The 144,179-nt window shown below is 36.4% G+C and overlaps 1 protein-coding gene across 6 annotated transcripts; it reads right to left on the reverse strand.

Moving 5' to 3' along the window:
* Positions 1-47,234: 47,234 nt before the first annotated feature.
* Positions 47,235-102,404, reverse strand: Agfg1 (ArfGAP with FG repeats 1). Of its 6 annotated transcripts, XM_076866059.1 has the most exons (15): positions 102,178-102,404; positions 87,226-87,319; positions 72,748-72,863; positions 68,908-69,070; positions 67,899-68,052; positions 63,493-63,612; positions 62,763-62,834; positions 61,230-61,439; positions 59,886-60,066; positions 57,375-57,454; positions 57,069-57,161; positions 51,972-52,019; positions 49,807-49,965; positions 48,488-48,579; positions 47,235-47,918 (listed from the first exon to the last, which is right to left on the reverse strand). In XM_076866059.1, the coding sequence occupies exons 1-15, from the start codon at positions 102,342-102,344 to the stop codon at positions 47,859-47,861; spliced, it is 1,809 nt and encodes a 602-aa protein (XP_076722174.1). In that variant the 5' UTR covers positions 102,345-102,404; the 3' UTR covers positions 47,235-47,858. The 6 variants fall into 6 exon arrangements, with proteins under 6 accessions (XP_076722174.1, XP_076722176.1, XP_076722175.1 ...); XM_076866061.1 differs by lacking the exon at positions 62,763-62,834; XM_076866060.1 differs by lacking the exon at positions 51,972-52,019.
* Positions 102,405-144,179: the final 41,775 nt, after the last annotated feature.

Genomic DNA, 144,179 nt, shown 5'->3' on the forward strand with positions numbered 1-144,179 from the left:
AGGTTGCAGCTTCTTGAACTGAGCAGCTACTTGTTCCTCTAGCTCTCCAGCCTGTAGACAGCCATTGTGGGACTATCCACAACCTCTGGTTGTGTAAGCCAATCTAGAAAAACATATGTGTGTGTGTCCTGTTGGTTCTTTTCCTTTAGAGAACCCTGATTAACACTCTCTACACACCTAAATCATTTTTAAAAGGTGATTAAAGGTAATGTACATAAAATGTGTAGACAGAGTAAAGCAGAAAGCTAGGGCATGGCATTCTCCCTGTGAGGCTAGCCCTGACCTGTGAGAACCCAGGAGAACTGGGTCTCATGGGCTTGGGCAGTGACGACTGACCAAAGGAATTGTCTCGGACAGACAGATGGAGAAAGGCAATGTGTTAGTAAATATTTCATTCAGTCAGTTCTGACCCCATTGTTGAAACAGAGGGAAATATATCTAAAATTGAAATACAAACCAAGTCGTGCACCCTAAGGGAGTAACCATCAGGAAGCAAGCGTCCACCACAGAAACTGGCCAAAACAATAACAAGGAAGTGACTGTGCCATGTGCCAGGTCCTGCTGGCATATTTAAAGGCCCCTGGCAGAGGAAAGCTCCAGACCTCCCTCTCCTCTCCTGAGTCCTCTCCTCTCTGCACCTGAGTCCTCTCTACTGACAACATGGGTTGCTGTGGCTGTGGAGGCTGCGGTGGCTGCGGTGGCTGTGGTGGCTGCGGTGGCTGCAGCAGCTGTGGCTGTGGTAGCTGTGGCTGTGGTGGCTGTGGTAGCTGTGGCAGCTGTGGCTGTGGTGGCTGTGGTGGCTGCGGTGGCTGCTGTGGCTGCTGTGGCTGCTGTGGCTGCTGCACCCCCAGGACGTGCTGCTGCCGCCGCACCTGCTGCCGCTCCTGTAGCTGCGGCTGTGGGAAGGGCTGCTGCCAGCAGAAGTGCTGCTGCCAGAAGCAGTGCTGCTGCTAGGCGGCCGCCAGGCTTTGATGGCAGTTGCTGGGATGTCCTTGCACTTTGGTGAGTCTTTCTCCATTCCTCCTACTTCTCTTCCTGGGACCTGAAGTTGCTCATGTGCATTCAAGGATTGTAAATTTGATACCCGCCTCTCTGTCACATCACAGATCCATACTTTCAAAATACTGATGTCTAGTGGTGGTAAGATAAGACCTGTGAAATCCAGAGCAGCTCAGCTATGGGAAAATAATCCACATGTTTAAATAATAGATGATGGAATTATAGCTACTGACTTTCTATGTTTTTCTGACAATCTTTCATATAACTTCAGTACCTGTTCATCTTTCACTGTGCCATACTCTATAGGCCATTTCCACTGTACTCTTATACCTAAGACTCCAATAATCTAATGCATAGAATAATGTACCACTGATTGATGGGGTGAAGATCTCTTATACCTCTATTTGTTGTCTTGCTATAAAAGGATCATTGTATTTTATAAATCTATCCAAGTTAAATAAAGAAATCCTTGTTGAAAAGAATTTCCTCTACTGTTGCATTTATTTCTTTCATGATCAAAGTCATGCTGAGATGCATTGTGGGCCCAATACACAGAACAGAAACACTGTTCACATGTAGGAACAGGTTTTAGAGCAACCTTATATGCCCAAGTTCAAGTTCTCAATCTTACTGCTTGTGATACTCATTTTTTTGAAGTCAATAAAAAATTGTTCATTCACTTCAAAAATGCCTGCAGCTCCTCTCCACTCATTGGGTAGGGTCAAAGGAACACGAACCCAATTTGGGTTGTTCCTGTACCAGAAAAATAGCAGGCATTTTATCCCAAATCAGCCTAACCTATCCCTGAAAAGGATAATCTTATGACAAAAATATTTTCAATTCTTTCCTCTTTCCTTTTTCTGATCCCAATTGAAGTATATGGACTTCAATAAAAAATACTTGTCACAAAGATGCATTTTCCAAAGAGATTGTGAACAGATCAGGCAATCAGGTATTTCCATGTTGGAGTGGGTTGAAGTATATCGGGAGCAAATGCTATCAAACTCGCTGACACAAGTTTAGGCAACACCCAAAGAGATAGGTCCCCAATCTCCTTGTTTTTATTCCATAATCAGACTCATAAAACTTTAATTGTATATCTGCCAGCTTCTGAGAGTGATTCTACATGAGAATAATCTCATGAGAACAAGCAAAACCAAAATACAAAATGGATGTGAGATGTTGATCAAAGACCATCATACTATTGATGAACTTTCAATGTGTGAGAGGGTAAAGATATTTAAGTTCTGTGGGAAGTTTAGAATAAAGACTGAAATGACTCTAAACCAAGCCAAGCTAAGAATATAGTGCCTGATTGTTCAAGACCCAAGAATATACCCCTCATGCATAATTATGAAAATACAAGTCACAGAGAGAAAACATCTACATAATTGAAGATTTCAATAACTGTAATAGTAGGTTTAGAAAGTGGAAAGAACTAATCTCTACTCGTCTGTGACATAGCCTACACTTTTAGAAACTTAGTCATTTTTTTACCTGTAGGAGGGGAACTTATAAATAATTTAGGACACACAATGGCCAACTGTTTTCTTTAGAAGGACTTTAGGTATAGGAGATCTGTGTCTTCATTCCAATGCACTAATACCTATGCCGTTGGTATTCCATATGCACAACTGAAACTTTTTCCTTACATGTTGCATCTTGTCCACTAGAGACCCGAAAGTAGTAGATGTCTGTTCAGAAAACCCTATAGATCTAAGGACAGTCTTTAGGCTTTTTCCTGATATCCAGTAGCCCTAGTATTTTTTTTTTTTAGCCTTCAGTGGAATTATCAATAGATGAGATTTTAAATTTCAAAGTGGGATACCTGGGACCAGCAACATTAGCAGTACCTGGACCTTGTTAGAAATGCAGATTCTCAGAGATCTGGGGAGTGAGATGTTCTATTAAGTTCACCAGGTGACCCTGAGGCATGCTCAAGTTTGAGAACCATGGGACTGTCTCAGTACAGGTAAGAGGCTACCTTTCATTTTAAGTTGGGAGTACCACACCATTTATAACAGGTAACTACTTCCATCTCATTCTCTCAGTGGATATTTTACAAACCAGAGAAAATATCATTTTACTCTTTCTTTGCATTAGTCATAGACATTTCCTATGCTTGCTTTGCTTCAGTATTTTCTTTCCATATCTTTTCTTAGACCTATGCACTGAGGAAGTTCATTATTTTGGAAACAGCAACTTTTCTAAGACCATCTCATTTTCTAAATTTGCACAACTATAACTCAAAATGCAGACCCTATACTTCCAGGCTTATATGTGAACACATTTATCTCAACATACACACAATTTTCATATGAACAAATAATAACTCAGAACATATTTAATCAACTATAATGCTGTTTGGAGATTTGAAGTATAATCACCCTAGCAATGTCAGGTGTTGAACATTCCTTCCATCTTGTTAGTCAATTATACAAAAAGTACAACAACCGTTGTTGGGTTCACAAATACTGGTGAATTGTAACATTAGCTCTATCCTCAATAGGAGAGTTGTCACCCCCAAATTATTTACCTTACCACTGGATCTTAAACTGAAATGAAGAAAACAAAAAATGTCTTACAGAAAATACATTTAGTGTTTCCCAACTAAATACAAAAATCAAAGAGTAAAAAAGTCAAGAAAAATATTTAGCTTGTATGAACATTCTTTTAGGCCAACTGCCTAATTATAGACATATTAGAAGTGTCCAACAGAGCTAATGCAGAGAGTGGGGTGGCCATACAAACACCACCAAAATCTCTTCTAGAAACCATACTCCCTCTCCCTCAACACACAAACTCACGTAGCCTAAGCAAACATTAGAGGCTCCTATGGAAGCAGAGGCATTCTGACCCCTACCCAGATGAAGGTATCCAAAATTTCAGGATTTGAATTATGTTTGGGAAATCAGTATTCTTGACAGGTGATTCTATTGATAATGTATATTCAGAAGTTATAACCTTTCACCTAAGAATAAATGGGGGTAGAAAGGAAGAAAAAAATAAACTGCATAATAACAACAAACTGTAGAAAGAAATTTAAACAATGCCACTTAAAATTGCTTTCCCAAAATTAAAAGGACAAATCTCATAAAATACACAGGAGCTGGATCCTGAAATTGAAAAATACAGATGAAGAAATCAAAGACCTGTGGCTGGTGATACAGGTCCCAGTCATGCAGGAAAAAAAAAAAAGGTAAAGGAAGATTATAAAAGAAACCAAAGACCTAAATAAGTACAGATATGTATTATATTTTGAAAATTGGAAGACTGAACATAAATAAGTTGATCTATAGGTTTAGTGTAATTCTAGAATCCCAGACTTTTTTTTTTTTTGGTAGCCATAGAAAAATTTTTTCTAAAATTTGAATGGACCTGGACCTTTACTAACTAAAACAATTTTGAAAAGAAATTAAATAGTGAAGACTGTGTGGTATGTGGAAAGAGAGATAGAATTAGAGATAAATGAAATAAAATAAAAGATCTGTAAACAAACCTATATACATAATGCCCACATGATTTTTTGTATTTTTTACTAAAGAATAAGAACAATTTTCTGGAAGAAGTATAGACTTTTCAGTATAGAAGCTAAAGCAATTGAAGACCCATAGGCAAAAAAAAAAAAAAAAATTCTCAACATCACATATAAAAATTAACTCCAAATTGGTCATGATTTATTTAAATGTAAAACATAAAAATTTTAGAAAAGACAAAGAAGAAATATTTAAGATTAGGAGAAGAGTTCTTAAACTTGACACCATAAACAAGAATCATACCAGGAAGAATTGAAAAATTAAATCCCAGCAAAGTGAAGCATGTTTACTCTATGAAACCCTGTTGAAAGGATAAGAAGACAAGCTACAGAATGGGAGAAAATATTTGCAAACCATGGAGCCAGCAAAACACCTACCTCAAAAATACATCAAAAACTCTTGAAACTCAGTGGTAGAAATTGACAATTAGAAAATGGGCAATAGACATAAAATGTGCTTTCACAAACTGGATATATCGCGATCAAGCACACACAAAAAAGATGTTCAATATCATTAGATATTAAGTAAAAACAAATTAAAATCACAATGAAATACCGTTAGAGATCAATCAGAATGGTTAAAAGAAAAAATAGTGTGAGAGATTCAAGATAGTAGAATAGATAAAGCTGCATTTCTAGTTGCTCCATGGCTCAAGATTCAAGCAGCAGGAGTACTGCTTCTCAGAGAGGTGGGTGAAAGAGGAAATTCACTGACATTCAATATTGGACAGTCAGGTCTCCGAAATTGAAAAATTTGGGTGCACTGAACAAAGAACAAGAACGAATACATTGGAGCCAAGTTGGTTGTAGCATAACAAGTTGTGTGAGATAACACACAAAGAGAAACACAGCAGACAAATTTGGCATGGTAAGTCAGAAAAGCAGCCTGAACTTAGCTGATCCAGATTGCACACTGTACTTTTCAACTGCCAAGCAGAGAGTGAGGAGGCCAGGCTGCCGCTGGCTGCCGCAGGAACCCAGGAAATCAGGTCAAGCATTCCATACTGCCCAGCAAGTGCAGAACCTGTGGCCTAGATGCACCTAGCAGACCATGAGTGAAACGCAGAGGAGATGTAGCAAGTGATGTTTATTGAGAAGCATGTCTTGTCTTTTGAGGGTTAGGGTTTGGGGTTTGCTTACCTTTGTCTTGTTTAATTTTTTTTCTTCTTGTTTCTCTTTCTCCTCTCTCTCAGTAACAACTAAATTCTCCATTCATTCTTTCTCTCTTCTTTTGTTTTTCCTATTTTTTCTCCTCCTTCTTAATAAACCTCACTTGCTACATCTCTTCTGTGTTCCCTCTGTTCACGTTGTGAACATTCTCAACTTTCTTCTACCTTCCTATCACATTTTGTTTTCTGTATTTGTAACATCTTTTAGAGCTATAAAACTCCTTCCCCCACAATTCTTGTTGTTTAAATTATTATTACTATGGATGACATAGTTGACACCTGCTGTTTACTGCCAGATCTAGTTCACAGTTGTTTATGGGTTTTGCTGTTGGCAAATTGCCGACCCCACCACTCCTGTTCCTGCGGTAATTAGTGTTGTAGATGTCATAGCAGGTACCAGGCATTTTTAATGCTGTATATTGTTTGCTTTGGTTGTTCCTATTGTTTGCTTCCCCCTTTTCTGTAAGGTGGGAATCTTCAGAGACACTACAAATTCACAGGGTAGGTACTAGGCTACTGAACTAAACCAAGTTGAAAGACAGTGCACCTTACTCCATACCCAGATCAACAACACTCAAAATTCAGCTATACTTTAATACAAAGAATAGAAAAGAGAAAACCCCAAACTAACAGCCACACCCCAAGTAGGAACAGCTGGTGTGGAGAGACTTCATGCCTTACTCACAGGCATTCACTCTTACAGCAAAAAACAGAGAGAACTAATATGAAAGCAGTGGATACCACACCTACCAGGGGTCTCAATCTGGATTACTTTGACAAAAGAAGGCATATCCTAAAGATGCCTACACATAAAAGTGGAAGAGAACTCCATCCCAACAAACACATAAAACTGAACACAGTATATAAAAATTATGAAAAAAAGGTAACACAATGCTCCCTAAAGTTCATGATTCAACAACAATAGACTCTGAAGATATTGAAGTGGATGGAACATCAGATAAAAATTTCAAAAGAATGATTATAAAAATGATCGGCGAATTCCAAGAGAACACAGGCAAATAACTAATTGAATTAAAGAAGACAGTACAAGATAAAAAATGAGTAATTCAATAAAAATATAGAGATATTGAAAAAGAACTAAACAGAAATCCTGGAAATGAAAGACACAATAAGTCAAATAAAATGTTCAGTTGAATGTCTTTCTGTTAGTAGACTATACTGAAGACAGAATCTCAGAGCTGGAAGACAAAGTAGCTGAACTTGAACATTCAGATAGGATTAAAGAAAAGGTAATAAGTAAAAATGACCAGACTATACAAGAACTCTGGGACAACATTAAGAAACCAAATGTGAGATGCATTGGAATTGAAGAGGGTTGGGAGATTCAAGCTCATGGACTGCATAATCTCTCTTCAGGGAAATAATGAGAAAATTTTTTCCAACCCTTGAGAATAATATGGACATACCGAGTAGGATGTATCCAGAACTCCAAATAGACAAGATCAAAGAGAACCTCTCCAGAACATGTTGAATTTAAGTGCTTAGCATACAGAACAAGGATAGAATTCTCAAAGCCTCAAGAGAAAAACATTAGGTCATATTTAGAGGCAAGGCAATCAGAATTACTTTGGATTTCTCAGTACAAATTGTAAAAGCCAGGAGGACTTGGAAGGATGTGTTTCAAGTACTGAAAGAAAATAACTACCAACCAAGATTGCTATATCCAACAAACTGGTCCTTCAAAATGGAAGCAGAAATAAAATCCTTCCAAGATAAGCAGAAACAAAAGAATTCATGACTACTAACAGAAATATGGAAAATACTTAAAGAAATACTTCACACAGAAGAAATCAGAAACAAACCTCAGAACTCACAAAAGAATACATGTCATTTGTAACTAAGCAAATGAGAAACAGGACCAAATTAAACATAAGAAATAAATCAAAATGGTAGTAATGAATAAACCTCTCTATAATAACACTGAATGCAAATGGTCTCAACTCTCCCACTAAAAGACAGAATGGGTTAAACAACAAGACCCAACTATATATTGTTTTTAAAAGACTCACCTTATGGGCAAAGACAGCTACAGGATGAAAATGAAAGGACAGAAATTGACACACAATGCAAATGTAAAATACTCTCATATCTGACAAAGCAGATTTCCAGCCCAAATTAATCAGAAGAGACAAACATAAAATAGTAAGCATTTGTACCCCAAACGTTGGTGTACCTAATTGCATAGCACAGACACTACTTGAATAAAAGTCTCAGATAGATTCCAGTACAATACTACTATGTGATTTCAACATATCTCTCTCACCAACAGATAGGTCAAACATAGTAAAGACTCTTTGGATCTGAAAACTATTATAAATCAAATGGACTTAACAGACATCTATAGGATATTTCAACTAAAACAGTCAAATATACTCTTCTCAGTGGCCCAGGGAACCTTCTCCATTATAGACAATTTCAGGCCACAAAGCAACTCTTAGCAAATACCAAAAAAAAAAAAAAAAAAAAAAAAAAATCTAATTCCTTGCCTTGCATCTTATCATATCATAATGGAATTAAATTAGAAATTAAAACCTCAAAATACCTCAGAACCTATATAAACACACATAGATATTGAATAATATACTTCTGAATGAGAAATAATAAATAAATAAATAAATAAATAAATAAAGGCTTAAATAAATAAATAAATACATTGGAATAAATCTAACCAATGAGGTGAAAAAGCCTCTAAATAAAAATTTACAGAACATTGAAGAAAGACACAAGAAGATGAAAAGACCTCCCAGGCTCATGGATAGTCAGGATAAATATTGTCAAAATTGCCATACTATCAAAAGCAGCATACCAATTCAATGCAATCCCCATCAAAATGCCAATGGCATTCTTCACAGAGCTAGGGAAAAAAACAGTCCTAAAATTAATTTAGCAGAATAAAAGACCCAGAATAGTCAAAACAATTCTAAGCTGAAAAATACAGGAGGCATCAGTATACCAGACTTCAAATTATATTACAGAACTATAGTAACAAAAACTTCATAGCACTAGAAATTCTAGCCAGAGCAATTAGGCAAGAGAAAGAAATAAAAGGGATAAAAATAGGAAAAGAATAAGTCAAATTATCACAGTTTGCAGATGATATCATCTGATGCTTAGAAGGTACTGTCATAAAAACAGACACATAGACCAATGGCACAGAATAGAAGACACAGAGACAGACCCACATAGATACAGTCACCTGATTCTTGACAAAGGTGCCAAAAATTTACATTAGTGAAAATATAGCCTTTTTAACAAATGGTGGTGGGAAAACTGGTTATCCATATATAGAACGAAACTAGATCCTTATCTCTCACCCTGCACAAGAGTGAACTCAAAATGGATCCAAGACCTCAGGTTTAGACCAGAAACTATGCAACTCCTAGAAGAAAATATAGGGTCAACATTCCAGCATATAGGCACAGGCAACAATTTTCTCAAGAGAACACCTAAAGCTCAGGAAATAATGCCAAGAATTAATTAATGAGATGTCAGCAAAATAAAAAGCTTTTGCACAGCAAAATAAGTAATTAAAAATGTAAATAGAGAATCTAAAGAATGGGAGAGAAATTTTGCTAATTACTCTTCTGACACAGTATTAATATCTAGAATACATAAAGAACTCAAAAAAACACCAAAAAAATCCAATTAATAAAGAGACAAATGAAATAAACAGACACTTCTCAAAAAAAAAAGGCCAAAAAATATTTTTTAAAAAAAGTTCAACATCATTAGCAATTACGGAAATGCAAATCAAAACTACAGAGATTTCAGGGCTGGGGTTGTGGCTCAGAGGCAGAGCACTTGCCTAGCATGCGTGAGGCACTGGGTTTGATCCTCAGCACCACATTGAAAAAGCAAGAAAAATTTTTTTAAAAAAGATACTGTGTACACCTATAACTAAAAAATTATATAAAAAAACTACAGAGATTTCATCTCATTCCAGTCAGAATGGCAGTCATGAAGACTATAAATAATGATAAATGCTGAAGAGCATGTGAAGTCAAAGGAACACTTTTACACTGTGGATGGGACTGCAAACTAATACAACCACTATGGAAATCGGTACAGAGATTCCTCAAAAGACTAGGCATGGAACTACCAGATAACCCAGCTATACCACTTGTTGGTATTTATACTGAAGAATTAAAGTCAGTCATTCTGGAAGGGTATGTAGTAGTTTCTCATAAAATCAAATATGTAGTAAGCACTATACAATTCAGCAATTGGACTCTCAGATACTTATTCCAGAGAAATGAGAAATTATGCTCACATAAAAACCTTATACATGAATATTTTTAGCAGCTTATTTCATAATTCCCTAAAATTAGAAGCATCCTTGATGTCCTTCAACAGATGACTGACAACAAACTCTGCTATATTTGCCCCATGGAGTACCAATCAGGCATGAAAAAGAACAAAATATTGATACACAGAAGATTTGCATGATCTCAAGGGAATCATGTTCAATGAAAAAAACCTATCCTAAAAGGATCCATGTTAGGTAATTCCATTTATATAACATTGTTGAAATGACAAAGACAGAGATGGAGAACAGATTAGCGATGACTAGGGGCTAGAGGTGGGGGAGTGGAAGCATAAGGGGTTTTGTGATGGACTGATCTGTACCCTGATGTGTCGATGGCCTTACAGATCTGCATTGTGACAGAACTGCATAGAAGTGAAGGCACACAGATGCACACAGGTGAAGCGTGGATACAGTGGAGGCAATGTCCACCTCTCAATTGTGACACTGTACTAGTTCCCCAAGAGGTTAATGCTGAGGGAAACTGGGTAAAGGATCCCTCTGGGTTGTTGGCTAAAACTGCACATGAATCTACAATACCTCAAAATAAAAAGTCAAAAAGTAAATTTAGAAAAATTTCAAGGAAGCTGTGTACACACATTAATATGGCATTTAAACAAAGGGAGATGCCCAAAGTTCATCTCTCCTGCTTTCTGGCCACTCCATGTTCTTGTTCTCAGCTCTAACCATAAGTAACTGATGAAAATCCTCTCTGGCTCACTGCTCTGTCTGGATCGTCCTACCTTCATTGTGGGTACTCGCAAATTCATTTTCTCTTGCACAAATGTCACTCCTTCCTCTGGCACGGCCACTGTCTCTTTCCTAACAGCTGGTCACCTTCCCATGGCCCTCCCTGTCTCACTGCTATTCCTGCTACATCCCACTTGCCACACAGCATCTCAGGTTTGGACCGTATCATATCCACCAATGGCTCCTCTCATGCCTTGGATCCACTGGATCCCCTGTCCATCCCACCAGACCCTACCAGATCCACTTCTGTGCACCTGGCCAACCTCACCTACCAGCCACGCTGGCCTTCTTTCCACTTCTCAAACACAGAGAGCTTGTGCCTTCTTTAATGTCTTTGCTGTCGCTGTTCTCTCTGCCTGGGATAACTGTTGCAGATGTTTGCACCAATGACTCCTGCTTCCTTTTCAGGTTTAAAATTAAATATCACCTTCTGAGAGTCACCTCTCCTGATCACTCCATCAGAAATTACTTTCAGGTTCGGTTGTCTGCACACACCTGACACCTCCTCATCGGCTGGCCCTTATTTACTGTTCTCTGTCTTTCTGTGACATTGGCTCCTACCTGCTTGTCCATGTGTTCAGTGCTGTGTTCCCAGGGCCTTCACCAGTGCCAGGACATACTCGATAGATGACTAGAGTCAAGGAAATCTCAGTGGCTCTCTCTCTCTCACCAGCTCCCCTCCTCCTAATCATTCAGTACTCCTCTGGCTGTGCAGCACCTGCCTCTGACAGGCTCTTGCTCCTGCCTTGATGCTATGACACCTGTGCCAGTTTATAAGCCCTTGAAATTCCTGAGAACAGAAACCACTTGGTTTGGGTGTTAGATTCCCAGGTCCTTTTACAGTAGATGGCATCAATTAAAATTTGATGAGTGAATGACTTCACCCTCTTTCCAAGGGATGACGCCAGGTGGTCATGTCACCAAGAATCCATTTAATGCCATTTTCAAGGCCAGCGCTGATGGATATTGAACAGTGTCTTAAGTGAGGTGAATGGATCAGACCCAGAAAACCTCATTAGGTATGCAGATTAGCTGTGCCATCCCTCAGGCACCCAGCTGAAGACATTCCACACAGGAAAGTTCACAGCTGCAATCTACAAACCCAATCTTCTAGAATTATTTTGAATTGAAAGTTAAAACACACACACACACACACACACACACACACACACACACCCCACATCTAAAATGGCAGGGTAAGGTAAATATCAGAAAACAACCCAATGAAATTTCATTCAAAACAGAATAAATAGCTTCCATAATGATGGCCAAGTGATCTCTGGGGTCCACCAAGCTTCCAGGAGGTCAATAGCAGCTAATAGAAATGCAAATAATAAAGTCATCTCAAAAGCAGACATCCTTCTATAAATCTCTGCGGGTGCACTTCAAAAAGATAGCCCAATTCCCCATCTACGGTTTTTGTTATTGTAACTTTTGTTTCTGGTCATCCAAAATGTATAATTAGATACAAACAGAACTGAGCTACAAAAAAAAAAAAAAAAAAAATGATTGAAAACCAGGCCAACTAGTTGAACAAGGAAAAGAAAACCCTTGCAAAGAAGAACCTAAAATATCTAACCAGTATTGATGCCTTATGACACCCTCCATCTGACTTTCCAACAGGTTTTCAATAGGCTGAAAACTCAGCCTCCAGACTGACCTGCTTGCCAGTTTGCATCAGCATGGTACCCAGGTTGGAATTGCTGGGCAGCTACACTAGCCCCAAGGGGCAGCTCTTTTGTTCAGTTCAACCACCAGCCTCTTGATCCTGAGGTAAAAAGTTCTGCCAGCAGGACCAAAGCAAGAACAAAGAGATACATCTGTTTCCTGGGATTTCTTCAAAATGGCTTTTGACTATTTTTTAAGGAAGATGTTAATGGATATTCTTTTCTCTTTGAGTTATTCTGACACTGAACAGAATAAAGAATTAGAAACTAAGAGGCATTGAAGGGAACATAAAACAGGTACCTGAGCAACATTGCAAACACAGCAGGTAGGACCAAAATCTTGATCAAACAGTTCTCCGCAAGAGCCAGAGGATATGGGGCTGAATACTTTTACCCAGAATAACCAGCTTGTAATTGTTCATCCAACTGTGGGAACACTGCGTGGGAGGCTATAATTACCACTGGCAGCTCTAAGAAGCCTTTTGCACTTGAGGTTGGAAAAGAGCCTGGGTGTTGCAAGGTTGATGGATAGGTCCGAAGGACAAGTGAGATGGATGATGTGCATTAGGGAGTGCAAACAGGTAATTGTAAAGATGACATAAATGACCCATCTCATTATTTGTCTTAACACAGGAGTGGAATGAGCATCAAATGTGGGAGGAGACAGTGCAATCTGGTTTTATTCATATCACTGTGCAAGTGTCTGTAGATGATCCCCAGACTTCTGTAATCCTCCACATCTTCCCTTGTATATGTCAGAGGGCACACTCTCCCCAGGGCCCCTTTTAGCTTTTAAATTCCTAAGTGAGTTCAATGGTAATACAGAATGATCCATTTTAACTAAAAGCATGTTCTTAGATAGATGCTTATTAAGGGAATTATTGATTTGTCTAAAGAGGGCAGAAGCAGTTATTTTTACCAGATCTGGATTGAAGATATTGTTTTTCTTAACTTGATGCATAAAACTAATGCGTGAAGTGATTTCAGTGAAATTTATTTTCCATTATGAGAAGTTTAACAACTAATGTTAGATTTCTAGTTTTAATTAAGTTTATAAGGCCCAAATATTACTCTTAAAAATTAGTTCACACTTAAAGGAAATTTAGACTCTAAAAAGGAAAAACTTGAAAATAGAACTCATGTTAATAATTAGAAATAGTCAGCCAGACATGGTGGTGCACACCTGTAATCCCTGCATCACAGGAGGGAGGCTGAGGTAGGAGAATCCCAAGTTCCAGTTCAGTCGCAGCAACTTAGCGAGGTCTTAACTCACTTAGCAAGACTGTGTATCAAAACAAAACAAAACAAAAAGGATAGGTATGTAGCTCAATGGTAGAGCATCCTTGGGTTCAATCCCAATCTCCCTCCCCACCAAAAATTAGGAATAGCTAATATTTAGGGAAGGCATACATGCATTCATTTAACTTAAGTATGGTGCACACATCAAAGGTCAATATCTTGATTCACATTTTACAAATAGGAAAAAAAACCGAAAACCTAACACTTGGAGAAATTAAATAAGCAAGTCTTCTGAGGTATCAAGCTGGGATTTGAATCCTGATTTGAGAGATGCTACAGACTGTCCTCTTTAGTTACTGCACTGCAAATACCAGCAGAGCCACAGAAACAGGGCACTGGGCAAAGTGAGTGGGGAGCAGGGTGGTTTGGATACCTTTGTGTATTTTAGCAACATCTATTGGCATTGTTCATTCTTTCTAAGAAAAATCACCTTCTCAGGAAACATGCAAGACAAGTTTACTTGTCTTCCATATATTTCTTGGTGATTCGAGCCATATCAGCATACTATTATTTAAAAAGTAGCAAAGAAACACAGATCAGGTCCTTTCTAAACTGGAGCACCACAATTTTCCAGTTGTCTCTTTTCCTGCTGCCATTTGTGTCTTTGCTTTCTCCTCCCTCTCACATCTGAGATGGAAGAAGGACTATCTGGTTCTGTGATCCACGTTATTTATCCTAGTGTGCTCTGTGAAATCCTAGAACAATCAACAAAGTGCCAGAACATGGTCAGCTAGGGCCAGGCTGCTCATGACAGCACTTGAGCAAGTGGATCCTGTTGGCTAATGGCTGATGGTGAAACCCACTCCAGGAAGGGAAACAAAGAACATTTGCAGGGAGATAGCACATTACCCCTGGGAAATGAGTCATAGAAACTCAATTTCACTATCCTGGGGAAATGAGTCAAGGGGATTTTATTTAAGTATCTGCATTTAGCTCACTCGGCTCTTATTGAATTGGTGGGGTGGAAAGTGCCTGCCTACCAATTGCCAGGCACTGATTGTTTGCCAGGGGGTCAGATGAAGTCACCACAGTCCAATAAAGGAGAATAAGTATTTGAATGTTTTATTGACATGTAGTTATTTTATTTTTGCATTAAAATTTTTATAGTATGTGATTATATCTTAAGTTTTAATATAGTTGCAAAATTTACTACTTAACTTCAGAACAATTTTTTTCCACCCCTTAAAAAACTTCCTATTTTTCCTTTCTCTAGGACCTAGACAACCCCTTTCACCTTATAGTCACTTTGGATTTGCCCATTCCAAACACTTCATAAATGGAACCATCAATAAGTGGCCATTTGTGTCTGACTTCTTCAAGCTAGTGGGACATTTTCAAGTTGCATCTGCCTTTCAGCATAAATTGATACTTCATTCCTTTTTATTGCTGAATAACTCCATTGGGTGGACATACCACATTTTATATGTCTATTTATTGGTAAACAGATATTTGAGTTGTTTCCACTATTTGGCTCTTACAAATGATGTTGCTATGAACATTTGTGCACAACTTTTTTTATAGACAAGTTTTTATTTCTCTTGTGCATATACCTACTAGTTGAATGACTGGGTCGTGTGGTATTCTTGTTTAACTTTTTGAGGAACTACCCAACCATTCTCCAAAGCAGCTCATCATTCACATCCCCATCAGCGATGTGTTAGAATTCGTTTCTCCACATCCTCGATAACACTTGCTATTTCCATATTTCTGATGATAGTCACCTGATAGGTGCAAAGTGGTCTCTATTGTGGTTCTGATTGTATCTTCCTAATGACTAATGATGTTCAACACTTTGCCACAGGCTTATTGACCAATGAATACCATTTTTGGAGAAATGTCTTTTCAGGTTTTTTGCTCATTTTTTTTTTTTAGTTCTTAGTCTTTTTATTGTTTTAAGAATTGTTCCATTTAGTTAAATGTATAAAAGGAATGAATATATTACACATGATGTTATCCCAATTTTGAAATACATGCCTAATCTATAAACACTCTTACAATATACAATATTCTTGTCTTGTAATTTGGATAATTTAGAAATTTATAATTAGGAAAATAGTCTCTGTTGACTGCACATGAATCTACCATACAAAAGGAAAACATAAGAAGTGCTCATAAGCTTTACCAACTCTTAAACAGAGTAAACAAAAAATCACATTAATTTAGATTTTATTACAGGAAAATAAATAATTTCTCAACAGCCATGATATCCAGTCATCTATTAAGCTCTTTATTTATAAACTGGCCACATGATTTTTTCTAGTAATAAACAATTAGGTAACTAATAGCCATCAATAATTATTAATAAGTTCATATACTTAGAGCCACAAATGTGTTTAAAAAGAAATGAAAACTTTTTCTAAAGTGCTAAGACAAATGTGGTGCATATTTATTATTTAATACACTATAATGTCTCCTCAGGAATGTGACAATTTCATCTCTAAGGAGATTGAACATCTCTCTTTCATATGTGAGATATTGTCCAATCTTGGAGGCTTAGCAGAAACAATTTTAAGGTTTTAAAATGGTACTTTTATTTTAATCAACTCAAATATATTTTTTATAATTAAGTCTATAAATAACTTTTAATTACCCCCCAATAGTTGAGGGTTTCTGCATCAAATGTACTCTCTAGGTCCTGTCTCCTAAGGAGGCCAGACAGGTGAGGTAGGGGTTGCCTGTGGGGAAATCAGGGAGATACATTTTAGAGTCTTATTGGGACACGAGAAGTGTCACCCCAAAAGATCTTTGTTGGGATACTGAGGATTGAACTGGGAGCATTTTACCATTGAGCCATATCCCCAACCCTTATTACTTTTTTTTTTTTTAATATTTGAGATTGGGTCTCACTAAATAGCTTAGAATTTTCTTAAGTTGCTGAGGCTGTTCTGAAACTTAAACTTGCAATCCTCCTGCTTCAGCCTCCCAAGTCACTGGAATTACAGAATTAATTAATCCCAAGTCACTAAATTACCATACCAACTCCCACCACAAAGCAAACAGCAGTCACTAGGGCTGGGCTTTGGATCTGAATGAGGTACATACTCTTGGTAGTGGGCCTGAAGCTGGACAGCTCTCAGAGACCCCAACTGCCTGGGCCCTGGCAGAGAAGGGAGATACAAGCTGGGAGGGGGAACATCTCATGGATTTCTTGCCCATTGTGGAGAGCCAGGACTAGAAGAGGAAGGTCAGAATAGGCTCCCCCAGAGTTTCTCCTGCCCATATCTGGGAGTATCCTGCATGTGGACCAGGATCCTTTGGAAACACAGTCAACCTGGGCCTTCTCCTGCCTATACCCCTGCAGCCCCTATGGCCATGCTGAGCTGCATTCTTTGGGAATTATGGTCACTTATGACCATCATGCTTTGTATCACTGGCCAGCATGAAGCTTCTCATGATATCCCCCATCCTTATCTCATCTCCTATTTATTATAAGCATACTCTCTTAGACCTAATCTTACCTACTTCCTTTTTTGTGAAATTTCTATTACTGAACTCTAGAACCTGCTTTTCAGTCTCAAGTCCCTTCAGAAGGGAACCTGACTCAGGACTTCAGAGATGGCTTGGCCTGCATATCCATACATACCCCACCCCTTGTGCATGCCCATCCACTCTGCACCGTGCTGCTGGAATCCGATTCTCTGGAAGATAACCACCTTTTCTACTGCCTTCCCCAGTGGAAATTGATGACCCCCTCACACTGCATTTTCCCAGGATTGGGCTCTTTCTGGTCTCTACTGCCTCTGCCAGATTTTACTCCTTTTGTCCTTCTCATTTGCTAATCTCTGGTGGTAACTCTCCCGATTCACTGACAATTGTTACTGGCCCTCTTCAGACTGGTGAGCGGAGGATTCCCCATCTTCACGGGAAATTAGAAATCTGTCTTTTCTACACAACGTAATATTCTATATTTGTATTACATTTTCACTGTAAAACTGCTTCTGATATTTTTAGACTAGAAATTTTGGTCATGTTAATGTGTGCCTGTAATACCAGTCCTCAGGCCAGTCTGGACAACTTAGCAAGATCCTGTCTCTAAATAAAGAATAAAAAAAAAGAACTAGGGATTTAGTTCAGTAGAACAGCATCCCAGGTTCAATCCCCAGTGAGAAAGAAAGAGAGAGAGAGAGAGAAAGGAAGGAAGGAAAGAAGGAAGGAAGAAGGAAGGAGGGAGTGGGGAGAGAGGAAAGGAAAGAAAGGAAGGAAGGAAGAATGAGGAGGAGAGAGGAGAAGGAGGAGGAGAAGAAAGTAAAGAAACTTAGTTTAGGCTGCTATAACAACCGAAATCTATCTTTCAAAGTTTTGGAGGGTGGAAGTCTGAGCTCAAGGTGCCAGCTAGTCCAGGGCCTTAAGCAGAGTTTGAGGTTGCAGACTTCTCATTGTATCCTCATGTGACGGAAAGAAAGTGAGAGAACTCTCTGGGGCTCTTTATAAGGGCACTAATCCCACTCACCAGGGCTCCATCCTCATGACTTAATTACCAACCCATGGCCCCACCTCCTAAAAACCACCACATTGCAGGGGTCAGGATTTCAATATGTGGAGGCAGGTGGGAGCAGATTCAGTCTACTGCAGAATCCTTCTGTGTTTTCCCTGAATCACCCCTAGTTTTCTTCATGTCTTTGATGTTATTGCCATCTCCATGTTCTCTCTGGGCTACACAAGCAATCATTTCAGAGGGAAACAGAAGCCATAATTCAGGACTTAGACATTTAAAATTTTTCCTTCTCTTTTACCATCTTCCTGTAAGTCTATTAATAATATGCTATGTCATACCTGTCTTTACAACGGCCAATGATACACCCCCATTCTTAAGACTCTTCTTCTGCAGCAATTACACCAGCTCCTCTTTTTTTAGGCTAAACTTCCTGAACTGGTCTACACTGTGCCTAGGGCCTCACCTGCTACTCTCGCCTGTCTCTACCCACTACAGTGGCTTCTGCTCTCATAGTGCCACGGAATGTGCTATTGCTAATGTTACTTAGAGCCTCTTCATTATTTGACCCACTGCCTTTAAAAAATATTATTTGTAATTTTACTTTATTTACCTTGAAGGATTTGATAAAGTTGACTATGTTGTCTCTCAAAGTTCTCTTCCCTTCCAATCAGATTTTTTCCCAGCAACTCTGAACTTCGCAGGAGAGGTGGGATCCCTACCTGATTGCTTATTGCTTAAATATCAATGTTTTTCAAGGTTTTACCCTAGGTCTAGCCATTTCACTTTATATACCTAATCCCTTGGGACTGAATGATATTGTCACATGATGCAGAATGTTCACCAGTCTTTTCTCAAGCATTTAAAAGATGTTGGTGGTCCAGTATCCTCTGGGTTCCATTGCTTCTGATAACAAATCTGAATTTTTTTTTTGTATTGTGCATCATTTTCTCATTCGCTTTCAACATTATTTTTCATTAACTTTGGTTTTCAGTAGTTTGACTATGATAATACCTAGAAACTTTTTAAATAGACTTTATATTTTGGAGTTTTAGGTTCACACACACACACACACACACACACACACACACACACACACACATCAGGCAGAGGTAGAGATTTCCCATAGACACTGGACTCCTACATACATAAACCATCTTCTACTCAACATCCTCCACTTACATTGGTATATTTGTTACAGTCAGACTGTACAACCTGCAGTGACACAGAATTATCAACCAAAGTCATGGTGAATATTAAATGTATAATTACATGTATCCACCATTATAGTTTCATACAGAATGCATTCACTTGTCTAAAAATCCTGCGTTCTTCCTTCTCCTCCCTTCCTGTCTTCTAACTCCTGAGAGCTACTGATCCTTTGGCTGTCTTCATAGTTTTGCCAAATGCTCTGTTTGAGATTTCTTGGACTTTTGGACCCATATATCTATGGCTTTTAGGAAATTTTTAGTCATTATTTCTTTAAACATTTTTTTTCTGCTCTATTCTTTCTTCCTTCTACTGAAACTTAATTATTCATTAATTTGATTTTCTGATATTGTCTTATGGATCACTCAGACTGTCTCTTTTCTTTTACATCATTTTCTTATTTGTGGGTAATTTCTATTTGACTATCTTCAAAGTCACAGGCTCTTTGTCACCTCCAATCTATTATTAAATCCATCAATGCTTTTTTAAATTTCAGAGTTTACATTTTTGAACTAAGTCATTTCTATTTAGCTCTTTGATAGTCTGATTTTTAAAAAAAATAATGTTAATATTTTTCTTTACACACTTAAGCATAGCTATTTTAAAATCCTTGTCTGTGTTGTTATTCTGGGTTGGCCTTTTCTCTTAAGTATGGGTCAAATTTTCCTATTTCTTCTTGTCTGTAAGAGGTTGGCAAATTATGACTTCTAATAAACGGTACATTTTTTTAAAAGTTCAATTAGAATACATCCATATCCATTCATTTATGTTATATATGATAAATTTTATCCTACAGTGGCAGAGGTGAATAGTTGTAACAGAGGCCATATGAACTTATACACCTAAAATATTTGCTACCTGGTCATTGAGCAAAAAGTGTTCCTTAGAACATCTACCAGTTTTTTTTATTAAATCTTGAATATTGTATTGATTTGCTGTATTCTATTATAGTCCTCTGGAAAGCATTCACCAATTGTTTTATCAGGCAATTAGCTTTGCTGGTCTCAAATCCAAATTCAACCATCCCTGAAATAAGCAGCGACACTAATCTGTTTAGTTCTTTCAGTGTTGGCTGGCTTGCTTAGTCTGCCTTGTTTGGATCAAGTTTGAACTTAACATGGGGCCTGTGCTCAGGCAATAAATTATAAAAACAGGAAACTCAGTACTTAAGTCTATCTGCCTGCTTTATACATCTATGCATATGACTTTCAGGAACAAGTCTAAAACTGACTCAATGTCTTTCCATCATCCAATTGTTTTCCTTTATTAACACCACTCTCAGCTATCCAACTTTCTAAACCAGAAGTCATAAGTGATTGTTCTTTCACTTACCTATAAAATCTCATGCTGGCTCAGGTCACCATTATTTTTCACATAAGTTACTGTAATGATCTCATAACTTGCTCCCTGCCTTGTCTTACAATCCTTTATTAAGTCCATTCCTCACTTGGTCATACTTCAAGATTGTAAATCATTATATTCAACTTCTTTAAAAAATCCTTCAATGTTTAAACATTCTTATTCACGCTGCCCTAAAGCAAGTCGGGGCTCCCAAAAGGGCATAGGAGGCCCTTCATGATCTGGTCTATTCAGCTTGATGACTCAGCATTTTGCCTTGGTCTTCATTTTCCCCAAACTCTGAAATTCCTCTAAGACCTTCAGTTTTTAAAAGTCCTAGATTTTTGCACCAGGTACCTTAGTGCCTGCATTTCTCTTTACTCTGAACTAGATGATTCTTCCTCATCTTTCAAGTCTCAGCTGGTTTTCTTTCCATAGAAAACCTTTCTCAGTGCTCTGGTTCAGGTTAGGTGTTTTTCCTGTATTCAAAGCACCTGAGTCTCTACCAATCACAGTTCTATTTCATTAAGCACCGTGTCTACATCCCTCACCACACGGTTAACTTATTACCACACTATGATTCCAAGTTTCCCACTAGCTTTCTACACAGAGACTATATTTTATTTATCCTTTAACCCTAGTACTTAGTGTGATTCTTGGCTCATGATACACACTCAGTCTTTGTGCAGATGAAGATAAAATTTTCAAAAGGTATGGAGTAATAACTTTTTATTTAAAGTGCCAACTCTTATTTCCCAATTATTTGAGCCACAAAAACACTAATTCATGCAAGTAGCATTTATTGAGTATTTAGCATCTGTAGCCCAGTGGCAGTCATAAAAGTCCAGAGGTAACTAACACAGACCTGCTGCTACGGAAGAGTTCACTATCTAGTGGGTAACCAAATGAACAAATGAATTATAAATATTATGCTAAATCAGAAGCATGCATAAAGTAATTAGAAATATAGTTGACAGTAATAAAATCATATTTGGAATGAGTATTGGGGGAATGAATAGTTTCCAGTATGAAAAAAATGTTGTACTGGACGGGGGCTGGGGCTGTAGCTCAGCAGTAATGCACTTGCATGGCATGTGTGAGGCACTGGGTTTGATTCTCAGCGCTGCATATAAATAAATAAAATAAAGGTATGTCAACAACTAAAAAAAATTATATAAAATATGTTGTACTTATATAAACAATTAAAAAAACATGCTAAGGACAATAGACAAATCTAAAAAGAGAACCGAGAATAAAAGCCAGGTCTGGCCCAGATTTGCCCACACTGACCCGTGTGGGACCCAAGCCAACACCCCCACCACCTGGGAGCCCAAGCCTAACCCACTTCCATCTTGGGACACTGCAGACATCGTCATAGCCTTCCTCATGCAGTAGCCCCTACCTTTTTACAACAGACAAGGCCTAGGAACAGCTGCATCTCAGAGCAGGCATCCCAAAGAGAGCATGAGGCCCACCCTTTCAGCCCCATCTCTGTAAGACATTGCTTCCGTCTTGGGGCACCTCCACTATTATCTCAAGTTACCTCAGCTATTGCCGTCACCGCCTTTAGATGCAGTAGCATCCATTGAGGGACACCAGCAGGGTCTGGAAGCCCAACATCAAGGTGAGGTACAGACAATCTGCACAGGTACTACATGAATATAGGAAAGAAACTGTAACATCTCAGATCCACTCTGCAAGGAAGGAAGACACATAGACAACATGAAAAAACAAGGGAGGAAAGTGCCCCAAACAAACCAGGACACTACAAGAACAGAACCCACGGACAGCGAAGTTGATGAAATGTCAGAGAAGGAGTTCAGAAGGTTCATAATTAAAATGATCTGTGAATTAAAGAATGACCTAAATGAGCAAACACAGGCAAAAAAAATGATCACTCCAAAAAAGACATCAGAATGCAAATACAGGTAGCAAAAGATTACTTCAAGAGAGAGAGACTTTGAAAAAATAAAACAGTCAGAGATCCTTGAAATGAAGGATACAATAAATCAAATAAAAAACTCAATAGAAAGCATAATCAACAGACTAGATCACTTGGAAGAAAGAACGTCAGATAATGAAGACAAAGTATACAATCTGGAAAATAAATTTTATCACACAGTGAAGAAAGAAACCATGAACAGAACATCCAAGAATTATGGGACAGCATCAAAAGACCAAATCTAAGAGTTATTGGGATAGAGGAAGTCACAGATTTTCAAACAAAGGAATGCACAATCTCTTCATGTTTTCCAAGCATGAAGAACAAATTGGAAAACCAAATACAAGAGGCTTACAGGACACCAAATGTACAAAATTAAACAGATCTACACCAAGGCACATTATAATGAAAATGCCTAGCATACAGAATAAGGATAGACCCTTAAAAGCCACAAGAGAGAGGAATCAGATCACATATAGGGGGAGACCAATTTGTATCTTAGCAGATTTTTCAACCCAGACTCTCAAAGCCAGGAGATGGTGGGACAACATATACCACGCTCTGAAAGAAAAATATGCAGAAAAATTAAGCTTTATATCTGATGATAAAATAGAAACCATCCATGATAAACAAAAGTTAAAAGAATTTACAACTAGAAAGCCTGCACTACAAAACATCCTCAGCAAAATATTCCAAGAAGAGGAAATGAAAAACAATGATGAAAATCAGCAGAGGGAGGTATTACACTAAAGGAAAATCTAATCAGAGGAGAAACCAAGTCACATTACATACCAAAAATAAACAAAAATGGCTGGAAATACAAAGCATATCTCAATAATAACCCTGAATGTTTTTTTTTTCCTTTTTTTATTGGTTGTTCAAAACATTACAAAGCTCTTGACATATTTCATAAATTAGATTCAAGTGGGTTATGAACTCCCATTTTTACCCCAAATACAGATTGCAGAATCACAGGGTTACACATCCACATTTTCACATAATGCCCTATTAGTAACTGTTGTATTCTGCTACCTTTCCTATCCTCTACTATCCCCTCCTCCCCTCCCCTCCCGTCTTCTCTCTCTACCCCATCTACTGTGATTCATTTCTCTCCTTGTTTATTTTCCCATTCCCCTCACAACCTCTTATATGTAATTTAATATAACAATGAGGGTCTCCCTCCATTTCCATGCAATTTCCCTTTTCTCTCCCTTTCCCTCCCACCTCATGTCTCTGTTTAATGTTAATCTTTTCTTCCTGCTCTTCCTCCCTGCTCTGTTCTTAGTTGCTCTCATTATATCAAAGAAGACATTTGGTATTTGTTTTTTAGGGATTGGCTAGCTTCACTAAGCATAATCTGCTCTAGTGCCATCCATTTCCCTGCAAATTCCATGATTTTGTCATTTTTTAGTGCTGCGTAATACTCCATGGTGTATAATGCCACATTTTTTTTTTATCCATTCGTCTATTGAAGGCATCTCGGTTGGTTCCACAGTCTAGCTATTGTGAATTGTGCTGCTATGAACATCGATGTGGCAGTATCCCTGTAGTACGCTCTTTTAAGGTCTTCAGGGAATAGTCCAAGAAGGGCAATAGCTGGGTCAAATGGTGGTTCAATTCCCACTTTCCCATGAATCTCCATACTGCTTTCCAAATTGGCCGCAACAATTTGCAGCCCACCAGCAATGTACGAGAGTACCCTTTTCCCCACATCCTCGCCAGCACTTGTTGTTGTTTGACTTCATAATGGCTGCCAATCTTACTGGAGTGAGATGGTATCTTAGGGTAGTTTTGATTTGCATTTCTCTGACTGCTAGAGATGGTGAGCATTTTTTCATGTACTTGTTGATTGATTGTATGTCCTCCTCTGAGAAGTGTCTGTTCAGGTCCTTGGTCCATTTGTTGATTGGGTTATTTGTTATCTTATTGTCTAATTTTTTGAGTTCTTTGTATACTCTGGATATTAGGGCTCTATCTGAAGTGTGGGAAGTAAAAATTTGTTCCCATGATGTAGGCTCCCTATTTACCTCTCTGATTGTTTCTCTTGCTGAGAAAAAACTTTTTAGTTTAAGTAAGTCCCATTTGTTGATTCTTGTTATTAACTCTTGTGCTATGGGTGTACTATTAAGGAATTTGGAGCCCGACCCCACAATATGTAGATCGAAGTCAACTTTTTCTTCTATCAGACACGGAGTCTCTGATTTGATATCAAGCTCCTTGATCCACTTTGAGTTAACTTTTGTGCATGGTGAGAGAAGGGGATTCAGTTTCATTTTGTTGCATATGGATTTCCAGTTTTCCCAGCACCATTTGTTGAAGATGCTATCCTTCCTCCATTGCATGTTTTTAGCCCCTTTATCAAATATAAGATAGTTGTAACTTTGTGGATTAGTTTCTGTGTCCTCTATTCTGTACCATTGATCCACCCACCTGTTTTGGTACCAGTACCATGCTGTTTTTGTTACTATTGCTCTGTAATATAGTTTGAAATCTGGTATCGCTATACCGCCTGATTCACACTTCCTGCTTAGAATTGCTTTTGCTATTCTAGATCTTTTATTTTTCCATATGAATTTCATGTTTGCTTTATCTATTTCTACAAGAAATGCCATTGGGATTTTTTTTTTTAATTAATTTTTATTGTAGGTTGTTCAAAACATTACATAGTTCTTGGCCATTGGGATTTTGATTGGCATTGCATTAAACCTATAGAGAACTTTTGGTAATATCACCATTTTGATGATGTTAGTTCTGCCTATCCATGAACAGGGTATATTCTTCCATCTTCTAAGATCTTCTTCTACTTCTCTTTTTAGGATTCTGTAGTTTTCATTGTATAAATCTTTCACCTCTTTTGTTAGGTTGATTCCCAAGTATTTTATTTTTTTTTTTTTGAGGATATTGTGAATGATGTCTTTTTCCTCATTTCCGTTTCAGAAGTTTTGTCGCTGATGTACAGAAATGCCTTTGATTTATGGGTGTTGATTTTATATCCTGCCACTTTGCTGAATTCATTTATTAGTTCTAGTAGTTTTTTTGTAGACCCTTTTGGGTCTTCTAGGTATCAAATCATGTCATCCGCAAATAGTGATAGTTTAAGTTCTTCTTTTCCTATTTTTATGCCTCTAATTTCTTTCGTCTAATTGCTCTGGCCAGTGTTTTGAGAACTATATTGAATAGAAGTGGTGATAGAGAGCATCCCTGTCTTGTTCCAGATTTTAGAGGGAATGCCTTCAATTTTTCTCCATTCAGAATGATGCTAGCCTGAGGCTTAGCATAGATAGCTTTTACAATGTCGAGGTAAGTTCCTCTTATCCCTAGTTTTTCTAATGTTTTGAACATAAAGTGATGCTGTACTTTGTTGAATGCTTTTTCTGCGTCTATTGAGATGATCATATGGTTCTTATCTTTAAGTCTATTTATGTGGTGAATAACATTTATTGATTTCCGTATATTGAACCATCCTTGCATCCCAGGGATGAATCCTACTTGATCATGGTACACAATTTTTTTGATGTGCCTTTGTATCCAATTCGCCAGAATTTTATTGAGGATTTTTGCATCTAGGTTCATCAGAGATATTGGTCTGTAGTTTTCTTTCTTTGAGGTGTCTTTGTCTGGTTTCCGAATCAGGGTGATGTTGGCCTCATAGAATGAATTTGGAAGAGCTCCCTCTTTTTCTATTTCCTGAAATAACTTGAAAAGTATTGGTATTAATTCTTCTTTAAAGGTTTTGTAAAACTCCGCTGTATACCCATCCGGTCCTGGGCTTTTCTTGGTTGGTAGTCTTTTGATTGCTTCTTTTATTTCATCCATTGATATTGGTCTGTAAAAATTGTGTGTATCCTCCTGACTCAGTCTGGGCAGATCATATGACTTAAGAAATTTATCAATGTCTTCACTATCTTCTATTTTATTGGAATATAGGTTTTCAAAATAATTTCTAATTGTCTTCTGTATTTCTGTAGCATCTGTTGTGATATTGCCTTTTTCATCCCATATGTTAGTAATTTGAGTTCTCTCTCTTCTTCTCTTTGTTAGCATGGCTAAGGGTCTATCGATTTTATTTATTTTTTCAAAGAACCAACTTTTAGTTTTGTTAATTTTTTCAATAGTTTCTTTTGTTTCAATTTCGTTGATTTCTGCTATGATTTTAATTATTTCTTGCCTTCTGCTACATTTGCTATTGTTTTGCTCTTCCTTTTCTAGGGCTTTGAGATGAAGTGTGAGCTCATTTATTTGTTGATTTTTCCTTTTGTTGAGGAATGACCTCCAGCCGATGAATTTCTCTCTTAAAACTGCTCTCATTGTGTCCCATAGATTCTGATATGTTGTGTCTGTATTTTATTTATCTCTAAGAATTTTTTGATTTTCTCCTTTATGTCTTCTGTAACCCATTGATCATTCAGTAACATATTGTTCATTTTCCATGTGATGTAGGATTTTTCCTTCCTTCTTCTATCATTGATTTCCAGTTTCATTCAATTATGATCAGATAAAAGCATGGTATTATCTCCACCCCTTTATATTTACTGAGGTTTGCCCTATGGCATAATATATGGTCTATTTCTGAGAAGGATCCATGTGCTGCTGAGAAAAAAGTATATCCACTTGATGATGGTTGATATATTCTATATATGTCAGTTAAGTCTAGGTTATTGATTGTGATATTGAGTTCTATAGTTTCTTTATTCAACTTTTGTTTGGAGGATCTGTCCAATGGTGAAAGAGGTGTGTTGAAGTCACCCATAATTATTGTGTTGTGGTCTATTTGATTCTTGACCTTGAGGAGAATTTGTTTTATGAACGCCGCAGCACCATTATTTGGTGCATAAATATTGATAATTGTTATGTCTTGTTGGTGAATGGTTCCTTTTAACAGTATATAATGTCCTTCCTTATCCCTTTTGATTAAATTAGTCTTGAAGTCGATTTTATTCGATATGAGGATGGCCACCCCTGCTTGCTTACGAGGACTGTGTGTATGGTATATTTTTTCCCAACCTTTCACTTTCAGCCTGTGTATGTCTTTTCCAATCAGATGTGTCTCCTGGAGGCAGCATAATGTTGATTTGTTTTTTTAATCCATGTTACCAGCCTATGTCGCTTTATTGGAGAGTTTAAGCCATTAACGTTTAGAGTTACTATTGATATATGTTTTGTACTTCCAGCCATGTTTGATTATTTATCTTTTTTTTTTTAAATTTAGTTTGTTTCTCCATGATTAGCTTTCCCCCCGCCCTCTGTCTTTACCGAGGCACTTCCCACTGATGGTTTTGGTTATTGTTTTTCATTTCTTCCTCGTGTAGTGTTTTGCTCAAGATGCTTTGCAATGCTGGTTTTCTGGATGCAAATTCTTTTAGCTTTTGTTTATCATGAAATATTTTTATTTCGTTGTCGTACCTGAAGCTTAATTTTGCTGGATACAGAATTCTTGGTTGGCATCCATTGTCTTTCAGTGTTTAAAATATGTTGTTCCAGGATCTTCTCGCTTTCAGCGTCTGTGATGAAAAATCCGTTGTTAACCTTATTGGTTTACCCCTGAATGTAATCTTCCTCCTTTCTCTTGTAGCTTTTAATATTTTCTCTTTATTCTGTATATTGGATATCTTGATAACAATGTGTCTTGGCGTTGGTCTACTGTGATATTGTATGCTCGGTGTCCTGTATGTGTCTACAATTTGTATATCTGTTTCCTTTTTTATTTCTGGAAAGTTTCTGTAATTATTTCATTCAGCAGGTTACTCATTCCCTTGGTTTGAATCTCTATACCTTCCTCTATCCCGATGACTCTTAAGTTTGTTTTTTTTATGTTGTCCCATACCTCTTGGATGCTTTTTTCGTGATTTTTTACCAGCCTTTCTGAGTTGGCTAGACTCTTTTCTAGATGATATATTTTGTCTTCATTATCTGACGTTCTGGCTTCTACTTGCTCCACTCTGTTAGTGATACTCTCATTTGAGTTTTTAATTTGGTTTACAGTTTCCTACATTTCTAGAATTATTGTTTGATTTTTTTTATAATCTCTATCTCCTGACAAAGATGCTTAACTTCTTCTTTTATCTGTTTATGTAATTCATTTTCAGTGAGTTCTTTCACTGTTTGAATTTGCTGTCTCGTATCCTCTTTAAGGTTCCATTCCATCTGTCTAAGGTATTCCGTGAGTTCTTTATATGACCATTTTTCTGATGACTCTAGGTCCTCCTGAATATTTAGGCTGTCCTGCATTATTTGTACTCCTTTTCTTCCTTGCTTTTTCATGCTGCTCATGTTACTTCTTGTTCTGTTTGACTGCTGAGTTACTGTTTATTCTTATAAATTTATTTGATGCTGTCGCTGCTGGTTTCAATGAAGTTATCTTCTCGCTGCATTTTGGTGACGTCAGTTCTCTGCCATGGTGGTATCCCATGCAAATGGTGACAGTTTGTTCCCTTTGCTGGGTGACCAATGCAACGGGTGGGTCCTGACTGTCTCTCCCAAGCCCCGTTTCAATCCTGTGGCCGCTGCCTATGAAGGCTCAGTTGGCTTTTACCTCTGCAGTTCAGAAGGGCCGAGCAGTTGTTTCAGCGGGATCGTTAGTGCTGAGTCACAGCACTATGGCTGTGAGAAGCAGGCGAACCGGAGCTTGAATGCATCCAATCCGGGCTCGGTGTGTGTTCTGAGAGGCCCAGACTGTTCACCCCAGATCCACGTCAGCTCAGCATTGCCTAGTGATCCTAAGCAAACAGCATTTAGACAGTTTACGACTCCCTATGCCCGCGCAGCTGAAGAGGTCAGAGACTTGAGCTCTCCGCGGCCGCCACCATGTTGGATCTCATCCAACCAATAACCCCAAATGTTAATGGCCTAAACTCACCAATTGAAAGACATAGATTAGCATTTGATCAAAATAAAAGACCCAACAATATGCTGCCTTCAAAAGACTCATCTCATAGGAAAAGACATCCACAGACTGTAGGTGAAAGGTTGGGAAAAATCATACCACTCACATGGACTGCAAAAGCAAGCAGCGGTTTCCATACCCTCATATCAAATAAAATAGACTTCAAGCCAAAGTTAATCAAAAGGGATAAAGAAGGATGTTGAGAACCACAGCCGAAGGGGCCCCAGCAAACTTCCAGCTGCCTGCAAACTTCCAGCTGCCAGCTGATGATTGGCTCACAGCGGCCCCAGCAACTTTTAGCTGCCAACTGATTGGCTCCTCTGCGGTGATGCTCATTGAGCTGTTTCCCCGCCCTTTCAGACCATGGAGCTGCTCATTGGGGGACTTTTTTTGGCTCCGCCCATGTGACCCAGCCAATCGGCCTCAAGAGCAGGAGGAGTGGGGGAGGTTGAGAGGCTCGTGGGAAGCCGGTGGTGGCAGTTGGGCTCTGAAGGTTTTCCTGAGGAGCTGTTTTGTTTAGCGTGTGTGGTTCTAAAAATAAAGTTAATTTCTTTTGACAAGTGGCTCCTGAATTGTGCCCAGCCAGACTGTGGCAGAAGGACACTACATACTGCTCAAGGGAACCATTACACCAATAAGACATAACAATTATAAATATATATGCCCAAAACAATGGAACATCTACATTCATCAAACTCTTCTCAAGTTCAAGAGTCAAACAGACCACAAGACAATAATTTTGGGTGACTTTAACACACCACTTTCACCACTGGATAGATCTTCGAAACAAAAGCTGAACAAAAAAACCATAAAGAACTCAATAACACAATCAATAACTTAGACTTAACTGACATATATAGAATATTTCATCCTTCAACAAGCAAATACACTTTCTTCTCAGCAGCACATGGATACTTCTCTAAAATAGACCATATATTATGCCCCAAAACAACTCTTGGCAAATATAAAAATGTAGAGACACTACCCTGCATTCTATAAGATCATAATGGAGTGAAATTAGAAATCAATGATAAAATAAGAAATAAAAGCTACTCCAACACCTAGAGAATAAATAATATGCTACTGAATGAACAATGGGTTGCAGAAGACATCAAGGGGCAGATTAAAAAACGTTTAAAGGTGAATGAGAACACAGATACAACATATTGAAATCTCTGGGACACTATCAAGGCAGTTCTAAGAGGAAAGTTCATTGCATGGAGTTCATTCCTTAAAAAAAGAAAAAGTCAACAAATAAATGACTTAACATTATATCTCAAAGCCCTAAAAAAAAGAAAAAAGAACAAATCTACACCAAAAGCAGTAGAAAACAGGAAATAATTAAAATCAGAGCTGAAGTCAATGAAATTAAAACAAAAAAAATAATTGAAAAATGACAAAACAGAAAGTTGATTCATTGAAAAAATAAATAAAATTGACAGACCCTTAGCCATCTAATGAAGAGGAGAGAGAAAACTCAAATTCCTAACATACATGATGAAAAAGGAAATATCACAACACTAGAGAAATACAGAAGATAGTTAGAAATTATTTTGAAAACTTGTACTCCAATAAAGTAGAAAATATCAAAGGCATTGACAAATTTCTATTGCCCAAATTAAATCAGGATGATTGATATACACAATTTAAACAGATCAATTTCAAGCAACGAAATAGAAGACACCATCAGAAGCCTCCCAACCAAGAAAAATCCAGGACAAGATGGATACACAGCTGAGTTCTACAAGACCTTTAAAGAAGAACTAATAACAATACTCTTCAACTTATTTCAGTACATAGAAAAAAAGAGGGAGCACTTCCAAACTCACTTTATGAAGCCAATATCACCCTGATTCCAAAACCAAGCAAAGACACATCAAAAAAAGAAAACTTCAGACTAGTATTTCTAATGAACATAGATGCAAAAATTCTCAATAAAATTCTGGAAAATTGAATACAAAAACATACCAAAAAGATAGTACACCATGATCAAGTGGGGTTCATTCCAGGGATGCAAGGTTGGTTCAACATACGGAAATCAATAAATGTTAATTCATCACATAAGTAGACGTAAAGAACCATATATCACCTTGATAGATGCAGAAAAAGCATTTGACAAAATACAGCACTCCTTCATGTTAAAAACACTAGAAAAACTAGGGATAACAGGAACATATCTCAATATTTTAAGAGTTATCTATGCTAAGCTCCAGGCCAACATCATTCTAAATGGAAAAAAATTGAAAGTATTCCCTTTAAAAACTGGAACAAGACAGGGATGCCCTCTTTCACCACTTCTGTTTAACATAGTTCTTGAAACATTGGCAAGAGCAATTAGATGAAAGAAACTAAAGGGATTCAGATAGGTAAAGAAGATCTCAAATTAGTACTAATTGCTGAAGATATGATTCTATACTCAGAAGACCCCCAAAACTTCTAGAACTAGTAAGTGAATTCAGCAAAGTAGCAGGATACAAAATCAACACCCATAAATCAAAGGCATTTCTGTATATCAGTGACAAATCCTCTGAAAGGGAAATGAGGAAAATTACCCCATTTACAATAGCATAAAAAAAATAAAAACTTGAAAATCAGCTAAAGAGGTGAAAGACTACTACAATGAAAGCTACAGAATGCTAAAGAAAGAAATTAAAGAAGACCTTAGAAGATGAAAAGATCTACCTTGTTCTTGGATAGGCAGAATTAATATTGTCAAAATGACCATGCTACCAAAAGCACTATACAGATTTAATTCAATTGCAATCAAAATCCCAATAACATTCCTCATAGGAATAGAAAAAGCAGCCATTCCTCTGGAAGTTCATCTGGAAAAATAAGAGACTCAGAATAGCTAAAACAACCCTTAGCAAGAAGACCTTAAACTATGCTACAGAGCAACAGTAACAAAAACAGCATGGTATTGGCACCAAAATAGACTTAAAGACCAATGGTACAGAGACTAACTCACATAATTACAGTCATCTTATATTTGACAAAGGCGCCAAAAATGTACATTGGAGAAAAGATAGCCTCTTCAACAAATGGTGCTGGAAAAATTATAAATACATATACAACAAAACGAAATTAAACCCCTATCTCTCACCATGCACAAAACTCAACTCAAATGGGTCAAGGACCTAGGAATTAAACCAGAGACACTGCATCTATAAGAAGAAAAAGTAGGTCCTAATCTTCATCATGTGGGATTAAGCCCCAACTTCCTCAATAAGACACCTATAGTGCAAAAATTAATATCAAGAATCAACAAATGGGATGGATTCAAACTAAAAAGCTTCTTCTCAGCAAAAGAAACAATCAGTGAGGTGAATAGAAAGCCTACTAATTGGGAACAGATTCTTACCACATGCACATCAGAGAAATAATCTCTAGAATATATAAAGAACTCAAAAATCTTAACACCAAAAAATAAATAACCCAGTCAATAAATGGACTAAGGAACTGAACAGACACTTCTCAGAAGAAGATACACAATCAACAAATACATGAAAAAATTTTCAACATCTCTAGCAATTAGAGAAATGCAAATCAAAAGTACTCTAAGATTTCATCTCACTCCAATCAGAATGGCAGGTATTAAGAATACAAACAATAAGTGGTGGTGAGAATGTGGGGAAAAAGGCACACTCATACATTACTGGTGGGACTGCGAAAACAGAATGGAGAAAACTTGGAGAACCAGGAATGGAACCACCATTTGACCCAGCTATCCCACTCCTCAGTCTATAGTCAAAGGACTTAAGAAGAGCATACTATAGGGATACAGCCACATCAAATTTTATAACAGCACAATTCACAATAGAGAAACTGTTGGACCAACCTAGATGTCCTTCAGTAGCTGAATGGGTAAAGAAAATGTGGTATACATATACAATGGAATATTATTCAGCAATAAAAGAGAATAAAATCATGGCATTTGCAGGTAAATGGATAAAGCTGAAGAAGATAATGCTAAGTGAAATTAGCCAATGCTGAATGATTTCTCTGATTTAAGGCTGCTGACCCATAATATGCTGGGGTGGGGGATGGGAGGGTTAAATGAACACTAGATAGGGAAAAGGGGAAAAAGGGAAGAGGAAGGGAGGGGACAAAGGGGTAGAAAAGATGGTGGAATGCGATGGTCATCATTACTCTTAAGTACATGTAAGAAGACATGAAGGATGTGACTCTACTTTGTGTACAACCAGAGATACAAAAAAGTGTGCTTTATATGTGTAATATGAATTGTAATGCATTCTGTTGTCATATATAACAAATCAAAATTTAAAAAAATAAATTTAATAAATATCACTAAAAAAAGAGAGAACCTACAATAAGCAAATTAACATTTGGAAAAAAAAAATAGCTTCTTTAGCAGTTTAATGACAATGAAACACTGTTTTTTGTTTATCATGCCCAAGATCAGTTAAACATCCTATACTGATAAGGATCAAAGGAAAAGGAACATTCGTATCTTAATGATAAGGAGTACATGGTCTTCGGTAATTTGGCCTTGAAAAGTTTAATTTCAGTAAGTCTACACTAGAAATTTCTTTCCAAAAGCACCATACACACAGATTTATGTATATTTATTAAAATATTATAAAAACTAACTCAAAACCAAAAAAACAGGACAATGTCTAGTAAATTATTAGGGATCTATATTACAGTACTATGACAACACTGAAAAACCTTGTTTTTCCAATATTTAACAACATAATTTGTGGGTAAAAAAATGTGTACATAACAATATACAGTCGTTTTAGGTTTTGATATATAAAATGAACACATATAAACTCACAAAATTGAATTTTTCTTTTTACGTTTATCTAATTATCTAGAGCAGGGGTCAGCAAAATTTTCTGTAAAGAAATGTTAAGTTCTATAGGGTATAGGTCTTTTGTCACAGCTATACAACTCTCACTGGCACTGGGCCAAAACAACATAGAAAATAAGCAAAAATTGGGAGTGGTTAAATTCCAAGAAAGTTTTATTTACAAAAATAAGTGCAGGGGCTGGGGTTGTGACTCAGTGGTAGAATGCTTGCCTAGCACATGTGAGGTCCTGGGTTTGAGCCTCAGCACCACATATATATAAAAATGAGAAAATCTAAAAAAAAAAATAGGTGCAGAGTCAGATTTAGCCAACAGGTAATATGGCAGTTAACTGACCTGTATCTAGCATGGACGTGTACTAATTTTATGTAATTATTCTTTGTAATGCTTCTACAAGCTTTGGGAAAATTAAATGAAAATTTTAAATTATCTTCTCAGGTGTTGTTACTCCTTTCAAATGCATCAAAACCTCCTTCAGGGCAGAATTTTATTCTTCTTCATATACCCCACCCACTTTATGAACTGATTTTTCAAAAATAAATGATTATTTTCTACTTACATTCTGAGGAACCTATTTTACACCCAGAATCAAGTCCTTGTAGCCCGAACTGACTTTTTATAAGGATCCATAATAAATTTTCTTGAGGATTTTCTGGAGCAATTAAATGGGCAACCCTCACCTGGCTATTCCTTATATAAACTTCCCACCAAACTGTTAAACTTTATTAGTGAATTTTAATCACCAAAGTTTCCTCACATAGATGACTAAATTCTTCTAGATTAGCAAGGGCGTCCCAGTGCTTCCCCAGGACCCAGGGTACATGGAGAGCATAGCATGTGTCTTTATGGGTTTGAGACTGATACCAGAATGTTCCTTTACTACTCTTTATAAAAATATATACTAGCAAAGGGGATCTTGTGAAAACAGAAGGGACATCAGTAGAATAGAAGTGGGGGATAAAGGGAAAGGAAGGAAAGGAGAGGCAGGAAAGGGAATGAAGGTAACTATTGAATGAAGTTTATCAAATTATACTATGTGCATGAGTAAATATATTACAATGCATTCCAACGCGATATGTAACACACCAATCAAAAAGAAGACCAAGAAAGTAGAGGAAGAAGCGGGGAGGGAGGAGCAAGAGGAAGTACTTGGGATTGAAATGGAGAAAATTAATGTTTATGAATGTCAAATGAATCCATTATATATAACAATAATCCTCTACACACACACACACAGATAGTAGGTAGCCATTTAATTATTTACAGTTTGTGCACCTCTGATCAAGAGGACTAGTAAAGAAATTTATGCTCTGACCAAGGAGATACATGGAGTGCAGTCATTTAATATGACTTTGCACACTATTTCATCATGGGAAAGGAAACGTACAAATAACTAAATTTTAACAGACAGATACATACAGTATTTGCATACATTGTATACAAGAAAAAAATTCTACAAAATGCACACACAGGTAATAGTTGGGAAAGTAAATAAACACCAAAATGTTTGCATTGGTGGCCTTAGGGTGTTGAGAATAACTACAATTTGGAGGTGAGTACTTCTTTTTTCTTCAATCAACATACATTTGCAAAAATGCAAAGCAGAAGACCTATTAAGGTTCATGGGGGAAAGTGGTCTAAAAAAATGTCTCACACATGTTGTCTCTTTTTAGCCAGTTTGCAGGACCTGGGTGATATTTCATGACTGCAACGCCCATGACAAGCACTGTGTTCCTTCTATGGCTATGCTTTTAAACATATTGATCCAACGTAGACTTCAGATATACTTCTTCAGGTATCCCCAGCTGATTCTGTCATCTGCAGTTCCCTTCCGTTGTGTGAATGGCTTCACAGCAAGAGAGAGACCTGTGCTTTTCCGACTTCCCTCTTCCATAATATACACCCAAGGAAAATGCTGCTGCCTTAACAACTATCCCTGATTTCACGGCATTGTCTCACTTGTGCTTGAGGTTGACGCTGGAAAATAAAATATTCTGCATGGAATCCTGATTCCTGGAAACACATATAAAACTGCAAACACTTGAAAAGAAATTTTGACACATGTACTGTTACAAAATTGCTTTTGATGAGGTTTTTTTTTTTTTTTCTCATGAGTGTCCAATGACTTCATCATAAAAATTAACTTTAGTACTTCAAAAGATAGATTTTAAAAATGTATATAACAAATAGGACCTAAACCAGTGCTTCCTGGTCTTGAATTTGCATACAAATCACATAGGAATTATGTTAAAACGTAGGTTCCAATTTACTATCCCAAGACGGGGCCTGAGACTGTGCGTGGTTAAAAGTTCCCAGGTAAGCACATCCAGGCTGCAGGTCTTCCAACCACATTTTTATTACCAAATGACTGCAATCGCCTTTAAAGCCTTAAATAGAATAGACATGTGTAGATAATTCCAATCTAATAATATTTTACATGGATTTAATTATTGACTTTTTTCCTCCCCAGTATTAGGCATTGAATCCTGGGGTGCTCCACAACTAAGTTCCACCTCCAGGCCTTTTTTATTTGGGCACAAGTTCTCACCAAATTGTCCAGGCTGGCCTTGAACTTGTGAAACTTGTGATCCTTCTGCCTCAGCCTCCCAAATCCAAAGGAATATTGGCATGTGCCACCTGTGCCTGGCCATATACACCCTAAACAAATACTCTTTAAGAAAACCATCCAACGTATTTTGAATGCTGCTTAGCCACCGATATTGCATACCCACAACATAGAAACTCCTTCCTCCTGCATCCATCTACTTCTGCTTGCCCCATCCCTCAGACTCAAATTCTACTACTCCTTTGTAAGTCTGCATGAGGTTGGATTGACATGTTTTCTACTCTATTGGGGTTCTGTTTCTCTGCACTTGATTTGCACTTACATATACATCATACTTGCCTTATCTAGATTACTGGTTCCTTGAAGGCACTGTGATGGATTCTGAGCACGTGCTTCCAAATAAACTGGGTTCATGGCTCAGTTCTGCTACTTATATTTAATTGAAAAAGTATACTACCATTCCTAAGACTGTTTTGTCTGGTAAAATAGTAATCACACCATACCTACTATACATTATGCTGAGAATTATAGAAAATACTTAAGTCATCTTGCAAATGGGCACCATATTAAGTCCTACTAAATAAAGATAATATGACAATGATATACAGCATTTAATGTGAATTTTTTCCTAGAACATCACTTAAAAAGTTAAAACTGTCCTTTTTAAAGTAATATTTCTAAATAGGAAAAGAACAATGTAAGTCTCTGAATGGCCACTAGGATTTTCAAGATTTTCTCATCTAAAATTCCCACAAATTAGGATGTTGAAAATTTTATCAGGAAGACCTGGTATCATCTCTTCTCTATGAGAGCTCCCCAAACATATCTAGTAATTGAAATAACCAAGCTGAAACTGTACTGTCTTAATAATCACTTTATAACTTATGTATTCTAAATTTATATTCTGTGATAACTTTATGAGAATTTAGTATGAACTGGTATTGGAACATTTTAAATGATTAAAATTCTCCAAATGATTCCAAAAACTTCACATATTAACTTTTTGTTTAAAATGTTTACAGACTTTTTAAAGGTCACTGAAGAAGAGAACTGAGTGAAAAACTGGTAAAAATAGTAACACAGATTCAAGGTACATCAAATTCCATGTGAAATATAAAACACCCATATCTAGATACACCAGAGTGAATTTAACACACTAAAGGATAGCCATTTCTGTATGGAGAAATGGCTATCCTTTAGGATGAAAAAGTGAGCTTGTAAACCTGAATAATAATCAGCCAACTAGAAGATTTTAACAAGTTATCCATTTTTGACAATAATAATGGAAGTAGGAGGAAACTTAGAAATAACTAGACTTTATTTATTCTCTATCATAAACTGTGGTTTTTAAGATTTAAAATCCCCTCATTATAGATGACAATAATAGCAACAGAGAAGTCCTAGTTTATGACTCTATAATCCCAAAATAGTCGATGAATAAAAATACAACCTGGGTGATTCAATTAATATTTTTAAATTAGCTTTAAAGACAATCCAGAAATGTGAAAATGCAACTAGGAAATACTGGAGATAATAAACTTTACCAGTAATCAAGAAAAGGAAAGATAAGCATCTGTAATCCTAGAGGGTTGGGGCACTGATATAGGCTTCATAGTTCAAAGCCAGCCCTGAAGCAACTTAGCGAGATGCTGTCTCAAAATAAATAAAAAATAAATAGAAAAGGCTGGAGATGTGGCTCAGTGGTTAAGAAGCCCTGAGATCAATCTCAGTACCAAAACAGGGAAAGATGAAGCATTTTTTCTTATCTCCTAAATCTAAATTAACAATCACTAAAAATTCACTCAAACAACTGAAGGGTGGGAGTAAAAAAAGTGATCCACATGTCTTTTTGGTGTTAGTAAAAATTAAATAATTCCTTTAAATAGTAACTGAGGATAAAGTTAATCTTTATAAGTCAATGGTGTGATTCATAAAATTTATTCCAAGACAGGTTCCAAATCAAACGTTACATTATGATGTATTCAATTAACATTCTGAAAAATGACATATGACCATGAATGCTACACATAGTAATACAGAAAATGTCTGAAATGTTAATATGCACACAATTTGCTCATCAATTTCGTTTCTAAGAAAACAAGACCCTCAAACTATTTACAGGTAATATTTAAATATTGAAAAGCTGGAAACAATCTCATTGTTCATCATGGGAATTATGAAACTCTGAATAGTGTACACCACTGAAAGAAAATGTGGATCTGTAGCTAACGAAAGAAACCCATGATGTATTGAAGTACAAACAGTAAGCATGGTATACTCCCATACTACTTTTTCATCTACATGAAAGAAACCAAAAGTACTTAAAATATACACACACAGGACCATGAAGTCTTTATAAAAATATTTTCTGTATTTTCAGGTTCTTTGCATGAGTACGTATTTATACCATCAGAAAATAAATGTTCTCTGTTTGCAATAAAATTGTTGTGGGCAAGATGTAATGGCACATGCCTATAATCCCAGCAATTTGGGAGACTGAGGCAGGAAGATTACAAATTCAAGGTCAGCCTCAGGAACTTAGCAAGGCCCCGTTTCAAAATTGAAAATAGAAGGGTCTAAGGATGTGACACAGTGATTAAGCATCCCTGGATTCAGTCCCTGGTACCAAACCAAACCAAACCAGAAAGAAAGTACAATAGTTTTGTGGGAATATAGGAGTATTAAACATTAATACTGCACGAGCAAAATTTCATGTGGACAGGAAGAAAATGTGATGGATGAAAACAAAGCTGGATCATTTATGGTAAGATGGTTGTGAACTTTGATTTCCAATGATATTTTTGCAACATCTGGGGTTTTAAAATTTATACTTATACTTATTAAAACTGCTCAAACTAGAAGCTTCAAAGTAGGAACATAATACAGAAAGGGTAAATTTTAAAGTTAGAATCCTACTTTCGCCATTAAACATATAGCTGTGCAATCCTGGCTAAATGAATACCTAAGTATCAGTTTTCTTGTGATGAATATTGCTTTAAAGGGTTTCAGTGTCCATTGAAGATCAAATTATATAGGATGACTAATATATGGTGGTCATACTAGTAGCTCAAACTGTACAAAGTTATACTGTTGTTTTTTATCTAAAAAAAGCTAGTTTCTTGTGCTCAAACAAACAGCTCTTATTCTGAAATGTTTCATGCCAATTCCCAAAGCTAATTACTAATTTAAATATGTATTCTAAATGGTTCATGAGAATCTTGTTTTAGCAGTTGGAAGAGATCTCATTTTAAACTTAGGGAACTGAAACCATCTAAATTCCCAAACACCAATTAATGGCAGAACTTGAACACAGAAAACTTGACTCCAGTTTAAAGTTTCAAAGAGCCCCAATCCTTAGACTTTAATTAAAAAAAAAAAAAAAAAAATCATTACAATGCCATTTACAGGGGGAAAAAAAAGGAGAAAAAGGATTTCAATCTTTATATATTGAGAGACATTTTAGTTCCTCAAGGGATGGGTTCATGTGGAGGTGGAAATACTCTAAGGAAACTAAATGTTCTTCTTGGTACTGGTTTTGGTTAATTGAAAAACAATTTAAAACAACAAAAAGTACAAAATAATTGGGATAGATTTGTAACAAATAATAGTGGCAGGTGAAAATCTAGGGCAATTTAGTATTTACCTTTTCAATTTCTATAGATAGGACAGACAGGGAAAGCCCCATTACAATGCTGCCATAAAACCAAACTACTCCAACATGTATCTCCAGAAAGGTGGTCATTGCTTAGAGAAAAAAAAAAAGAAAAAAAAAGAAAAAAAAAAAACCCCACCCCAAAACAGATTAATTTGCAATTAACAAATCAACAGACATATCCAGCTTCTTAAAAATGCAAATGTTTTGTAATTTAAAAAGCAGATGAAAGAGCAGCTATCAGAACAAAAAAAGTTATGATGAAAGAGAGGCATGAGCTGCTCTACAGAAATATATAATGTAAATGGAAAAAGAAAAGATTATTTTTTCTAATATTCCAGCTGCCCTGCCACATGACAAAAAGGATATCCCAAATGGTACAAATTCAGAAGTCTTTATTAAAAAAAAAAAAAAAAAAAAAAAATCTTCCAACAGTATTTGACAACAAAAACTCAACCAAATTTATCTGCCACTCCACAGTATTTTAGAAATGAACACTGAAATCAGTTCATAAATTTTTATACAATACCTAAAACAATCTCCTGCACTGATAGGTCTTCAAAATTCTCAGCATGTTGATCATTTTCCAAGCATTCCTGTTGACTAGAGGGCCTCTTATTCTTTCCTTTGAATTTCTCAATAAGATTCCTTGCTCTCTGCTTTAGTCTTCAGGTGCAAAGTTACTTTTTAATCAGAGATTAGAGCAAGTATTCATCATAAAAATGTTTCCATGTAAGCAAGTCCTGTGCTTAATTAAATGTAAATACATATTAAAGATTTTCTGAATTATGAGAAATAAAAATCAGAACTTTAAGGTCATTGCTCAAATCTTTACCAAAGCAAAGGAAACTAATTTTGAAAAGATAATAAATAAAAAATGTGGTTGTGCCATAATAGCTTTTGCCACAGTCTCTGTTTTCTCTCCTTTAAAAATAAGGTCTATCCTAAGCTAACACAGATAAGGGAAGGTACAATAACAATATATTATTAGAAAAAAAAAGTCCCAAAACACACCTAGAAACTGCAAGAGTCAGGTGGCAGCAATTGAAAAAACTAAGGTGCAAAATAGATGTGAACTTGTACAATCTTTCAATGAACTGACTGAATGACTTCACAATACAATTTAAATGCTAGGATTTCTCAACTATCTTAAGACAGTCCCAATTGAGGGATTTTTTTTTCCTTATATAGAATAATTTCTTAAATGGAAGCACAAGATCACACTTATATGGCTGACAAGCCTCAAAACAAATTAATTTCTTTATCAATGGTTTCCAGGTAGGTAGAATAAAGAGTAATCTTCATATATTCATATGGATAGTTTCATTTTAACAATGTTTTTCATTAAAAAAAAAAAAGTCTACAAAAAATGTTCTTTCAAAGGGACATCTAATGGAATCCTGAAGGCATTAAAACAATGAGTTAGAGATGGATCCACCAAACATGGACAGGCAACTAAGATGAAAAGAACCAAGTTCCATGAGAGCATACAGAGAGAGAGAGAGAGAAAATACATAACATTTTGAAAGATGACACAAGAATATAAGACATTATATTCCTTCAGAGTATAGGATTAAAGTCACAGACAGAAATAACCTGGTTGTACTGCATAATTTTTAGAAATGAACACTGTTAGAAGCATGTATTAATTTAGAATATAAAAAAAAATTTCAAAATCTTTAAAAAACCTGATTGTACCCAATGCATCCTAGGAAACACTGACTATGTAAGGTTAGTCTGTAACCCTTTGCTGTCTTTAGTTAATGATCAGTCAAAATTAGAAGGCTCCTTGGTGTTTGCTTACTCTGTCTGCCACTCAAGAACGAAGGGAAAAAGCTGAGAATTTACAATTCAAATCTCACCTTTATTGCTTACTCTGTAACTTGGATAACAAATATACAAGATTTTAGAGAACCAATAAAATAATTAATTCATGGGTATTTAAATCAGCAATCAAAATGTTTTATCTAGAATTACTTTTTTTCTTTTTTAAAAAAAAAGTGAATTACAATATTCTATTGTCGAGCACTGTGTGTTAGACAAGCATAGATTTCAAAAATACATTTAAATATATAATGAATTTGCACTGTTGGCATAAAATAAACAATGAATAGAGGTTACTGGGTATTCATTCTTAGAAAAGTATTCACTGGAAAAGATCATCACAAATTAAAACTTAAACTAAATCTAAAATCAGAATAAAAGATGCCACAGGAAAAGCCACTTCCCACTTATACTATCTATTCAGAATTGCCAACTCAAAGGCCTTGAAAAGCACCTGAGCTTGTAAAGAAAACAAGAGTGGTAGGCTAATGTCCTGCTAGTTGGATTCAAGAGTCAACTTTTTAAAACACTATGCCAGCCAAATAAAACAGCAGATAGAATTCAGAGTGTGGGCCATGAAAGTAAAACCCTACAAAGTAAAATGACTGGATTTTAATAATCTCAGGGTTTACAATACTTGAAGGTCTTAACAGATTAAATACCTTAACAGATTAAATGCCCATTATACTTCTAGAAATGAACTAGTGCTCAAATGCTTATTGAATGAATAATATAAAACAAATGGCTTGTTTTCAAATTCCTGATTAAATCATCAAAGGACCAATGAATTTAACAAATGAGTTGTGGAAATATATATCAGTGTTATCTATGCTGGAGTTGGCCTGCAAAGCTTGGGAAATCTGCAGGGTTATTTTCTCTTCTGAACTGCATTTCATAAATCAAAGTGTTAGGTCAAATCAGTCATATTGAAAATATTTGCTATCACAAGTATCTGTAAACACCACAGACAGGGCCCTTTTTCCTTCCTAAGAAATGGTTGTTATTAACAGGTCATAATTTTCCTAGCCTTGTATTTGTATAGATGACTAGGGTAACTCCACATCATGTATGAGCACAAGAGTGAGAACCTAATAAAGTAAGTTATACTTTATGTATGTATATTCTGCTAAAACACATTCTATTGTCATCTATAAGAAATTAACTTTTTATAGACAAGTTAAATAAAAATAAATAAAATTTTTAAAAAAGGAAATGGTTGTTAAACACTCACTAGTATAACAATGGATTACATCACAGTCATATATTCACTTGTTCAAATTCAATCATATAAAAAAAGACACTGTTTTAAAATATACAAAGAAAATTATTGGTGAATTCAATGATAGGATAATGTAATACAAATTTTAATATGTTTTTAAAAGCAAATTTTACAACTGTACAAGGCACAAACTGCATCAGTAAAGGTGGAACACATCACAAAACAAGAGTCACTGTGATACTTCAGGTGTATCTTCAGTTTAAAATACATTCCAATATTTACCCTAAAGTTTAAATAAAACTCCAGAGAATATAATTTCATCAAATTATGGAAGAAATTCAAGCTAAATAATCAAGTATTTTTGGTACATGATGTAGAAAGTAACTTTCTTGAAATTTCAAAAGATTATAAAAGAATCTACTCTCACATAATTATGACAGCATTGTAATCCAACAAAAAAATATGTGCTCCCAAGAGCAAAAGCTGTCACTAGCTTAAGTTTTCTATGCCTTGTGGATCTACTTCAAGGATTCTATGATAGTATAAAAAATTAATTAGTAAAATGCCTGACATAAAGGGCCAAATAAAGCCACACCCCATAATACAACCACTACTAAGTACTTTAAAATAGTTAAACAATGTTTGAAGTCTGCAATTTCAACTGGAATTTCAGTTTTTCCCACCAAGCAAACAAAAATCTTAGTGAAGGAAGAAGTTATGTTTAACACTACCACCCCCACCCACCTATGTACAAGTAAATATTGTTCAAAAAATGTACAAATTTAAAATATAGTGGGTTCTCAAAGGGTGATCCAGGGAAAGTCTCCCAAGACTCTAAAAGCTGTACAAGATCAAACTGTTTTCAAAGTAATGCAAAGATATTATATTCCTCTTTGACACTTACGACTTCACAAGTGCATAATGTAGTTTTCCAGTGATCAGGTTATGCAAATTAAATAAAAAAAACCAGAAATGCAAAAGCAGTCTGAGAACTTGTTCCTATTAAGTCAGACATTAAAAGGATATGCAAAATGTAAAACAATGATCCCGTTTCTCATAGTTTTGGTTTTTAAAAGTAATTTTTTCCTCAAAAAAATGTTTTTTATGTTAACAAGTAAGATTCTTATGGTAATGTTTGTATGAATAAGCATGTTTTTAAGATATCTCAGTATTATTCTTAACACAGTAAATTCTGAAAGATATGTTTCACATACAAAATCTCTTTGGGGATCTTCAAAACATTTAGATAATTATAATTATGGTTCTGAGACCAAAATGTTCCAGAACTGTAGATGGCAGTGGTAAAATGCAGCTAATTTTCCCTCTCCATCTTGCCAGTTGATAGGTACTACACCAAAGAGGATATAAGTCAGGAGCAAGGGATCTCCAGGTAAAGACTAATCCTTTCAAATATATAGAAGGAACTATTCTAAGGAAGAATGCAATAACCTTAACTCCTTTTTTTTAATATTTATTTTTTAGTTGTAGTTGGACACAATAGCTTTATTCTATTCATTTATTTTTATGTGGTGCTGAGGATCAAACCCAGAGCCTTGCATGTGCTAGCCAAGCGCTCTACCACTGAGCCACAACCCCAGCCCTTAACTTCTAATTTCACAAAAGTAGGGATAAAATATTCTTTATTTCAAAAAAACAATAAAATATGCTTTTAAATTATACAGAACAAGTTTTTGCCATCCTAAAAGAAATGACAAATGTCTTTCCTGAACAAAGAACAGGAAAGAAGGTATGATTCAACTGGTGAACCAGGTCTTTAGTGATATCACTTTCAAGGATTTTCATTTTAGTAGTCAAAGTAATTCTGATAGTCTATATAAAATTAGAAGCAAATCTGAATAGAAAAGTCAAATGAAGTTGACTTTAAAAATAATGAACAATAAAGATCATGAGAAAATCCATTTTAAAGCTGGATGTCTTCTAAATCTAACCTAATCACCTTGACTTTATAAGCTCTCGTTGAAAGTCCTTGAATTCCCATTTAATTACAAATTTCAAGATTTACCCAGAAAAAAATAGTCTTTATAAAATTATTTTGATAACAACTGTTTAATTATACTTCTTAGAAGAAAACCCTGGTACTTGGGTACTGGCCTACAATTATATAGCATAACTTTTGTACATATGAAATTGATTTGGACCCAATACAATCTAAAACAGAAATTCAAAACATTTCTTAAATTTTCCCTTCATGAAAAATGGGCTGAAGGATTCCACCCAAATGTAGAACTATTTAAAGACTATACCCACACATACCTGGACCAATGCAGCAATTATTTAATTCTAAGAGAAATAGGGCTCAGAAAAGGGACAGAGATTTCCCAGTCTTCTTGCTTATCAAAACAGTTCAGATAAACTATCCTTTCAGTTAGGTGTGCACTGGACAGCAATAATCTAAAAAGTCCACAACACTATATAAAGATTTTAAAACACTAAGGTAACAACTCATGTAGTCACCATTGAAAAAGGCTTTCAACATGAATAAAGTATTTGAGGAAACTGATGTTCACCTCTTAATACCAAAGCTTTTAAAATTTTTTAATCGTTTTAAGATAAAACTTTTCATATATATTACATATCTATGTATGTAATTTCACCTTTTCTTGGTGACACAGCGTTATAACAACAGATAATTATCAGAAAATGATATATTGATGTTCTCTAGGCTGGGCTGCCTGCCCCTCACTAAATAGTCCTGAACAGTGTATGCTCTTCAGTTTCTTTACCTTCTTCCTTTTAAGCCATCACTTCTGAACTACTAATATGCTATGAGCTAGGAAATCAAATAATCAAAATTATTAAAATCTCACACAAAAACAAATGCATAAGCTCTAACATACAGATTTTATGACTTAGATAAGTTGTTCTGACACATATTTTAAAAATTACTCCAAGTTTCTTGGTTGTGTTCCATTTTGATGAGACTGCCAGATTACTCTGGATGAATGAAGCATTACTATATATAAATATTAAAACAAGTTCATTTGAATATTAACAAAAAGATATAACTAAACTTAGTATCACTGCCTTTTTAAACAAAGTATTCCAAAACTTTAAGGTAACATTGGGTTCCAGCTTTTTCCCCCCAAAATGAACATAAACACATGTCCTATCAATAATATCAATTTGTCCAGAAAATGGAGTGGGGGACAACTGAGGTGCAATCATGTCACAGTTAATGCATGTCTGCTTTCAATACATTCAAAGACAATTAAAATTAAAAAAATCAATAGTTAAAATAGGCCTTTTGCAGTCTTGAGAAATTCAAAATCTTTTAAAAAATTTTGTAAATAACACATACATGCAAATTCTTTATATACAAATTTCACAAAATAAGGAAGTTGCAAAGAAAGTAGAAGTAATACGGTGAATCTGACAAGCTACATTTAAATGCTTTACCACTGACATATTCCTGAATATAGCAATCCTAGTAGTTTTAATAAATTTTCTACATGGCCTTTTTATAAAAAGTTAGTCACTAGAAGTCTTTAAGAATTCAAGATGTTCTCAATTCACTACTCATATTTAAGGCCACTTTGGTAAAGGCATTGCAGCAAGAACACAAAAACAATAGCATATTTTCTAATATTTATTTTTTCACCTGCAAACTGTAGCAAAACATGATCAGCTTTATTATGCAGACAGGTATCCCTCTACATTTTTAAAGAATTTAGGCATGTATAAATAGAAGAGCTCTTTAGAAAGGAAAAATTCAAGAACGAATAAAACCTTCCAATTTGACTTTGTAACTTTCCAGTAGCAATGGTTAAAATGATTTAGGTCATTCATTCCAAGATATATGACAGCACCTTAAAAGTGGCTGATCTATTTCCCCAGTAACATTTCTCACACAACAATGTGTTAAAGTTACAAATACTGATATGCACAAATAGCTAATTACTAAGAAAAATATGTACAGTACTGCAGCATAATGAATGTGGTATCTGCAATAACTTAATATTAGCCAATTTTTAATATACATGATACCGCTACCTTTTTCTGCCAATTCACAGGTTAAAAGTTGTTACTGGAGCCCTCTGTTTTGCACATATTACCTGGTGTTTAATACACAATGCAGGCTTTTTAAAGACTTCTCTTGTGTTTAAAGCTAAGATCAGTGAAACAAGACAACAGTGCAAGAGGCGGAGAGATGTAATGTGACCACATAAAAGTTCGTTCCAGTAAAGTGTCTATATAAGGCTATAAGAAAGGATTGGTTGATGAGCTTCCTGTTGGAAATTGTCCTGTTGGTGCACCAGTCTAAAGGGAAACACAAGACAAAACAGACAAAAGTGATGTGTGTGCAAAATATGAAAACATTAAATTCTACTTAATATTTATCTAGGTAATTTTATTTCTATTAGAATTATTATTATTTTCAATAACATTTACTATAATAGTTACTGGCAACAAACTATAATACTACTATTATTATGTATCCTAGACTGTGCTGTATCTTTCACAGCCATTATTTCAAACAATTCTTGTAAGATAATCTAAAGAGACTTGGTCCTTTAATAGAAGAACTTATTTTTCAAACAAAAATCTCTTCCTTTTCATACTGTTTCATTAAGTCCTACATCCTCTCCTAAAGTGTTATTTTGACAACAAAGCAGATTAAGTTTTATATTATAGAATTTATTTACTGTCAGTGCTTTGATTTACAACTAATTATTTTTAAAGGTCAGATAAAGAACATGCATAATTGACTCTTGTCTCAATTTGTACATCTTGTCATATCAGAACAAAAACAGCATGTATGGATATACACATCCTGTTTTTCCTTGAGGCATCAACTTATATAGTAGTTAAAATTGAATTTCACTTACCATAAAAGGATTACTAGATACTCCAGCAGCTGCAACTTGACCAAAAGCAGTTACCACTGGCTTTGTTTGTCCAAATGCTGCAAAACCTGCACCTTTTGAAAACAGAATCCTCAATTATAAGATAATCAGATGTTTATTAAGTCTCAAATAATAACTTTCAGAGAAATTCTCACCAGACGAGCAAAACTAAAAATAATCAAAGTTAAACTGTTATGTCTAACAGTTCTTTCAGAAGCTGGAGACAAACTTCCTATGACATGTCTTAAAATAGTTCTCACAAAGCCCTTAATTTCTATGCTATGTATACATATGAATATTGCATAATGGATCTTACTTTTATGTATAATTATAATACATCAATTAAAAATAAATTTAAAAAATAAATAAAGGGCAACCATTACAGTAGGAGGAGGAGCTCAGATGACTGGGAGAGGAGAACTACTAGGAAATGAAGCAAATTATGTTATGTACATGTATGATAGGTCATAAGAATCCCACTATTATGCATAATTAAAATGCATATATAAAAATATAATTTAAAAAACAAATGTGGTGTATATATATACAAATACTATAAAAAAGAAATGATTCCAGCTTTACTTAACTGATAACTTGTGACTGGGAGGAGTTGTGTGGGTGGACAACACAACAATTTCTACATAAATCAAAGTATTTATTTAGAAATACTTTATCATATGGCTCTTCCATGGACCATATTTTCAGACTTTTATCTAACTGGTGATTTAAAAAAAAATGTGTTGTGATTCAAAAATAATCATTAAAAAAAACCCCATGGATTTCATACTCCAGCAAATGTGAAAAATAGGTAAACAAATTGTTGTATCTTCTCAAGTCTTCAATTTAGAAAATTGCTCTCTTACACACACACACACACACACACACACACACAACCCTTATACAAAAAAAGCACAAGGCAACATTTTTGTGATGATAAAACAAACTAATACTCAAAAGCCTATAGTTTCCTTTTCAAATCAAAAAACATACAAGATGAATTAAAAAGAAAAAAAAAGACACTGGTTGACTTTGAGAAGGAAGGGGTACACTCTTTAGAAAGCTGCATTTCAAAGTCCAAGCAAATTTTCCCAAAATCTGTAATCTGGGCGCAGAAACTCAAAAAAATCATTGTTTTCTGAGATCAAAATCACTGGAGGCTTCTATTTTTGTATAGTAAAAACTCACCACATAACACTATAGTATTCTTTAGGTAAGTCTTTGTTCCAAACACCTTATATTATATTATAATATATAAAGGATATCTAAAGTGGACTTACTGCTATTCAAGTGTCAGTTCTTACCATTGGGTTGTTGAGAAAAAGCTGTTTGTTGAGGGAAAGCTGCTTGGGCTGGGAAGGCGGGCTGCTGAAAACTGCCACTAAAGCTGGTGGGAAGACTATAGGGAGCAGGAGTGCCAAATCCTGCAGGCATGCTCATGGATGCAGTGCCAAAGGTTGCCGCTGACAGAAGAAAAAAAAGGATAATCAGTTATACAAAAAAGGGTAGGGGGACAGTATGCTTCTTATACTCAACATTGTACAATACATAACTTACGTTGAAAAATACTAAGACATATATTAGAGACATCTAAAATTCCAACAAAGAAGTAATAAACCAGGAAATTTTGTTCTCCTGAAACCCATGACAAGAATGAAACCACTAAAGCTGTCATTTCAAAGTCCAAGCAAATTTCTCAAATATATAAAGTCTAAAAACATGAGTTTGCTTTTTAAAGCACATTATAATGCAATTCACATGTATATGAGTATACATTTTTATTTTTAGGTTTGTTTTGCCATATACAATAATAACCAAAATTTTAATTTTATTCCCTAAGGTGTATGTCACTGGAAAACCATTTTAAATTCTCTACAGAAGAGTTCACTAAAAATAATTGGACTTATAGGAGAAAGAGGATTAGAGGCAGACCAGTATTTAGATTTGTAACTAAGGGAAAAAAAAAAAAAAAAACAGTTGAAAACCAAAAACACTACTATAGCCAGGTAGGTAGTACATGCCTATAATCCCAGTGGCTTCGGAGGCTAAGGCAGGAGGATTGTAAATTCAAAGCCAGCCTCAGCAATTTAGCAAGACTATGTCTCAAAAAAGGGCGGGGGGGATGTGGCTCAGTGGTAAATCACCCCTGGCTTCAACCCCAGTACCAAAAACAAAAACAGCAACAACAAAACACTGACACAATTAAAAGGACATGTTCAGTTCCTACTACATCAATTAAAATAAACCAAGAATTCCCATCCTTTTTGAAAGGTAAATAAAAATAACTTTAGAAGAGGACCGAGAAACATGGGGACTACTAAACAATAAAAATTAGAACAAAATGCACAAAGATTGAAAAGGGCATTCTTAGAAGAGAAAGAATGTAGGGTAAGAGGGTAACAGTACTACTGTACTCCTCCTTGGATCTGTGTCCCACTGCTATAACGTAATAGCAAAACATTAACATGTTGGGGGAGACCTGGGTGTGAACTACCTACCATACTTCCTAATCATCATTTATAAATTAATTCACACAACAAAAACATATAGTAGCAGAATAGTGTTTTTTTATTGCTGGTAAATATTTAAATAGCACCTTTCCAACTATTGGTCCTAAGAAGGCACTCAGTAAAACAAGATATAATATTGATTTAAATAGACTTCTAGTAATTACATAATGAAATATTGTAAGCATGCTACTATCAAAATACCATAATAACACACTGAACTTCCTGATCTTAAAAAAATTAACATGATCACTAATTAATATCACAAAAATTACTTAATACTAAAGGTATTCCATAAAATCTGTTTTCTTCTTAAAAAAGAAAAATAAAAAACAAGTTATAGATGTTGCCCAAAGTAATACAAGAGTTCTAGTGTTTATGACAATGCAATTTTGCTTAATAAATTAATTCTAACTACACATCAAACTTTAAAAATTCAATTATTACTGACATATAAAAAAGGGAAAATAGGCACTGGGAAGCAAGTGAAAGAATAAGCAGCACACTGAAAGGGAAACAGGAAGGTATTACAGACATTAATGCACTGACATAATTTCGACAAATCACTGTTTAAGAAAGCACTAAAAAGCAATACTGGGATACAGTTAAGCAAAACCAAACTCCATGGAATATGTTAAAATGGTTTGGTATATCAAAAAGGTATCACTTAAAGTACTATGAATCCAAACTTAAGAAAAAAAATCAAAAAAGCTACTAACATTCTACTGTGACCATGGAGGTAAGCAATAATGCTTTTCAGCATTAAAACATAAATCACTATGAAAAAATTTTCATATAACTTTAATACAACATGATCTCAATGCCACACATCCATGCCCACTCCATTTTAAAACATGGAAAAACTTAATTCCACATGCAAGGATCCAGAACGCTAGCAGAAGCTTCAACAAGCAGGTAGACAAATTGCCACACAAATCTAGATATTAGTTGTGGCCACCTACCAAAATGAGCGTGAGGAAACACTTGAGAATGCATTGCTCCAGAAAGGCCTTATGGAAAGCCATAAAGAGACCAATGTCAATTAAGTTGTGAACAACTACTGTTCAAATAAAGTAAATTTGTTTCATTAAATAATTCTCAAATTAGAATGTGCTGTTGCCAATTGGATAGCATAAAAATATATAAATTAAAACACAATCACAAAATGAGCATTTTTATTCCAACTATATTCACAATACTATAATATTTATACCACTTAAAATAAAGAAAAATTTAAGAGAATAAATATCAAATGAAGAAACATTCATGAAATTCAATTTCTAAAAAAAGCACTGACATTATTTTCAGGTGAAGATACAACTATATGTATAAAAAAAGATTTGTACACATCATGAGCTGCATCCAAAAATGCTATTTAGCATCTAAACCCCAAGTCTTAAGAGAAAGCACCGGAACAATGCCAGATCATTTTATTTACAACTCAACTAGAAATACATAAAGATGACTCAAATGAACTAAGTATCATGCAGGTAAAATTATTAAACATGGTTTACTAAAAAGGTGAGTGGGGACTTTCAGCTTAAAATACAATCACCTTTAAGAGGAAGAAAAATGTATCTTGTGCATCTTACATACCTGGCACATTTGAGGATAAAGAGGTTACATATAAAGATATGTAATTAACAGAAGACAAACAGGTTTTGCTGAACACTAAAACCTTTTTTCACTGTTGTTTAACAAAAAGGAAAGGGGCTATTTCTAAAATATATTTCTATGCATTTTAAATTATGATACTTTCAAGATTAGCATAAATTTGAGGAAACTGAATCAATGTTGGTTCTGCCATTGTTTGGGAGCACAATGTTACTTAACAGGGGGCATGAAGTGACCAAGCAGAACCTATGCATTTCACAAAGCTGTTAAGAAGATTAAATGTAACAATGAATCAAAGTGCTGTATATTAAATAGTCAACAAACGTATTTTTCTTCCTAAATTAGAAAAATACACACACACACACACATACATACTGTGCTCTTAATTCAACCAAAGGTTAACTGAAGGAGTGTTCTGTGTTAAGTTTGGTCACTTGACATTTATCTCCTTTTTAGACCACTCTAAAGCTTTAAGAAGTCCTGGCATTTCCCATTTGTACTTAAGCATAGAATCCTTTTCCATGAAATACTGCTATAAGATTCAGTCAACAGTCACTGTTAATTAATAGTAACACTATATTTCAGTCTGGAACAAAGATGCCAATTCCTAAGCTTTGGAGTACCAAAAATGCTATAAATTTTTCTTAAATAACTTTCAAGATATAATTCACGTCATACAAATTGTCCGTTGAAAGTACAGAATTCAAAATTAATATATATACACAGGCATTGTACAAACATCACCACAATCTAATTTTAGATTACTTTTGTATCCCCTCTAAAAGAAATTCTATATCCAAAGGCTACTACTTCCTACACTGCCCATTACCACCATCTCACCCTCCTACAACCACTAATCGACTATGATAAATCAATCTATTTTCTTGTCTCTGTAGATTTTATTGTTCTGGGCATTTTATACAAATAGAACGATAAATGTGTAGACTTTTGTAAGTAGCTAATGTTTTATTTAGAATAAAAATCTCAAGGTTCATCCATGTATATAATTACTTCATTACATATTATCATCAAAAAATATTCCACTATATGGCTATTCAGCATTTGGCTTCTTCAGTTGATAATGTGTAGATTAATATATATATATAGGGTTGATGATATTTGTTTTCATTTGGGGGGTACTATGAACAATACGGACATAAACACTTGTGTAAACAAGTTTTTTGTGTGAATGTTTCCTTTCCTTGTGGGTATATTCCTAATAGGGGAACTACTCTATGTTGACCTTTTTGAGCACAGATGTACCATTTCATATTCCCACAAGCAATGTATACAGTTTGGCATTTCTCTATATCTTCACTATTATCAGAGCCATCATAGGTGTGAAGTAGCAACACATAGTAATTTCGATTTGCATTCCTGTACTGACTTTTCATGTGTTTACCAACTATATGCCCCCTTGGAGAAATGTCTATTCAAAATATCTTTTGTTAATTTTTTTTTAAATTAATTTTTATTGTTGGTTGTTCAAAACATTACATAGTTCTTGATATAAAATATCTTTTGTTAATTTTAAATTGGGTTGTTATTTTATTATTGAGTTGTAAGAATTCTTTACATTTTATGAATAAGTCCATTGTGAGATATGTGACTTGACAATATTTTCTCCAGTCTGCTATGAAGTTTAACTTTTTGTTGTGTTCATTTTCATATCTATTTCCGTTTTAAAGTACCAACCGCAAATTATTAAATGTTCGAGATGTCCAAATATTAAGAGCAATTTGAGAAACATGGTGAGTACATCAGCTCCTCTATTACAAAAATGTCTTATACAACCTAATGGAACTCTCTACTTAGGTTTTCTTTCGTTTTTCTTCAATTACCCTCATTCCTTTTTTTTTTTAAATCTCATTTCCAGAGTGAGGTGGGCCTACTGAAACAAGTACATATGCTTATCAGTGTATGTTACAGAAATGCAAAATCTTACTGGAATGAAAAAAGTACTGGTTTAGAAGTGTCCTGAATGTTAATATCAAGTTTAGCCATTACTTAATACTGAACCCTAAAGGCAAACTGGTTTCTACCTCGGTAATAAAATAAGGCTGTGGTGTCTTGATACTACCTATGGACTCTTTCAGCTCTACATTTCTATAAGTTTATCTCCCTGGAAAGAATAATATTCTTTAAAACAGAAAATAAAGTTCATTTTTTCAAAAGGACTTCTGAAAAAAAGGGCATAGTATAAGTGAGAGAAGTTGTAAGAGAATTGCCTAATAAAAGACAATTATCTTAATTCTATTAATTGGATTTAAGGACTGAGGCTAGGAGAGGACTCTGCTAAATGCCACAGAATCCTAAAATTAAAAGAATACTTAAACCATGCAGGGTAATCTCCTAAAGAAGGTTCTTAAATAATATGTTAAAAGTTAAAGCTCCAAAGTCTTGAAAATCCAGGAAGTATACTGGTAAGACTTTTCAAATTTCACATGAAACTGTTCTGAAATGCCCTTTTTCAAAAGCTACCTCAATTTTGTTGATATAAAGCAGTGAAAATTCCTAGTCATAAGCACAGTCCATCAAAATTCTATTCATATTTTAGCTTCAATAGAAACATGCAACATTTGCTTTAATGCATTCAATAATAACCTAAAAAATATAACCAATGTGATAAATCTAAAAATGACTTATAATATAAAAATATTTTACCTCAAAATAAAAATTTATGGACATAGTATATTTACCATTCTAATAAACTAGGCTCATATTAAAATTGATTTATCACCTATATATTTTATGATTTTATATCCTATGTAGAATCATAGTTTTTAAAAGACTTTCATGTTCTAAAACATAATAAGCAAAAGAGTTCTTAATTCTGAGGACAGAACTTAGAGGTACAGTCATGAAAAGAAAATATTAAAGTAAAATGCATTAAATATATAATCACACAGTGATTATATATATAATCACACTGTGATTTACATCATTTGATTTTACACCAACCCTGACAGTCAGAGAATACTGAACACATTTTTATAAATAAATACAGCAATAAGGATCAGAATATTTAGTGATTATAACCTCTGACAAGTTTTCATTCCTCAGTTGCTAAATGTGGAAATCTATAAACTCATCAATGGTACCTTGCAAACAACTTTAACAAATATTAATACATCTCCCTATCATCCTTATCCCATTCATTAAAAAATATAAAAAAACATTCTTAGTATCACCTAGCAGATATATACTAAATCAGGATTTGAACTCAAGCTGGCTATACCCATTTAATTTTTCTAAGCCTCAGTTTGCTCAATTCTTACACCAGGATTAAGAAAGTTATTTGATGGGAGCTTCAACAATTAAATGATTCAATGTTTAAAAGCCTATTGTGTCACTGAAATATTTTACAAATTCCTTCCACTAATTCAAAATAATACAGCAAGGTCATATACCAAATAAAAAAGAAATAATACAAATAGAAATTTAAAGCAATCATTGGTTAGGTATACTTAACAACCAAAAGCACAATAGAAATTTTAAATAATCATTGTATTAGATTGACCTAAATTTAAAAATAAACCATTTTTAAAAAATTAAATTTTATGTGGACTTCAAAGTTATTTTAAACAACTAATATGTTAAATACCAAAAATTCATAACCAAAGATATTTATGCAAGATGAAAATAACAAGTTATCTACTACTAGCATCACAATTCTTAATCTTACCAATGACAAAGAGATTTAATAAAAATCACTAATTTTTTATAAGATTTAATCTAAATGCAATGTTGTAAGTACCTACTTACTCTCTCAAGATTTTATATCAACATTTGCTAAAATCGGAATCAAAATTTTGGTTCTAGAACTACTAGGACATATACACAAAATCAAAGTTTACAAAGTCTTCATTTAATGGATACCGTCATACCACCTGTACTTTCTGACATTCCAAGGTGATGGCAAAGAGCTCTGATGTACAGCATAATAAGACAAAACTCAAAGAAAAACAATATGAGAAAGATGTAACAAATCCCATTCATCTGATGTGGTCTTATGGGGAAAAACAAAATTCTCTTAAAATGTTCTATTAGGACCGAATGACTCACAGCCAGAAATTCTAAATCCAGACCAACAAATGTTACTCAGTTCAATTCCAGACAAACAAAAATTACCGGGTTTAAGTTCCTCTTTGGTCATATATTAGCTATATGGCTCTAAAGAAATCTCATTCCCATTTGATCTTCCCTACCTGAAAAATGAAAGGTTTGGCCAGAAGGGGAACACTACATCTTTTTTAAGGTTCTTTTCTACTGTTAAATTCCAAAATTGTGTTAGCTTTTGTCTTTATGGACTAACTTTTCTTTCCAGTTTCTATTCACTTTAGTAAGAGACAGGCCCCATTTTGCAATGTTATTCACAAGGTCTTTGTGATAAATTACTTCCCCAATGCTTACTGTTTCATACTCAAGTCTTTTTTTTCCCTTACCTGTTGCTCCTCTGGCATTTGTCTGAAATGGATTTGTAGAAGATGCCACAGAAGGACCAGCAGCAGCAACAAATGGATTTGTGGAAGGCGTAGCTTTAAAAAATTATAAAATATACTATAAAATCCTAATTTATTTTGTATTCAATATTTTAAATATTTATTCACTATATTTATAAAGAAAGAAAACATAAGCTTTGTGATAATAAATCATTGCTTTGACTGCCCCTTGGTACCCTTAAAAAATGCTACACAATACATACTTAGGTTCTTTATAAAAACCAATCAATATATATCAGGAGTACATACCTCCAAATGGAGCAGGCACACTAGAAGAAGCAGGTTGTGTCTGTGCAGAAGCACCCACTGGCACTGTTCCAAAAACATTGCTGAAAACAAAAAGCAAAAGTAATGTGCCTGCAGGGTAGCCATAGAATATGGAAACAGATAACACTGAACATATCATGTATATAGCAATTCTGAAACTTTTGAGTCTCTCTCAAAATGTATTTACACTTTAAAATACATTATTATCCCAATAATCGACAATATTTTATGTATATTACATTCATCAGTTTGTATCATAGAGAAAATAAAGTTGAGAACTTTAGAAAAATATTCCTCAGGTTTAAAAATAATTTAAGCTATAACACAAATAATACTTTTGTAATAACTATTTTTAAAATAAAATGAACTTAATGAGAAGGTAGATTGTTTTATATTTCTGAATATCCCTTTAATGGTTAGCTTAATAGAGGACCAATATATTTTAAGAGCTTTGGTAGGTAATTGTAGATAATTGTGGAAATCATACAGAAAACAATAGTGATAGTTTCTTAAAGATTAACTGAAATATGGAATTTTAAACCATATCAATGAACTTTCTACACTCCATTAAACTAAAGTCCAATGGTCTATCCTGTACTTTAAATGAATCTTTTACTAATTTTATATATTATATTTGTCATTTGAAAAACACTTGTTTTGGCCAGTCACAGTGCTGCAGGCCTATAATCCCAGGAGCTTGGGAGGCTGAGGCAGGAGGATCGCAAGTTCAAAGCCAGTCTCAGCAACAGTGAAGCGCTAAGCAACTCAGTGAGACCCTGTCTCTAAATGAAATACAAAATAGGGCTAGGGGTAGGGCTCAGTGGTTGAGTGCCCCTAAGTTCAACACCTAATACCAAAACAAGAGAAAAAAAAAGAAAGAAAGAAAAATGCTTGTTTTATCAGCTTATGACAATCTTCCAAATGTTGTCATATTTCTTTATACAAAATTTAAAAATCACATCAATATGGCTAACCATAACATCCAACAATTAATGAGAAGCTGTCAATCTCATGATAGTCTATTAATTTTCCAAAGTCTTCTGATATTTGTGGAAAACATCAATTTCATCAGTGATTTTTTTAGTAACAAACCCATTTTTTGGAATATGTCTGACAAATACTCAAATCTGAATAGTAATGGTTAGTCTCTGAGCCAAAGAAAAATGGTGTTCTATAAAATAAGAGGCTACTTCTTTCCACAACTCAACCAACTCTACAAGTAATTTCTTTTAAGACAACTACATGCACCAGAATCACTTCATGTATACCTTATTTAACACAGAAAAATCAATAAGACAAGGATAAAGATTTAATAAAAATTTAAAATGTTACCGATTCATCAAGAATATTGATAAGAAAAAACTGATTAGGAATATTCACAAGTAAAACAATGTGTGGTGCTGAGAAACACAAAGACTACTGAATGACCACTATCTTAATTTATGTTAAGACACCTACAGTTTCACTTGCCATTCCTTACTCCATCAATAAAATGTCAATTGGCAAAAAAGAAAACAAACTTTCAGAATTATTGTAGAAAGTTTTTTAACCTCAGTTTCCTCTGTAATAATTTTAGGTACCCCAAATATTCTATGGACTACTCTTTGTGCACCACCAATATACAGCAATATAATATTAATAAACCATATGTACTGTATAACTCATCTAAGTTTCCTGAGTTTATGGTCACCTAGTTATAATTCATTATTAATATCTAATATGGACAATATTAATACATATCCTGATTTTTTTTCCCATTTGGTGCACAAAAAATTAATTATCAAACAGTTCAAGGAGGTAGTGTTAGAATTCTGCAATTTCTCTCTAGAAAGGCTGTGAAAGAATAATAAGAGAAAAAAGCAGGTAACAATCCACAGGCATGGGAAGTAGAGATGATTAAAATTGTACAGGCAATTCTCTGGGGGTCTGTTTTCTTGACCTTAAAATGAACAGTTTTTAAAAATCTAATATTTTTAAATGAGCTAAACTTTCTACTATAAAGAATTTCTGTATATCAAACACACAAAAAATTGGTAGATCTTTGAATTTATAAATACCAATATGACAATAAAATGTAATGCAAACTGATGTTGTGTTTTGGTGTGAACAGTTCTAAAAATAAAGACCACAATATAGTACTTTCCCTGTTTAGTCTCTGATTAAAAACCGTACCTTATCAGTATGTAATTTGACTGCTAAATGGATTATATGATGAGTATAATCTGTATGTAACCACCCATTTAAAGATGTGTACTCTCTGAATTACATTTTAGCACTCAAGGATGAAAAGGAACAAAACTTCTGGTTCAATGAAGGAGAAAATTACTCAAGGATTATATTCTAATTAACAAATTAAACTCAACTGCCTCAGATTTAAAACTATTCAATCATTTTTATATTATACCCTCAAACAGTTATTACTGAACTATATTATTCATAGTTGAAAAAAATTAAAAAGATAAAACACAAAGCAGAAATATTAAGACAAAATACCTGCTAGCATTACTTGTAGAAGTGTATGCATTACTGGAAGTGGCAGCAGAACTAAAAACACTGTCTAATTCTGCCAGGGCTGCATACTTGTCTGACGATGCACTTGAATGACTGGGAACTGAAACCACAGAACCAACAGGAGCTTTACCTGTGGTCCCAAAACCACTCCCTTGATCACCACCTGAGAATGAACAAAAGAAACACCAAACTTTAAAATTATACTTTTACCTTATCAACTACATTTGCCATGAAAAACTAATAAATTTAAAACTAACATGGTACTAAAACAGTTAAATAAATAAATAAAATATATGAACAGAATTCTGGGGTCTTTCAGTCTAGTACCAACTCCACACAACATTGGACCAGATTAGTTGTTACACAAACCACTATAGACAGAATGCTATTTTTCTCTAGCATTATATGTCTATATTATGCATAGAAAAGAAATTCTCAAGGAAATCCAGGACAGGTGGATCTCATTCAAGTGAACATATAAATTCATAAAGTGCTAGACCTGTGGTGGACAACCTATTACTAGTTATCATTTTCCCAAGTTTTCCATGTTAAAAAAAAAAAAAAAAGTAGGAAGCATTTATTAAGCACTTATTATGTGCTGGGTACTGCTCTGAATAACTTACATGCAGTAATACACAGAAAACAATCTCATGAGTTTAATGCTATTATCATTCTCACTTTGGAGATGAGAAAAAAAAAAAGAGAGAGAGAAAGAGAGAGACCCAGAGATCAGAATGTGGAATCCAGTCTAGCACCAGACTCCTGCTGTTCCCCATTGCACTACGTACTTTTAGATGTACAATAATGACCTTAAGAGGAAAACGTGGAATGGTAATATGTTGCTTTTTATATAGATTTTTAAAATACCAAATAATAGCAAGAAGCAGTTCAAAATACAGAAACCACCAAATAACCCTTTAGGCAGCTCTCTTAGTAAAATTTATTGCCTTATTGCCACAGAGTAATAAAGCTTGCTTTCTAGGATAAAATTTAAATTTTCAATTATTTTCTTTTAAAAGTATAACTTCATAAATTAATTTCTAAGCCTTCAATTTTGTACTTGATAATTCAGATCTAAAACCTCAAAGTGAAAATTCCATTCAAAATAGTGTAGACAACATATCTATACAAATGGGAAAAATATTTTAATAAATATAACCAAATTGAGTATTATTTGATATACAAATTTGTGTTTATTTTGTTTAACCTTGATATCTAGGGGTTGGAAATGCAACTCAGGGTAGAATGCTTGCCTAGCATACCCAAGGCCGTGGATTCAATCCCCAGCACCATCACAAAAAAAAAAAAAAAAAAAAAGGTTGGTACCTTGCCCAGCACTGAAGATATTATCTAAATTAGCAAGTGCTGCATATTTGTCTGCTGTCTGTAAACCAGCTTTGTTTGCTGAAACTTTACTAATAGCTGATGCTGTCTGATGACTCTGGGAAGCATTGAAGGTTCCAAAATCAGCACTGGAGGATTTGGGGAAGTTATCAAAATGAGCAAAATTAGCATTTACTGATCCAGCACTTCCACCTGTAACAAAATAAACAGAACACTTGAAATTTCTACACTTTTCCCAGTACTCTTTGGTAGATAATTTGATCATTTCTTCCTAAATTATCTTATAAAGATTATACAGGACATTCTTATAATAAGGTACATGATATTATGATCCCATACATTCTTGAAATCATGTATATAACCATATATGACCTTATAATCATGTACATTCTTAAAATCAGTGGCTGGTGAATCATCTTAATCATCTACATGTGCCTTTTTATAATTTATGCAACTAGAATCCAAAGGACCTGGCAATATTTAAGATAACATCAACCCTGGAGGGAAGACTATTGGGGTGGGTGGGGGGCTGGGGTTAACTGGTTAAAACTCAGTTACTTCACTGAACATCCAGCTATATACCATGATCTTTGACTAGTTCTCCTTCAACAGACTATACTAACAAGATGCAAAATATCTTACTTGGAGGGTTCAAGCTTTTGAAGCTCTATGGCAACACAGTTTAAACAAATCCCAGGGATAGAAGCTAACAATATTTAAATCTATTATTTTGATCAAGAACTTTTTAAAAAGACTGCCATTGAACTTTACATTTAATTTCATTTTAAGAGCTATTATTTAATTTTACATAGTAATTTAATGTGCATTCAATATCATGATGCTCACAGTAAACCTATATAGTTATACATAATAATTATACTGTATTTTTTGATAGAAAAATGTTTTAATCAACAAGTTTACACATTGACACAGCTAAACTAGAATGCCTCTATTTTAGAACTTTCCTAAAGTACTGACAAAAGAATAGTCAGTATATTTCATACCATGCTTTTGATCCTATACTTTTGATATATCGTTCTTCATTCCTAAACCATACTTTCAGTAATCAAAATGGTATATACATATGGTTATGTATTAAGGTGACAGCAAAGTACACTTAGAGATACTTTTAAAATAGACTGAAGGTGCTTCTATGTGAAAACCATGAACACTTTCATCAGTCAGTTCTTTAGACATTCTAAAACAAATAATATACTAATAAAAAATTTTCAGAAATTAAACTGTGGTTGTGAAGCAAACAAAAGTGTGCTTTATTTAAAACTTCTAAAATTTTTATGAAAAATTTTATTTCAAAACTAACAATTAAGTTTGATTAAATATAGCTGTATAAAAAAACTGAGCTCATAATAGAGGAGAGTAAAAGTGTAAATTTATAAAGGATTAGAATTACAAAATGGTTAATAATCTATATTTGAAGACACCCATGAGATATAGCACAAAACATACAAATTAGTTAAAAAAAAAAAAAAAAGCCTACTGGTCAACAGAACTTACTGTGGGTAGCCTGGAGAGGAAAAGCTGAAGTAAATTCACCAAAACTGCAGCTAGATGAAAGCATTCTAAATGCTGGACAGCCAGAAATTATATAAATGATGACAGTTAAAGAAAAAAAAAAAAGAAAATTGAAAGAAAAGGCTTTAAGACAATACATACAGATTAAAAAGTTGAAAGAAAAGCAATCAGCCAAATATCTAAACAATGATTTAATAACTGTAAATGGTACAGTTTATGGGAGAATATTAAAGACCAATTCCTGCACAGAAAACAATTTCTATATTTGATTAAAGTGATTATTATTAATCTATAATAACTAACATTTAGAATTTTTTCTCAAGCTTGTTGCTCTTGAAGTTATTTCCACTTTTAGTTCTATGGAAGCAATTAGCTTCCCTTATTCAGAAATAAAATGATGGCCTAAATCAATGTGCTCCATGAACCTAAAACACTTTAATGTCCCTGTGCATGGGAAATTTAAGCAAGATTCATGTGCAGGAAAAGGAGGAGAATGAATGCAATGAATTAGACAATATATTAAAAGAGTTCAGAAAAGCAAAAAGAACAGAAAAAATAAAAGATTGCAGATTTCCCCAGAGCTTTGTAAGACAGAACTACTTTAAAGTCAGGTAATCAATAGAATTTAATTTTTAAAACTATACCTACAGAGTTTTATTGTTGTTGTTGTTTTTAAAGTAAACATTTAAGCATAATTCTGGAGAAGCTCTACCTGTAGTTTGGGGTTGGAAAGGAGAGTGACTTGCTGTGGGGAAACCTCCAAAATTACTCGAACCACTAGACTGTCCAAATGTATCAAAGTTTGCAAAATCTGCATTTGCAGAATTCTGAGCTGTAAATGGCAAGGAACAACATACGTTAATGAATATGAAAACTACAAATGAAAATTCATGACAAATGAATTTAAGAATTTTATGAAAAGTGTCAAGGCATCAAAACTCACATTAAAGAGAATTCATTTAGAAATCAGACTTACAAGAATTTAACCTACAAAAATTCAGTCCTACAAGAATTTAACCCAAATATAACTATTTACTAACGGGTATCCAGAAATTTCCAAAAATACTGTGTGAAAAGATAATCTGTACAAAATACCCTTTGAATAGCCTCAGGAACAGTGCTAAAAAAGTGAATCTATTAACAAAGGAAAATGAATTCAGAACATTAAATATATGAGTTACAGAAAAACAAACAAGAATGTGGGGCACATTTTGGAAATTTCACTGATTTAAAGAGATAACAATAACTTATATGAATCTGAGGAATAATCTAAATATCTAAAATAATGATACAGATAGTTTAATTACATTAGTAAAATATTCTTTTGGGGTTCCTTTAATGTTTTCAATTATGTGGCACCAAGGGCATACGAATATGAAAAGAATTTTCTGAATGTATAAGGACATGACCACCAAATAAAAAGAATATATTCACACTATATTAGCAGGCTGCCATTTCAAATTCATGTGATAATTTAAGAAACAAAGTTATATAGGAATTATAACTGTACATCACATTCAGTAAAAAAAAAAAAAAAAAAGAAATCAAGATGCATTTCTCAACTTAGATGGCCCTCAACACAGGAGAAAATGTCCAGACTTTTCTAAATCTAAATATGTAAATAAATAATTCAAAAGTTTTTTTTTTTTTTGAAAGGCCAAAAGAGATGCTAAGTAAGAATTTTCTAAGAAGATATGATGCAAATAAACGCCTGGGACATGGGAAAGGAATGCTCAGTGGCAAGAATGAAAAGCATGTCTGAAGGATGGAGAAAGGATAAACATCATTAGTATAGTAAAAGGTTACAGGCAATTCAACTTTTAGAAAATTTCTGTAAAGAAATAACCTTGCAAGTGAGTATAGCTATATCTAAAAGCTCCATGAGTTATGTTTTCAATAATAAAAAAATCAGAAACTCAAATGATCACCAAAAAGGAATCACCTAAATATATTATGAAACATCATAAGGCAGACTACAATGCAGCCATTAAAATTCATATAAAAAATATTTAATCCTGAACAAAAAATGTTTATATGAAGGAAAATAAATTAATAAATTCCAGACATTTTTAACTGCCAATTTTGTTCAACTAAACATGGTATTATATTCATAATAAATATTTGTATTTTAATTAACCCTAAGCAGTTGGATTTCAGATCAATATCATTTTCTTCTTTTATGTATGCCTGAGTTTGTAGAGCTTTTACGTGTATTCTACTGTAAACAAACCAAAAAAGTTACTAAAAAAAAACTTCTTCCACCAACAAAGCAATTTACTACACATATTTCTTCCTATTCTAGGAAGAAAATCAGAAAAGCTTAATAGCATTTTGTTTTGTATTTATCTGCATGGGTATAAAAGTAGGGGGAAAAAATGTACCTAACCTTATACCAGATACCTGTACCATCTCTTCTTCCGTTCTGAAATACACTTAAGTTTCTCAACTTAGTGAGACCCTGTCTCAAAACAAAAATGTTTTAAAAGGCTGAGGATATGTCAGTGGATAAGCACCCCAGGGTGCTTTGAACTCCTGGGTTCAATCCCTGGTACCAAAAAAAAAAAAAAAAAATGAGGACGTTTCACACAGAACAAGCAAAACCAGGCTTCTTGATCCTCTTCATCTAATACTCCTCTGCCCATGTTTCCATGTAGTGATAGATTAGAATAATCCTTTTTTAAAAAAGATACCACAGTTCCACACAGCATTACATGACTCATTTGTGTCATCTGAGGGATCCATAACATATGACAAAACTACAGTTCAGATTTTGTGATATAATGTTTATAACCAAGCAAAATACTCTGCACATGAATTATGTTTCTAACTTCCTATTTCTGTAGAAGATGACTCTTTGAACACAATAAGGACCCCACATATTCATATACACTACCTCAGCCAGAATGTTCTTTTGAAGGTATAGATTTCTAGCTTTTAAGCCACTTCAATTATCTACAACAAAACAAGTTTCCTAACAAACGATGCTAACCAGATGGGCACATCTGAATAATTATCACTTGTCATTAAATACTATCAAACTCTTCAGGGTAAATTCTTCATTTTTTTTTTTTTTTTTTTTAATGAGAACTTCAGAGTGAGAACTCATCCATCAATGACTTATTTGTGAACTACACATGAAAAAATAAAACTACACAGTGCTTTCAATGGTTCTGGAAAAAGATTCATCAGTGGAATCATGACATTGATTCACATCTAAAAATTATTCCAAGGCAAAATGTCAACATGGTATCAAATATACTGAAGGGAAAACTGAGTAATTTTGTAGAACCTTCTTTAAAAAGGCATTTTCCTGGTATCAAATATAAGTAGAATGACAGCGGGGTGGGGGGTGGGGGATTTGAGTAGGCATTTGTAGATAAGTAAGAACTCCAGGCTGAAAAAGGACTACTTCTTTAAGCAACACATCCTAGCTACTTGGTTACTGAACCATTTCCTCATATTCATCTATCATTTCCACCATATATGAGAAAGAAATAATAATTAAAAATCTATCACCATCTATGGATCTTGTAAAAATACGTTTCTTTCTTTTTTAATTTCATATTCTACAACTATTTCTATTTTTTTCAAAGAACATTTTAAGGGAGTTATTAAAGTATGAGTACAGTTATGGTACAAATTAGTCTGTAGAGATAACAAACAAATAAAAAAAGTGTAACAATAATCCCTGATCTGTAAATGCTCAAAATGCATAAAAAAGCAAACATGAAATAAACTGAAATATTTTTGCTATGCTCATAAAATTATGAAATATATATTTTAGAAAAATAAAGTCTTAAATTGTTCTTATCTATAGTTACAGAAATCAGATTTTGGCAGTAACTTACCCACACATTTGAAAATAATATAAAGCAAAGTTTTGAATTAGCAAATAAAACCATTAAATGGCTAAATTAATTCCTAAATTAGTATTTAGTACATTTGAATTGATGATTCTTTAATCATTCATAAATGGAGATGGGTATATCTTCTATGATACACTTCAATGCTTACTAGCATCCAAAATAGATTCCATGTATATTTTCAATAGAAATGTAATGTTTCTAATATAAATCCAATACAATAAATAATGAATAGATAAAATTTAGGTTTATCATTATTTGGCATAATTGACCCAAGTATTAATGAGCAGTTACTAGTATAAAAAAAGAGACTGCAAAATTATGTGCCTCTTAAATCCCAAATAGTCAGTCCCCTAGTTATTCCTCCCACAAAGAATCTGGAACTCCCTAGCACCCAACACACACACACCTGTAACTGACCAATCTCTAGATCCAACTACAACCTTCAAGAAATATATAGAAAAAAGGAGCTGGTTTAACAGCTCCACAATGGTACAATCAACAAATTTAGACCACAGCAAACTCTACAGGACAAATAAGCTCCTATCTTTTAACAATTTATATAAGAGGAAAAAATGATGGAAAAAGAATCTATAGATTAAAATACCTAAGAGACTTACTTCACAACTACAATGTCTACACCTTATTTGAAACCTTATTCAAATGAATTTTAGGTACATATTTATATGATCACATGTGTGTATATATGCGTGTGTGTATATATACATGAATAAATAAATAAATATATATATATATACACTCATACACAAAAAATTAGAACTGAAATAAAAATTTGAATGAATTATTACTATTATTATTTAAACAATTTATAACCCTATTGAGGTTTAACAAATAAAAGTCCTGTTTAACAGACATAAAATACTTAATCTCTTTTGTGTTTAAAAGTACCACTGTTACATAGTTATATATATTTAAGGGTAATCAAATACCCTCAACTGAACTGATGTTTAATGAAGAATGAATGCTGAGGCACACATAGTAGTGCACACCTGTAATATGAGCAGCTTAGGAGGCTGAGGCAGGAGGATGGAAAGTTCAAAGCCAGCCTCAGCAAAAGAGAGATGCTAAGCAACTCAGTGAGACCCTGTCTCTAAATGAAATATAAAATAGGGCTGGGGAAGTAGCTCAGTGATTGAGTGCCCCTGAGTTCAATTCTTGGTACCAAAAAAATAGAATGAATGTTTCTTGGTGTTCTATACATATACCATCCAAAAGCTATTGAAAAAAGACATACCTGCATGACTGTTGAAATGTGCAAAGTTAGCAAAATTGGCTGTGGCTGTTGACTGAGGAGCTGGAGCAGCAAAAATGTCTGAACCAAGATCACTCAAAAGATCAAACTGCTTCTTTTCTTGCTGTTGTCCTTGAGAGCGACCAACGACTGGGGACTAAAAATCACACGTCAACTATAAAGATTTTTCAGTAAGAGCTGCTGAATTTTTATACAAAACTATCTCTAATTCACGAAGTATTTATATGCATGAAGAGTTAAAGTATACTGACTTAATTCCTTTGTTCATATTTTTCACCCAGACCTTTTGTGAAAACAAAGCAATTTATCCAAAAGCCCTAGAATGCACTATAAAAATTGTAGAACATAATCTACAGTACTATATTTCAGAACCGCTGCATAGGATTAAAGTTGCAATGCCACGCAGAACAAGATCTGTCACAACTCCATCTAGTATAACAAAGTACTAACCTCAGAAATCAATTTATGAAGACTGTACTCTTCACATTTTTAGAATAAGTTATAAGGGAAAGCCATCCGAGTTTCAATGATAAACATGCCACACAATCAGACATTTGGGAAAATCTTATTATATCCCGTTAAAGTACATCACAGAAGCTATCCTGCTCTGTCACTACAGATTCATGTTTCACTAACTGTTTATCAAGACAGATAGCTTTAACAACTTTCCTGTACACCTTCATAAAGCTGCAGAGAAGTTAAAGCAATCAAAAACAGAACAAAACCACATTCCTATCACTTACCCAATAATCAATTAATATATTACAAACCATGAGGATATAGGTTATATTGATGTCTTAGATTCTCAAATTAAAAAAAAAAAAATTCTCAAATTCTTGGGCTGGAGATATGGCTCAGTGGTAAAAGTGGTTGTCCAACACCACAAAACAACAAGACAGACACACACACACACACATACCCCCCTCAAATTCTTGATATTCAATTCTCCTTAAGTGGAAGTCCTTACAAAGACTTCTAAAAGACTACTCACCTGAGTAGGTGTGCCCTTATTTAAGTGCAGTGCTGGTGCAGAATCTCCTAAAAGAGATTTCAGTGGTTTGACCTCAGGTGTGCTGCTTGTGCTACTGGCAGAGGAACCTGAAATAGATGCATGAACTGATGCCACCACTTTGGCTTGTTCTGGTGGGACATACCTAAAACGTGAAAATTAGAATAGGCAGTTAATTTTTAAAGCATAGGAATCCTAGACTAAAAGATAAGCTCAATTCTAATTTTGTACAAAACTGTTTCCACATTAATCTTATCTGAAAAATCTTACTTAAAATTGATAGCTTAAGACTACACTTAATTGGAACACCAGAGAATGTAATAGATGAACCAAAAAACTTTTTTCAATTATTTACTAATGGTTTTTATAATAAATTATAAATTTATTATTTTTATAAATACAATATACCAACTGTTTTTTAAAACAGAAGGTGAATAGTTAATACTGTAATTTTCTGTTATCTTATGTTATACATGTATCAGTAGCTTATTATTTTTATTGCAATATAATTTGATTATTTAGCTCTTTTTAATTTATTTATATTGGTGCATAATTATTCATAATAGTGAAATTCATTAAATCATATTTGTACAGGCATATAATTTCATGAATTTCATTCCCCTGTACCTTCCCTTTCCATCTTTTCCTCCCTCTCCCTGATCCACTTGCTCTACTTTACCGACCTTTTATTAGTACTGTAATTAATGCATTGTCAGTGTGTGTGTATATATACACACATACACCCATACACACACATATATATACATACATACACACATATACACACATACATACAAACATATGTGAGAATTCATTGTAGTATATTTTTACACAGACATAGAATGTACTTTAATTTTTAAAAACAAAAATATATTAAGATCATAAACATTTGGAGATGTAAAAGAAGGTAAAGAAACATTTATTATATTAATTAATAGTTTAAAATATAAGGAATTATTATAAATCTATAATAAGATCACTTAAATTCATTTTGAAACGGACCAAACCAATTCACAAAAGGAGACACAGATATGAAAACTTACAAAGGAAGAAAAATGTACAATTAAGCTATCTCCCATCCACATGTGAACTTCATGCTGTCTACTGAAACACATTCACACATATGCTCTGTGCCCCAGAAGTACCCATTCCAGAAACTTATCCTTAGCAATCAACTTGGTAAGTGCATATTGGTACATGAACATGCATGTTACCACAGCAATTTAAATAATTTTTTAAAAATTGGAGACAAACTGTACATCCATCACGAAAAAAAAAAAAAGACTTAAAGGGATTATGCTAAAATTTGTAATAATATTATGGAGCTACTCTGCTTGACATGGAAAGATGCCCATAAGATGTCATAAGTGTTTCAGGTTTGACCCCATCATGGCAGGATTCATGGGAGGAGGGCAATGAAGGGAGGGAAAAAGCAGTAAGGATAAAATGCCCCAAAGTTGGCAATGCTAATCTCTAGACGTAGCATTATTGAAAGCTTCTGTTCTCTGTAATTATAGGTCTACCCTACTCTCCATCCCATCCCCCATAATAAACAGTTGGACAAGTAAGAAAATAGCATTGTGTGAGCATCTATTCCAGTGACAAGATCCCAGCTTCACCACTTAATGGCTGTGAAAACTTGGGGCAAACTTCAACCCTGTTCTTTCATTTTCATCTATAAAATGGAGATTGCTGAGTTGCTGTGGGGAAAATGGAGTTGCTGTGGGGTTTAAATGAGTTACCATTTGTAGAACACACAGAATAGTTCTTAGTACATTAACTATAGGGAGTGCTAGTTATTACCGAACATATAATAATCACGAGCAACTGCTTTTTTAAATAAATGGTAGAAATGACAAGAGATGTAAGAATGAATACAAAGAAGCCATGCTTTCCTGCAATTGGGCATTCCACTGACGACATAAATTCTTGAGTTCAGCCAAACCAGATAAGAGTTTATAGCACAAAAAAACACTTAAAGCAAAGGGACTAATCTTGCAGAAGATTGAGGAGTGATTCTCAAAAAATCATGAATAACAACAGCATCACTGTTCTAAGTGCAGCTTTCTATATTCAGGAGTCTTAGGGAAACTATATTTGGATAGTGCTCACACCACGTTTACCAAAAGAAAAAAAAAAAAAAAAAGCTTGCCGCTACATTAGTAATTATCACTGCAAAATTGTCATAGATCATATGCCAATTTTTTTTTTACAGAACAGTAGGGTGAGACCACCATTATGTGAAACTTTTAAAAAAAATTGTGCAGATATTACTTAAAAATCATTTATCACTAAAGCTGTCACTGGTGCAAGATTAGCAGGCACAGAATACTGTGGATATACATTAATACAGTCGCCACAATTTTGCACTGAAATACAGTACATTTTAGGAGTGTGCAATCAAGAGCAGAGTTAAAAAGATATACATAGGTTCTGGCCCTTGAAAATAATGGTCACCCCTTTCCACCTACCATTTACAGTTTGTATTTATATTACTCTTGCTATTACTATTCTGTTAGAATACAAGCTTTATAATTACTTCAGGCTTTTAGTTATTTAGCTTATGGTCTGAAGGAATAACTTATTATTGTTATAAATACAGGACTGTCAATCTATGGTTTTAATTCTATCAATATTATTCACATTTTCTCTTACAATTCACATTCATTTTTATCTTCATGACTAATGCTACTCTATCTAAAATCCTAACCAAACTTAGTTTCTTAGTTGTTGAAAGTAATACTGATAAGAAAACTGAAAATTACACCAGGACTATGCAAGGAGAACACTCTTCTATAAAGTATATAAGAAGTTAAGAATTAAATGGTAAAAGGACAATATCACTTTCTTTAAAAGAATTATTCATCTCACTATATTTTTATTATCACCTTTTAATATTTTTTCTTTTCTGAACTAAAATTATAGTGGTATATTTCTATCTATATTCATAACCAATGTACCTAGCACCAGTGAATATAGTCCTGGTTAATTTTGCCTTGCAAAAAGTAGTCTATTTTACTGATCAGTAAGAATATAAACCTGGGGCTGGGGCTGTAGCTCAGTGGCCTAGTGTGAGTGAGGAACTGGGTTCAATCCTCAGCATCACATAAAAATAAACAAATAAAATAAAGGCATGCTGTCCATGTACAACTACAAAAATTTTTTAAAAATAAATATATAAATCTGATTGAGCATACAAATCAGAGCTAACGTGCTTACTGACTGAGAGTAAAGATCACTCCCCTATAAACCACATCAAGTGTTCTCTCAGGACCAAAACAGGTTATAAATATATCATCTGTTGGGAAAAAGTGGCAGTTTACTTCCTCATTATCTATTCCCTCTATTCTTGACTCCTCTATCTTCTTAACCTCCAAAGAAGTAAACATGCTATTCAAAACTGCTCATAGTTAATGAGTACTATACCTATATTGTGACATAAAGCTAAAAATGAGGAGCCCTAAGTGGTTGAACACTAGCTCTGTGGATATAGTCCTTGCTGTGCTGTAAGGGACACATTAGCTTTACGTATAACCTATTAAAATAATGGATTTAGTTAAGGAAGTATAAATGCTCCCTTCTTAATCAGGTAGCAAATTGACTGAGTCCTGGTAATTATAATTAAAAGGCTGCTAATAGGTATAGCGAAGTAAGATAAAGGAGTAAACATTTTTGAAAAACAAATCCAATAATAAACCAAAGGATAATGAGAACCTACTTACCAACTTAGCTACTTTATTTTCTTCATCATATTAGACTAACCTTAACCATAATTAATAAAATTTTGTGAGGCTTTAGTGGAAATACAAACAGTTCACTCACCATCTTTTCTTTTCATATTTTTCTTGTAAAAACTCTTTCACTTTTTGTGGATCCCTGAAGTCTGGAATCGCTGAAGATCTATCATCAAATAATCCTAGCCAGATCTGTTTACAGACCTTTGGAAACAATTAAAAAAGAAGTGTTAAATTCAATATCTTCACTTACTGACAAAGAAATTATATTCCTTTCAGAAAGCCAACATACTTAATAATTTCAATAGTAATACATTCAATAAGGATATTTTTTATAACCACAAAGGACTGAATTTTAGTAATGTTGCGATACACAGTAAAATTTTAGCAGAATCATGAAAGATGGCACTTTATAAAAAAATGAATAGTAAACCAAGATTTGAGAGGATTAAGGGTTTGGTATTGTATTTGGTCTTGGCATGATCATAAACTATTAGCACAATCATGTAATCTATAAAATCTGTTTCCTCACCCATAAAACAAATTCAATCAATAGCAATTCTACAGGCCCTTTAACAAGTTTAAAAATCAACCAAAAAGAAAAATTCCGGATCATAAATAATTTGCTATTAAAGTATAACAACATTAAACACAAATACAACTCTAGCTTTATATTTTATAATTGCCTCCTATGCTTTTTTTTATTTTTTGGTCTAATGGCTAAAAAAAAAAAAAAGGTCAATCTGAGATATTCAACTTTTTTGAAGAAGTAGAAGAAACGAAATGATGCAGAATGGAAATAGGACACAAAGAACACAAAAAAGAACTACAAAGAAAAAAATTAAAGTAAAAACAAAATTAAAAACTGCTTACTCTCCGGGCATAGTGGCATATGCCTATAATCCCGCAACTCGGGAAGCCGAAGCAGGAGGATCACAAGTTCAAAGCCAGCCTCAGCAACTAAGCAAGGCCCTAAGCAACTTAGTTACAGCCTGTCTCAAAATAATAAATAAAAAGGGCTAGCGGATGCGGTTCTGCCGTTAAGTACCCCTGGGTTCAATCCCCCATACAAAATAATACTGTTTACTCTTCAGTCTTGAAAGAAAAAAAAAAAAAATCAAAAAGGCAAGCTACAACTGATAAAAAGTATTTGCAAAATCTGTAAGAACTTGAATCCTGAACATATAAGAACCCCTACCACTCAACTGTAAAATACAGACCACCCAATATAGAGGGGTCAAAATATTTGAACAGTTACTTTATCAAAGATTTACACATTTCAAATAAGTAGCCTAACATCACAAGTTAAGTGCAAAATGCAAACTGAAATGACACTGAGACTCCATGATAAAGACATCCACAGACTATACCACTAGAAAAGCTAAAAATAAAGAGTGACTATACCATGTGTTGGTAAGAGTGTGGAGTAAATAGAACTCTCCAAAATGTAAAATGTTAACACTTGGGGAGTTTCTTAAAAGTTAAACATATATGTAGCATATATGACCTGATCATTCTACTTCTAATTACCCAAGAAAAATGAAAGCACATGTCCACTCAGATTTGTATACAAATATTCACTACAGTTTTATTATTAACAACTCCAAAATGGAAATAACTCAACCAAATGTTCATTAAACAGATGAATGCATTAACACATTTTGGGATTGTCAAAGTAGAATATTAGTAAGCCATTAAAAGAAACAATTATTCAACAAGAAACATGAATAAACCTTAAGATAACTGTGCTGAGAAGTCAAAAATTTCTCCAAAAATGTACATACTGTATTATTCTACTCATTTAAAATTTTAAGAAATATAAACTTCTCCATAGGCAAGAAAAACAGATGAGTAAAATCATTACAAAGGGGTGGGCACAGAGCCTTCTTGATGGGTGGTGGGTTCAGTGTATACAAGACAAAATTCATCAAATTGTATACTCATTATTTATCAGTAAATCTATATATAAAATAAAAGTCTACAAATGTTCCCAAAATTGTATTAATTTAAAGAATAATCAATTTGACATTGCAAAAGGAAAACTTGACAAATACTTGGGAAATCAGAGAAGGAAAAGCATGTTTTTCAGTTTTATCTGCTCACTTGACTGAGTAAGAAAGAAAAAAGAGAAAGGATGGGAGAAGGACTCAAACATCCTTCCCATCACATCCCAAGCATATCTCAAAAATAACCATTTCTTGTGGTTCCCTTCTATGCCAGGCACAGAACAGACATTATAAAGTCATCAAGGCAGTTAACACATGTAAAGGCCTAGGCTAAAGCACAATTCCATTATAAAAACATTTCAGTGACAAAGCCTGAGAAGTTCAGATACCCAGGAATGGTAACAGAACTTACTACCAAAAATGCTATATTAAATTAAAGAGACCCAGGGCTGGGGATGTGGCTCAAGAGGTAGCGCTCTCGCCTGGCATGCATGCGGCCCGGGTTCGATCCTCAGCACCACATACAAACAAAGATGTTGTGTCCGCCGAAAACTAAAAAATAAACATTAAAAAAAAATTCTCTCTCTCTTTAAAAAAATAAAAATAAATAAATTAAAGAGACCCCCTTATCTAGTAATTTCTCAGCCAGTTAGGACAAAAAGAACTATACACAGTACTCTCCTTAGGCAGAAACCTAACAAATGATTCTCCCAAAATGTAATATTTTGGGATTCTGCAACTGTACATTTACAATCATAAAGGGAGGACTATAAGTTTGTCAGAAATAATAAATTCAGTGAAACACTCAGGTCCACATGCTTGTCTCATGTGTGACTAACCATTTTAGTGAATGACATCAGTACTGAGTAGTTACAACAAAGACCTTACAGATAGCAGAGCATAAAATCTGATGTTTCACAGAAAAAATTTGCTAATTCTTGACACAATTGCAACTATGGACTTATTACAATACTAACCCAGCATACAGGAATAATAATGAGGGATAGGGAAAGAAATGTGGAATGAATCTAACTGAATCACGTTATATATTTACTATTTAAAATATTAAAAATAGTATTTACTAGTTTTTAAAGGATCATCACTTAAAAAGCAGCCCCTCCCACACTCCCACCAGCAGCACTACACAGAACTGCTAAAATTCAAGTTTAGAAATCCACAAAGCTGGGGTTGGGGTTGTGGCTCACCTAGTATGTGCAAGGCGCTGGGTTCGATCCTCAGCATCACAAAAAATAAATAAATAAAATAAAGGTATTGTGTCCAACTACCACTTAAAACAACTAAAAAAAAAAAAGAAAAAAATCCACAAAGCTCAAAACACGAGAGTCTGCCATAATTTCAACAACTGGAAAGTGAGGAATAAATCTCCAGAAGGGAGATAAGAAAACAGGCATCACCAAACCTATATATCAACTGTGCCCAAATCTCTAGTTCAACATATGGATTCTACCACTTCCCCAAGGATAATATGCCATATGTTCAATTAAGGACTAAAAAATTGAGCAGAAATTTCAGCTGGCACCTAACAGGAAGAAATCAAGTTTGCCAAAAAGCAAAACCAATACCAGTTGGAGAAACAATATAAAATGAGAATATTCTCATGACTTTGAAAAGAGATTTCTTAAAACAGGGCGGAGAAAGCATTAACTAGAAAACTGAAAACTGATAAATTACATCTCATCAAAATAACAAACTTCTAGCCACAGGCTAGGAGAAAATTTTATTAGGGATATAACTGACAGAGAATGAACAAATTCTGATATATTCATAAGATATTACTCTAATAAAAAGAAAAATAGCTATATGCATCCACACATAATACTCTCAAAAGTATTACACAAAAATGCACATTCTTCACTATTTTATTTTTATGAATACAAATAAAAAACAAAATGGTATCTCTTGAGAAGGGAAGAATAGGAAGGGGTATCAGAGAATGATACCTGTGTTCTATATCATTCATTACCAAGGTTTTCGGGTTGCCAAACTGGAAATAATTAATAGAACTCATCCAGGAACTGGAGGTATAACTCACTGACAAAAGCACTTGACACTGCAAGAAACAAAACAAACAAAAGAAACTTTTCCAAGAGTACAAAGAAGATTTTTGAAATGAGCTGTATCAAATTCAAGAATACTCAAAAATACTCAACTAATATTGTACTCTAATTAATGACACAAATGCCAAAGATTTTAGTAGCGATGTAAAGTAGTACTTGAAACTTCCTTTGGACTGATGAACAGATAATAAAAACAGCCACTAAAAGAAATATATCACAATGTTTATTATACTTGAATAATTTTTCAACTTTACATGTGTTTGGGCTGAAGGGAAAACTGACAGATCTGGCCACTATGCTGTGGATTCCAGCAACCCCTGCCCAGGACCAGGATCCTGCTGTGGCTATACATTACAGAGATTCTACAGCACAGCAGGTAGCCTAACCAGACTTCCTGCACAAAGCTGCTGCTAGCACTACCATGCTCACCTGCAGTAAGACCTGTGGCACTATGCTGCTATGTCAGATGGTACAAAGTGGGACAACCAGAAGTCATCATCTCACACTAGAAGACAGCTGTTCACAGCCATGGAACCCTTGGAAAGATCATAGACTATGAGGAGATTATCTTTGGGGAAGTGGTAGAATCCATAGTTCTATAGAAGACTGACAAAAATACAAATATCCAAAAAGTTCCTGGGGATGCAACCTTTGAATACTTGTACCCAAAGTTAAATTTGCCACGCAGAAGAGCTTCAAGTTTAAGAAAGAGAACTAAGAAACTCAATGCCATCAATCTGAAATTCTATGTGCCTAGAGCCTGTTTCTAATTTCTTCTTACCAGTTCATGAAGCATCCAAAACCAGATGACATTCTGTCTTGCCAAGAGAGAGACAAGACTTCTTTATTCTGAAGAAAGAACCAAGCATCAGTTTTTAGGAACCTGATGCTAGAGCAATGGAAAGGACACAGGGGAACTACTATAATTCAGATATACCAGGCACACCTATGCCACCTGAGTTGCCTAACAAGGCATTGAAAGTTATTTGAGTCAATGTTTCAGGATCTTAACAGGCAGGACCTTCTAGTTTACATGGTAAGTATCTAGTCCCACAGTAGCCAACTGGTTGAAGACCCCCTACTCTCAACACAAACTCCTGCATGGCTCTATCCCTCAGATCATATAAAAAGTTGCACAGTCCTAGCTGATCTTTGCAGGTCTAATTGTGAATTAGCTAGCATCCAAGCTTTTTAAACAATACAGAGTTTTAAACCTATATTAAGCATTCATAATACGCAAGTGTTACTTGAATTCTGATTCAAACAAAATGTTAAGGGGAAAAAAAGAAATGTAGGAAATAAGAAGAAATTTGAACCGTACCCTAGAGTACTAAATTATTGTTGATTTTTATAGGCATGAAAATAGTATTATTCTTATATTTCTTTAAGCCCTTGTTTTGTTTTGTTGAGAAAGCATAGGTCCATGAATTTCCAGATGAACCTGTAGGTCTTGGATTTGTTTCAAAATAATAAAGAAATAGGCCAGGAATTCATAGACATATATTACATTACTTTCAATTTGCACAGATACAAGAATTTCTACATAATGAAAGGGAAGCTGAAAGATTATAAGAAGCTAGAATGGTCAAGGCAAATAGCTAAAAGGAAATAAATACTGTGACCTAAGATATCAATGTTAACAAAAAGTTTTAAGTAAACTCTGCATAGTTACATACTAACATTTAAGCTGCTTCTATAATACTTTTTGAGTTTTCAGTCAACATTCAAAAAGATCTACATTACAAAATTTATAAAAAGAAAATATTTCCCACATATTTGTTAATATCATACTTACTAAAATTCAGCAAAAATTACTCTCTACACTAAAATTCAGTTCAAAGCATATTTTTGTATGATCCTTTATTTTCTAAACTTACAAACCAATAGAAAAGTACCTACACATAAAATCACCATCATATATCTACACTAATTTTCAAATGTTTTCACAAATACTATATTTCAATTCAAACCTCATGAAATAAACAAAGCAGAACTTCTCATGGATTACAAAGGAAAATGAGGCTTAGGATTTTACCCATTAAGTTAACAGTACTAAAACTATATCACAGATTTTTTTCAGTCCTAAAGTTTAATTAGTTACCATGCCAGTTTTTTAAAATGATCATATTCATAGCAATCAGTATCATATCCATAGCAATTACTTAGGGTACAGGTTAAAAATGCAGACAAACACTCCTGTGCCTCATGGCCACATTTAGGATCAAAATCTCTTAAGGAGTAGAGTCCATGAATTTTTGCCAGAAAAAAAACACACAAACAAAATTCCACAATTCTAATGACTTATGTGGAATTTGAAATTTATTTTTTTAATTAGTTCATTATAATTATACATAATGTTGGGGCTCATTTTGACATAATCATATAAGCATGAAATACAGTTTGCTCCAATTCAGTCCCCTTACTTCCTCCCTCTCCCCCTTCTCCCAGTTCCCTTTCCTCTACAGATCTTTCTTCTATTTATAGTTTTCCTAATCAGTGCATCATAGATATACATAAAGGTGAAATTCACTGCAGCATATTCATATATGTACATACGAAAGTTTAGACAGATTCATTCCACCTTTTCTCTTTTCCAGTCCTGCCTCTGTCCCCATCAATTCCCTTCCAGGATTCCACTGATCTCTCTTCTATTTTCATGGAACTGTTCCCACTACTTTTTCTCCTATTTTGTTCTTGACCTTTGTGCTCTGGCTTATTTCACTTAGCATGATGATCTACACATCCATTCATTCCCAGCAAATACATTAATTTCATTCTTCTTTATGGCTGAGTAAAACTTCACTGTGTATATAAACCACATTTTCTTTATCCATTCATCTGTTGATGGTTACCCTAGACTGGCTCCACAGCTTAACAACCGAGAACTGCACTGCTATAAATACCAATCTGGCAGCACCCCTACAGTATGCTGATTTTAGATCTTTTGGATATATACCAAGGAGTGGGACAGCTGGGTTACATGTTTCCATTCCTACCTCTTGGAGGAATCTTCATACTGCTTTCTGAAGTAGTTGTACTAATTTGCAATTCCACAGTTTATGAGTTACATTTTTCCCACACATCTTCACCAACATTTAATATTGTTTGTATTCTTGATAACTGCTATTCATCTGGATATACATATATATAGATAAATAGACATATAGATACATTCATGTACATTCTCACTGCTTCAGGTGTAATAACAAAGTACATATCATCAGCCATGGAAATGTGTATACTTTGAGCAGAGAGATTAGTACAAAAGCAACAATGAGAGATGTTTTAAAAAATTGTGAAAATGTTTTGATGAAGGCTACCAAAACAAAATTTTAAACCACATTTAGGCATTTTAACCCCTGTGGATGAAATACTCCTGAAAGACATAAGAGTAAAAATTAAAGGAAATTCAATAGGGTTTAGCAAATAAATTCATATTAAAAAGAAAAAAATAACATCAGCAAAATGGCAAGAAAATTAGAAAAAAGCATGTATGATAAGCAAAGCAGAGATCATTGGGTTAAAACATGTCTTCTGGGAATGAATTAAGAAAAACATCAGACAGACCAGACACAGTGGCGCATGCCTGTAATCCCTGCAGCTTAGGAGGCTGAGGCAGGAGGATTGCAAGTTCAAAGCCAGCCTCCAGCAACTCAGCGAAGCCCTAAGCAATTTAGTGAGACCCTGTCTCTAAAATATAAAAAGGGCTAGGGATGTGGCTCAATAGTCAAGCATTCCTAGGTTCCATCTCTGGCATGGCGAGTCAGCCCTGGGTTGTGTATTTGTAAGCTATGAATATGAGTACATGAGTGGACTGGACTGACGCTGCCTCTCTCTTTGGGCTGGCAACAGATGCGTCCTTTTCGTTCCCTCTGCCTATGATCCTCACATAGCACCAAAGATGGGTGTGGCCTTCCAAGATGTCAATCAATCTGCTGACCCCAAGACATCAGAAAGCTAGACTCAACCCCTTGAAACCTGACCCCCCTCACTGGGGTGAAACTTTCAAGTGTCTTCCCCTCAATAAAAAGGGACTTTAGAATATCCTCCTCCTCTTTTGTCTGCCTTCTTTGTGGGAGCTGGAGCAGAGGAGCTGTCAATGAAGAATCCCAAGGAAAAGGTATTTTCTGTCTGGTGTGGTTATTTCATGCCAGCCCACTTCACCTGGAGTGACCCTGACTGATTCAGTCTCGTGTCATGGCATTCTGGTGCCTGCCCCCCACCCCCCCAAAAAAAACCCACATTAGTCAGATTATAGGAGGATTTACACTCCAAACTAGAAACTATAGAATTATATAGAACAAAGGTTTTCAATCAACTTACCTGAAGACCAAATTGGGCCACTGATTTGTTTATACTACCCTGATCTAAGAATGGTTTTTAAATTAAAAGACACACACACACACACACACACACACACACACACACATCTCCCCCAAAAACGATATGCAACAGAGACTGCAGGTGGCTCACAAAGCAAACAACATTTACTATTTGGCCCTTTAGACCAATATTTTTCTGAAATAAAAGTCAATTTTTATTCCTCTATTTAAGGTCAATGTAAAATCAAAGCTAAAATACTCTAAATGTTTAATTGTGTAACACAAATATAAATGTAAATGACGGTAATAAATTCTATGAAAACGGAAAAAAGAGTCTTCTAATGAAATCACCTGGAGAAACAAAAATATTCATAATCCTGTTTATTTCTATCTTACATTCATATTCAATATCTGTGTATTTATATTACGTGACAGAAAACATATTAAGAATTTTCACAAGATGGTTGAGTTTGAAGCATCGCAGCCTTTTCTACATACATATGCATATTGTTTTTAGTTTATAGATGTAGATTGCTCAGTGCCATCTTGTCCAAAGTTCACAACCTGCAGCCTATGAGTCTCATCCTTTGGCCCAAGATCACTGAATTTCTAGAAATATTTGACAAGCCAGGTATACGAGAACATGACTGTAACATTCAGTACTTGGAAGGCTGAGGATAAGGCAGGAAGATTGCAAATTTGAGGACAGTCTGGGCAATCTGGCAAAAGTCTGGGGATGTAGCTCAGTGGTAAGCTATGCTTACCTAGTTCAATTCCCAGGTACCATTAAAAAAAAGAGAGAAGAGCTGTGGCTCAGTGGTACAGTGCTCGCCTAGCCCACATGAGGCACTGGGTCCAATCCTCAGCACCATACAAAAATAAAATAAAGGTATTATGTTCACCTACAACTAAAAATATATACGAGAGAAAGAGAAACAAAAGAAATATTTCACAAATCCTCTCCGAAACTTCACCAATTTCCTTCAGAGCTGCAATATGGGTGAGGTTCTTATTAGACTTACAAGATAAACTAATACTAAATGATCATTCCAGGCACTGATTTACAATTCATCCAAATGTTCTCTGTCTTCACTCTCATGTCTCATAGGCTTTTTCTCATATTGGTCTTACTTACCCTTGTAAGAGTTTAATAGTCTGTATTGAGAATGAACACCATTTCAGGGTAATTTAGGAAATATTCACTCATATCCTGTTCCAACTTATAATAGACTCAGCATAACATAAAATGGCATATATGAATATTCCTGCACCACCAGAACACAATAATTTGGAATTTTAAATTTTTCAGTATTTATAACTTGTGACAATGCTTGTTTCTGATTATAAAATAAACCCAGTCTTTCCCAAAGATACAATGTAACTTCCCCAAAGCTTGAAGAACTGTATCATAAAATAAAATCTACTTAACCTTTTCTCTTCATAAGTTAATTTTATCTCAGGTATTTTGCTATAAATCCACTAAGTACATGTACTTTTTAAAAATTCTCTTCTCAGACTGCAAGTTTTATTGTATGTTTTCGCTCATAATTGTATTCATACTATTCAAGAACAGTTCCTAGCATACAGGAGATGATTAATAAATTTCTGCTTCAAGAATAAAGAACAAATTGATCATGACTGATAAAAATAGGAAAAGTAAACAATATGAACCAAAATAAACCTTTTTTCTTTATAAGCTAATTAATTTACTACTAGAAAAGGAAACCTATAGATGTTTCCAAATAAAATTATTTCCACCTTTTATTTTCTATTATATTATCTATATAGCACTATTCACTGGTCCTCCTGCCATTAACTTTGATCTTCAGAAGTTAAACCAAGAGTGAAATTCGTTTAACTAGAAAATATCCACAATATCACAAAAAAAGCACATACAGAGTAACTATGATACAAAAGAAAGCATTAACAGTCCAAGTGTTAAAGGCTTAGTCCCCAGCATGATGTTTCAAGAAACCTATAAAATGTAGGGCCTAATAGAGTTCATTAAAGTCATTGGGGGAATGCCTTTGAAGGGAATTATAGGCTCTGATCAGACTCAGCCCTCTTCTTACTTTCTTTTGCTAGCTGGCAAGAACAGTTGGTAAACAGTTTGGCACCACCATACACTCTCACTATGATGTGCTGCCTCAACACAAGCCCAAAGCAATGAAGTCAATCAGTCACAGGCTGGAACCTTCAAAACTATGAACCAAAATAAACCTTTTTTCTTTATAAGCTAGTTATCTCAAGTATTTTGTCATGGTGACCAAAAGCTGACTGCTACACATAAGATAAATATGCAGAAATGTTTTCTGAAATAATTGCTTTTGGAAGAAAAAATGAAAACCTTACTCAGAAAATAAATATGAAGTGCTTTGCTGCAATATATTCAACACGGTGATAAAGTCTGAAAATGCTAAAGTATTACTCAAGTAATCTGTAAAACCACAGATGTAGAAACTAATGACATACTTTGACTCAAACACCTTTAATACTGTCATCAACTTTGCAAATTCCCAAACAATAAACTATTATTTATTTATTTATTTATTTTAATCATAGATGGACACAATACCTTCATTTATTTGTTTCTATTTTTATGTGGTGCCAGGGATAATAGAAGTTCGGAAGTGAAACCTCCCCTAGCTACACACACATGATAAGCCATTACTCTGATGGTCTCAAATAATAGTTTCCATGTATCCACGCCCTTTGCCTTGCATTTTGATAATTCCCTCTCACTCTGATTTTGAGCTTGAAGCATGACTTTCTTGGCAATATGATGTTCACAACTGTAATGTATGTAAGACATAATTAAGTTTTATATGCAGATAATTGTACACAGATGTTTCCCATATATAAATGTCTAGAGAAACATTCAAAGCATAAAAAGTCTTCCATAAGTCAGATATAATGGCTCATCTCTATAATCCCAGCAACTCGGGAGGCTGAGAAAAGATTGCAAATTTGAGGCCAGTCTAACTTAGCAAGGCCTTAAGTAACTTACAAAGACCCTGTCTCAAAATTAAAAATTTTAAAAGAGCTAGGGATGTCACTCAGTAGTAAAGAACCTTGGGGTTCAATTCCCAGCACCATAAATAAATAAATAAACAAACAAATAAATATTTGTATGTATGCCAGTTATCCATCATCCTCGGTGCTTTCCTACTTAAGCCAGTGACATGTTCCAAGGGTGACAACAATCAAACATGTACTCCAACAGATTAAAACTCCCCTATGTGGGCAGAAAACTCAAGATTGCTGTCAAAGACAATATACTTTCTGATTTTTAAATTCAGAAAAACTCATCCTTAGACATGAATCCATTCCTAAACAAGATGTATGCTAGTGTCATTTTAATCCTAAATATATGAATATGGTTCTTTCCAAATTATTGAAGGTAACAGTAGATGTTTTGAAATGTGAAATATCCAGGTTTTATAAGTAGTACAAGAATTTAAAACCCCATATTAGCCCATTCATAATTTGTGGGCCTTACTTGGAGCCTGATTCAAACAAAGTGTTAAGGGGAAAAACGAAATTTATGAAATAAATTATATTCTCTATGCATGTGACAATTAAGATTTAAGTGCTTAAGATACACTGATAATAAAACACTTGCACATAAAGTCCATGAGTCTGGGTTATGAAGTTGTACCAACCATCCTGCACTTCATAATATTCATCCTCACCTTCTACACAACTCTTAAGTGTTTAAAAACACAGATATTGCCCTTTTTCTTTGTGTATTATGCTTACTCCAATTCTATATTTCTCCCTGTGAACTTAAATCCTAACCACAATTAAAAACCAGCAAATGTTTTGCCTCTTCTATCTTTCCAATCCTTTTCTTCACACCAATAGATTCAGTCTCTTTTCCATATTACTTCTGAAACTTATCATTATTTATCTAATATCATATTGCAATTATTTGTTACATTTCTGTCTGTCTCACCAACTGTGAACCTTTTGTTTGCTAAGCCTGAGTGATCCAACTATAACTGCATCCACAGTGCCTGGGACAGTAACTATCATAGTGCTTTAAGTGGTCTGTTAACTTGCATACCTCTGTGTATGATTTTACATTCACTCATGAATCTATTCTTATTCTTTCCCTTTTAGGGGAGGGGGGCGTTGATCGAGTTTGAAACCCATCTTTTTATATATACTAAATGTTGATATTAAACAATGTTACTTCAGATATGACAGGGTGTACCTTGAGAAATTATACTAAGTGAAACAAGTCAGTGACAGGACAAATATTATATAATTCCATTTACATAAGGTTTCTAAAATAGTCCAACTGCCAACCACCATGGCACATGCCTGCAATCCCAGCTATTCTAGAGGCTAAGGCAAGAGGAGCTCAAGTTTGAGGACAGTCTGAATATACTAGCAAGATCCTATCTCAAAATAGAAAAAACTAAAAAGGGGTAGGGATGTAGCTCAGTGGTGGAGAGTCCCTGGGTTCAGTTTCCAACAAAATCAAAATAGTCAAACAATAAAAGCAGAAAGTAGAATGGAGGACACCAGGGACTAAGGAAGAAATGGGGAATTGTTATTCAATGGGCATAAGGTTTCAGTTACGATAAGTTCTGGAGATCTGCTATACAACACTGTGTCTGCCTATAGTTAACATCTATGTATTGTACACTTAAAATTTATTAAGAGGTACATCTCATGTAAGTGTTCTTACTCCTTCGATCTTAGTATTTTGAGACCAGTCTCCACTATACCTTAACTATAGACATGTTAGCATGTTTTTACTTTCTTCTCCAATGGATTGTTTCCTTTCCAGATCTGTAATTGTAACCTTATCTATTGTTGTTATATTTTTAAACCTAAGATCAGAATAATATTATTTATTTATTTATGACTGCATTCAGAATTTCAAAATCTTGCATATAATGCTAACATTCTAATAAATAAACTTCAAATCTGTATTTCAAGGCTAATTTCAAACTTTATACAAATAGTTCAATTGGATATGAATATATTATTCTAAGCTTACTATCATTAAAAACCTTCTACCCTTGTATACAATTCTATATTTTCTTATATTGTACCCACATCATTCTGGAAATCTGGTTTACTCAAAATAATTTGTCACTGGCACAATTGGAAACTTTAAAATTTGCTTTCTTCTCTGAAACATGTGTATTATACATCATTGTCAATTTATACTTTCTTCTTCACTGTTTTAGCACCAAAACCATGTGCATAACAAAAAGACAATTTTAAATATTAACTAATTATTAAGAAGAAAAGTAGAGTACAAAATGCTTTTATACATTTTTCTAAGGGTAAAGAGAAGATTCAAATTATGAAATCCTAACATTTAACTTCTTTTAAGTCTACTAAGAATTTCAAAGATATGCAACCAGAATAATATAACTGAAGTACTCTTTCCTTTCTAGAAAATAAGACTTTCCTTTGAAATAAAAATGGTTATTATTCATTAACTGGGCTGACCATCTCACCCTATCAAGATTATAAAATATACCACTTTTTTTCTTTATTTTATTGGTTTTTAAAGTACTAGATCATGACTTTTACTAATAGCAAATCACAAAACCAAAAATAAATAGGCAAACAGAATGGAATTACTGGAAGACTAATAAAAACAAGAAGGAAAAGTTCCCCTCCGAATCTTTACTCTGATCTCCCATGACATTAGGCTGCCCCTCAGAACTCATTCCCTTTGTTAATTAATCAGCTGCTAAACATCATCACAAATACAATTAAAGTTAAAAATTAAAAAAAAAAAAAAGGAAGGGGAGGACCTTACAAAACAGCCTAACAAGCTTAACACAGTACCACAAAGCTAATTCTCTTCCTTTTGTCCCCACCCCCCCACCCCCCCACTTCCCCCCACCCCCCCACTTCCCCCCACCCCCCCACTTCCCCCCACCCCCTATTCCCCCCCCCCACTAAAGACTAACAGTAATAGACCAATAGTAATTTCAATACTAGATGTTCTCTGAAAACACCAGTAACATTCAACACTGCTGAATTGTAAAACATATTTCATCTCAGGTTTAAGGGAAAGTATTACTGCAGTAAACAAAAATTTCAAAGACGTTGCTGAGTATGTCCTAAAATATCTAAATATATAATACAAAAATAACACTTTAACAGTAAAATTTACCATTTTAAACAACTTCTTAAATCTTAATGAAATGACTGCCAACAAAAAAGTTGAAAATTGTAAAACACTTACTTCATTTCCATGTTTTTGCAGGAATTCAATTTCCTGTTGTGTAAATGTTGTCATGGAGATAGATTTCACCCTGTGCGGTGGATTTAGCCCTCGCCTAAAAAATAAAATATTTCACAAAATTATATTTTTAAAATGAGAGGTCATATAATAATTCATTTTTAATTAGCATATTTAAACTCAGAAAGTGTTCTAATTCCATAAACTGAAAGTATTTAAATATTACTTTAAATAATATTCACAACAGATGTCAAATTAAGTTTAATTAGACTGATACTAAATAACATATTTGAAGATAAATTCAATTAACTACCCACGAACCCATAGCACCAATACAATACATGCAGTATTGCAGTATCTAGAAAAATCAAATACTGCTTTAGAGTATTTTCAGTGGAGGGAAAAGACTATGAGAAGAGCACTATGAAATGAATTTAAATTTTAATCATTTAAATATTTAATGTTTCCTAACAAAAGACAATGATGTGTTAAGATTGGAGCTACTACTTTTAAATAAGTTTGAGGCTAATTTAGAAAACTGTATGAAAGCTAAGGAAGGAAACTTGAGGTAATTAATCAATATGCATAAAGTCCTATCTATCCATCAACTCAAGTAAGTATTTATAAAAGAACACATTCAATCACCTCAGAGGGTAGTAAATGTTCAAGAGGGAAGAGCAGGGTCATAGAGAAGGGCTTAAAAACAATTGGATATGTTTCATCAACATTTAAAGTCTTTCAACCTAGAAGCCTTTCCATATGGATAGCCTTACAAAGTCTTTATCTTGATGATCTTTCATCAGTAACATGAAAAATTGAATAGAAGTGACTAATCCACCCACAAGAACTAGGATTAAATAAATCCATGCATAAAATTACTTTGGGGTCATGTCCTTTCATAAAGGCTTATTTGGTACCTAGGTTCTACAGCAGATTAATAATATTTTCATGGAATTTGTCATAGTCAACTTGCAATCATCCATGCCAATTAAATATGAGGTTTAACAATATAAGTGAACCAAAGACCTTTCAAAACTCTTCGAAAAATACTTTTGAATAATTAAATATGGTGTATAATATTCTAGAAATGCACAGTTTTAAGTCAAAACACTAAGGTTCAGAATTAACAGAAGCTCCTCAATTTTCATATCCTTCTTCTTTCTTCCCAATCCCCACCAACATTTGTCAGTGATGAATAATATACCTTTCAAGTCAAGATCTAAATTAATGTTACACTTTCTCTATTTCACATTTTGAGTGGAGAAAGGTTAACTTGGGTTTCCGTATTATTTCTGCTTTCCTTGTTTTAAATTTTAACTAATACATTGCTTTCCTTCCAGCTCTTGATAGGTCATAAAATAAGACTATATAAGGGAGACAATAAACAGCAGCAATTCTATTCTAGTTAAATGTTAAATTTAACTGTGAAGAAACAGCTTCAATATGAATAACTTTCAAGTACCTTTACAATTAATTTGCAATCACAAATTAAGGCTCTAGAGATTACTTTTAAATCTTGAGAATACTTATAAAATTTCTAAAAGTGGGAAGTCATTATTATTCATTTAAAACATTACACTGTTTTCCAATCTATCTGCATTGTATGAATGAGACTAAGTTTACCACTTGGGGGGAGTTTATTAGTACATTTACTATACATGAATGCATATATGCACATATATATACATTTTAATACCTTACCTTGTCCCAAAACAATTTAAGCAGAAATTATTTACTATTTTTTTCTCAAATGTGTCTATACCTCTCAAATTGTTCAATAAAGAGAGAGCAATTCACAAAGCTAACTCTTGATATTTTAAAGTTACATTACATAGATGTAATCTCATGAATGCAATACAATGTATACTGTATATACTTATCTCCTAGCACTACCAGGAGGTATCCATATTACCTAAATAAATGAATAAAATAACTTAGGAAACAAATTCAACCAGAATGTACTCATAACCAAACTATGAAAGGACATTTTCCCCTTAATAAGAATACTCCTTTCAGAATTTAAGTATTTGTAATACACTTAAAATTGGCTCAATTTACAAAATTGGCAAGACTATTTTGCAAGACCACATTTATTACATAAATTGATTAATCCCAAAGAGATTTTATGTGTATTCATGTTGCTTTCTCTAATTGTTCTTGTGTATTCCATTTATTCAGGCAGATCAACTAAATACCCAATGCAAGAATATACAAGGATTTCTTATTTTAGACTCCAAAAGCTATGTACATGGTTATCAATGCTTATAAAAGAAGGTGGTGAAAAACTGAAGACTGACTTTATTAATCTCTTTAGCCAGAATGATGAGTTTGCAGTGAAAAATGAATAACCTCATACACTGATGGTAAGATAAATGCACCAATTTGTGCCAACCACCTCATGTATGCCATTTGGTCCAAAAATACCACTTTTGGGGAAGTTATACTGAAAGAGACATCTGAAATGTAAATAATTATGGACAAGCTGTCCAAACATTATTCATAATAGGAAAACATTAGACTTCAATACCAAAAAGGTAGTAATTATGAACACTGACACTTATGTTTTAATTTTTTGAGATTAAAAATTAATAGCACTTCCAGAACTACATAAAAAAAAATGTCTTCAAAGGAAACCAACCAAATATTCCAAAATGCTAACATTCCATTGCAGATATAAGACAAAATTAAATTACTTTTTTCTATTTTTAATTTTCCATTATCTTAAAATGTTCCACATTGAATATGTACTATTGTATAACTGGAAAAAATGGCAAGAAATATTGGAAAGTCTAATTGACTAGTAACGGCAGTCAGAGAATCTGGTCTTTAAGGCCTGGCTTTATGAATGTGAATATCAAAACGAGAAAGAGAGCATGGTCTTTCTTTGTTGGGCAGCATCCCTGGTTTCCACTCACTAAATATCAGTAGGGTCCTCCTGTTTTCAGACACTGCCAAAATCTATGGAGGGAAAATCCCTGCCAATTAAGAATCATGCACACAGACACTGCGCCAAATCAACCTAATAAAATTCCTTTGCATCTCAATCCAGATATAAATTCTACCAACATTCAATCTTCTCCAAAACATTGTATACTTTGCTCCAAAGCCAACAAAAAATTCAATCTTTCCATAACTTTTATGATCAGAATAACAGAACATAGAAATGAATCTCTCTAAAATAATAACAAAATAAATATGGAAGTTGAAAATCTATGTACACATACATATAAATTAGAAAACAGTCTTGAGGCTGAGATTGTGGCTCAGCGGTAGAGCGCTCGCCTAGCATGTGTCAGGCCCTGGGTTCGATCCTCAGCACCACATAAAATAAATAAATAAAATAAAGATACTGTGTCCAACTACAACTAAAAAATAAATATTAAAAAAAAAGAAAGAAAACAGTCTAAGGAAAAGTGTCCACCACAACAACCAAGAATGATCCATATGATGTAAAGAAACTGGTTGGCAAAAACAAATTTCTAGGGCAGAAAACTTATTAAATATTTTGTTAAATATTTTTATTAAGTATTTTAATTGGCACCTTGCATATTTAATCACATTCTATTTTTAGCAGTAGTATGGTAAACTAGATATTTTGAAAATGCTTCTCTGTCTTTTCAAAAATTTTAAAAATAAAATTGCTTTTAAAAATGAAATTTCTAATCCTTTCTGGACTTTTTAGAAAGTAAGGTTAATTTCTTAGGACCAATCCCTTCCCAAAAAAGAAAAACAGACTAATTTAAAACTCAAAATTTTCTGAAATGAAAATTTATAAACGTGAAAAATAAGTCAGCTAAAGAGCAGATTAGACATATTTGAAGTGATATAAACTGGAAGGCAAAAAGAAAAAAGTAAATACAAAGGTAACACAGATAATGCAAAAATAGACAAAAAAGGAGGATAAAATTAAGAGGTCTAACTTGCATCTTATCAATTCCTTTTCTGAATAGGAGAAAGTAGTGTAAGAATGAGAGAGAGAAACATTTGAAGAAAAATGGCTGAGACTTTTCAGATCTAACAAAAGGCACATATCTACAGGCATAGCTTATCAAAATCAGGGTACATAAAATCCATGGAAGCATTCTGATAAAACTTCAGACACACCTTAAAAGCAATCAAAAAGAAAAGACCGAAGAAATAAAATTTGACAGATTAAACAGACTTCTCAATAAAATATCAGAATATTAACTTCAAGTGGTATAAGGAAGTAACTGTTATAACCCCAGAAAAGCTATTTTTGAAGTATGAGATGAAAATATTGACGTCTCAGATTTAAAAAATCTAAGAGTCTACCCCAGAAGATCTTCACTAGAAACATATTTTTATATACCTTAAGAAAGAAAAAATACCTATGAAGTCTTGAGATATAAAAGGGTGAGCAAAGAAACTGACAAGTACACAAGGCAAATCTAAACAATTATCTGATCACAATAATATCCACTTTGTAGGAGGAAAAAGAGAAATTGAACCCTTTTTTAAAAACATTTTTAAGGACTCTTGTTATATTAAAATAAAACTGAAATGTTTGTATTTAATGTGTATTCCTGAAAATTGATGCCACTTCCCTTTATAGCTAAGCCTAGACTAGCCACCACGAGAACTCAGTGTTTTATAAATGCTTACTGTAATGATATTAGTCATAACTATTTGATGGAAGTGTTGGGCAAGTAAACCACATCATTTTTACAGGGCTAATACTGAGGTACCACCCATTCCAAATCTTAAAATACACACTTTAAGTCTTCAGTTTTTTCCAAAAAAAAAAAAAAAAATTTGAGTCATTGAATAGCTTCAGTATTGATGTTTTGAAAGTATGTTCACCAGTTAATTTGTTCCAAGTTCCAAAGTAACCTACTGGTGCAGTCAAATGTTTTTGCAGTATAATTAAGTCATACGCAGATCCCCAGGAGTGTTCATTTAATGACCACCACCCAGGTATGACTGTAACCAGATGGTATGACTCATTCCATATGTCCACAAGTATGCTGCTCTTAACCAGGTCTCAAACAATCTTGCAAATAGCCATTTGTTCAATTCAAATAACAATCTGTGCTGGATGAATAAGAAAGCTTATTTCATTAGTTTTATTAATTGTTTTTTCTCCTGCTGGGGTAGAAGCTGGTTAAAATATTTTAATAGAGTATGGAAATTTATGTGTTACTAATTCTACTGGCACAAAGTAATAAAGTTAATTTGACATGAGATCTAGCCTAATCTTAGTTATTTAGTAAAATATTGTACATGCTTCATACTGTGAAAATTACAACTTAAAATCTAGACCAATAGAAGATGGCTTTAGTAAGGTATCAAGATAATATAAACTCTTGATGCCAAAACACTATGTAATGAAATGTTCAAGATTTTAGTCTATTCAGAGCCCATCTTAAAATACTGAATGTATGTACTATATATAGGCTACATGTTTTATATACACATACATATATACATATATGCACATAAAATATGAGTGTATACATATACACACATAGAAAATCATAGTTGTTATTTGAGGTTTTCTTTTTTTTTTTTGCGGGGGGGCATAAATATCACACCAGTAAGGTCCTTGTAATATTTAGGGAAAGCAACTAAGAAATAATATTCAACTAATGATTTAAACCTCATTAAGGCACTCCAGTTAACAACAGTTGACCAAAAAAAGTCTTCACTACTTCTCCAATCCTCCAATGAAACAATAGCAAAGGGAATAAAAAACAAAAAAAAATATTAACCACAAGAGACAGGGACAGAAAACAAGGAAGGAATCCAAAAACACATCAGTTTTCTAATAAAAAAAGTTTAGAAGATGCCTAGCCAAACACTGTGATATGACCTGTGAACCCAGCTTCTCACAAGTGTAAGGTGGAAGTCACTTGATCCCAGGAGTTCAGAATCAGCCTGAGCAACAGAGTAAGACCCCTGTCTCAAAATAAACATGCCAGCAATAACTGACTTTGAAGAGAAAGCCAAAACAGAAGCTCCTGCAGAATGGGGAAAGTCAAATGGAAGTCGTTTCCCATCACAAAACCTATGAAAAGATTCACTGAAGGAAGGAGCTTACATAGGGCCAAAAATCATAAGACTCCCAGCCACAAGCCTTCGCGCAAGAGACCCTGAGCAGAGTCTGAAGGAAAGTTTAATGCAGACAGGTTATTAAAAAAGACTCTGACTCAAGCACAGCTGAGGACTGTTGTTGTGTGTCAGGCTAAAAACTGGAGATTATGTGAGACTATATACACGGAATGGTCAATTCTATGTCCTCAGTCACCTCCCTGAACTTGGCTCCTAGAATAGTGGAAGCCAGGCTTCTTTTTTTTTTTTTTTTTTTTTAAATCTCCCCCAAAAGATTAGAGCAAATATCTCTGACAGAGATAGAACAAAAAACAAGAGGGGGTGAAAAAAGTTTCCAAACTAAATACAAAAAAAGCCTATCACACTGAACAAAAGACCTACACCAAAATACTTCCATGAGGCCAGAACAGCTGGGATAATATCATAAATAATCAGTAATTGGAATAACACCAGACTTCTCAACAGCAACTACAGATTTGAAGAAAACTAATCAATGTCTATAAAGTTCCAAGAATAAAGTATTTTCACCTCTGTGGATGCAGATAAAACTAGACATTTTAAAAGTGAGGGCAGAATAAGACATTTTCAGCTACTGAAATCTAAAACTGACTTTCCATTCATCTTTAATCCAGTGGCTATTAGCAATGTGATGAGCCTAGGAAAGAGTCCAGGGCTGAAGGAAATTTCCGGAATGAAGACAGAAGTCCCAACGTTTACAGCTGCAATAGAGGCTCAGAAAGCAGCACTTCCAGAACGCAGAATTACAAAAAAATAAAAATAAAAATAAAGGTACCTAGGGCTGGGCCCTGGATTCAATCCCCAGCACCAAATCAATCAATCAATCAATCAATAAATAAATCCAATGAAGAAAACCTAACACTTAAAAACTTGAGAGGATGGGCTGGGGATGTGGCTCAAGCGGTAGCGCTCTCGCCTGGCATGCGTGCGGCCCGGGTTCAATCCTCAGCACCACATACAGACAAAGATGTTGTGTCCGCCAAATACTAAAAAATAAATATTAAAATTCTCTCTCTCCTCTCTCTCACTCTTTCTTTAAAAAAAAAAAAAAAAACTTGAGAGGAAAGGCTACATAGGTGAAGAGGATGGGGAAGAATGTTAAGAAGGACCAAATTCTTATCATCCTCCTTCTACAGTAAAAAAATTTAATTTTTTTAAAAATAGCAATACTATGTTAGTTAGAAATAACAAGGTAAATTGGAAGGAGGGAACAGCCTAAGAGTTCAAAGTCACTTTCTATGGTAATCAGAAATTAGGGGAAAGAATAGGTGACTGCTGTTTATGTGCATGTATTCTTTAATTAAAAGTTCAAACTGAATTAAAAGTAAAATATTAAAAAGAACAGAAAATAAGTTGTTCTTGCCTTTCAAAGTTAAATTCAATTAATATTTATTTATAAGTTGTTGTAATGATGAAAATAGATTCCTACGATACCTTAAGAACTTTATTAAATTTCAAAACATCAAGTTTCTTTACACTAGCAATCTTTTTAAAGAAGTTATCTACTAAACACAACTCTTCAAAGTCAAGACCATCTTTTTACCACCAAGAGGTAAAAAGATTTCAAGAGAAAAATGAGCAAAAGTTTTCACATTTTCTTACATATTAAGTCTACTAATTTTCATACTTCCCCTATCAAAGAGCTTACAAAATATAACATAAAATAAGGAGAGGACAAATTAGAATCTGACAATTACAAGGAAAATTCCTCTTCCTTTTCTGAACACGTTTCTCTATAACTTTCATACATTGGTGGTATACCTCCCCCTAAAGATACAAAATAAATCTATTATCTCTTTCAAGGACAGGCTTTAAATTACCAAGAGACCTGATCATTATGTACTGCTCCCTACCCTCCTAGTATTTTCTCTCTTAACAGCAGTTCTGGTTCCAGTAAAAGTTTCAAAGGGTTTCGAATTTCTTTACTTAGATCTCCAGTTTGTTTATGTCTTTTAAAAAGCAATCATAATAAAAGTGAGGTGTAATTATGACCTACCTCTCTTAAAAAAAAAATTAAGGTATCAATCAAGAAGATTAATACCTTACTCACAAGTCTTTATACAAAATATGTTCAAAGTTAAAAACAATTATCATTCCCCATATTTCAAACAATCCAAATAAATTTCCCATCCCCACTGTAAAGTTGACCAATTAATTTCATTTTAATCATATTTAATCAAGTGTCTCTCTAGGGCAACAGCTCTCATGGATGAAGTTATAAAAGATGTCAAAAAGAACCTGTTACTAATGGAAGTACTCAAAGTTATAAATAATTTACATCTTTATATACATTAAAGGTATTCAAGTTAGTTGTGTTCCCTAGACTATCACTACTATGACTATTTAAATTAAAGAATACATGATTGGGCTGGAGTTGTGGCTCAGGCCCTGGGTTCAATCCTCAGCACCACATAAAAAAATAATAATTAAAGGTATTGACAACTATAACTAAAAAAATAAATATTAAAAAAAAAGAATACATTACTGACTGGGAAAAAAAACTGGAGGGGTAGTCTTGAAGAGCTCCAAAGAAGTTTCTCACAAATCACATAGATTACATAGAAAAACTAAAAATATCAGTATAAGAGATCTGCTTACTTTCCAAATAATGATACTGAAACAGAGGCAATGGCTTTTAAATTAAGATCCAGAAGCCAGTAAGTTTCTTAAAACAATGTTTCTTAACTCTTTGCATTTAGAAACCAATTCCTTGATACTTAAAATCTTAATACAAACATAAACTATGTATACTATACTTTATCTACTTTGGAACTAAGGGGCAAAGTGTTTGTAATCACACTGTGCCAAAAACCATGGACAAATGACTAAAGAACAAAGGTAAAACGGAAATGCCATCATACCAAGTTAAAATCAAATGATGTCACAACCCCCTGAATGCTAAACAGCATTCCTAGTACTCACAGCACTGTACCAAGAATCCCCTTCTTAATCCATCTGCTTGATAAATCATGCTGCTGCTTCCCTTTGAAAAATTAATAGCTAACAGTAATGCCACTTTACACTGAAAAATCATGGCTAGAAAGTCACTCTCTCTTGATCCCTTCAACTGTATTTTACACTTGTCTGTTACAGTACTAGCTCTAGTATACAGCTTAACTGAATATTATATAAAATAATGATGTAAGTAAAAACTATTTCTATGTCAACTAAATGAAGTAGAGACAACTAAATTGAGTCACTAGGAAAAACTGTTATTTAACTATGGACAAAAAATGTAAGAAGACTTTTCAATATCATAAAAATCTAGAACAATTCAATATTCAAATTACTAAAATCAAGTTAAGAGCCAAGAGTGATGGCATGCACCTACAGTCCCAGCTACTCCAGAGGCAAAGGCAGGAGGATCTCTTGAGCCCAAGAGTTTGAGACCAGCCTATACAACAGAGCAACACCCTGTCACAAAAACAGAAAAAAAGAGTAAGCATCAAATTGGTGGATTCATATTCAAAGACGTCTTATTGTCTTATGTGATGCTCCATAAAAACACTGGCAAATTACATGTTAAAATAAAAGCTAAGCTTGATAAATAAATATACCTGTGTGTACATGATATGCTTTTATGATTTTTTGCTTTAACTGATTTCTATGATAAATCTATCAATCTTGACTATACATGAGGGGTTTTATTTACAGTTCAAGTAAAGAAAATAAACTCATAGTACATGGTAGTATGGATATGTCAAATTCAAAAGAACTGCTGTTGAACAGTAAACACCATATTCCCCCCTGCATCCAGAATACACAATAGCAGTTTCTGAATAAAATCTAAAGAAACATTTGTAACTAAGTTTCTTTTAAAAAAGACACAAACATACATGTATGATACATCCATAAAGTATCTGTTCTGCCATTTAAATTCCCTAAACAATCAAAATAATTTACAAGTAATACAAGGAAAATATGTCTTTTTTTTTCCCCCCAGCATAGGGGTTTTGGGGATCAAACCCAGGGGTACAGACTTTTTATTTTTTGAAACAGGATCTCACAACTCACTTAAGTTGCTTAGCTGAGGCTGGCCTCTAACTTAGGATCCTCCTACTTCAGCTTCCCCATCTCTAGGAATACAGGCATGGGCTACTACCAAATTCAGCTTGGAAATTATATGTTCTTTACAAGTGAAATCAACTATAGTTCTGCATCCCAACATCAAGCAAGGTACTGCAGCAAAGGATTAAGGATGTACATTAATTTTACAATTTAAAGTTGTAAGGAGATAATAGTACCTTCTTCATATGACTATCAGTAGAATAATGTCGATTCCACAGCTAGCGTTCAATAAATGGTACTAGTGATTAGTATTGTTTTATTTTTTTGACAATATTTAACTGTTATATCCCTAAAACATGGGCTAGTGACTCACTCAATAAAAAAAAGTCCTATAATTTTAAAAAAGCATGAAATAATTCTGCCACTTACTATAAACTGAAATTTTACTACTCTGTTAAGACATCTTACTGAATGAATACAATCATATCAGATAATCAAAACAAGAAAGAAAAGAAATTAGGACTATAAATCTCTACCAACTAGGACTTCATGAGGTCCTAAATATTATATACAGAGGTTTAAGAGTATTTGATTGCAATCCATCTATTAAAAAATTAAATACTTTTATCTGTTCAATTTTAATTAAAAAAAATTTTTTGGAAGACTTACTCTAAAAGTCAAAATGCCCACAAAATTAATAGAGAATAAGTTACTATCTGGCTACATTTACCTCCTATGAAATTCCAAGTTTGAATACACTGGCTACATAAAATAGCCAGCATTAAGAACGGCAAACATTTGCAAATGTCATTTTTTTTTATTTTATCTAAATACTCAGTGAAACTTTTATGAATCATTTTTTTAAATAGGGTAATCTCATATGCCTTATTTCATATTTCTACCTGAATCCCATCCTGGAATACATTATGTATTCAACAAATACTGTCCTTTATTGTTGTTGTTTTACAATACTGGGGATGGAACTCAGGGCCCTCACACATGCCAGCAAAATACTCTTATCATTGAGCTACATTCCTAGCTCTTTTTTATTTTTCATTCTAAAATATGGGCTCACTAAATTGCCAGGCTATCTGTGAACTTGCAATCCTCCTACCTCAGCCTCTCAAGTAACACAGAACCCAGCTATTAACACAAATTTAAAAACTGAACCTAAGGAGATGGATCCAAGCCAATCTGCACACAATGGCCTCACTTAAATACTTTGCCCTAAGTCATAAAACTAGTAATAGTGTCAAAATCTGACATTAAAATTCTTATTCTTTCAATTATGCCATGTCATCTACACATAATAAATGCATAATAATTATTAAACTCAGTAGTTATGTTATTCTCCTTAAGTCATTTTTTGGCATTATTGTTTTTTAGAGACAAAAATTTTTAGGAGCTATTATCCCTTCAATATTCTGCAGCAGGGGGCTGGTATTGTGGCTCAGAGGTAGAATTCTCACCTACCACGCTTGAGGCACTGGGTTCCTCAGAACCAACCACAATAAATAAATAAATAAAGATATTGTGTTCACCTATAACTTAAAAAATAAATATTTTTAAAAAATATTCTGCAGCAGATTCTCGCTCCCCCAATATTTTGCAATAATGAGGAGTGAACCCACTTGGACTTTCACAATCAGACAATAATTTATTCTCTACAATGTTGTGGGCATTCTGATTATTATAGTAAATTCTAAGAATTTTCTTAAAACTGAATAGATAAAAAAGGTTTTTCTCAGAAAGTTGCCCAGGCTGGTTCCCAATTAGTATCCCCTGCCTTAGTTTCTAGAGTAGCTGGGATTACACCACGTTGAATGCCATCACACCCAGCTTCTGAGCAGATTCTGCTGGTTGAGATTCCCATATCCTTCCAAGAATATGAAATTCCTGATTTGGGAATTCTATTTGGGGATCCTTATTCCAATGAAGGCAAAGCAATGTGTCCAACCAGAGTACTGGCCACAGGACCTAAGCTCACCAATCAAAATGAAAGGCAGAACACTTTAGAAAATGAAGACCAACAATATAATTAAGGTATATGGCCCCCAAAGCTGGAGCAAACATGTCTGGATGAGGGAAATCTAAGCAATATCATTAAAATACTGATATTTTAGTGTAACCTGGAACCTGACTCAAATTGACTTAAAAATCTGAAGGAAATTTACACCAATAAATAAATTTCCTTCAGATTTTTAAGTCAATTTGAGTCAGGTTTCAGGTTACACTAAAAAATCCCAAACTTGGGTTTTAGGATGTTTCTTAACATGCCATATCCTTTCCAATGCTTCTTATCAATTGGGCACCTATTATATATAAGGTATTATATGACATGTTTAAAACAAATCTATATCCAAAATCTACAAAGGGAATTTTACCCTCACCATCTCAGATATGAGAAAATGCAAACTCAAGTATTGAACATCATTCTCAATACCACATAGTTATTACTGGGAACCAGAATTCAAAAGCAGGTTTAAGAAGCTCATAAGCACTTGATCCATGAACTACAAGATACTGCCTACTGTGTGGAACTTGTCTTTAAGTCTTTACTCAGGTATCAACTCTTCTATGAAGACTTCTGTATCCATTGATGCATTTCACAGTACACTCATAGAAAGTAATTATTACAATGTATTGTAACTGTATGTCTACTTGCTTAGAATGCAACCTCTGTAAGATAATGGGATCCAGATAATTCCAGTGCTTCCCACAGTATTTGTGACAGGAAAAGTAAAACAATAGAGAAATGAAGTCCTATCTATTACAGATTAAGTTTCACTAAAATAAGCAATTATCATTATACTGGCATATCCTTTTACATAGAATGTTTCTAAAGCATGGAGCATGGAGTTTAGGATGAAATTTGAAAATATTTCCTTTATATTACATATTTGCTGCAAGGAAGGTACTTTTTGTACTTTTGAAGGACTACACCGAAATGTTGGAAATCTAGAACAGGAATACATATATTTACAACCAAACACTTTAAACATATCAAAGGACTTGTGTTTAGTAAAAGCGAAACATACTTCTTAAGCTCCTATTAAAAGTCAGATACAAGCTAGGTGTGGCCAGCACCCTTATAAACGTGACCCAAGCTACTGAGGAGGCTGAGGCAGCAGTATAGTAATTCAAAGCCAGCGTGGGCAACTTGGCAGAACCCAATTTCACAGTAAAATTTTTTTACAAAAGGCTGGGGGATGTAGCTCAGTGGTTGAGTGCTTGCCTAGCATGTGTGAGGCCATGAGTTCAATTGCCAGTACTGCAAAAAAAAGTAAATACAGTGAAAAATTTTTTTTAAAAGTCAAACACACTTTAAACAAATTAGACCATTACCTGAATATCTGAACCAAAGTTGCCAACATAAGTCACTTAACTCCCAGGTTTTACTTCACTTACAAATGAAAAGCAGAAACCAGAATATTTCCTAAATACCACCTACCTCTGGCAACTTCTGTTTTCCTGACTACACAACCAAAAAGTAACTTTAGGGATTCTCCTATCACACCATTTTAATGCTGAGCATAGTACATACTCCTGACATTTTTCTTATTTATGTATTACCATTTCCCCCATGAGAATATGTGCCAAGAGAATAAGGACTTTGCTGTATTCATCAGTACACCCTAAGCCTTCACATAAAACCTAGTACACACCCCCAAAAATGTTTGTAATAACCATGGAAAACTAATGTCTCGTTGTCCAAATAAAATAAACTAAAGCAAAGAGTACACGAATGGGAACGTCCTACATTTTCCAACTTTCAGGAAATCCGTCTTCCTATTTATTACTTTTTCTAAGTTATTAATCTTACAAAGATTTTGAGAATATTTAGAAACTCCCACTTTGTTAGTAACTGACTTTGAACCCACGATAATTAGCATATAAAAGCATCTTATCAGTTTCAAAATCATCCAACCTTCCAAATCAAATTTCACAGAAAAGAAATATTTTAACAGGAAAAAAAAAACTTACTAAAGTTTAATGAAGGGAAAAAAAAAAACATCTGATTCAAGACGACCCTGTTTTTTTAAACAAGGTTGTCTTCCCATTTCTGCCCGTTTCTGTGCACAGCCAGGACACTTGCGTATTGATCCAGAGGTCTCACAGATACCACAACCATATTTAGCAATTACACAACTCCTAACCAGTACCTTATTTCCATTAAAACTCTCCCCAAACTCAAGACACCCTTCAGAATGAAAAGCCAAAACCTTACAACCTCACATCTGCTTCTCGGCCTCCCGCTCCCGCACTGAGCCCCCTCCAACTTTACTCTTGGGACCCCCATCCCGGCCACCGAGAGGTTTCCATTCTAGCAGGTTCCTAAGCGCCTGCTCTCCCACCGTTACCCGGGCGCTCGGGCGCGAGTCCCTGCCCGCCCCCATCCCGCCCCCACCCCCGCACGGCTCCCGGCAGGTGCCGGGCTGGGAACCGCAGCGCCCCGGCGGCTGAGAGGCGGGGCACACAAAGGACCCGCATGGCCCTCCCCAGCCTCCCCGCGTCGCTCCCTCAGCCCCGCGGGGCCCTCGCCGCGCAGCCCCTGACCCAGGCAGCGGCCGCTGCTCGGCGCAACCAGGGATGCTCGCCCTGGCCGCCCCTCCCGGACCCACCGCCGCCCTCGCCCCACCCACGAAGGCTGCCCGCGGCTGGACCCTCGCCCCGCAAAACCGAAAACGCATCCCGGACGTCGCCCGGGCCGAGCGCGCCATCTCCCCCGCCCCGCCCCGCCCGGCGACGGCGCCCCGCCGCCGCCCCCCGCCCCAGCCGGCGTCTCAACGGCCTCCCGCGCCGCGCGGCGTCCCCCGGCCGGGCCGGTCCCCCGCCCGCCGCCCGCATCCCCGCACTCACAGGCTGCCGGAGCAGGAGGTACAGACGAAGGAGCCGACCGTCATGTTCACGTAGGTGGGGCCGCGCTGGTCGCAGTCGAAGCACTTTCGGTTGTGCGGGAGGCCGGTCATGTCCCGCAGCATCTTCAGGTGCTTCTCCTCCTGCTTCCGCTTCGCGCTGGCCGCCATGGCCGCGGCGCCGAAGGAGGAGGCCGGCAGGGCCGGGAGCCGGGCGGCGCTGCGCCGGGGGCCCGCGGTCCCACGGGCCGCCCTGGCCGCGGCCGCAGCCCTCCGTCAGCGCGCGCCGCCCGCGCCGGACCCGGCGGCCGCAGCGCTGCTCGGCTCGACTGGGCTCGACGCGGCGCGGACGCTGCGGAGCGCGCGGTGACGGGCCACACCAACCGGCCGGGCCGGGACAACCGCCGCCGCCACCACCTTCCCGACTTCTCCAGAGGGGAAAAGACGACGAAGGGGGACGGCAAGAGGAGGCCCGCCCCGGGCGGCCGCTGGCCAACTGTCGACCAGCGCCCTCTGCTGGCCAGGAGGAGTCACTGCGGCCACACTGAGGCCTGGGTCCGGGCTGGGCCGAGTAGGGAAGACACAATGCTGATAATAAATAATGGACAATGTTATTGAGCACCTATGTGTGCTAACCGCTCGACAGGGGTTGCCTTTCTCCCTGCTTAAAACTCTCCAAGGGATGTCCACTGCTTTGGGGATAATTCCAAATTCCTCACTGTGTCCTAAGGAGCACTAGCCTCGCTTACCTCTTCCACCTCATCCTCATCCACTGTCACTCCAGGTTTGCGTTTGCTGCCCAAACCCGACAAGCTCCTTGCTGGCTTCTGCCATTGACGTTTTCTCTATACGAGGGTTTGTCGACCTTGCCACTATTGACACTTTGGACCAGTTAATTTCTCAGTGTGGAGGCTGTCCTGTGCTTTGTAGGACCCAGGCCTCTGACCATTAGACTTCCTGGCCTCTGCCCATTAGACGTCAGAACACCCCCTTTCTCCTAGCTGTAGCAACCCAACTGCCAAGACACTGCCAAATATGCAGGGAGATTTAGGTGGGTGAAAACCACTACTGAGCGTAGAAAACCAGATCTTCCACGGCAGGCACCTCTCATTTGTCACATGGGACTCAACTGTCACCTTAGCCAGACTGTCCCAGATCCACCTCCTTAATGTTGCAGATCTTCTCTTTTCCCTGAAGTTGCTCTCTGTCAAATTGCTATGTTGCATTTTCTTCATAGTCCAGCTGTTGGAACTACTGCATCTTATTTAGCACTTACTGTCATCTAATGTAGCCCTTTAAAGCCTAGCCCAGTTCCTGTATTTTCTTCACTGCTTCATCCATTTCCCTCCCAGAGCTGGAGACTTAAGTGCTCAATTTTTATTAAATGAATGCATGAAATGTATCTAATCTTTACATCAACTCTTTGAAGTAAGCTTGATTGTTATTTCCATTTCACCAATCATGAGGATTAGCCGGTGGGGAGCAAATAGATTTACCTGAGTATTTGGATTCGGAAGCTAAGATTCCAACCCAGTCACACTGCAGAACCTGAATCTCTTCATTACTGCAAGTATCAACTGCCTGCAGGATGTTAGAAACCATCCCTACTCCCTATTTCTCAAAGGAATACAGGGAGACCAAGAGAACTAGAGTTCCAGATGCAGATAATGGGGATCTTTTTACAATGTTAGCAACCATTAAAATCCAATCCTTCACTAAGGATTACAAAATAATGACATTCTGATTCTATCATTCCTGCTTCATTATTTTTGCTGAAATACTTCTGTAAAGAGAAAACATCTACTATTTGGTGCAGTTCATGTCAGAAAGACAGGATAAATGTTTGATTCTTTTATTCACGAATTTTCATGTCACCTTCCAATGGAGATCATTATAAATTCAAGGATTTAGACTTATTTGATGACCTTGATGCTCATGTCATCTCATTATTGGCCTCCTAAAGTTGGCTGAGTATTTTGACAAGACCCTGACTTAAGGTCAAATCCTGTTCTGCTCTGGCAGGGCCCTGAGCTGTTCAAGAGATGAGAGCGTTGAAATGTCGAATCCTTGAGGGATCAAAACAAGGCTGACTTGCCAGCCCAACTCTGGAACTGGAAGTCACCCCTCATTACCAGCAAACGCCCCCCACACCCTGCGGCTCATTTTTCTATTTGCCAGGCTCCCTTGTCCCTTGTCTGTTCTCAGGTTGTTCACCTCTCCATGGTCCCTGTCTGATTCATTCCAGAACCAGCAGCCCTGACTGCAGCACCTCAAGCAGATGGTGAGTGGGTGTTTTATCATTGTGCTTTGTTGTCTGAAGAGGCACAGGCAGGTATTTCCAAACTATTGATCTATAAGAAAGTGAAATGCAGGTAAAATCCAAGGTGCTTTTTTCAAAAGCTGGAAGTCTCACTGACCTGCCGAACATTGGCTCTTTCACACCATGTATAATATTGAAGCAGCTTTCTGCTTTTAAAAATTCCAGGGAGAGTTTTGCCATATACCAGCAAGAATATTTATGTATTTACCCTCCCTTAGCCCTCACCACAATGCAGGAAGTATTATTAGCCACATTTTATAAATGAGGAAACTGGAGCTCTGAAAAGCAGGCTTGCCTGAAGCCATGCCCCAAGGTAGGCATGAAGTCAGGATTCAAATTCAGGCCTGGCTGCAAGATATTAACCTCTGCTTCTGGTGACTGAGTACTGACCCTGCTCTTACAGGATTTACAGAGCAGAAATCAAGAGATGTTAGCTCTGCAGCCAGAGTAAATCTTTTCAAAATGCAAATGTAACTCTGACATCCCCAGCCTTCACACCCCGCCCCCAACTGAAGCCTTTCTGTCATTTCCTATTGCTTTCTGGATGAAAGAAATTCCAGGAGTCTCTGAAGCCTTCTGCCTGCCACAGTAGTCTCTCCCACTCTGGCTCAGCCCTACAATGCCCCGGGGTTCTTCAGGCACCACCCTAAGTCTCCACCATTGCTCCAGACCTACTTGTCAGTTTTATTTATTCTCCTCTCTCCCACCACAGGGCCTTTGCATATGCTTTTTGTTGTTGTTTGTTTCTAGAAACACTCTTTTGTCTCGTATTCCTTTCACATTCCTCAAATCCAGCTCAGTATCTATTTTCAGAGATCCTTTTCTGACATGCCAGCCAAGTCAGGTTCCATAATATGTGCTATTAGCCCCATGAACCTCTCCTTGCTAGCACTTAATGCTGTGGCTGTTTATGCTGCTTTGTGGTTTTTTAGTGAGGTCTTTCATCCCCTACATATACACACTACAGGCTTTATTCAGGAAGGGACATGTCTGCCTTTCCTTACCATCTTTTCTCTCGCACTTAGCGTGAGACTTAGCACTTAGAAAGGGCTCGATAAATATTGGTTGAAGGAATCCATAAATGTACCGGCGGGGTGCAGTATTCTGCTTATTGTTATCTCTGCCATTTTGGCACTCAGAATGCCTACAGTTGTGTCAAAGCTTACAATAGTTTTATTAAGGAACTTGCAGATTCTGAAGTCAAATCTGCAGTGGTAAAGAATCTAAAGCCACCCAAATGCTGACTGACTCTGACTCCCTTAAAGGCTCTTGCCTGTCTTATCACCAAGGGTGACTCAGAGAAAATGTCCTGAACAAACCCGGGTGTGTGGAGAGGACCCATGGAGCCAGCACACCAGGCAGGGAGCTGCCAACTCATCCTCAGCCGCCCCACCCTCCACACCCAGAGGAGCCCCCCCCCCCCTTCCAGAGAGCAAAGTAGGACAAGCAAGGACAAATGGCTTGGGATGACCAACAGTGGCTTCGCCCCTGGGGCGTGTGAGGAGAGAGAAGATGGCTTCCCCTTCAGGGAATACCTCAGCTGGAACTCCTGGCAATACCTGAGTGTGACAGAGACCACCAACAAATGCAAGCTGTCGACAGACACACGGGTGCTGTGGCCCTCCTTGCCACCAGCAGCACTCTTGAGTTCCTGCTGTTGGTAAGTCTTGGACTTTGCTAGTGAATAGCCCAGTGGCCTTTTTTTGTTTGCTTGTGCATGAAAAGGGCTAACTTAAGTTTAATGGTTTAAAAATGTGCCTGATATCTTTTCTTATTTCAATGCACTGGGAGCCTCAAAAAAATTGAAGAGGCCATGAGTTCCATCTGAGCCCACTCATCTTCTTCCTGAGCCCCCCACTCCCATCTTTCCCAAACCGTGGAGCAGAGTACTTCAGAAGCCCCAGATCCTCCTCAGACACCCGGCCTCAGTGGAATGAGTCAGGATGTTGGGGAACTTTGTTCTCCATTCTTGGGGGTCTTTATCTCTTCCTTTCTGTCAGACCCCGATACTGAAAGCTGATTTTGAGTACAAAGAGGACTTTGCTGACAGCAGTAAGTATTTGCAGTGTAGGGAAAGTGGAGCTTTGAGTTTTGCATTTTGATTAACATTTTTGCTCCCATGGCTGGACCTTTTCCAGCTTTTGGCCAAGAAACCAATCCTAATTTTCATGGCCCATGTAAGTAATGCAAAAGAAAAGGAATGTTGGCCCGTGAACTTCCCTAGGCCCCAGCAGACTTCAGAGTGAATTATCACAGGGCCTCAAGCATAAAGCACTGTGGAATAATATTCAACTAGGTTTTTTTTTTCTTTTCTCTTCATTTGGTACTGCCTTCCTTTAGCTGTGGTTTGATTATTTTTAACATTGCTTCCTGACTTGCTTTTTAATTTGAAAAAAACAGCCAGAGAGAAAAAGAAGAGGGGGAAAAAACCTACAGAGAACAAGCAGTTGGTGTGTACTTCCCGGAAATACCGGTGTGGTCTCTGGGTGCACATGCAGAGAGCTCCCAGAGCCTAGGTGCCTAGGAGCCGGACACCCAAAGGGCAGGACTCCTTCCACGCCAGAACACTAATGCTGACGGCTGGTCCCTGGCCTCTGACTCCCTACAGATGCCAAGGAAAACAGACGCCCCAAAGACCTGTTTTGCCTTCTACCTGGATTCATTGCTCCGCTCTCTCTTGGGAGCATTCTCTCACCAGCAGAATTCTGTGCTTTCTGAGAGCAGGCACCAGGTCATGGCCCTCGTGTCTCCACCTTTGTCTCCACAAAGATGCTCCCTTGTGCCTGCTGGTTGGCTCCACGCGGGACGGTTCTGGAAACGCACAACAGCTGCACCTAGACTTATCCACTTATCAGCAAGGCATTTTCTGGATTTTGGAGGGAAACTAGAAGTCGTTTTCAGCCTTCTTTCCTTGCTTCATTGAAGATGTACTGAGCACCTCCTATCTGCCAGGTTCTGTGCTAGAAACTAAGCCTGCTGCAATGAACAAGGCAAGATTCCTACTTTTTTGGAGCCTGTGTTCCCATGAAAGAGAACAGACAATAAACACATTAATGTAGCGCACCAGGGGCCTGAATGGAAAAGGAAGCAGCCGTGGCGAATGTGGTGTGGAAAGGGGGATGCTGCCAGCTGGTCAGGCAGGTGCAGGCCGTGGGACAGACAGGGGCAGTTCTCAGAGTCGCATGTGTCAGAAACGCAGATACAACCACCTGGCTCGGAGACTCTGCCACCAAGCAGCCTCCCTCCTGTGGTCAGTATGAGCTGGCATCAGGATCCTGGGCTGCCCTAACTGCCTGGAGAGAACTTGAATCAGAATCTTCAGAAGCCAAGGGAGAGAGGCTAGGTCCCTGCCTCCACAGCAGGAAGAGAGTTCCGGGTAAGAAACACCCCATTCTCCTCGTCAATGGGACGTTGTTCCTGCCCTCACTGAAAAGAGAAAGGGGATCTTCCCATCTGGTTCAGGGGAAAGAAAGGGGCCCCTGTGGGGAAAGAGACCTGCTCTAGTTATCAGAAAAGAAACACCCACAGCGCTTGTTCAACCCACAGAAAAGGAAAATGGACCCTGCCCATCAGCCCTCCATTTTGAAGAGGTCAGAGGGAGGTGGTATTTTAAAAGTGGGTCTCTTATAAAAAGCTCATCTCTTCCCCTTTGTTGTTTCTCACCAAAGTACTAGCAGATAAGTAGTGGCTCATTAGACAACTTCAGGTGCACTGAGCACAGAGTAACTCCTTGAGCCCTGGTGGCTGATGGCACATTGCCCCCCATCCCCTGAGGAGAGATCTGGTTGCACTGGACTCTGCCATCCTGAGACCCCAAAAATGACGACTGGCATTTCCAGTACCTCCGGCAGCCTTGGAGGTAGATTTTATTGTTACACCCATTTTACAGATGAAGAAACAAAAGCTGTGGGCTGAGGAGCTTGCCAAGGACAAGCCATGGGAAACCATGAAGCTGGATTTGAAGGCCAGTGGTCTTGCTTCAGTCAGCGCTGTGCTCCGTCTGATCCTCCTGGGAGTCCAAGCCAGCTCTACAGGACAGCAGGAAAGGCCAGGAGGCACGTGCTGCTTCCCTGGTGCTAAGCTGGGCTCCAGTGGTTCTGACACCCTGGGATATTAACTGGGCTTGCTTCGCCTGGGGTTTCCGCTTTTCAAGGAAGCCAGTCCACCCCCAGAGCTTCAGGCTGTGCACACAATTGACTTATTTTCACTTATAAAGTTACTTATATTAAGGAAATTACCTGAAAAGTTAAACATACCAAGCTACCCTGCTAAAAATGTCCCAAAGATTCATTTCAGTAATTGTCACTGTGCAGATGGGTCCTTGATGTCTGTGCTTAAAGCCTTACAGCAAAGTGGCCTTCCACAGTGGGAGAGCCCTGAGGAAGTGCCTGGGGAGAAGCCCAGAGCTGTTTTTACCATTGGATAACCTCTTGCTTTATCATTCCTCCGCCCTGGGCTACTAATGATTCAGAAGGGCATGGAAACATGGAAGGAGAAAAATGCTCCTAGCACCTGCCACAAATGTGAGTACCACTGTCGTTACTTCTGCTGTTTTGAACATACCTACCAGTCCCCTCTTGGTTCAGTGTTTTGCCCGTAAGGCAGGATGTCCACCACGACAGAGGTTCAGCTGCACTTTGCCAGAAGCTGCTGTGAGCAAGCCGTCTCTTGTGTGGCTACCCTTTGACCAGAGCTGCACTTTGATTGGTCAGAATACTTGTGGTGTGAAAGGCAGGTTGGTGGTGTACATGAACCTCTCCACTGTTCTCAGTCCATGCAAGTTTCCGTTTGTCTTAAGTAAATACCTGACAATGTTCCGTTGCATCAATTTTATTGACAGAATACTCCATACCCTCTCTAACTGCAGCAGCAGCATGCTCATTTCTCCATGTTTTTTGTGGGGTGGGAAGGGGAGCAGTGTGTGTGTGTGTGTATGTATGTATGTGTGTGTGTGTGTGTGTGCGTGTGTTTCTCTGTGTGTGTGTGTTTAGGAAATGGTGAAGCCTTTCCTTTCATCAGAACTCTACCTCCACTGTGTGCCTGTGCCTGAGGAGACCATGCAGCACAGGGATTGAAAGCTCAGGGTCTGGGGCGAACAGTCAGGTTCCAATCTTAGATCTCCCCTGGAAGCTTGAGCAAGTAACTTGACTTTTCTGGGCCTCAGTTTCCTAACCTGTGTAGGCGTAATATCACCTACCTCATAAGATTACTATGAAGGGAAAGTGACAATCTACCAAAATCAGTGTCTAGCAGATAGTGATCACTAGGGATCATTATCATAATCATTATATTCTCCTCTCTTCCCACAAAGCACCATCTCTCTTTGCTCCAGTGAGTGAGTGAGTGTGTGTGTGTGTGTGTGTGTGTGTGTGTATGTATGAAGCAGGGTCTTGCTAAACTTGTGACCCTTATGCCTCATCTTCTCAAGTAGCTGGAATTATAGAAATGAACCACGTGACTCATTTTATTTCTAAGTATCCTAAATAATACATGGATACAATCTCATTTTGCATATATATAATATATACACACACATATGTCTTTATATCTGCGTGTGTGTGTGTGTGTGTGTGTGTGTGTGAGAGAGAGAGAGAGAGAGAGAGAGAGAGAGAGAGTTAAACTGTATACAGTGTTGCCGCAGTGGACTGAAGTTTCCCCAAAACTTCATATTTACCTGGAATCTCAGGATGTGACCTTTGAAAATAGGGTCTTTGAAGGTGGAATTATTGGGGGATTTCAAGATGAAATCATCTGATTAAGTGGACCTTCAGTCCAGAGGGGATTCAGACATATAGGGAGGAAGGCCATGGGACCACAGAGGCAGAAATTGGAGTTATGCTGCCACCAGCCAAGGAATGCTGGGGACCACTGGAGATTGGAGCAGGCAAGGAAGGATTTTTTTCTAGAGCCTTCAGAAGGAGCACAGACCTGCTGCCACCCTGGTGCTGGACTTCCAGCCTCCAGAGCTACAAGAATAAAACCCTGCTTATTTTCAGCCACCTAGGTTTATTCCTGCAGCCCTAGGACACCAACACAGCTGGTACTAAGTCCCTTGGCATCCGATTCCTCCAACCTTCCACTGCGCACTCCCCGGTCAGCACCCTCTCCAGCCGTCATACCACTGTGTCACCTTTGCAGCCCCCTCTGTGCTCTTGCACACAGTACTTTATCTGGTCGACAACAGCCACATTTGATGAATGTGGCTAAACCATTTTCCAAGCACCTGCCCGAAGTTCTGCAGCCTGATTGCAGCCAGGCAGCTGCAGAGCACAGTCAACAAGGCAGCTGCGGCTGTGGCTGTGGCTGCTGTCCCCAGGGAACCCAATGAGCAACCTTTGTCCCCCATGAGCATTGGTTTACAGTCATTAAAACACAAGAAATTGTCGAGAACAATGTCACGTTTTTCATAATCCACGGTTCTTAGAGTCATTTTAACATCTACTTCCCCTTTCTTAATGTGGCTGGCGTTTTTTTGGTCTACTTGAGGCATCTTCCACAGACCTGATTAATATGGTTCTGTTCTCTGTAAGAACAAAATTTCCATGTGAAGTGAACTTTGCCACTTTTCCCAGCTGTGAGCAGACATGTAATTATCCACTACATGAAAAGGGATCTTCACTTACAAAATTTCAAATGGGAAGAGTATTAGGAATCACACAGGCCAGTGACTCTTGACAGCTTTGGGGTGCAGCCCTCTTTGAGAATCGATAAGTGATACCAAGCCCCCTTTCCTGGACTGTGCACTCAATATATAAAATAGCATCTCAGCCTGGTCCAAGAGCCCAGGTTAAAATCTTCCCTGCCTTACTGAGGAAAATGAAGGATCTGGTGACAGAACTGGAACAGGAACCCAGATTTTCCTATCAACATCTCCCTGGTGATGACAGGTTCCCTCCTCTTAGTCCTTGAAGTCCCCAGGCTGTCTGCAGGGATGGCCAAGGTGGGGAGGAGAGCCCTGGTTGGGTTTGGTTGGGTTTTAATTTTTTTGTTATTTTTTATTGAACTGGGGATTGAACCCAGGGGCACTCTGCCATTGAGCTACATTCCCAGCTCTTTTTATTTTTTATTTTGAGACATAGGATCTTACTAAACTGTCCAGTTTGACCTTGAATTTGTAAGCCTCCTGCCTCGGCCTCTCAAAGCTAGGATTACAGGTATGCACCACTGCACCCAGCTACGGAGGCTAAAGTCAGGGACGGACAGGAAGCAGAGTCCAACATCTCATGTTTAGACACAGACAGTGACGGGACCTCCACAGTGGATTTGTGTGACATGGCGCTTCTCCATTCTCAACCAAGGCCAGGACAAAAGAAAACAGCTTTACATTCCAGCAAACAGGCTCCAAGAAGAATTCATTTTAATTAATCTTTGCATTCACTAAGAGAGCTTGTATTATGTCCTCTTCAGGCCTCTTAAAAATAGATCAGCAGCTCATCTTTCTAAAATGATTTGAATGTAGACAGATATGAAGGCAAGAGTACCATTCGTCAGGAATGTTAAGTACTGTGACATCTTTGTACACTGATCCTTCCACCTCCGCCTGGAGCGCTTGTCCTTCACTCCCTGGACCATTTGTAACCACAGGGGTGTAGCCTTGGGATCCTTGCTGCTCCAGGGTTACTCCAGATTGTCCTGGTTGGCAGTGAGCTTTGCCCCCTGTTTGCTCTTCTACAACTAAACGACCTTCCTTTGCAATCTCCTGTGATTGGATGGTTCCCTATAGCCCCACTTAGACTTTCAAATGGCTTTACTTGGTTCAGCAGAGGCCTGGAGATTTCTCTTTCTAGGGCAGTAATCTCTCCTAGGATTTCTTCGAATAGCTATACTCCTGCATTCTTAGTCATGTGAAATAATAGAAGGCCCTAAGCATTCTTGCTCATAACTTACGTATGTTTACATAGACTAGGAAGACTTTTTTTTCAGAAGGTTTAAGTTCAGTCTTATTATTGCTCTTAGGTTCTGGGTCTTAATTTTTTTTATCCCCTTTTACATAGGATCTCCCCAACCCCAGGCCCCTCTCTTTCTTGCTCTCTCTCTCTTACTTGTTGGATTATATCTCTACCATTGGATTTTGAAAAAGAAAAAACAATGGACTGAGAAGTCTGCAATGCATCAAAGACAACAGAAACCTATAGGAGGGAATGTTGTTTTGCATTTTTTCACTAAGAAGACGCACTGTGTATCTATTACATCAGGGAGACTCAAGGAGTGTCCTGCCTGCCCCTTCCTAAGATCTACTCTTTGCTTGCATCACCAAGCATTCCAGAACTACTTCTAGAACATTCCAACCTTGTGTTTGCCTCAGTGGCCCTCCCTCAGTGATTGTCTTCTGTGACATAACTGCACCACCCTGGGAGGGAACTGCCTAGCTGGTTCTAGGGATCCAGTGCTCCTGCAGAGTGGGAGAAGCAGTGAGCCAGAGGTGTGGCTCCCTGTGCTGGGGAGGGCTCCAGGGGAGGGCGAAGTACAGAAGGGTGTCTGAGCAAGAAGTGTGTTCTTGTTTTTTGGTTTTGTTTGTTTGCTTGCTTGATGTTCTAATTTAAAACAATGCAAACTAAGAAGGGCTTCTAATCTTTTCTGACGTGACTTTTAGAAAGTAGTAATTTGCTCCCCCTAATGTCACAGTGACCTCCTCTACTGTCCCTTCTCAACACAGTACTAAAGGGTTTTTGTTTGTTTGTTTGTTTTGGTCTGGGTGAGTCTCTGTTTATGGTCATTGAAATTGGCATTGAAACCAGGAACACCCTACTACTGAACTATACCCCCAGTCCTTTAAAACATTTTTATTTTAGCTGGGCGGGATGGTGCATGCATGTAATCCCAGTGACCCAGGAGGATCAAAAGTTTGACGCCAGACTCAGCAATTTAGAGAGTCTCAGAGCATCTTAGTAAAACTGTCTCAAAATGAATAATTAAAAGGACTTGAAGATGTAGCACAGTGGTAAAGCGCCCCTGGGTTCAATCCTCTGTACCAAAAAAAAAAAAAAATAGACATGGTTTTGCTAATTTGTTGAGGCTGGCCTCAAACTTGGGACCCTCCTGCCTCAGTCTCCCAAGTATCTAAGATTATAGCTGCCACCACCATGCCCATTCACATTCCTGCAGTGCCCAGACCACCTCCAACCCCTGGCCCAGCACCTCTGTCCTCCCCATCCTCCTGCGAGGCTGCTGCTCTGCTCGCCCCCTCCAGCCGCAGTGTCCACCTCACCACACGGGAACATGACAGGCTTCTGCCTGGGAACTGTTACCTCTGTTTGGAGTCCAACGCTGGCTTGAACAACAGCTCCATTTCTCCTCTGGGCCTCTCAATGAAGGCCCTATTTAAAACGTCAATCCGTCTTCTCCTCTCCTCTACACTATGCACACCACTCTTCATCCTGCTCCACCTTGTTTTTTCTAGAGTACTTAGGAACTTCCTAGATACTTTATAATTTTCTCATTTATTTATTATTCTTGTTTATTATTTAACTATCCTCCCCAAACTGTAAGCCCAAGAGGGCAGGAATCATTTCCTGTTTTTTCACCAATGTGTTCCAAGTCCCTTGCTTGAATAGTGCTAAGTACTTAATTATGGGCCACCACATCCAGCCATCCAGTGGCCCATAATTAATAGGTGCTTAATTAATATGTGATGAATACATGATTGAATGAATAAAAGAATGAGTGAGTAAAGGCTTTATTCTAGGTTGACTATTGATTAGTGCAAGAAGGTCACCCCTAAAGACATATCATTTATATGTCTTTACCTATTTTATTGGGAGCAAAGTTGACAAAAAAGTGCAATCAGGTAGTTTTCACAGTAATTTTTTTTTATGAAAGAAGTTCATAGCAGTTTCTTAGGTCTTCTTGGAAAAAATAAAAATAAAAAAATAAAAATAAAATTATTGCTTATATTATTCTAATCAAACACTAAGTTTCCTTTCACTCAATGATGAGAAACAGAAATGAATATAAAGGAAACTTCTTAAAAGTCATGAATATTTTGCAAAGAAAGATTCTTTTGTGGTTTTATGATGGAATATTTTATGCTACCTACTTTTCAGCCACTCTACTTTTGCATTCAGAGGTAAGCTCAGATGATTAGGAGCCAAAAAAAGAGTTCAGAGACATGCTCTCTGCACTGCCAGCAAAATGATAGGCCCAGGGGTCAAACTCAGGCAATGTAATGTGTTATTTTTGAATAATCATCATGCTACCAATTAAGTTTTGCAGAGGAAACAACTTTGAATCTAGATGCTAACAATATTGGGCCCTATGAAGACATCTTGATTCCATCAAAGAGAAAGTCTGACACTTAAGATGGGATAAAAACGTGTCCACAGCATTCTGAATTTGAGTGGAAGGCAAATCTCTTGCAAAATAACATTACAAAATAGATGTACCTTGAGTCTTTAGGCTTCTTAAGGAAAATATGAGGGGTTTTCTGGTTTTTGCTTTGTTTTGTTTTGCTTAATTCTGACAATAGAACCAGGGCCTCGTGTGCAATAGGCAAGTTCTCACTTAGAGCTATGGTCCCAGCCCCAGAAATTCGGCATTTTTGTTGATGCTTGTGTTGGAAACAACTGGAGGGTTTGTTGTTTCCTTCTGTGTGCTTTGCAGGGTTGCTAGATTCTGACATGAATAATTAAACATGCACACAGTGACATTCTACTGTGCATATTTGAAAAAAATCTCAAGTCTAACCTTTAAAGAAGTGCAGATGGCTGGATGTGGTGGCCCACACCTGCAATCCCAGAAACTTGGGAGGATGAGGCTGAAGGATCACAAGTATTGAGGTCGGCTTTGGCGATTTGGCAAGACCCTGTCTCAAAATTAAAATAAATAAGTGAATAGAGCACTTGCCCAACATGTATGAGGCCCTGGATTTGACCCCCAGTACTGCCAAAAAAAAAAAAAGTGGATGTAATTTTCAAGACCTGATGAAAGGATAATGTAGGTTTTTTAGACAAGGAAACCTCCCAAGAAAATCCAGGCCACGTGTTCAATCTGACCTAGATTTACAAAATCTGGAACCCTCCTTCTTGCTGCCTACACAATCAGTAAGCATTAAGCTGAGCTCAGGGGGCAAACCAGTCTCCTCCCGCCCTGTGGGAGTTCTGTCTCTCTTGCCCCTTTGTCCTCAGCATTTTCCATTACATGGGGTTTTTCCTCTAACTCTGCCTCTTCTTTTCACTAAGTTGAGAGTTAGATATTAGGCTTTTCATTTGTCTTCTCTGCTCCTAAATTGCTTATTGTCCCTCGTCAGCCCCCTTACCTCCAGTCCCGTATCCCTTTCTAAGTGGTGGTTGAGTTAAGCCTCAAAAGCCAGACTGCTTGGATCTGCTGCCTACTCTACTCTGAACCGTTGGTGGGGTTTTGGGATAATTACTTCAACTCTCTGTGCCTTGGTCTTCTTATTTGCAAACAATATTAACCATGTTTTAGTATTAAATGAGATGATAATACATGTAAAGTTTTTTGAACAATGTATGATACTATTATCTTCAAAGCAGAAATCTATCCATCAAGCCTCCAGGCAGATTCTAAATCTTACATGAAGGCTTTCCAAATTTTTCCAACCAGATAAAATGGTTCTTGGTTATTAATTTGAATGCTTATAATTCTAGTTGGCACTTTTCTTATTTCTTGGAAAGGTACTGTTTCCTGAGCAAATAGATATGTTAGGTAGTAGGCTCAGTGCCTATGTATGTTACCTCATTTGTGTTAACAGATGTGGGAAACAAAACTCAGAAAATAAGCTACTTTTCCAGACTCACAAAGTATATATAATTAAACTCATTTGTCTTCTTAACTTCATTTCCAGATCTGATGTTCTCTGATGGCAAGTTCAGTATCTCTTACTTAATTTTGTATTTCCTGTACCTCATATGGAGAAGGTATACAAAAACACATGTATGGATTTGAAATGAATGTACTGTTTGGCTGTCATATTTTGATGAAGCAATAAAAAGAATTGGCATTTATATAGCATTGTAGACTTTATAATCTTTTTTGTTTTTTGGTGACTCCCCAGATATATTTATTTATTTATTTGTTGAGATAGGTTCTTGCTAAATGGCTGAGGCTGCCCTCAGCAGTGGAAAAAAATTGCATTCCTCTTGCCTCAGCCTCCTGAATGACAGGGATTGCTGGCATGCACCACCATGCCCGAGTTACAATGCACTTTCACCTGTGCTGACTCACTGCAGTTTCACAACAGTCCTGGGAGATGTGTATTATCATCATCTTCATTTTTCAGATGGGAGACTGGGAGGCAGAAAGGTTATCTGGCTTTCCCCAAACCAAACTGCCAGCAGGGGCAGGGCCAGGACTTAGACATAGGCCCTCTTCCATCAGCTGTCCCAGCAGAGACCCAAAGAATGGCATAACACCTTGACAACAAAATTAGCTGAATCTCAGACACTGCAAAGTAGGCAATGTCCATAAATTAGCAGAAACCATGAAACTGTTTTGCTGGAATTCATTTCTTCGCAAGGAGGAAGACAGATCCAGAGCAAGGCCAATTTAAAGAAATCCAATTCTCATTCTCTGGGAGAAGATTCTCATCTCAAATAGTTCCTCTCATTAAAACATGGATTTACATAAAGTAACCATCCAATAAGTCGTGCAGAACTCTACGCTGGCCCTCCTTATCCCTGAGGATTGCCTTCGGGAGTTTTCATTCTTGCCTTGTCTGGAAAGGTCAGGGGTAGTGTCGTTTCAACATCTCTCTGGCAGTGATCCATACAAAAGGATAGGACTAGGTGATGTAACCGCTTTTTACATTTCTAAATGTGAAAAAGCAGGTGGATGTGTTATTTAACAGAGGAGGAAAAAGAACAGCTGTATCTTTAGTAATATGCCCCATTTCAATAACTAGCCCGGGTTTCCCAGGGCATTTTTTCCATTGCAGATATGCAGAAAGATACGGAGGCAGAAATGCTGGCACGTGCTTGCAAAGGGATTGATTACAACTCTACCTCAGGGATCTGATCTATAACTGCCCTTTGCCTTTCTTCACCTGGGAATGCTAATGGGTTTGGAGGGCAGCTGAGCTGCATTATCTCATATTCCAGATAGACACACTCAGGTACAGCCACGACATCTAATGGCTCATTTATTTAACATTTTATCTGCCAAACATTGTACAAAGTCCAAAATTACATGTTGGAGAATGGAACAAAGAACTAGATGCAGACCCTTCCCCAAAGGGTTTTCTGTGTAATGAAAACAACACAGAAATTCAAAGAAGACAAAATACAAGAGCAGTAAGATAAGGTGCTGAGGTGGTATTTCATAGGAAACATGACTTCCCTGGTCTGGAAGGATAAGGGAAGGGAGATTTCATGGAGAGGTGGCAGTTATGATGAGCCGGATTTGGAGGACAAGTGGCCCACAAAGAGGAAACAAGCTGGGCTAAGGCTGTTGGTGGAAAACAAAGGAACGCGATAGAGAATTCAGTTTGTCTTTAGCGTAGGATGCTTAAAGGTCAGATCATTACGGTTTTCAACTTTAACTTCTGTTAATGAGGTTTGGAAATAATAAGAATCTTTCAATAAGGCAGAAACCTTGCTGAGCACAAGGCACATGCCTGTAATCACAGCTACTGAGAAGGCTGAGGCAGGAGGAGTTGACGTCTAAAACCAGCCTGGGCGACTTTAACAAGACATCTCAAAAATAAAAAAGGTCTGGGGATGTAGCTCAGGGGTGCTGCACTTGGCTAAGATGCAACAGCCCCTGGGGTTAATCCCCAATACCACAAAAAATAAAGAATCAAAATAAAGTGGAACCCTTACACTAGCTAATAACTGGTATGACCCCCTCTGGGTTCTCCTCACAGATGTTTTCAGACCCAGAAGGCCATGTGGGTGGTGCAGGCAGTGGGCCAAGTTCACCCCCTAGGAAGCCATTAGGGGAATACAGTTCGGCTTCTATTACTGAAGACTTGTCCTTGGTTAGTTGTTCATGCTACAGTGAAGCCAGTAAAACCCACACTCCTTTCTTCCCAGAACTTCCAAAGGCAGCTGCTTAGTTTCAAATATCCAATCAAACATTAACAGTACATGATACTCGTACTGACCCATCCACACTGCATGCTTTATTTCACAATCCAGATGCGTTGAATCAACTCTTCTTATATGTGTAAACAGAGAGAGGGAAAAAAAATAAAGGCAGGAAGGAAAAAAATCAAAAGAAAGCAGGAGAGAGGGGGAAAAATAGGTTTTGTTCTTAAGTTTCAATTTCTACATTTCATAATTCAGTTTAATCTAGGAGGCATAGTGTGATTTATTTCCCAAATAGGAAATAAGTAAGGCGCTTTACTGCCAAATTGAATATGTTGATTTGGCTGTGATTTTTAAGCCACCTGGTAGCATATTTCAAGATTTCTCTTCATATGACTACATTTTAGCTCTGTCTATATATAATTGTGTGCTGGACTTGAATACAATAAAAAGACTGACTTTTTGCTTCCTCTTGATAACTGGAGTTTTCTACTCTATAAAAAATACACACTGCCATGTTATGTCTGGCCCAGGCTACCAAAAAGAAGCTCTTTGGGAGAATTTGTTCCCATTGTTTTCTCAGCATGTTTTCTGCTTCGATGCATTGATTATGCTGTCATTAGCCAGAATACTGAGACAGGAAAAAGATCTATTAGGTCATCAAAGTCCATTCCTGGAGCAGGCCCAAGTGTCTGGGAGAGGCTGTGACATGCTGTCTCAGGCAAATGACCAAGGAAAATTTAGAGCAGTGTAAAGTTTTATCCTGCTACCATTTTTAATTTTTGAAAGTTTCTGAAGTAACTGTTGGGGAGAGACTGATCATTAAACAGCTACACAGCAGGAGTTAAATTAATGGTTCTCTACTGGGGACAGTTTTGTCCCCCTGGGGATATTGGCAACATCTGGAGGGATTTTTTGGTGTCATAGCTGAGGGGAAGGGATCACTACTGGCATCTAGCTGGTAGAGCCCATGGGTGCTGTTGAACATCCACAGTGCACAGACTGGCCCCCCGTGATGAAGGAATATTCCAGACTAGCATGTCAAGGCGCTGAGGCTGAGAAACCCCAATTTAAATCTACTCTTAACTTTTTCATCGCTCAGGTCCAAGCAGAGCAGACCACCTGATGTGCTAAATGGCTCTGAGGAGCACACGGTATTTTGAAATAACCTTTTTAATTTTTTTTTTCCCAATGGTAGGGCTGGAACTCAGATCTTCACACGTGCTCTAGCACTGAGCAGCAAACCCAGCCCTTCCAATGAAATTCTTAACTAATTCTTAGTTTCAAGATAAGCAAGTATTAACAATTATACAGAGAAACAAAGTCACCTATTCTAGTTATTTCAAGGTTTAGGTTGTGTTAACTTTCATAAGACCCCAGATCAAATAAATAGCATTCTACAGACCTACGGAAAAGAAACGATTAAATGCAAAAGGAAAAAGAAACCATCATAACTGCCTTGATCTGTAGAGCCCTATTGGTAATTGGAAGCTTGTATTATTGTTTCTGTATATTCTCCAAGTAAAAGTTTGTATGGGCAGAGCAGATCTTTAAAGTCAAAACCTTAAGAGAAAAATCTTTGTGTGTGTGTGTGTGGTGCTGGGGATTGAATCCAGGGCCTTGCACATGTGAGGCAAGCACTCTACCAACTGAGCTATATCCCCAGCCCCAAAAGAAAAATCTTTGATAGCAAAAAAACAAATCTCAAGAGAATTTAATAGGTTCCCCCTTCCCCCATCGTACCCACTGTTCAACCCCAGGGCTGCTGTTTCCTGATGCCAAAAAAGGAACTTGGAGGACTCAACTTGGAGACTGTTTGGACATTTCATTACTCATTCTCCTCGGTGGTGGCAGGCTGGGACACAATGGAGGGTCGCAGGGCACCTAGAAGCAGGGGAATATACAGGATGGGTGGCTTGCCCCCTGTACGGGTGGGTTTCTTCAGATGTTTTGTGAATCCACTCTTTACAACCGAGGTCACTCTGCTTTGATCCTCACGTGAAGACTGGAGACAAGGGAAGGGGCCAGTTTCCTTGTCCATTTCCTTCAGTATCACATTCCTATGAGTCCTTGTCTCATCACCAGGAACAGCACATATTCCGAGGCGCTGATTTATGTTTACCCCAACACCCACCATTCGCCCTTATAGTAAGACGAAAAAGAGACTGGGAATGTAGCTTGGTGGTAGCTTGGTGCCTGGCAAGCACAAAGGCCTGGGTTCATTCCCCTGTGCTGGGGGCAAAAAGAAAAAAGGGAAAGATAAGATAATTAATAGAAATATATACTTTATGGCTAGGCATGGTGGTGCAGGCCTGGAGCCCCAGGGGCTCAGGAGGCTGAGTCAGGAGGATCACAGGTTTGAAGCCAGCCTCATCAACTGGTTTCCAAATAAAAGATAAAAGGGCTGGGAATGTAGCTCAGTGGTAGAGTGCCCTCGGTTTCAATCCCCAGGACTGGGGGTGGGGGAGAAGAAAAAAGGAAAAGAGAACTCAGGTAGGATGGAGGGGTAGAATAAGGGAAGGGATAGAATAAGGGGAAGGAAGGCAAGGAGAGATGAACACAAGTTTTCTCTCTTCAGAGAGAAACTGTAAAGCTCCTAGTTGACTATTCTGTACCCAGCTTTCCACAGAATTTGTCACTGGTCTTGATCTCATCTATGACATTGATTTCAATGCTACAGGGTCAGGGGAAAAAAGGGATAAGTCAGTTGGCTTTATGAAGTGTTACCAAAAGACTAGCATTAAAAAAGTAAACAGGAATTATAAATACTTGGGATAAGGTTGCCACAGGTTACCACATGTCGTCATATTTTTGTTTGCCTAGTTTTGTGAATCTTATTTGAATCAATACTTCCAAAGACCAAAGAGTTGTTACAAACCCGAAGTTAGCCCAGGCATTTTGAGAATATGGAAAGCAAGCTGGTTCTACTGAGAATCCTTATTAAATACATATACTTATGAATACCTATTTTGGCCAGGCATAGTAGTGTGCACCTATAGTCCCAGCTGCTTGGGAGGCTAAGGCAGGAGGTTCACTTGAGCCCAGGAGTTTGAGTCCAGCCTGGGCAACATGGTGAAACCCTGTTCCTCAAAAAACATACAAATGAGTATATTTTTAAACTCTTTGAGCCCATTATCAAAATAATGCTTGTACTTGAAATGTTAAATAGATTTATTTACTATTGAGGAGTCATCCCTACCTTAAATCTTGCCTGGATTGCAACGTTTGCTTATCTCCTATCTCATCCCTGCTTCCCCCTAACTTTTGAACTTTTCTGCACTGTTGCACTAACTTGGATTAAAATCTGTCACTTGTGTTTGGTCAAAAACCTGTTCCAGTCTCAAATGCACTATGTCTGGTCTTTGGGCACTTCTTAGGGTATGAGCACCATGCAGCTGAGGCTTAGGGGCGACTGGTGGTGATATTTAGCACGTGAAGCATCTGTACAAAGCAAATAGGTGAGAGCGTCCATCCCTTTTTGTTGTTGAGCTCTGTCACCCACGTTCCTCCCCTGCTGGATGAGGCTGCCCAGGATGACTCAAACACAGGAAAGACCGGAGCACTGAACACAGCAGAGCTAATAAGTAAACCAGGTCCCAGCTTCCTCCATCAGCTGGCAGAGGTGGCAGGGGAGGGGGTCCACTTAATAAGCTCATTATTTTTATTGTATTTGTAAAAATTATGCCAGTCATATAAGCTCATGATGTATTTTTAAATGCCTACCACACAGACTGGTGGTGAATGTGGAGTTTCTTTCCCTGTCTGCCTGGCCCCAACTCCCATTGTGCCTAAGTAAGCACTATTAATAGTTCCTCACATGTTCTCCTAGAAATTTTCAGAAAGGAGAATAGAAAAATTATTTTTTCCTGTGCCCCAATTTCTTTTTTTTTTTTTCCCCAGAGCTCACAGTACTATATATCACCACTAAATCTTTACCAGGCCAGTACCATAAATACCTCAAGCTCTTCCAAAAAAAGTTAAAAACAATTTGAGAAAGTAAGAGATGGTGATTACTATTAGTGGCAGATCAAATAATTTCCCCCCAGCCTTCAATGTTTTCTCTTATTTATGTGTTTTTAATCTAGGGTCTCACGTTCATTTTAAATTTTATATCTGCTTTTCCTTAATTGAAAAAAAAAAAAGGCTTCATTTGCTGAAACAGGGGCTTAAACTAGCATTGCTCCTGCACATGCACAGATCATGTGGGTCTGGGGTAATTTTTAGTGGGTCACAGATCTGGCACGGTGTTCCTTCGACTCCTTTTTGCTTCAAGGTACTGCTAACTCACTCCTCCCTCCAAATCCTCAATAGGAATGCATCGCTCCCCTAGCCCGTCTTCCTGCCTGGATGCATTTTAATCTTTATGTTTTTAAACACCTACTGGGAACATGCCACCATTGCTGGTTTGCCCCTCAAGTTCTATATGGCATCGTTTGGGCCTCCAGTTTCATCTTAGGAAGAACTGCCAACTTTACATTGAACATAAAACACACAGAATGGAGGAGAGTTTCTCTCCCTCTCCCTCCTTCTCTCTCTCTCTCTCTCTCTCTCTCTTATTCCTGATTGAACCCAGGACCCTACTCATGCCAGGCAAGCACTGTACCACTGAGCCACATCCCCAGCCATTTTTAGTTTATTTTCAGGCAAGGTCTCACTAAGACAGTCCTCAAACTTATGATTCTCTTTTCTAAGTTCAGCCCATCCACCATCTCATTAATAGAAACAAAACCAAACCACTTTGCAGAAAGAGACATAAAGCTGCAGGGTGCCAGGGAGAAGCGGAGGAACTTTATATCATCCTCCATCACTCCTGTCAGTCCTCATGCTTGTTCAGGTAACCACTCCATCCCCAGACAACCCCAGTCATTCAGCAGCAGCTGAGCTCCCAGGTTGGGTGGGGGGTGTCTATGGACACCCAGCCCAGCTGTCAGTGACTGGCCCAATGATGAGCATGTGAATTGGGAGGAGTGAGGAGAGGTTTTCTGGGATATCCTGGAGGGTGTCCTCATATTAAGGAGAAAGCAAGATGAGGAGAGGGTCTGTCTTCCCCTCTGGAAACTATCATGTCAGAACCTGAGGCCCAAATTCGGCTGTATTAGCCTACAGAGGAAGTCAGCCCACAGGGGAAAGCAGAGCCCAGGGAGATGGAACTGGAGTCTCCGAACGTGGCCAACCCTGGCCGGCCGTGCTCTCAATGCTCCAGTCTGCAAGCCCAGGCTTTCTTGTTGTTGAAGCCAGTTAAGTAGAGCCAGTTACCGGGCACCAGAAGCATCCTAATGATGAGGAGTAAGGGAAGCAACCATGAGAGAACAAAAGTGAAATTTCTTCTCTACAAACCACATTTTGTCCTTTTGAACAAAGAAACTTTTGTAGAAAAGCACAATATAGAGCATATTTGTTTTGGCCTTGTTATTATTTGTTTTCCTTGATAAGAGTAAAGACGCAAATTTTACCCCTTTTATCCTTGTGATTTAGAACCAACCCTAAGACAGAAAAAATTGATACAAATAACAGTGTGGATAAGAATATCAATTGCATGCAAGGCACTGGACTGGGTGCAGGAGTTTGGGGAGAGGTGTGAGGAGTGATTTGTAATGAATGTGTTGTTGTGGGTACGATGGTCTCTCATTCTTTTGGCTGCTGTTGTTTTTTATTTATTTATTTTTTTGTTTTTGTTTATTTTTTTGTTTATTTATTATTTATTTTTATTTATTTATTTTTTGTTTATTTATTTATTTTTTGTTTTTGTTTTTTTGAGACAAGATCTGGTCTCAAACTCCTGAGCTCAAGTATCCTCCTGCCTTTGCCCTCCAAGTAGCTGAAACTAAAAGAGCATACCACCATGCTTCCTAAGAGGTTCCCATTCTGATTTTACCCCTTTGGAATCTCAGAGAAAGCAATTAGTGTAATTCTACTTGACAGCAGCCTTTGTGGAGGAGATATAAGATCTGAGATTTGAAGCTTAAAAAACAAAAACTAAGGGCTGGGACTTGAACTTTCTATGCTGACATGATTATAGCTTTGCATATAGTTATGGTAAAATATTAAATGAGACACATTAAAACTTTGAAGTCTTTATTTGAGAAGACTGATTCATGAGTCAGACAGAAACAAAAGTTGTGTTTCCTCCAAGGGGGCATAAAAGGAAAACTCTTACAAAATATTAATGGTGCACACCGTCATCCCAGTAGTTCAGGGGACTGAGGCAGGAGAGTCACAAATTCAAGGCCAGCCTGAAAAACTCAGCAAGACCCTGTCTCAAAAAGGACTGGGGATGTTGTTCAATGGTAGGGTGCTTTCTTAGCATGTACACAGTCCTAGGTTCAAATCTCCAGTATTAAAAATATAAATAAAAATTAAAAGATGTTCATGGCAAATAAAATATTTGATTATTGAAAGTGGAATAGAGCCTTTGGGTACCTAGTTAGAGGTTAGTTAGCAGTTTCTGATTGGTTAAACTAAAATTTCATTTTCCTATGATATTACCATTTTCTCTCAGGTTTCGGTTTGCTTATGTAGGACTGTTCCTCAGAGCACTGGGGCCCTTTCAGCCTGATGGCCTCTCAATTATTATTATTATTTTTAAAAATATTTTTCTAATTGTAGATGGTCATAAAAAAAATCTTTATTTTGTTATTTTTATGTGGTGCTGAGGATCAAACCCAGTGCCTCACACGTGCGAGGCAAGTGCTCTACCACTGAGCCACAATCCCAGCTCTCTCAATAATTATTTTAACATAAGAAATAATGTGGAGAGATCCCTGTAAGTTTAACCCAGTTTCCCCCCATGATAATATCTTTCAGAGGTATATAATACAAGGTCTCAACTTAGACGTTGAGGTTGGTACACTCAAGACCCAACATCTCCATCACTCCTTCACGCTGTCCCATCACAGCCACTCAACATCTCCCCCTCCATGACCTTTTCAATAAACTCTGGAAATCAGTAATCCATTCCCCATTTCTAGATTTTTGTCCTTTCTTGAATGTTTCATATATGGAATCCTATGACACATAACCTTTTAGGATTTGCTTTTTTCACTTGACGTAACTCTCTAGAGACTCATCCAAGCTGTAGTGTGCGTTAGTGGTTTGTTCCTTTCTATTGCTGACTAGCATTCCACGATATTCCACAGTTTGTTGAATCGTTCGTCCATTGGAGGGCAGCTGGGTAGTTTCCAGTTTGGGGCTATTACTAATGAGCATTGTTCTATTGCTATCAGTATTCACAAACAGGTTTTTGTGTGAAAAGAAGTCTGTTTCTTTAGAATAAATGCCCAGGAATAGAATTGCTGGGTTATATAAGTTACCTGCTTAATTTTTAAAGAAATCACCAAATTCCTTTTCAGAGGGATTGTAACATATACGATACCACTAATGGAGGAGTGACTGATGAAGTTTCTTGGCATCATCACCAGCATCTTGTGAGTTGTTGATATTTTCAAGGTTAGTCATCTTGATAGGTGTGTAGGGATATCTCTTACGCTCTTAATTTGCATTTTACTAATAGCAAATGATGTTAAGCATTTTTACTGTGTTTATTGCCATTAGTATATCCTTCTTAGTAACACGTCTCCTTATGTCTTTTTGACTATTCACTAAGTGCATTGGTTTTTGTTTTACTGTTGAGTTTTTCAAGTTTTTTGTATAATCTATCAACTGGTCTTCTGTCTGACATGTGGTTTTCAAATATTTTCTTCCTTTCTGTAGTTTGTGTTTTTTATCTTCTTAACAGGGTTTTTATGTTTTTTTGACAGATTAAAAAAAACTGTCATTTTTATGAAGTCTAATGTATCAATTTTCCTTTTGGTTATTGTATTTTTGTTGTAAAAAATTTTGCCTGTCCCTACATATAAAAGACTTCTGTTATATTTTCTTCAGAATATTTTATAACTTTATGTTTTAGGTTTATATACATAATCCATTTTATACTAATTTTTATAAGGTTTGAGGTATAGATTGAGATTCCTGTTTTTGCCTGTGGGTGGTTGTCTATGCATTCATGCACCATTTGTTGAAAAGGTAAACTTCTTCCATTGAACTATTTTTCCACTTTGTCAAGCATTTAGCCATTTTTTAAAAGGGGTCTATTTTGGGGCTCTCTATTCTGTTGTATTGATCTGTTTGTCTATCCCTCCACCAATACTGCACCGTCTTGGTTACTCTGACTATATGATGAGTCTTGAAATCAGGTAGACTGGTACCTGCCACTTAGTCTTTTTCAAAGCTATCCTAGTTCTTTTCCTTTCTATATAAAATTTAAACTAATTTTACCTATGACCACAAAATATCTTGTGGGCATTTTGTTAGACATTATATTAAAACTGTATATAAATTTGAGGAAAACTGGCATCATTACGCTATTCCAATCTGGGAACACAGTGTCTTTGATTTCCTTCACCAGATTTGTGAAAGTTTCATCACACAAGTCCTGTAATGTGTTTTGTTAGATTTCTACCTATTTCATCTTTAGAAGCTATTATGAATGTTATTGTATTTTGAATCTAAATATCCATATATTCATTGCTTATATATAAAAATACAACTTTTTTTTTTTTTTTTTTTTAGAAATTTATCTCATATCCTATGACCTTGCTTAACCCACTATTAGTTCCAGGAGTTTTTGTTGTTATTAGTTCCAGGAGTTTTTGTTGTATTGTTTCTTCCCTGGAGTTATTCTGTGTTGACAATCATGTTGCCATCGTGGGCAAAATTTGATATGTTCTATTTCCATTTTAATTCATCTTGATGTATTTTAATTTCCTTCAGAACTTCCTCTTTGACCCATAGATTAATTAGAAGTGTGAGGATTAGTTTCCAAATGTTAGGAGATTTTTTATTTTTACAGTTCTAGGAATTAAACCCAAGTTTTCTGCATCCTGGGCTAGCACCCTGCCACTGAGCTACATTCTCAACCCTGTTTGGAAATTTTTGTGCTATCATTATATTATTTTCAATCTGGAGTTTGATTCCTTTGTGGTCAGAAAATATGCTCTATATGATTTCAATTCTTCTAAAATTTTTGAGGTCTGTGTTGTGGCTCAGACTATGGTTTGTCTTGGTATATATTTCATGGGTAGTTGAAAGTATTGGGTACCCTGATCTTTTTCAGTTCTACAAATGTCATTTAGACCCTGTTTGTTGTTGCTGTTGTTGAATTCTGTATTCTTGCTGTTTTTCTGTTTCATTCTAGCAATTTTTGAGAGAAGAGTGTTGACATTTGAGAGAAGAGTGTTGACATTTCTAGAATTGTGGATTTGTCTCCTCCTCCTTTTATTTCTAACAATTTTTGCTCTAACAGAGTTCCACTCTGTGGTATGTACACATTTGGTGTTGCAGTGTCTTCTCCGTGGATGGAGCTTTTCAATCACTGTGCAATGTCCCGCTTTTCCTCTGGTGATTTTGCATGCGCTGACGTCTGTTGGAGCTGATATTGCTATGGCCCTTCCTGTTTTCCTCTGACTCATGCTTACACAATATGTCTTTTTCCACTCTTTTATAATCAATGTCTATATTATTATATTTCAAGTAATTCTCTTGTAAGAGTATACGGTTAGATCATGTTTCTTAATCAAAATCTGCCAACCTTTCTCTTTTAATTGTAGTATTTACACCACTAACTGGCGTGTTAGGCTTAAGTCTGACATTATGTTATTGTTGTTTTCTTCTTTTTCTTCTCCCTCCTTCTTTGTTTTTCTGTTTTCTTTTTTCTGCCTTTCTGTGGGTTAGTTGATTTTTATAGTTTCATTTTGATATATCTGTACATTTTGAGTACATCACCCTTCGTAGTTTTGTATTTGTTTTTCTAAGTAGGAGGCTATATACATTTAACTTATCACAGTCTATTGGTATTTTCATTTTAGCAGTTGCAGTAAAGTGGAGAACCTTACCTCTCTTTACGTCCATTTACTCTCATGCTACTTACAATATTACCTCAAACTTCTGCATACATTGAGAATCACGTCAGACTGTATAATTACTTTTGCTTCAACAGATTAACATAATTTAGAAAACTCAAAAGGAAAATCTATTTTATTTACCCATAATTTTGTTTACTATATCTGTTCTTCCTTCCAAAAACTCCATGGTCTCTTCTTTGGTCACTTTTTTTTTCTATTTAGAAAACTTCCTTTAGCCATCTTTTTAGAGTTGATCTGTTAGAAATTGGTAGTTTTCTTTCTGAGAATGTTTTGATTTCTCCTTTATTCCTAGAGGATATTCTTGGTGGGTATAGAATTCTAAGTTGACAATTGGATTATATTAGTGCTTGAAAAATGCCCTGTCATTTCCTTCTCCATGGTTTCTGGTGAAAAATCTTTGCCATCTGAATTACTCATCTCCTTTAGATAAGATGTACCCCCACCCCAATGGTTGTCTTCAAAATTGTTCTTTACTAGAGGCTGAGGAGAGTAACAAGGGAGGAGATATGGGGAAAGGTTGGCCAACATATCCTAAGTTATAGTTAGATAGAAGAAATAAGTGCTGGTGTTCTGCTGCACAGAATGATTGTAAACAATTATAATGTATTATGTATTTCAAAAAGCAAGAATACTTTGAATGTCTACAAAGAAATGATGTGTTTGAGGAAACAAATATGTTTATGCTGATTTCAGCATTATACAATGTGTACACATTTCTGAACATCACATGGTATGCCATAAATATGTATAATTTTTGTGTTAATTAAAAAAATTTTTTTTGTCTTTTATTTTTAAGAGTTTAAGTAGGATATATCTCAGAATGGATATTTTTGGCTTTATCCAGTTTGTGGTTTAGTTACCTTCTTGACTCAAATTTTTATTAAAAATGGAAGTTTTTAATTATTTATTCTAATATTTTGCAATCAATCCTATCCTCTTTTTCTTTCTTTCTAGTACTCTGAAGACACAAATGCATCATCTTGTTTTATAATTTCACTGAGTCCTGCACTTCAGTTCACTTATTTTCAATGTTTTCTCTTTGTTGTTTGTTCACATTTGGTCATTTCTATGTTCTATCTTTCACTACACTGGTTCTTTCCTCAGTCCCTTCCATTCTGCTATTGAACCCATGCATCGTGTGTTTTCTAAATTTCTGTTCTTACATTTTTTATTTATAAAATTTTCATTTTATTTGCATATTTTCTAAGTCTTTGAGAATTTTTATGTCTTTGGTTGGCCTTTCCACCTTTTGGTTTGTTTCAAGTATGTTTGTAAGTACTTGTTGAAGCATGTTTCTCAGGGCTGATTCAAAATCTATCTGCTCTGTGGATGTTGATACTAACATGATATCCATAATACAGCACCTAAAATAGATATAACATTTGCTCTGTTGGCTTCATAGCTAATATGACATTCATATTATAACATTCAAAAGTAATGTATTAGTGCAATCACTCTGGAAAGCAGTATGAAGAATCCTCAGAAAACTTGGGATGGAACCACCATTTGACCCAGTTTTCCCAAACCTCAGTCTATACCAAAAGGACTTAAAATCAGCATACTCTAAAGATGCAGCCACATCAAATGTTTACAACAGCTCAATTAACAACAGCTAAATTATGAAACCAACATAAGCAGGTGCCCTTCGATAGATGAATGGATAGAGAAATTGTGGTACATATACACAATGAAATATTTCTCAGCCTAAAAGAAGAGAGAAATTATGGCATTTGCCAGTAAGTAGATGAAACTGGAGAATATTATGCTAAGTGAAATAAGCAAATCCCCAAAAACAAAGATCTAATGTTCTCTCTGATATGTGAAAGCAGACTCAAAATAAGCAAGGTGAAGTGGGGAGTGGAGGTTTACTAGATTGGACTGGTGGGAGTGAGTAGAAGGGATTGGAAATAGAAATGAGAAACAGTTGAATCAACTAGATACAACTTGTCTATGTTCATAGATGAATTCACAACCAGTGTAACTCCACAACATGAACAACCACAAAAATGGGAAATTACACTCCATGTATATATGATATGTCAAAATACATTCAACTCTCATGTATAACTAAGAAGAAAAAATTTAAAAATTAAAAATATATATTACTCTTGAATTAAAAAAAAAAAAAAATCTTTGCCAGATAATTCTAACTATCATCTTGGTGGTGGATCTATTGATTGTCTTTTTTTTTTATTCAGTTTGAGCTAATACTAGTTCTTGGAATGATGAAAAGTCTGGTAAAAGCCTGCCTCTTCCGCACAGATGATGTCTTCTCGTTGTGTTCTCACATGGTAGAAGTGGTGAGAAGGTTCTCTGGGGCCTCTCTTATAAAGGTACTGATCCACCAGGTGTGGTCTGCATGCCTGTAATCCCAGCAGCTTGAGAGGCTGAGGCAGGAGGATCACGAGTTCAAAGCCAGTCTCAGCAACAGTGAGGTGCTCAGCAACTCAGTGAGACCCTGTCTCTAAATAAAATACAAAATAGGGCTGGGGATGTGGTAGAGTGTCCCTGAGTGTCCCTGAGTTCAATCCTCGGTACCCAAAAATAAAAAATAAAAGATAAATCAAGGCACTTATCCCCTTCACAAGGGCACTGCCTCCAGACCTAATCACCTCTCAACACCATCACCTTGGGTTAAATTCCCACATGAATTTTACACCAGAACAACGCTTAACTTTTGTTGGCATGGTGGAGAGGGGACATGTTTTCCCTGTGGATTTTGATGAGAATAGCAATTTTTGTCCAAGGGAGATTTGCCTCTTTCCTGGTCTTTGGCTAGTAAGAGAAGGCTTTTCTTAGGAGGGTGTTTTTTTTTTTTTCATCTGTACCTGTTGGAACTTCATGTCGCCAACTTCTTCAATCCAAGTTTGGAATATATGTAAGACATAAAGGAGACCCAAGAGCCCACCACTATGTCGTTCCCTAGGCCCCATAGTCCCTGTTAATTTGCCTTTTTCTATCTAACTTTCACAGTCTTGGGGCTATTTATTATAATATCTAGGCTTTTTAGTTGTACTTAGCAAGAGGAACAGGAAAAATAACTTGCATGTCATTTTATTTTAACATTTTTAAGGAAATAAAATGTTTTAGTTTGTGTTGAAGACTGTCATTTCTACCCAATCTCATGATCCTCTTTCCTGTCCCATGTATTTACCATCCTTGTTAGGTTTTTGTTTTTGTTTTTGTTTTGGGGGGGTGGTTAAAGCTTTATAGTTATATGTAGTATTTGGTTCATCCTGACAAACATCTATGTGAGTTTTTATTCTCATTACACTTTGAGATGATTATATGTTATATATAGTAGGTTTTGTGGCTTAAAAATTTACATGTCATATCTTATGTAAAAAAATTACTCCCAAGTGAATAACTGACCTGAACATAGAACATAAAACCTTAAAACTTTTTGAAGACAAATGAATTAATAAACTATTCTTAGAAATGACACAAATAGCAATGATTTATGTAAGAAAATTAATAATTGGACTTCATCAAGATTAAAACTTTTCTTCTGTAAAAGATACCTTTAAAATTTTTTTTTTAATTTTTTTTTATTTTTTTTTTTTATTTTTTTTTATTCAAAACATTACAAAGATTTCAGAATCACATCGGTTACACATCCACATTTTTACATAATACCATAATAGTAACTGTTGTATTCTGCTACCTTTCCTATCCTCTACTATCCCCCCTCCCCTCCCCTCCCATCTTCTCTCTCTACCCCATCTACTGTAATTCATTTCTCTTCTTATTTTTTTCCCATTCCCCTCACAAACTCTTATATGTAATTTTGTATAACAATGAGGGTCTCCTTCCATTTCCAAGCAATTTCCCTTTTCTCTCCCTTTCCCTCCCACTTCATGACTCTGCTTAATGTTAATCTTTTCCTCCTGCTCTTCCTCCCTGCTCTGTTCTTGGTTGCTCTCATTATATCAAAGAAGACATTTGGCATTTGTTTACCTTTAAAAATTAAGAAAGGAAAAAATGAAAATTATAAATCACATATCTGATAAAGGATTTACATGTAGATTATATAAATGACTCTCAAAACTTAACAATAAGCTAGGTCATGGTGGCACACGCCTATAATCACAGTACCTTCGGAGGCTAAAGCAGAAAGATCCCAAGTCCAAGGTAACCTGGGCAACCCAGAAAGACCTTGTCTCAAAATAAAAAATAAAAAAGACTGGACATGTAGCTCAGTGGTAAGCTCCCCTGGGTTCAATCCCACTACCAAAAAGAAGAAGAAGAAAGAAAAATTTTTAAAAATCCAGTCTTTAAAAATGAACCAAATTTTTAAACCTAAGAAGATATACAGATACACAGGTAGTAAAAAAAAATCATATGAAAACATGTTCAACTTATTAGAAATTAGAACAAGTCTAACTAAACCATAATGAAATACTGCTATGTACCAACTAGAAAGGCTAGAAATTCTCTAAACCAAACCTGATGACGCCGTGCACTGGCTAGGATGTGGAGGAACCGGGACCTCTCACACTGTCACTGTGAGGAACTGCCTGGCAGTCCTTGGAAACAAAACTTACCATAGGACCCAGTAATCCCTCTTCTACGATTTTACCCAAGTGAAACAAAAACTCATGTTCAGTCGGGCACAGTGATGCACACCTATAATCCCAGAAACAACGGGGGAGGCTGAGGAAGGAGAATCACAATTCAAGGCCAACCCCAGCAATTTAGCGAGGCCCTAAGCAACTTATCAAGATCCTGTCTCAAAATAAAAAATAAAATGGACTGGGGGTATTGCTCAGTCGTAAAGCATCCTGGGTTTGATTCCCAGTACCAAAAAGAAAGAAAAGAAAATTTATGTTCACACAAATACTATTCAAATATTATAGAAGCTTTATACATAATCATCAAAAACTGAACGTAAGGTAACTGTCTCTCAACAAACTATGTCAATTGACAAAATTTATTATTACCTAACAATAAAAAGACGAACAGTTGATACATGTAACACTTGGCTGGATCTCCAGGGCATTATGTTGAGTGAAAAAAAGCCAGTCTGAAAAGGTTACATTTTATATGATTCCATTTGTGTGACATTCTGGAAAAGGTTGGAGTGACAGATTACAGATCAGTGGTTGCCAGATAGGAGAGGTCTGGGGATGGAGAGAGGTTTTACTATTAAGAAGATTTTACTGTAAGCAAATTTGGCCAGGGCGGGGGTGGTGATGAAACTGTTCTATATCTTCATTGCTATATAACATAGTTAATGTAGTTATACAAATGTTTACATCTGTCAAAACTCCTAGAAACTGTTGAATAAGAAGAGGGGATTTTACTGCATCTAAAAAGTAAAGAAAACATGTATGTGTATGTTGTCATGATGTAATCATATTTCTCCAACTTTCTTATTCATTCAATATTCTTTTAAATCCCTAGTTCCATGTCTTGAAATTTTTTATATAGACAGAAGAAAGCATTTCAAGTGCAGGGACTATTAGGAATAAGGGTTTAAGATTGCTAAGATTCTAGGGTCATCTATGCACTCAATTCTAAAGTGAAAAATGTCATTAAATGAAGCAGGTTCCACTTGGCCCTCTGGGGAAGGTCACTTTGATATGAAGGTTGTCAGAGGTTATCTATCACTAGCCATCAACTCTGATCTTTGAGTCTGTCATTCCCAAAAGTGAATTCTTCCAGGGACCTATGTCAGCACTAAATAAAGAATGTGGGGGAGACTACATTCCACATTTTCTTGAATTTGTTTTTGTCTGGTTTGATAAGGATCAAATTTTTAAATACAGGCTGCCCTGGAAAAAGAGCCAGATAAGTTCCAGTCCTGTTCTATCATTAAATAGTTGGTGACGCTCAGAGTTGTTTTCCTCTTTTGTCTTGGATTATTTTACGTCTTTTTCTGGCTATAAAATATTATCTGATATTGATGAAACCTCTGAAGTGTTCAATTATCCCTTTGAGTTGTTGTTGTTGTTGTTGTTCTTATTACTTGTACATGACAGTAGAGTGTATTCTGACATAGTATGCATATATGGAGTATAACTTCCAATTCTTCTGGTGGTACGTGATGTGGAGTTACACTGATCATGTATTCCTCTAGGAAAGTCATGTCCAATTCATTCTACTACCTTTCCTATTCCCATCGCCCCTCCTTTCCCTCAACTGTCCCTTTGATTGCCTGACACGTGTCAGGAACTTAGGTTAGTGTCCTAGATGCCACTGAGGACAAGAAGGAGTCTCCAGTTTAGTGAGAGCCGCAGCACAGTCACATGCCATGGATGGTCAGCGGTGCAGGGAGAGCAGTTCATGGCCAGTGTGGGAGTGGCGGAGGCCTGTGAAGGACGAGGATGCCAACCACAGGCCACCTCCTCCCGACCTCACCGTGCCCTCTCTGTGCTGCAGTCCTGGGTCTGTTCTCGGTGCTTCCATTGGCTGTGCTTTCCTGTGATTGAACAGGAAGCTACAGACTCAGTCCTACTAAAAATCAGTTCAGCCATGTGTCCTCTCAAGTCTTCATTCCCTCTGTCACAGAACACAAAGTGGAGGCATCCGAAACTGGAGCACCTAGGGCTTCAGTGAACATGACGGTGTGAGAGCTTTTGCTGCAATTGGTAAGCATTTAGAATCTATCCGTTTGGGGTTTTTTGTTTTGTTTTGTTTTGTTTTTAAGTGGTGACAGCCTAACTGAGAAATGTGTGTGGCACATTTTCCCACACTTTTGCTAAAGAGACAAAAGAAATAAATATTCTAGAAGATGATTTTAGAGAATGAATGTGATGCCTACTCATTAATTGCCACATGATTTGATGCTGGGAATGTTCATTTAAAAACAGTTAACCCAGAAATTTAAATGACAAGGGAAATTATCGTGGTCAAAAGCAAAGGTCCATTAATATAATCTCACATGTGTGTAGAAATGCATAAAACTGTCAATCTGGGGATAAAACATACCCTCCAATATTGATACAAACAGTGTTGTATTTCTTAGTAATATATTTACTAAAGATCCATGTCCTCAAGAACCTCAATTAATCAGAACACTTTTATTTAAGTTTAAATAAGACATTTTGTTTTAGCACTTCAATATCTATTATGGAAACTCTTGCTAAAATATCTAAGATTTTTGGCTTTAAAAAAATTTTAGAAACATATTTTTAGGGTAAAGTAAGAAATACATGTTCAAGGGAGAATGTGGGCCTTCTCCGTAGAGACAGCCTTTCTAAACACAAGAATCCTCACAGTTGAGTTAATCCTTGATATCTGAGGAATCCAAACCTCTGTAATAATGAGCCAACTACAGTGGATGACAGGGTTGACCAGTACTCACAACTTGGGGTGGACCCTAGAAAATCCTTTTGGAGAGATAATTCCTGAGGACAGCTATAAAACATTTTTTAAGTTCTCTCCTCTCCCTACATTGCAGAGACACACGCACACACACCAAAAAAAAAAAAAAAAAAAAAAAAAAAATAGAAGAAGAAGAAAAGAAAAAAGAAAGAAAGAAAAAAAATAGCCAAGGCAAATATGCACTTAATTGATTCTAACAAGTTCAAATTTTGCTGTCTTAGGAGACAAATGCTCATGAGTAGATGCTGAATGATATAGTGACTCTCAAGGAAGACCCTTCCCCCTTCGCTCCCAATACTGTTTAATTATGAAGAGTAAAAGATTAATTTTACTGTGGGGAAACCTGGCAGACACCTTAACCAAATGACAACCTTCCAGCCACGGGGCCAGTCAAGATTGTTTCCTGGTAGGCTGCTCTGAGAACAGCTGAGCCCTGCTCTTCTGATATTCCCACCAAAATTGCGTAACTTGAACCTTGTCATGAGGAAACACCCACAAACCTGAGTTAGTTAGTTAGTTAACTGACCCATATTCCTCAAAAATGCCAGTGTCATGAGAAAGACTCAGAAAGTTGTTCCAGATCCCAGGAGACTTGAGACAAGATAACCAAATTCAAATGTTGGTTCCTTTTACAGTATTGGCATAAATGACAACACTTTAATGAAGACTTAGATGAGATAATAGCATTGTTTCAGAGTTAATTTCCTGATTTTGATGTCTGTCTATGGTCATATCAAGGGAATTTATGGTTTCAGGAAACACAAACTAAGATATTTAGGGAGTAAAAGATCATTCCAGGTACAACTTATTCTTAGATGAGCATGAGAGAACTTTCTGGTTGAAGAAAATGTTCTGTCTCTTGATTATGGTGATGGTTACAATTGTTACACGAACACATTTACATTTGTCAAAGATCACTGAGTTTAAATGATGAATGTTAGTATTTGTAACTCTACCTCAATAATAAAGCTGTTTCTTTCCAAAAATTTGTTGTTCATTTCAACATTATTCATTTTGGCTTTGTGAAATACAGTAGTTACTCAAGTACTAAGTCATATGAACTAACTTCATGGTTTTAAGTATTTGGTTTTTATTTATCTATTGATTGATTGCCTATGCTGATGCATGAAATTCAATAGATTGTCACTGGACTGTTAGAAATTCACTTTCTCCATTGCATGTTATTTTATCTTATCTGTTTCAAGGGGTCTGCAATGACCATTTTAGGTTCTCAAGAAAATTTTCCTTGCTTCTTTAAAGGAGTAGAAAATATTTTCTATCTAAAAAAATTTCTTCCATTATTAAAAGATTTCCCCAATATAAAACAATGCCTATATTTTGTATTGCACAAAAAAAAAAAAAAAAAAAAAAGAAAAGAAAAAGAAAAGAAGAAACAATGGGGGGAGAAAGCATATTGGCTGCTTCAGAGAGGGTGAAAAACTAGGACTCTGCTTATTTTTGATCTTAAATAATAGGATTTCAGTTGTTCTGGCTCACTGGAGCTTACATATTCACCCCACTTTGGAAAGGGACTATGAAATGGCCCATTTCCAGTGGTGATGACATTCTGATGTCTCTACATTGCATTACCAAAGCATGGAAGACAGGTGAGCGCAAAGGTCAGCAAAGAAATTGGTGCTCACTCCTCAAGAATGAAAGGTTGAAAGTACAAGAAGCAATTCCTAAGCACACAGGAATTTGGACCAACCCTTGTGAGTGAGGCAGGATATGACCACTCCAGGGGGCCAGAGTGGAACAGAGAAATCTACTGAAAAGGTGGTGGCTTTCATTTCTGCTGACTCTACCAGATTGACCGGGTATTCTTGCACAAAGCCCTTCTTTATGACTCAGTTTCCTCATCTGCAAGATGAAAGGTCTAAGTGGTCTTTATGACTTGTCTAATATCCTGTGATTCTGGATCCCAGAGTCTTTTATGTAGAACCCAGGATTTTCTACCCTTTATTTTCTGTCATTTCTCTCACACTAGCTTCACAAATCTGACAATATTGTCAAATTCACGATATTGTCATATTCATTGCCTATAGGGCTCTGTGGGACATTCTTTTTGTAAAAGAAATATTTAAATTATTTCCATAGTGGTTTTGGCTTATTGAGAGAGAGAAAATGTTCTTTTTCTACTACATTGCTGGGAGTACCCCTTGGACTGTCCATAGCACGTACAGTTAAGAAGCTACAGAAGCAGCTAATAAGCAAAAATACTCCATGTTTGCTTAATTTAAGTCCTTCGGGCTTCTTTTTTTCCCTTTGTTGTAGATGGACACAATACCTTTATTTTATTTATTTATTTTTATGTGGTGCTGAGGATTGAACCAAGTGCTTTATGTGTGCTAAGCAAGCGCTCTACCACTGAGCCACAGCCACAGCCCTCCTTCAGGAATTTCTAAGGAATCAAATTATTAGTCCAGAGTAACATCTGTGTGAAGGAGCTGTAGATTCTTTTATCACCATTTATAAATTAGCAAATTCCAAATTTAAAAATGACTTGCTTAATATGAGAACATTCTTTTCTTAGAATATAATCAAGAAATGTATAGAAAGAACCATTCCAGCCAAAGTGTGAGGCCATTTCATATTCCAGCTTCCAAATCACTTGTGGTGGAAATGGCTGGTTTAAACCTAACCCGGGTTCTGAAGCTGGAAAGTGCCCTGCTTGAACTAAAACATTGGAACAAACATGTTTGCCTTAAAGAAAAGAGATTCATCTAGACCGATGGAAGAATAGAAGAAGCCCACTCCTCCTCATACCCTTCTTGAGACAGGGTCTTGCTATGCTGACATCTAACTCAAAATCCTCCTGCTTCAGCTCCTCAGTAGCTGGGATTACAGGTGCACACCACAGCCAAAAAGCCACTTTTTATCCTTGATGTTGCCATTTGGTGGATTGACCCAGGTATTGTGTGTCAAGCTGTGCTCCTGAGAACAATAGTGTTCTAGTTTGTTTTGTGCTGTTATAACGACAGACTGGGCCATTTATAAAGATCAGAATTTAATGACCCAAGTTCTAGAGGCTGGGAAGTCCAACATCAAAGTGCTGCACATAGTGAGGGTCTTCTTGCTGTGTCATAGCATGGTAGAAGGTGTCAGGAGTTGGGAGAGTAAAGAGATGGGGAGAAAGAAAAAAGCAGACAAAACTCACTTTTTATAGCAAACCCACTCCAAGGAAATTGGCCTTAATCCATTCATAAGGGCAGATCCCTTATGGACCAGTCACCTCTAAAAGTTCTCACTTCTTAATTCTATAACATAGCAAATAAATTTCAACATGAATTTTGGGGAGCACAAACATCTGATCCACAACAAATAACCATGAAAAAGAGATGTGTACAGAAAAAGAGATCCTATGAGCAAGGAAGCAGAGACACGCGTGCATTCTAGTCCCCGTGAGAGAGTGACAATCTAAATTGGCCCGTTCAATGCTCTGAGATGTCCTGCAATCCTTAAAATACATTTAACGTTGACATTCACTGTATTTAATTTAAAACATTTACAATCGAAGTAACCCAAGAACACTTCTTCCACATAAGCCCTTCTTGTTCTGCAGAATACAGTTTGGAAAACTCAGCATGGGGTTAATTTTACTGAAAAAGAGTGCAGAACAGAGCCAGGTTCTGGCTGAGCTGGCTCCGTGAGCATATCACTTATATGCTTCCTTGGCAGAGCAGAAGTCTTCCTCAGGGCACAGGACACAGGTCAACAATCAGCCTGGGAACACCATCCAGCACTGGCAGAGGAAGAGATTCAACAAGCTATCTGGATCCTTTTAGGAAATGGTTTGGGGGCTGGAATGATGAGGATAAACTGAAAAAGAATGATCTGACCCTTTCCTGGGACTAGTTAACCCCCAATTGAGGCTCAGAGCTTTGTCTGAAAAATCTGATCTGAGACAGGGTATTTTCAAGATGAAGCTCTCAAACTCCAGTCCAAATTTGACTCAGCCACTAGCTAGTTATGTGACCCTTGTCAAGTCATTTAACATTCTATGCCTTAGTTTCCTCGCTGTAAAATAGATATGAATCTATTTCTTTGGATTGTTGGAAGGATTGAATGAAAAAAAGAGACTTAGTCTAATACCTGGAACAAACTAAAGCACTCTAAACAAAGTTAGAGACTGTTATCATCAATATCAAAAATACAGCTTAAAAACTAAGTCTGAGAACACCAGATAATGGTAGCATCAAAAGTCTAGCCACCTTGAAAGCAATATGGAGATTCCCCAAAAGACTAGGAATGAGACACATCTATCCCACTCCTTGATATTTATCCAAAAGAACTAAAATCAGCATCCTCTTGTGGCACATACATATCAATGTTTATAACAGTGCAATTCACATAGCCAAGTTACTGAACCGGCCTAGGTGTCTGTCAATAAAATTGATAAGGAAAAGGAGGCATATATACACAATGGGGTTCTACTCAGCAATAAAGAAGAATAAAATTGTATTGGTAAATGGATGGCACTGGAGAACATTGCTAAATGAAATAAACCAGACTCAGTTAAAGGTCGAATTTTTTCTCTCATATGTGGAAGTCAGAAAGGGGGAGAGATAAAATAAGGGATCTCATGAAAATGGAAGGGAGACCAATAGAATAGAGAAAAGGGATCTAGAGGGAAGGAGGAAGGAGGGGAGTGGGCATGGAGAAGGACTGAGAAATGAAATGGACCAAATCATGCTGTGTTCATGTGTGAATATAGCACAATGGATCCCACTTTTATATATAATTATAATGCACTAATTGAAAATAATAATAGAAGAGAGATCAGTAGAGTAGTAGGAGAGGATTGGGGGAGGGGAGGGAAGCACCAATAAAAACCACAAAATAGTAAGTAGCAAGAGTACCTTCTGCATCGGAGAGAATCTTTAACTAGGACCCAAGCTCTTTTGTCCTAAAAGTGAAGAAAGCAGGAAAGGAAGACACAATTTCATTATACAGTGCCTGAATAGGTAGGGAAAAAAGTAACTTTTATAGCTTGCTATTTGTATTTATGAATCTTGGTTCATATTCTATGAGTTAGTTTCTAGGAATTATATTCAATTCTTAATTTTATTAAAAAAAATAGTTCAGGAGGAAAGGGACCAGGGGATGGAGAGTAGGGAGGGAGGGGAGATGTGCTGGGGACTGATATTGGCCAAATTATATTGTTACATTGTGTGCATGCACTAATATATAAGTCCCACCATTATATACAACCATAATGCCCCCAGTAAAAAAAAAATTAAAATAATTATCTGTTGTATAATGGATATAGAGTTCGAGTTTGCAAGATGAAAAAGGGTGATCTGTTACACAACCATATGAGTACTTGATACCACTGAACTGCTTTGTGCTTTTTGCCACGATTGAAAATGAAGACAGAGAAGAGTTCAGTCTGTGTTCTGTGGGACTATGTTGGGGATGACTCCTTCAAGGTAGAAAGTGAACAGCCACACACAACGGCCTGTGTGATTCACTAGGGACTGAGAATATGGGTGGACACTTGATGGCTTTAGAAAACCGTTAGAGGGTTCAATCCCAACGCTGCAAAGTAAGGAGGGAGGGAGGGAGGGAGAAGGGAAGGGAAGGAGCGAAGAAAGGAAAAAAAGGGAAAGGAAGAATGGAAAACCTTTTGTTCCATTTAAGATTTAGCAAGAAATTTGAATTACTCATGGGTTGTGGGGTTGAATGCTAAGTTGGATGCTTTCAAATGGTTGGACCCATTTGAAAGTAACATATTCAAAATTGAACTCGAGTTTTTCTTTTTCAAAACTGTTCCTCCTGTTTCCCACCACCTACATTCACCTTTATACCTAAATCAGAGTCTGAGTGAGAGTGTGCTGATGCATACACAACAGTCAGCAAACTAGAAGAGAAAAATCTGCCTATGGGCACCTAAGTTTATTAAATTTTTTTATTGATAGGGCTAGGGATGTGGTTCAGTAGTTGCCTGCTGGTCTAGCATGTGCAATGCCCTGGGTTTGATCTCCAACACTGCAAAAAATATATAATATATAGATATAGATATAAATGTATAGCACACCATATATAAATAATAAGAAGAAACAAGACAGAAATCTTTATTGTAAATTCCATTACAGCTAGTTCATGCTCACAGAATGCTTTTATTGGTTTTTACTGAACTCTTGTAACTCTATAACCATTCTGTAGAGCAGCTAATAAATGAGTGTGGTTTCAACCCTGAATATTGGTTGCCATTTTAGCTCATAATAATGAATATGAAGCAAGGGAAATGTATATTAGAACTTTATTCATTCATCAGGAATGCAGGTGACTTTAACTGAATCTGATAATAGATTCTGAACACTAGAAGGATATTTCAAGTTTTTATGCTGTTCACGATGTAAGGGCCGCAGAATTTACATTATTAACACTTTTTCTGTTGCTTTTTGAAGTCTGACAAACCAAGACCAATGGACAAAATAATCATAAAGATACAACAGTAACAATGAAAACAAAAACAGGCTCTCAGTGTGTGCGTGCACAGGCATGCCTAAGCCATTACTGAGCACCATGCAAACATCATCCCTTCAGTTTCCTGACCTCCCCAAGAGACCCTTCCATCCCCACCTGTCACTCTCTGCTGCACCACCCTGCTCATTTCTTCCAGAGTGCCCTTTACAACCTGTGATTATCTCATTTTAGTTTTGGGAAGAATCTGCCCTATTCAGTGTGGATGAGACCAGTAGTTAGGGTTAGGTCAGTTGAGGAGGCACCAAGCAACCCCTGAGTGAGAAAGAACCACCAATCAGGCACTGACAGAATGGCCTGTCTATCAGCAGGGTCTTCTGACCAATCCTGGATCTTAGCCAGCTCCCCCAACCAAGGGACTCTAAAAACCCCCTTTTCTGTCCCAAGCCCTCCCTTCCTGCCCTAAGCCCAATAAAAATTCCAGTCCGGTCCAGCCCCTCGTGATTCTCCCAGACCTGCCCTGTTGGTCTGGAGGGTCTTGCCCAAGAGAGCAAAATCTCACTCAGCAGCCTTTTTAATCTGCCTCCTTTTGGTTGCTGCTGCCTGACCTTACAGTTAATAAGTAGATTGAGAATGCACTAAAATCCAGGAATCACAATAAGTGACATACTTTTATGTGGAGACATCAATGAATGCAAATTCCTTTGTGTTTAATTAAGCCATCACCCCGAGTCTGAGTTTATGGGTGGGAGTACAGCATTGTCCTTTATGCATGAACTGTATCCATAGAGAATCTTCTAAAATTTCTGGTTTCAGTTTCCTTAAAATGGAGCATGAATGTAAGAACCTTGTAAAGCAAGATTAAAATTTTTTTCTGTATCTGTTTCTATTAAGTCTTGCCCACACCTAATTTAACAGCATTGTTTAGGAGCAACCTACCATTATCAAATCTCCCAAAGCCTGTAATTTAGTTGTTGTTTTTAAAACAAACATCTTATTTTGGAGTAATTTTAGATTTTGAGATAAGTTGCAAAGATAATTCAGAGAGTTCCAGAATACCCCTCATCCCATCCTCCCCGTTGTTAACATCTTTTGTTAGGGCACATTCACCAAAACCAACATTTATCAACCAACACTGGTGAATTATTATTAACTAGACCCAGACTTCATCTGTATTTTACATTTTTTTTCCATGGTCCTCCTTCTGTCCCCCGATCCAACATCCAGAGTTCCACATTGCATTCAGTCATCCTGTCTCCCTGTGTCCTCTGGTCTGAGACATTTTCTCCACCTTGATGGTCTAGAGAAATAGCAGCCAAATGTCATGCAGACTGCCTTGAATGTAGGGTTTTCCTATGCTTTTCTCCTGATCAGACAATTAGGGACTTGGGGGAAGAACAGCACAGAGGAATGAGCCTGTCTCACATATTTCCTACTTGTATCACTGTTGAAAGTAATCTTCCCACAACTGGGTTTTTATAAAAATCATGCTTATCCTTTCAATACATTGTCTAGTTTATGCACTATTTCATCATCCAGTGTGATTGAAAATATAAATACAAATGGCATACCCAGGGTTGGGAGCCTGGTTGGTGTGGGTCTACCTGGGGGAGCAGATTGTTTGGGAGCTTGGCCATCAGCCAGACAGGATGGGGACATCCATTAGTGGGTCATGATGGAATGGGAAACAGTGGCTACTCCAATATTACAAGTCATCAAGAAGCTAAATGAGTATTATGGTTTACATTAGAGATTGACCTTCTTCATAATCTGGCCAGTGGGTCTCATCTCATTCCACCCACTAGGGAACAGGTCTCTCTTCTCTGGGGTCTGTTCTTAAAAGTCCCCATACCCAGAGCTATTTGGACCCAAGAATAAACATAGTTGACTCCACCATTCTTGTAATTTCACACAAGGTCCTTCCTCCTCAGGCCACTGCCATAACTCCATTTCTGAGTGGGTCAGAAGTGAGTTCAAGGATAGATGACTCAGCTTTAAGACCTAATAGTTCCTGAATAATAGTCACAAACAG

This window comes from Callospermophilus lateralis, chromosome 9, assembly GCF_048772815.1.
Source record: "Callospermophilus lateralis isolate mCalLat2 chromosome 9, mCalLat2.hap1, whole genome shotgun sequence".
Classification (NCBI taxonomy): Eukaryota; Metazoa; Chordata; class Mammalia; order Rodentia; family Sciuridae; genus Callospermophilus; species Callospermophilus lateralis.

Bases quoted from the DNA above. Each gene is read 5' to 3' on its own strand.
- Agfg1 (XM_076866059.1), bottom strand. From the start codon at position 102,344: ATGGCGGCCAGCGCGAAGCGGAAGCAGGAGGAGAAGCACCTGAAGATG. The intron at 87,320-102,177 runs GTGAGTGCGGGG...TTTATTTTTTAG, and splicing joins ACCTCCTGCTCCGGCAGCCT to GCGAGGGCTAAATCCACCGC. The intron at 62,835-63,492 runs GTAGAGCTTCTC...CTGGCTGTCCAG, and splicing joins TTTCCAACCCCAAACTACAG to CATTTAGAATGCTTTCATCT.